The sequence below is a fragment of the Pan paniscus genome, chromosome 7, assembly GCF_029289425.2.
Source record: "Pan paniscus chromosome 7, NHGRI_mPanPan1-v2.0_pri, whole genome shotgun sequence".
NCBI classification, from domain to species: Eukaryota; Metazoa; Chordata; class Mammalia; order Primates; family Hominidae; genus Pan; species Pan paniscus.
Window position 1 is genome coordinate 136,423,804 of NC_073256.2, and position 144,179 is coordinate 136,567,982.

General features: G+C 37.3%; 1 protein-coding gene and 1 long non-coding RNA gene across 2 annotated transcripts; one reads left to right on the forward strand and one right to left on the reverse strand.

Moving 5' to 3' along the window:
• Window positions 1-65,829: 65,829 nt before the first annotated feature.
• LOC130541771 (uncharacterized) lies at window positions 65,830-71,675 on the reverse strand. The gene is made up of 2 exons (XR_008955888.2): window positions 70,567-71,675; window positions 65,830-66,128 (listed from the first exon to the last, which is right to left on the reverse strand). It is a non-coding gene; the product is annotated as an uncharacterized LOC130541771 (long non-coding RNA).
• On the forward strand, window positions 70,175-112,876 carry COLEC10 (collectin subfamily member 10). The gene is made up of 6 exons (XM_003823324.5): window positions 70,175-70,322; window positions 93,265-93,336; window positions 94,732-94,803; window positions 105,890-105,943; window positions 107,341-107,436; window positions 109,346-112,876. The coding sequence occupies exons 1-6, from the start codon at window positions 70,175-70,177 to the stop codon at window positions 109,735-109,737; spliced, it is 834 nt and encodes a 277-aa protein (XP_003823372.1). The 3' UTR covers window positions 109,738-112,876.
• The last annotated feature ends 31,303 nt before the right edge of the window (window positions 112,877-144,179 follow it).

Consider the following 144,179-nt stretch of genomic DNA (forward strand, 5'->3'; position numbering starts at 1 on the left):
AAAGTTTCATATCTTACTTTTATGTCTTTAATTCATTTTGAGTTTAGTTTTGTTCACAAATGCTTAATAAGCATTTTAATCCTCATGCTGACCCTTGAATTACACTTTACTGTCCTCATTTTTCGATGAGAAACAGATTCAAAGTATTTATGCCTCAAGTGACATAGCAAAATTGTGATGAAAACCGAGTCTAGACCCAGCTGCAACTGATTCTGAAGGCTATTCTCTACTGACTGCCTTATAAAGAAATCTCTTTGTAGGCTGATCTTTTGCTATAGCTCTTCCTCCATTATTGGTCGTGTTTAATAACTGGTGAGTGCTTGGGTGTCTTCTGCATTACTAGAAATTCACAAGAGTTAAATGGCTGTGTTTCATGGCATGTAAAGTTATATACAGTAGATTAAGGCATGCACCTGGAGCTTCTCAGTTAGAGGGATGTTAAGGGAAATGTTTTAGAGAGCAGTAAAATAAAGGTATTGGTGTTAACAAGTGGAAACAACCTATTCTATTTCATATGATAAAATAAATTCATCTTGTACTCCATTAAGGTGGCAGCATTGAAAAATAGCACTGGAATGTTCAACATATGATCAATCAAGACCTGGGTTTCAAGCACAAGTTTACCAAATTAAAGTGATGTGATTTTGAACAGTAAATTAACCTCAGTATTTTCATCTATAAAATGAAAATTATATTCTTTCTGCTAACTCGCAAGGTTGACTTAAAAATGAAATGAGAAAAAAAATAAAGATTTTATATTCCTCTAAAATTGTGTTAATTTAGAAGAAAGAAGTTAAATTTGCCTTTTACCCATGACATATTTCCCAGAGACAGTAAACATTTCAATTATTCCCAATGTGGGTAAACTTAAACTCTATGTATGAATTTAATAGGAAACATTCATTCTAAGCTTTTCTTCAATTGGCTCTATTCCTATCTAAAGTTGAGGAAATTGAGTTATTTGGGATATGTATGGTAGAGCCATGAAACCATCACCTTGACCAAATAAAAAGCATAATCACTTAGGCATTTTGGAGATAGCACATGAATAGAAGTTCATAAAAGCCAAGTGATTTTTACCATCTTGTGCATGTGATCTTGTGGTAAAAATTTAAGAACTTGGCCAGGCACGGTGGCTCACGCCTGTAATCCCAGGACTTTTGGAGGCCGAGGCAGGTGGATCACAAGGTCAGGAGATCGAGACCATCCTGGCTAATATGGAGAAACCCCGTCTCTACTGAAAAATACAAAAAAAAAAAAAAAAAAAATTAGCCAGGCGTGGTGGCAGGCACCTGTAGTCCCATCTCCCATCTATTTGAGAGGCTGAGGCAGGAGAATAGCATGAACCCGGGAGGCAGAGATTGCAGTGAGCCAAGATCGTGCCACTGCACTCCAGCCTGGATGACAGAACGAGACTCCATCTCAAAAAAAAACAAAAAAACAAAAAAACTTAAGAACTTGGATATGCTTGGCTTGATTTCATCATTCTAAATAATAGCCCATCGCTATTACAACTAAGATTTTTACTGTGTTAGCGTTTATTGGATGCCCCCTATTCTCCAGGCACTGTGCTAAGTACTTTATGTACATTATCACCTAATTTGCATAAGAACCCCAGGCACAAAGTAATGTTACCAATAGAGACAAATAAATGTGTCCAAGTTCACACAGTATGATATATGCAAGGTATAGTTAAGACTATTAAAAAGGTCACATTTATTTATTATAAATACATTCATTTATTTATTTGTTATTAATTTCTAATTACTAGGAAGAATGGTGTGTGACTGACATTTGGAGCCATTAAAATGGATAAAATGGCCTTAGGAAAAGAGAAGCTAGTGAATGGGAAATGGCTGAGGACTAAGCCCTAGGATTTCCTAGAGTTAGAGGTCTGATAAAGAAGAGCCGTCGCCTGTAATCCCAGCACTTTGGGAGGCTGAGGTGGATGGATCACCTGAGGTCAGGAGTTTGAGACCAGCCTGGTCAACATGGTGAAACCCCGTCTCTACTGAAAATACAAAAATTATCCAGGCGTGGTGGTGGGCGCCTGTAATCCCAGCTACTCAGGAGGCTGAGGCAGGAGAATTGCTTGAACCCAGGAGGCGGAGGTTGCAGTGAGCCGAGATCACGCCACTGCACTCCAGCCTGGGCAACAGAGCGAGACTCCATCTCAAAAAAAAAAAAAAAAAAGAGCCAGCAAAGGAGACTGAGAAAGAGTTTTCCTCAAGATGGAAAAAAGAAGCACATAAACATGGTCTCAAAAGCCTAGAAAATGAAGTTATTTAAGAGAAGGAAGTGGTCAGATTTGTTGAATCCTACTGAAATTTTGTGCAAGGTAGGACAGAATATTGACCATTTGCTTTGGGAAGATATAAAATGTTGGCAATGCTGATAAAAGTAATTTCAGTTAACAACAGTTCAATTACAGTGAGGTTAAGACAGAACAGAATGGCAGGAAGTGGAAGCAATGAATACAGAGAATTCTTTAAAGAGTTTTTTTGTGAAGAGAGCAGATATTGAAATGATAGCTGAAGAGGCATGGGATATTTTTAAATGATAGGTGATATGAAGGCATATTTGTATGCAAATAGAAATGATCTCATAGAGAGGAAGAAAATAATAAATAATGTTGCAAAAAAGAAAGAGCATAGTGCTGATTTCCTAAAGCAGCAGTGAAGGGGATGGTCTTACATGAGAGCAGGACACCTATTCCATTATAACAGGGAGAAAGGCAGAGTGTGCAGATTCAGATAAAAGGAGGAGCCAGCATAGAAGATGAAGTCATTCTTTCCTGATTATTTTTCTGGGAACTATCTTGCAATGTTTTCAGCTGAGAGTGAGAGGGGAAGAAAAGTCGGACATCAGAAAAAGGTGGTACAGAGGAGAATGGGGAAATGAGTTTCCTAGAGAAGTGTGATAGGATTATATGGCATTGTGGAGTGCCAATTTGAGACTTGTAGTCATGAGTTTGAAATGAAGTGCCCATCAGCAGAGTTGTGTGCTTTTCTCCTAGCATCCTGGAGCCTCTCAGATGCAGGCACAGAGCAAGTGCACAGAGGAGCTTAATCAGGCTTGAGTGTCACCAGGCAATAATGGCAGAGTGAGAGGGGAGAGAAGTAAAGTTAAGAGTGCTTGCAAGGGAGTGATTATACATCTGAACATGGAGTCTAAGCAGGAAAAGAAGCACAATAAAGATGTGAGAGGGTGATGAATATTTAAAGAAAAGAAAAGTGATAGCAAAAGGGAATGGAGGTCAGGAAATTTCTTAATTGGGTATATTAATAGTATGTAAACTGGAATAATGTGATATTTTAAAAATGGGCCAGTTATTAGGGAGAACAAGTTTCATATACGTAAATGATTGAGACAAAGCAGGGGGAAAAAGTCAAGGAACTTAGAGGCCAAGTAATTGATAGGTGAAAATATTGAGTTCGCTGAGGGTGATTGCAGGAAATGTGGTAGAGAGGAAGACAGTGGGCCTGATGATAAAGTCAACCATAAATGCAGAGGCAGTGATGGGACCACAATCAGTTCATATGAAATTCACATAGGAGAAAAGGTATTAACAAAAGTGCAGAGGAGTTATGGTCTGGACATTACTGGGATGATCAGTAAAACCCTGCTCCTTCTCCAACCTTTTCATATGAGTGAGCTTCAGGGGTGCAGTTGGCCTTTGGGGAGAATCGAAACTTAAGTCAGAATACACAGGAGGCATTAGGTGATGATATTGAGGATGCTAATCATTGCATTTTGAATTTTAGTATCATAGTGGAAAAATTTGAGAAAGCGATAAGGAGTAGAAGATTGAAAAGAGAAAGAAAATATCAACTCTGAAGATGGCACAGTAAGGAGAATAAAAACAAAAGATTGGTATTTTTGCTGGTGATCAAGAAAATGGTATTCTGAAGCAAGGGAGGTTAAATTTTGCCTAGATGCTAAATCCCACTAGTGACATTATATAAATTGGAGGAGGGAGAAGGAGGAAGAGAAGCTTCATGATTTAGCTACTGCCTAGCAAGAAACCCTGTCTCTGGCCATAACTGTCACATGGGGAGGGGAGCCAGTAGTGATGCAAAGTAATGGGCCAAGCACCATGATGCAACTTTGTGGCAGCAGTGATGTGGCAACTATAATAGGCTTATAAAAATGCATGCTCAATAAAAACTTGGTAATTAGACAGTGCTACTTGATTAGTAGGACCTCCAAGGCTTATGGATTCATTGAATTTCCCTGATATCAAACCTGGTTCTCGATTCCACTTTTACCAGACACCAGCCAAAACAGTAAAACAAACAAACAAACAAACAAAAAAACCCCAGTAATTCTAAAAGTAAAAGTTAGCAATATATTGTAGGTATTTGTTTACAAATTTCAAGTATGAATCAGAGAGAACCACTTTCAGCTTTAAAAATATAAACTCCAAAAGAATAATCTGTAATTCCTCTATAGTCTTAAAGTTTGTGATTTACAATATATGATACCACAGCCTGACTAGCTGAGTTTTGGCAATCAAATGTCAAAACCATATTCAATTTGTCAATTACTTTCATGTTAGAATTTAGCCCCCCATTCACAAATATGAGCTTAGCTCTATTTCTGTGTCTTAAAAACCAAGGCTTATCATGAAATTGGGCTTATATTTATGCATTGCCTAGAAAGCAATCTGTCTAGTTAGTTTACAGTCCTACTTCATAAACATCAATACTCAATTACATATTTGCCATAATTGTATATGTGTGTATATAATTTTTAGTGTATACATTTGCATACTTTATGAGTTATATATTGTTATTTCTATGGATAACTTTCATTTAAAATATGCTCCAAAGTGTAATAGAAAAATATTTAGAAAATAGTAGTAGTATTAATAAAACATCATAAATGTGGTAGTATAGTTTCTTGAAATGTTTTTATCACACTAATACCACTTAATTTAAACATTCCCTAATGAAATATATAAAAACACGTTTGGATTATTAAAAGCTAGGTTTCATTTTACTAGAAGAAACTTTAAAAATTTTAAATTCTATGAATGAATGAATTATTCTTCCATTAAAGTGTTAAATAATATTTGCCCTCAAAAGAAATTGAACAACTCTGGATTCGGGGCCAGGACCCAACTGTTAAAACATATTACAACCAATTACTTAATGAACTAGAATAAGTAGGATAATCTAGGCCAAATTTTCTGAATGATGGCATTTCATTTACAATACTTGGGTGTTCTATTCCAATGACTAAATGCCTTCTAGCCACTACAAGTTCATATATGGTCAATTAAATTGTTTTACAAAAGAATCTAATTAGAAGGATGAGTAGGGTTTACCCAGGCTAGCTAGAAAACAGGATTGCATGGTTCTTGGGAAAAGCTTTGCTAAAATAGGTGACCAAAAGGTATTACCTGCATAGCATATATCACTGAAGACAGCTGGGAGCATCATTTCAAATCTTGGGTTTTTGAAATAATCTAAACCTGACTTTATTTCCTACTCTGCCTGTTGGTAACTGAGTAACCTTGGACAAATTAGGGTAGGAGAATTCTTTACATAATCATATTTAAGTTTTTTCTCCATTGGCTTAGTTCCAATTGAACTTGCACTTTGGAAAGAGAAATATTCTGGCTGAATATCATAACTAGTTTTGAAATGCATGTGTAACTATTCAGGAACAGAAAGGTATGGGTAAATATTTAGGAGAAACTCTTTGCATTGCCAATTTTTAAAAATGTGACAGTTATAACAGACATGTATAAGTCTTTATTTGACTATGTTTTTCAACTACTTTTCATACATCTTTTATGTCAGAGAAATTTAAGAGTGTACTCAATAAGAAAGCTGTATTTCAATCTGATTTGAAGATGCAATGTCAGAAACTATGTGGACAGAAATCGTCTGCATAATGAAGTATACTTTATGCCAAGTTCTAGTTTGCCGGTTTTTAGGTTCTGCTGAAGTAGTTGGTTTGGCCCCCAAATGGCATGATTGTTTAGAAAAGGTAAGAAGATGGACATCTATTTTTGATGTAGTCTTGAAAAGTGAACACTTTCTGATGTCATCATCACAAAATGATTTCAGCATAAACAGAAGAAGGCTGTGGTAGACATCACTAAGGTGCAGGTAGAAGAAAAGTTGAGTTATGTAAAGTTGGGTAGCTCAAGCATTTGATTGGCATGGGGCTCAGAGGATGAATTAATGGGATGGGCCCCTTCTAGAAGGATGCTTGGAAAGCAGAGTGGAATTATGAAAGGATTACAAGCTTCATAGTAAGAGAGATCTGATCCCACTTCCTGTTTGATTTTGGTTGCACCGCTTAACCCATAACCTTATCTCTAAAATTGGAATAATTATACCAGCAGATTTCCCAGATTCTCTTGATTTTTACATCTTACTACACATGGAAAAGTCTAATATTTGCTTTGCACATTGAAGCAAGTTGATAAGGTTCAGAGGAAACTAGTTTGGGGCCCCCAACTATACTAAATTGCCTAGCCTCTTGAAGGGCTCAATATCCCAGTGCATTTATACCTAGAAGGACCATACAGTTGATTATGCAGACAACTTTTAAAGAGAAATTGGGAATGGAAATAATAACCCTAGGACTTACTGGGAAAACCAGGACATAGGCTTAACCTAACTATAACCCATCCAGAACAAGTAGCATGCTTTTGGAGAAGCTCTAGGCTCAACCAATGCTTTTCATAGTAAGCAATCAAAATTGGTAGCTATTATTATTTACAGAAAAATATAAATGTGGAGACCTGCTTTGACCCCTGGGGAAATAGTTTCCTCCAAATTAGTTATTACTAGTTGAGCGTGTATCCCAACCATCTATTTTAGCTATTCCAACTATCAGGTCAAGGGGAAAAAATAACCTAATAACAATGATCCTGGGAATCACATGCCATTATTTCTAGTGTCATAGACTTGTGTTACTTCACTTTCAATCTTCTCCTTTTTTCCTAAGTGGCTAAGAGCTGCCCTTGAGAGAAGCCCATGATTCAGGAACAATCTTTCTGAGGCCATTGTTTATTTTTCTCTCCTCATAATGGCTATATGCTATTAATTCTCATGCTACCCAGCCCAGGTCTCTCCCTTGAACTCCGCATTGATATTCTCAATTCTTGATTGATATATTCAAGCATATATATCACCAAATATATGCTTGAATATATCAATCAAGAATTGAGAATATCAATGCAGATATATATATCTCTCTCCAGATATCCAACCCATCTTCAAACTCTACATAGCCAAGTGAGCATTGTATATCTCATGCTTCACCCACACCAGGCAACATTTTTCTAATCTGTTTCTAACTTGTATTAGGTCATCCAATTGCTCACCTGGGAGGAATCCTAGATTCCTCTATTTCTCATACTTTTGCTTTCAAACTCAAACCCAGGCCATTGACTCTCCCTCCAAAATAGCTTTCAAGAGATTATTCTCTGTATATTCCTACTGCCTGAATGTTTCCTATCATCATCTTTCACCTCTTTGCTAAAAATGGTCCTATTTATTGGTCTTTATACTACTAGTTCTCTGGCACCTTTTGCTGCCTACAAACTTTTATTATTCTAACATGCAGGTATGATCATGTTATTTCCATGCTCAAAATCCGTCAATGACATCTGCTAAAGGATAAAATCTAAAATATTTTTTCATCACATAAAAAGATCCTTGGGTTCAGGTCTTTTAAGTGTCAAGCTTAATTTCACTCAATTCCTTTCCACATTGCACAATATCACCACCTCTGTGCTGTGTCAAATATTCTCAACCTTTTGAAAGAGAAATTGGGAATAGAAATAATAACCCTAGGATTTACTGAGCAAACCATGACATATACTCAACCTAACTCTAACCCACTGAGAGCAGGAATAAACCTCTTATTTTAATCACAGACACATTGCTATAACCAGTTCTGTATTGAATTCAACAAGCTTCACTCAGGTACATTCTGAAAATGCCTCAGTTTGTCCTCAAGCTACACAGTTTTTCTTTCCCCAGGGCTTCTCTGTCATCAAAGCATGGTGCACGCTGAGGAAGCCTCTCACTATCACAAGTGGGCAGCCTGAAATGGTAGGATGTTCATATGCATGGGACCACCTTGATGTGTGGGAGACAGAATCCTGGACCAATAGTTCAGAGATGTTTTATGAACCTTCACTGATCCATGTGATTACTTCCCAAATAAATTACCTTTATGTAATCCTTGACTAAGGCCCAATTTTCAAAGAAATGTGAAAAACTAGTTTCTAAAGAGTGTTCATATAAAACAGACCCCTGTGATGGGATTTTAAAGCTCGATTACTCATACATCCGAAAGGGCTAAAACTTTTATCACTTGTGGAAATTTGGTGGTGATAATCTTTGGCATGCAGTAACATATAAAGACTATCACATGGGGTGGATTGTGATGAGGTGCAGGTAGAAGGAAAGCTGAGTTATGTAAAGTAGTTGGGTAGCTCAAGCATTTTATTGGCATGGGGATCTCTTAATCACAAGGATTCCTATTCATATAACAGCTCTGTCCACTAGGAGGATTTTCCCCACCATTCTCATTTAGGAATATCCCTCACTGGGTCTGTGGTGTGCAGCAGTGCTTTTAAAGCTATCATCAGTATCCTATGTGAACACTAAAATATTCATTAATGTGACAGTGCCCTAAATCTTTGTGGAGTTCATTTTCTACCCTCTGTCTCTGACTCAGATGTCTCTTACTGGGTATTTATATTTCTGGCTTCTTTATGCTCACAGGGTCCAGATGCTCAGAAGGGAATGTTGTGATGAATCAGACTAATGGTGTAAGTGGACCTGAGTAGTGTGAGAATAGGAAGTATTGTAAACTTCAAGTTTTCTTGCTCCACTTATGAGGCACATATCATAAACTTCCGCAAGCTCTTAAGCTCAAACAACCATTGCCTGTGTCAGGGATCAAATTAATAACGCAACCTTGTTTTGTCTTACTTTCCTTTCCTGTTTCATTTTCCCCTGTTCATCTCTTCTGCTTTCTGAAATCACTTTCTAAATAAACTACCTTCACTACAAATTTGTTCCTGAAACTGTTTTGTGGGAAACACTCACTAAGAATCTATTTTAAATACCATTACCAAAATACTTACAGCACTTAACAAAGGGGCTGACACATGGTATGGTCCCAATAGCTGTCGGTGTAATTAATATTGGTCTCTGTAAATGCCATGTTCTTTCTGGATCCTGGGCCCTGTCTGGATCTTTGCCCAGGATTTTCATCTGTCCCAAATGCCTCCATCCAGATATTCCCTGGATATTCCTACTGCATGGATATTGCCTATCATCATCTTTACCCATTTTTTTTAATCTCCATCAGATGTATCACCTGTATAACTCCTGTTCGTTTTTCAACTAATTTGCATCTCCACTGGGTAAATTCTCCTGAGTTCTTATAGGAAATATAATGTAATTTGTTCACAAAAAAATCCCTGATTTCTGGAAATATTGCAAGAGAACATTTTCTAATCATAATTTTATGTAACTAGGTCAATATGACTGAGTTCTAGCCAGGCAAATGTAGGCAGTGGTGATATAAACAATGTATAAAACCTTAGTCTTAAAACTATATACGGAATTTTCTATTCTTCCTCTAGTTATACCTATGCAAGCTGGAAGTGGAGGACTCAAAGATGGCAAAACTATAAGCTGGAAACAGCTGTTTACTGGTTCATGACTTGGAAAACAGTTCCCTAGGAATATCGCCAAACCACGTTAGACTGAAAAACTTAGTGTTAAGTCACTGAGATATCAGGCTTTATTGCTACTTTGATATAGCCTGGCATACCATAACTAATAAATCCCAGAAACAGATAGGGAATTCCTCTATGTTCTACTGGACTTTGGATAGAACCTATATTAAATCAATAAATACTTAACTGTAGTTGTCTCATTTTATTTCCATCAATTTTACTGTAATCTCTTTCGATTTCCCAGCGCTGGCACTACATGACAAATTTACTGATTGGATAGACAGATAGGGAAGGTTCTTCTGTAAGGTTCTAGGAGGAAAACGTTTAGAAATTATTGGGATTTACCCATTTTGGTTGACTAAGTAAAAGTAGCTTTCTAAAAAGTTTAATCATGGAACAGTGGAAATGAGCTGCTTTTGGAAGTGATGAGTGATTTACAACTTGGGAGCCCAGTTGGCCTGAAATTTAAGACCAGTTGTCCAAACTTTCAACTTACTAGTGAAGTAATTAAGTGCAGGGAAGTCAAAGGACTTGCCCAAAGTATGTTAGTAATAGAACTTAGAGTGAAATTGAATCTCCTGTTTCCCATACCAGTAGTTTATTACATCAAAATTTTTAAAAAGGCTGAGTAATCAGCATATCCAATATGTACCAGAAATCAGTTCAAATCCTGACAATTCACTAATTATGTGCCTTTAGATTGATTACTTAATCTGGCTCAGGGAATCAGGGAGGTTTTCTCATTTATAAAAGTGGGATTTAAATATCTTCATAGGTTTTCATGAGATATAATGAGATAATCTACACTAACCCTGAGCCTGACGCAAGGTTGCAATTATTACTATATTTATTATAATTTTACTAAGTACAAAAAAATTATTTAACTTGATTATTTACATTTTACCATTTTACTGTTATGACATTAAGTAAGTTTCAGCTACATTATAGGTCAGAGAGTTTGGGGAGCTAATTTGGAAATATAGATCCACTGGAAAATTCCAGTTCAAGACCCACACAACTGAATTCTAAGTGAATTGTGTAATGCCATAATTTTTTCAAACTGAGAACTTTCTGTAAAGACATTTTTATATGTAGCTCTAATTAATTGTAAGCAGTAAGTGGAAAGGAATGGGAAAGGAGCTAATCTGGGAACTTAGATGATGGTGAATGCTGGAAAGTCCCAGAATACCATTCCTCTCCTTAGATTCTCAGTTTCCATAATGATCTGGGGTAGTATTCATTTGTGATTCCCATGAAAATAAGTAATTTAGTAAATGTGATACTATAGAGCCAGAGAAGATCTAAGTTGACAGAACCATCATCATGAGGGTTTATTTTTACTTTTTATTTTTTTTGCCATCGGGATTTGGCTTGTGCTTAAGGTTTGGATCCCCGACAACTCAAAAGTTCGCATCTCTTCAGGGAGATGCTCCTAGAGAATAACCAGTGGGATGATTTCCCAGAACCTGGGCTCCCAGAGTTGCTCATGACCCTGGTGGGTCCCTCATGGAATACATTAAGGCAAGCGTGTGTGATGACTAAGACTCTGACATGATGACTAGATAACTCATCCTGGCCATGCATGTCTGTAATCTTGAGAAAGTTACTAGGTTGGTTGGTGCAAAAGTAATTATGGTTTTTGCCATTAAAAGTAAACCTTTTGAGCAGTTCCTCCCATATAAAATAGGGGTAACTACCCCCTCTTGAATTGTTTTTACAATTAAGTGAAAATGTGTGAATGAAAACGTTATCTAGCACAGTGCCTGGCACATAACAGGCACTCAATAGCAATTCCTTCTTTCTTCCTTTTTTTCCTGAGCATTATTATTAGCAAATTCATTTAATACCAACTTAGAATTCTTAAACACAAACACATACATTGTTCCAGTTTTCTCTGTTAGGCGGGCAGTGCCTTTCATAGGTACTGATACATGCTTCAGCTACCATTCACCCATAAAGTTCACCTTTTAGATTCACTTCTATAAAACCCAACACAGGTGAGGAAAGGAGGAAGAGACCACTGGCCCATACCCTCCTATGTATATCACCTCCCCTTAAGGATGAATTTTGTGGGAAGTTAGAATAGAGCTTTGCTATGGTTGGAATGAGGTGTGTTTCCACCAACACTTATGTTGAACCTTGATCCTCAATGTGGCAGCTTTGGAAGTGGTGCCTGTGAGAGGCGATTTGGTTGTTAAGAGATACTAAAGCCTTTCTCTCCAGACTAAGTTCTCTCTCTCTCTTTCACCTCCCCATGAGAGCTGGTTGTTATAAGACAAGGCTCTTCTGCTTGGTCTCTTTCTTAGGTGCTTGCTTCCTTTTCGGCTTCTCTGCCACGTAATGACAAAGCACAAGGCCCTCACCAGAAGCCAAGCAGATGCCAGTGCCATGCTTTTTGGACTTCCCAGCCTCCAGAGCTGTAAGAAATAAATTTCTTCATAAATCATCCAGTCTCGGGTAATCTGTTACAGCAACAGAAAACGAACTAAGACAAATGTATAGAAGTGACAGATTTGTTGGGCAGAGCATAAATGGCAGTCTGATTTTTTGATCTGCTCATCTATAGATTAAGGATTGAAATCACTTCAAGAAGATTATACTTTGGCTCCCAATAGTTATAAAGGAGTGTAACAACTTACCCGCAATTGAAAGCTCAGCTCTTTTTTTTAAAAAATAGACTTTATGTTTTAGATAAATTTTTGGTTCAGAGCAAAATAAAGTGGAAAGTATAGAAATTTCCTGTCGAACTTCTGCCCCCACATCCCATGCACAGTCTCTCCCGCTATCAAAAAGAGTGGTGCATTTGCTACAATTTATGAACATTGACACATCATTATTACCCAAAGTCCATAGTTTATACCATGGTTCATTCTGAGCATTGTACATTCTGTGGGTTCAGAACAATGTATGATGACATCTATCCACAATCACAGTATCATGCAGAATAGTTCCCCTGACTTAAAAATCATCTGTGTTCTATGTATTTAGCCCTCCCTCCCTCCTAACCCCTGGCAGTCACTGATCTTTTTACTATCTTCAGCGTTTTGCCCATTCCAGAGTGTCAAATAGTTGGGATACTACAGTATGTAGCCTTTTCTGATGAGCTTTTTTCAGTAATATGCATTTCAGTTTCCTCCATGTCTTTTAATGGCTTCATAGCTAATTTTTTGGCACAAAATAATAGTTCATTGTTTGGACATACTACAATTTACTTATCCATTGACCTACTGAATAACATCTTGGTTGCTTTTAAGTTTTGGCAATCATGAAGAAAGGTGCTATAAACATCTGTGTGCAAGTTTTTGTATAGATATATAAACTCTATTAGTTAAATATCAAGGAACACAATTACTAGATTTTATGGTAAGAGTATGTTTATATTTGTATGACACTGACAAACTGTTTCCAAAGTAGTTATACTATTTTGCATTCTCACAAGCAATGGATGCAAGTTCCTGTTGCTCCACATTCTTGCCAGGATTTGATGTCAGTGTTCTGGATTTCATCCATTCAAACGGTTTTGTATAGGTAACTTATTGTTGGTTTAATTTCCATTTATTTGATGACATATGAAATGGAACACCTTTTCATATGGTAATTTGCCATCTGTGTATCTTTAGTGAGGTGTCTGTTAATGTCTGTGGCCCACTTTTTAATTGGGTTGTTAGCTTTCTTATTGTTGAATTTTAAGAGTTCTTTGTATATTTTGGATAACAGTCCTTATAAGATATGTCTTATGTCTTTCTCTCAGTGTGTGATTATCTTCCAATTCTCTTGCTAGTGTCTTTTGTAGAGCAGGAGTTGTTCATTTTAATGAAGTTCAGCTTATCAATTTTCTCTTTCATGGATTTTGGCTTTGGTGTTGTAGCAAAAAGATCATCACCAAACCTGAAGTCATCTAGATTTTCTTCTCTTGAAGTTTTATAGTCTACATTTTACAATTAGGTCTGTGATTCATTTTGAGTTAATTTTTGTGAAGGTTGTAAAGTCTGTGTCTAGATTTATTTATTGGCATATGAATGTCCAGTTGTTTCAGCACTTTGTTGAAAAGAATATTTTCTCCATTGTATTGCTTTTGAAAATTTGTCATAGATCAGTTGGCCATATTTATATGGGTCTATTTTTGGGCTCTCTGTTCTGATCCACCGATCTATTTGTCTATTCTTTTGCCAACACTACACTGTTTTGAGTAGTGTAGCTTTAGAATAAGTCCTTGGGTCAGGTAATGCCAGTCCTCCAATTCTGCTTTCCTTCAATATTGTGTTGACTATACTTGGTCATTTGCCTCTCCATATAAACTTTAGATTTATTAATATCACAAAATAACTTGCTGGGTGGGATTTGATTGAGATTGGATCAAATCCATAGATCAAGTTAGAAAGAAGAGACTTGACACTACTGAGTTTTCCAATCCATGAACATGGAATATTATTTAGTACATTAATTTCTTTCACAAGAGTTTTGTGGTTTTCTTTATACAAATGTTGCACATATTTTGTTAGACTTATATCTAAGTATTTTGTGCTTTTGGGTGCTAATGTTATATTGCATTTTTAATTTGAAATTTCACTTGTTTCTTGCTGGCATATAGAAAAGTGATTGACTTTTGTGCATTTACCTCGTATCCTTGCAACCTAGTTACAATTGTTCATTAGTTTCTGAAGTGTTATATTTGGCATACTTTTCAGAGTTTCTACATTAATGATCAGGACATCTGCAAACAAAGGCAGTTTTATTTCTTTCTTCTCTACAGTATGTCTGTTATTTTTTCCTGTTCTTGTCTTGTTGCATTATCTAGGACTTCTTTTCAGTATGATATTGAAAAGAGGTAGTGAGAGAGGATATCCTTGCCTTATTCTTGATTTTAGCAGGAAAGCTTAGAGTTTCTCACCAGTAAGTATGAAGTTAGCAGTAGGCTTTTTAAATAGATATTTTCTATCAGTTGAAGTAGTTCAGTTCTATTCTTAGTTTACTAAAAGTGTTTTTTAATCATTAACGTGTGTTGGATTTTGTCAGATACATTCCCTGCATCTACTGATATAATCACATAATTTTTATTCTTTATGCTGTTATTGTGATGGATTACATTAACTAATTTTTGAATGTTGAAACAGCCTTGCATACCTGGGATAAACTCAACACGGTTATGGTGTATCATTCTTTTTATACATTGTTGGATCCAGCTTGTTAATATTTTATTGAAGATTTTTGCATATATGTTCATGAGTGACACTTGTCTGTAGTTTTTTTTCTTGTAAGGTCTTGGTCTGGTTTTAGTGTTAGGGTAATGCTAGCCTTATATAATGAGTTAGAAAATGTTCCCTCTGCTTTAATTTTCTGTAAGAGTTTTTAGAGAATTTTGGTATTATTTCTTCCTGATATATTTGATAGAATTCACTAGTGAAACCTTCTGGTCCTAGTGTTTTATGTCTTGGAAGGTGATTAATTATTAATTCAATTTATATAATAGATATAGGACTATTCAGATTGTTTATTTCTTCTTGTGTGAGTTTTGGCAGATTGTGTTTTTCAAGGAATTCATTCATTTTATCTAGGTTATCAAATATGTAGGAACAAATTTTTATAGTATTATTTTCTTTCCTTTTAATATCCATTGGATCTGTAGTGATGTTCCTTTTTCATTTCTGATATTAGTAATTTGTGTCCTTTCTCATTCTTCATAGTTAGGCTAGCTAGAGGCTTATTGATTGTATTTATCTATTCAAAGTCTCAACTTTTGGTTGTGATGATTTCCCTATTAATATCTTGTTTTCAATTTTGTTAATTTCTGATCTAATGTTTCTTCTGTTAACTCTAGATTTATTTTGCTGCTCTTTTTTTTTCTAGTTTTCTAAGGTGGAAGCTTAGATGATTGAGTTTAGATCTTTCTTCTTTTCTATTAAGTGTATTCAATACTATTATTTTCCTTCTAAGCACTGCTTTTGTGGCATTCCATGAATTGAATTTTGACAAGTTGTATTTTTATTTTCATTTAATTTAAAATATTTTTAAATCTCTATAGGTATCTCTTCTTTGACCCATAGGTTATTTGGAAGTGCGTTGTTTAGTCTCCATATATTTTGGATTTTTTTCAGTTATCTTTCTATTGATTTCTAGTTTCATTCCACTGTGGTCTGAAAGCAGACATTGTATGATTTCTGCTCTTTAAATGTGGTAAAGTGTATTTTATGGCACAGAATGAAGTTTATCTTGGTGAATGTTCCAAGTGAGCTTGAGAAGAATGTGTATTCTGCTCTTTTTGGATGAAATAGTCTCCGGATTTCAATTATATTCAGTTGATTGATAGTGTGGTTGAGTTCAACTCAATGTCCTTATACTATATCCTTACTGATTTTCTGCTTCCTTTATCTGTTCATTTCTGATAAAGTGGTGTTGAAGTCTTCAACCATAACAGTGGATTAATCAATTTCTTCTTGATGTTTTGTTGCATCAAGTGTTTTGTGGCAGTGTTGTTAGGCATATACATATTAAGTATTGTTATGTCTTTAAAAACTGATCAGTTCTTCATTACGTAATGCCCCTCCTTTTTCCTAATTACTCTCCCTGCTTTAAAGTCTTGTTTGCCTGGAATTCATGTAGCTACTCCTGCTTTATTTTGATTAGTATTAGCATGATATATCTTTCTCCATCTATTTACTTTTAATCTTTATGTATCTTTATGCCTAAAGTTTGTAATGTACACTTACAACTAATCCAAGCCCATTTTAAAGCAATAATGTATTCTTTCACACGTAGTGCAAATACCTTATCATAACAAAATAGTTCTAATTTCTCCCTTCCTTTTTTGTATTATTGCTCTCATTAATATCACTCACACACAAACACACTCACACAGACACATATACACACACATTCAAATACATTGCTGCTATTATATTCTGCATGACTGTTATCCATAAGATCAATTAAGAATAAGAAAAATTAAAGTTTATGTTTTATCCTCACTTATTCTTTTTCTGATGCTATTCCTTTATGTAGAATTAAGTTTCTGACCTACTTCATTTACCTTTTCTTTAAAGAATTTCTTTTAACATTTCTTGCAAGGTTGCTCCACTGGCATCAAATTCCTTCAATTTTTTTGTTCGTTTGAGAAAGTCTTTATTTCTCCTTCACTTTTGCAGAATAATTTCGCAGGGTACAGCATTCTAGATTGGTAGGTCTTTTACCCTCAACACTAAACACTTTACTCTTTCCTTGTTTGCATGATTTCTGAGGAGAAGCTGGATATAATTCTTATCCTCTGTAGGTAAGCCAGTTTTCTTTTTGTTTTTCTGGCTTCATCAAAATTTTTCTTCATCTTTTATTGTCTGAAGTTTGAATAAAACATCCTAGATGTAGTTTTTGTTTGTCTGCTTGACATTTATCCTCCTTGGTTTCTCTGAGCTTCCTAAATCTGTAGTTTCGTGTCTGATAATAATTTGGGGGAAATTATCAAATATTTTCTCCGTTCTTTTCTCTCTTTCTTATCCTTTGGGTATATCCATTAGCGATGTGTTACACCTTTTGTAGTTGTCTCACAATTCTTGTATATTCTGCTCTGTTTTTGTTTGCTTCTTTTTTGCTTTTATTCTCTTTGCTTTTCCATTTTGGAAATATCTATTGAGATAGCCTGAAACGCAGATTTTTTTCCCCTCTACTGTGTCCAGTCCATTAATAAGTCCACCGAAGGCATTCTTCATTTATGTTACAACATTTCATGTTACACTTATTTTTAATTCTTTCTTAGAATTTCCATCTCTCCACTTACATTGCACAACTCTTCCTGTATGTTGCTTAGTTTAACCATTAGGGCCCTTAGCATATTAATCATAGTTTTTATTAAAGAATTCCAATCTGATAACTTCAATATCCCTGCCATATCTGAGTCTGGTTTAGGTGTTTTAACTGTTTCTTCAAAGTATGTTTTTGTCTTTTAGTATGCCTTCTAATTTTTTCTTGATTGCAGGGCTTGATGTATTGGGTAAAAGAAATTGCTCTTAGTAGGCCTTTAGTAATGTGGTGATACGGTGGGGAGGTGAAGCATTGTGTAGGCTTCTGAGTAGGTCTCGGTCTTTTGATGAGCCTGTGTCTCTAGACTGAATTTCATATATGCTTCTCAAGCCCCTCCCACTGTCTGCCCATTAGGTAGGACAGGATGGCTGGTGTGGGCTGGAGTTTGGTGATTCTCTTCTGCCAGATCACTTAGGCTCTGACAAAATCTCCACAGATTAGGCTCTGGTTGAATAGTTTCTGCTGAAGGCAGATCTTGTTAGGAAGAACAGAATTCTCTGGTGTATTTCAAAATAGTTTCTTTTCGCCTCCCTGTGCTAGAAACATGAGGGGATTTTCTTCCATATACACTATGATGTAAAACACAAAATATATTGCAACCCTGCAATGACTGGGTCCTGTTGGAGTTTTTGACCTTCAAACTTGTTCACACGGAGACTCCAACAATATGTTGGGATTTAGCATTTTCTACTGTGCTGGTTCCTGTGAAAGTTTCTGCTTCGGTAAGTTGTAAGTTTCTGTATTCCTATGTCTGTCTCTCCAATTTCAGGGGCAGTAGTTTGTCCTGTACCTGAGAAGAGAGTTGTTTTCTTCAGTTTCCTTAGGTTATAACTTCTTGTTAGGACAGAGTGGTGACTTCCAAGTTCCTTACATGCTGTACTAGAAAATGGCCAAGCTTTGCTTTATATATTGGTTATGCTGGTTCTAATAAAGGTAGTAATAGCAACTAACCCTAGAATATATATTGTGTACCAGGTAGTGATTGAATCCTCACAACCAACTTATGACAATAGGTATGCTATCATTCTACCTTTTACAAATGAGGAAACTGGGCTTTTTATTTTTATTTTTTACTTTAAGTTCTGGGATACATGTGCAGAACATGCGGAATTGTTACACAGATATACACGTGCAACTATCAACCTGTCATCTAAGTTTTAAGCCCCACATGCACTAGGTATTTGTCCTAATGCTCTCCCTTCCCTTGCCCCCAAACCCCTGACAGGTCCCAGTGTGTGATATTCCCCTCCCTGTGTCCACGTGTTCTCATTGTTCACCTTCCGCTTATGAGTAAGAACATGCAGTGTTTGGTTTTCTGTTCCTGTGTTAGTTGGCTAGAATGATGGCTTCCAGCTTCATCCATTTCCCTGCAAAGGACATGAACTCATTCTTTTTATGGCTGCATAGCATTCCATGGTATGTATGTGCCACATTTTCTTTGTCCAGTCTATCACTGATAGGCATTTGGGTTGGTTCCAAGTCTTTGCTCTTGTAAATAGGGCTGCAATAAACATATGTGTGCATATGTCTTTATAGTACAATGATTTATAATCCTTTGAGTATATACCCAGTAATGGGAGTGCTGGGTCAAATGGTGTTTTCGGTACTAGATCCTTGAGGAATTACCACACCGTCTTCCACAATGGTTGAACTAATATACTCTCACCAACAGTGTAAAAGCATTTCTATTTCTCCACAGCCTTGCCAGCATCTGTTGTTTCCTGATTTTTTGTTTCTTTGGTTGGTTGTTTTGTTTGTTCGTTTGTTTGTTTGTTTGAGACAGAGTCTTGCTCTGTCACCAGGCTGGAGTGCAGTGGTGCAATCTCAGCTCACTGCAACCGCCGCCTCCTGGGTTGAAGCAATTCTCCTGCCTCAGCCTTCTGAGTATCTGGGACTACAGGTACCCACCACCATGCCCAGCTAATTCTTGTATTTTTTGTAGAGATGGGGTTTCACCATGTTGGCCAGGATGGTCTGATCTCTTGATCTTGTGATCCACCTGCCTCGGGCTCCCGAAGTGCTGGGATAACAGGGGTGAGCCACCGTACCTGGCTGTTTCCTGATTTTTTAATAATGGCCATTCTAACTAGCATGAAATGCTATCTCATTGTGGTTTTGATTTGCTTTTCTCTAATGACCATTGATGATGAGCTTTTTTTCATATGGGAAACTGGGACTTTTTACAAATGAGGAAACTGAAGCATAGAATGACTAAGTGACGTATCCGAGGATATATTGCTAGGGATTAGTAGATTCGATATCTGAATCCAGGGCATGTGGTTCCAGAAACTGTGAGCTTAAGCACTACACTCTACTGCTGAGTTTGGAGAGTGAGTTTAGGAACTGTTAATTATAAGGCAATACCTACCAAGAAAATGATATCCTTTGGTGATCAGCAATTTAAGCAGGTAATTGTTTTCAAGACTATAGTAATGACAACTCCTTGCATTTTTAGAGAGCCAGATAGTAAGTAGGTTCCATACCAGCTCTTACTTATTGATGGTGCTTGAAGCATTGTGTTGAGAAGGATTCTGAGGCTGAAACCAGCTCTGTGGGAATGAGTGCAAGGGTTAACTAGCCATGTCTTCCACAAGTACATGTGATTGAGGAACACAGCGTATTGACTAACCTCTTATTGAGAGCTGTGTTTTGGAAATTGCTGTCATATATCACTTCTTCCAGACGGAGTTACCCCTTCGAGCTCCTACATCACTATGCATACCACTGTGATTTTAAATAATTAATTGTATAAATATCTATTGGTGTTTTTCTTACTCTTAATCTTGAAGTCACAAACCTCATGTATCTGGGTAACCTAACTGTTCAGCATGACACAAATCCTGGCCCATAGTAGGACTCAATAAATAATTATTAAACAATGTATAGCTAAAAATAACTTCATGAGATAAGGGTTATTAGCTGTTTAAGAAGTCTGAGAATTCTGTGAAAGCCACCTTGAGGGAGGGTAAAACTTGGCATCGAATTCATGAGGTTTCCTCTGGGCTATGTCTTATTTCTAAAACGTAAATGACTTACCCCATAGCCATCAGGAATTTTCAAAAACATTATTATTCTAGGAGGGACAAAAGATTTCTAAAGTTGCTCCTAGTAGCTGACCTGCTGTACTTTGTTTGGAATTAAACTCTGCCTGTATTTCCTGCAAACTTCATTAGTTCCCTACAGACATGAAAAGAAATTGTTTGCACTGAGCCATCTTAGTGGGAGACCTTTACTAAAAGTGTTCTGAAGAAGAAATTATTCTTTCACCCCTAGGGTCACTTGGTAGCTAAAACAGACTTCTCCTTTTTCTTCTAATCTGTTCTACTTCACTGACTCCTTTTTCTGTGTGTTCTTAAAGGTATTGCCTTATTTACTTTGATGGTTTCTCAACTAATTGAATACAGCAGTGAGTTCTTTCTTCCTGTACTCTTTTGGATGTTTCTACCACCCCAAGGGGAAAGGTTCCCATCACACAGCTTGGCTTTGAGATGCTTGCTTATTGAAACTACTTTAAGAGTTATTGCTATTTACAGGGCTGTTAAACGTTTGCACATTTGGCTGAACTATAAAAAATAAACTGATGCCTGCTTTGACTTTTGCCAATGGAAATCCTAACTTATGTATAGGGGAATAGTTTCTGAAAACAAAAAATGGATATGTCTTGTGACTTGATTTTTAGGTTGATGTGTAATCAGATGATCCTGATATGATTTTTTAATCTATGGAATTACCTGTCTATGAAGAGTATAATACAAACTGTAAAGTCCAAATCATGTAGAAACATTACTGGAAATAAAGAAGTAATTGTCTCAGAACCAAATTCTTCCCTTTAGCATGGAGATGATGTGATTCTGATTCCATAGGTAGTAAATCTTTTCTGATTATTTAATGTGTGCATACATGGGCATACACAACCCCCCAGTACCCAGGAAAATCTTCCATAACTGGTCACAGTGGTATACAATCTTTTGTTACCCTCTTTCTTCCATTCCCATTTTCATATGCTGGAAGCCTTTTTGTCAAGATAAGGATTTTGTTTGAAAAAGCTATAAAATTCTAAGAAAAGATGCCTACTATCTTCCCCTTCTGCAGTTACCCACATTCAACAACTCCCAGAGCTCAGGATTTTCTAAGCTTCTATGTTTAGCATGTTGTATGTGTAATGAATCATAGTGTCCACCTGTAAGTGTCATAAACAGATGGTATAAATATGCTTGCACACTGTGACTCAAAACACATCTCCAGTTTTAGCTTGAGTTGAAACAATATTCACAGTTCCAAGAAACCTGTGGCTTGCAAATTCAGGGTCAGTGGGAGGAGAATACCGGAAAACTGGAAGCCTATGTTCTCTGTTGCCTGTCAGTGCAGTCCGTATTGAAGGGACCCAGGAGGAAGGGAAGAGAGGGATAGTGAAGGAAAACCTGTATTCCATGTGCTCTTGAAGCCAATCATTTTGAAGATGCTCAAGAAATCCGTCTTTGGAGCCTATGGGAGTGGGTGGTTTCACTCATGGTCTTCCCTCTTCCTGGAATGTCCTTTCCTTGTTTCCACATCATGCCCCCACCACCTCACTTCCATTTTTCCCCGATTGTCCACAGTCATCTGCCAAGTTTCAACCTCAAAGTCTTTTCCTGTGTGAGGTCTTCCTAGCCCACAGACCAGGTAAGAAGCCTCTGCTCTATGCATCCATGACACACCGCTGAACCTCCCCCACTCCTTACTCTAACCAGATTCCACAGCAATTGCATTTTTAATGCATACCCTTCTCACGACAGTGTCAATCCACTAGGGCAGGAATTGCCGTCTCATATGATGATGTACACCCAGTATCAAGCACAGCATCTAGCATTTAATAAATATTGTTCACTTGAAGGCCTATACCAATAAACAATTAATAAAGCTAAACAGCCTAGTTAAAATTTCAATGTGATGTCATCTGGCTTCATGAAAGTAACAAGAATTTACTTTTGAAGAAAAAAAGTATACAAGTTTACATTTGATTCTGGGGCATTTCATTCATTTCTCAATATTTCTCTCACACAAAGTCCAGATCATGCATCCTCTCCTCTTTGAAGTTCTGTCTGATTTCCCTAAGCAGGCAGTAGCTTTCTCATCTATGATCACACAGGGCTTATTCATAGCCTGGCCTTCCTCTTCCCCTCATTTTATCCTGGCCTACCAAGTCCCTAGACATTCAAGGTTGTGAACTGAGTTTCTGCTGCTCTGCCTCATTCTACGTTCCCTAGGGCCTAGTATATTGCTTAGCATAGGGAAGGCACTCACATTTGCTGAAATGATTGAAATGGTGGTAAGAAAAATAGAACATCTATTCATTTAACCACCGTTAAATAAATATTTATTTTCAGCCCAACTGTTTACCAGGTACTGTTTTAGGTGCTTAGAATACATCAACAAAATATTCCCTATTCAAATAAACATTTTGGAGGTTTTTGCCTTTTCCAAAAACTAAAGAATTGGTTTCCAGGTTTGTTTCGTAACTGTGGTTACCTAGTAGATGTACCCAGACACTTAGTACATAAGGTTGCTGAGTACTGGGATTAAATTTTAAGGTTCTGATTAAGAGTCAAGCTTAGTAGTATCCCGCCAGTTGTGGATGAACTTAGTACACTGAAGATGTGTTCAATAAGGATAAGACAGGAAGTAGCTAACTGAGCAAATAATTTCTATGGTTGCCTGGTATTATCATGGACACAAATATCAGTGTGACAGTGAAGGTTCCACTTACTTTTTTATTATAAGTCTCTTGAAATGTCCTGAAGGCTAAAAGCTTGTCAGTGTTGAATCAGTTCCTAAAATTGTGCTAAATTAAATGTGATTATTTACAACATGCCTAGTTCTTCTTAAGAAAATAACCCCTTTTATTATGCTATATTTAAATTTATCTAAAAATGGATTTTATGTATGTTAGAATCATTAAAAATACACATGAATTTCATGCTGTACAATATTCTAATGATGTTACTTTAGTTGAAGAGTGATTAAACATATGGGACTTGCTCATTATCAGTCATTTCAACATTATAGATGATATATGGAATATAGAAATTGATGTCAGTTATTATTCACTGACACACTTCATTTGTGATCCAGTAAGCAACATTTTAAGGAGCAAACATTCAATGTTAATTGAAAAACCAATAAAATTCTGAGAGAGCAAATTTTGTGTCTTCTATTTCCCTAATTTTAGAAGCAGCCTCAGTTTAAATCTATAGTGTTAGCTCCATTTATATTATTTTGTGGAAAGGCAGATGGTGATTGTTTATTCTTCTAGCATGTGAAAAGGCATGTATCAAATTATTTCCAGATTTATGCTAACATGACTTAAACATTTCTTAAAGGGCTGTGTAGCACTGCAGACTTCATAAACAGGTCCTCTCATTCATCATAGAACTTGACTCCCTGCAGATGAACTACAGCAACAATTATGCCCAAGACAGGGACTGTCTCATGCAGTTTAGGAGCAGAGAATGCATGTCCTCTACAATCAGTGCAGTAGGAGCTGGCAGGAATTACTACTGCTGGAGCTGGTAGAGGCCAAAGGCTTTCTGGGGAGAGGAATGGAATAGACAGTGTTTCATCCTGAATGAGTGTGCGTCTTGGGTTAAGGCCTTAGAGTCCTATGAACTTCCTGAGCAACACCACTTTTTGCTCTTGGGAAGAGCCATCCTTGGCAGCACTGTTAAATAGAGGAATGTTCATCTATGGTTCAATGTCTTTTTCTAGATCCATCAACTCCAACAAGAAGAAACAAGCCTGGCCCTCGTAGTAAAAAGATGACTAGAGTCAAAATCTGAAACCAGTTTTGAGCTTGGCTCTGTCATTTATCAGTGGTATGACATGAGGGAAATTAGTGAAGCTCCTTGTGACAATATGCTCCTCTGTACAATGCAGCCAACATCATTCACAGATTTTCTGTAATGATTACATATAAGTGAATGTATATGAAACAGGTCAACAGAAAAGCCATCTCTACACTTGTTAGACAACATAATTATTACCCATAAAGCTGGCTTTAGGGAAAAAATTGTCAAGACCATTTTATAGTCAGTAGCCTTTCCTCTAGCAATCCTCTTACTCAAATGCCAAGATTCCTCTAGCCTCTCTGCCAGCAACATCAAAATACAATATCTTGATATTTTAGAAAAAAAAACGCAAGCTGTAACTGCCAGGACTGTTATAGAACTATCAAAAGTATGTTAAATCAGCTACGTAAATTGTGAAAAGAGTCTGGATTCTATGTGTTCTGTGATAATTTAAACACAGGCCAGCTCATTTAAGGAAGGCAAGATAGAAAACAAAGAGACTGAGCACCCTCTCTTAAGGAGACAGGCCACTCCCATAGTCAAGTATTTGTGCCTCAATCCTTTGTTTATTTCTTGATAAATCTGTGATGAATGAAGCACCAAAGATTTTTTAAAAGGTAGGGGAAATGTATGTTAACATTACATAAAGATGACCTCGACACTAAGCAGGAGAAACTGCCCAAAGTAAGGAAGATAAAAAAAGGAGAGCTAATCATTTTTGTCTTATAATGATGTTAGGAAAGACTACTTATTTTTTTCACACCCCACATCCAATCTCCCAGGAAATTATTTTGACCTGTTTTTTTCAAAATAGATCTAGAAAGTGACCAGTGACTTTTTCCCACCTCCTCTTCTACCACTGTTGTATGAAGGGCACTCACCTCTCACCTGGATTGTTGCAGGAGCCTCCTAACCTCTACTCTTCTTGCATAATACCCAGTCCCCTCCACTGGCTGTCTCCCCAGCTCAGTAGTCACAGTAATCCTTTTAAAATGTAAGCCAGATCAGGTTCTTCTGTTAAGAACCCTCCAGTAGCTGCCATCTCACTGAAAGTAAATGCCAAGATCTTGAAAATCTGCCCAAGGCCCTCCATACCCCAGTTTTCCATCCTCTCTGACATCATTTCCTATTAGTCTTTCTGTGGCTCAGTCTGAGCTCCTTGATCTTCCTCTTACTCAACAAGCACCTCCTGTTGGAGAGTCTTTGCACTGCTTACTTCCTCCACTGGAAGCAACTGTGGTAATTCCTGGTCTATCCCAGATATACACATGGTTTATATCTCTCTTGCTTCAAGCCTTTGCTTAAATATTATCTTCTCAATCAAGCTTACGCTGGCCACTGTATTTAACATTACACATTGTCCGTCACTGCCTGCTTTCTGATTTTACTTATGCTTGTCTATTCTTTTCCGTAGCTTGTATCACTGTTTTACATTCCACAAAATTTACTTATTTATTATATTTACTATTTATTGTTCATCCTTTATTCATTCCCCCAATATATAGTCCAAGAATAAAAGGATTTATGTCTATTTATTTCACTTATGTATCTCATTTGTAGAATAATAAATGTATGGTATCCCTTATACAGATATTTTTGAGAGTGACAATTTCAAAAGAAACTTTAGAGAGAAGCACAGAGCCTGGCATAGAATACTTTTAATATGGAAAAAAAGGCAGAGGGGTACAAGCTATTGAAAGAGAAATGAAATCAACAGAACTAAAACTTTGTTCCAAAGACTTATTTTAACCTCTAGTTTCTAAACACATTAACCACAGTAACTGTTCATATTAGTTCTTTCTTGGTGCTTTCCTTGAAATTTAAAAAATATTCTGATTTTAAATTTTAGTTATGTTGAAAGAGTGAATAACAGTAAGTGAAACAGAACAATGGCATTGTTTCTGTTATAGTTTTTAATCTCCATCATTAAATGTTTCAGCTAAAAGCAACATTCATTCTCTATTTATTTTTCAATCAACTTATTTGCTGACAATGCATTCTATGAAAGCTACAATTGTATGCCATCTTTTGAAATCAGAGGAATAGATTTTTTTAATGGGCAAAAGCAGGATTTTTAATGGTGCAAAATCATCTGTTTTGGTTTTAGAAGGGTACATGGCAGTCCTGTATACCAGCTGCTTTTGTCCAGAGACAGGCACTGCAAATCAAAACCTCATATGCATGTATATTCCTTCTAGATAGTTCCATTTGGCAGATACATGTTTACATGCCAATGTAATAAGGGCTGGGAGGTAAAGAGTATAGGGTACAGTTTAGATATTAAATTTGCAGTGTTCTCAGTTTTTCAGTCTTTCATTCAAAAAAAGTGCCTTAAACTTTGTGTTTCCACTCCTCTGGTTGGGTAGGAGGTGGCAGTATGCTTTTGGAGAAAGACAAAGTTGATGAGTACCTAGATGGGTACCTTGAAGAAAGACAAAGTTGATGGGTACCATTCATAGAACATTCCTTGAGGCCTTCGCTCTTGCCGTTTTTGAAGAAAGCCTTTAAGGATTGTGAAAAGTGGAAGTGGAATAAAATAGGAAAAAAATGTACTTTAAAATTATTTTAGAGATTTCCTAGTGACAGGAACTGATGAGATTTCAGTAGTTTTCTCATAGTGAGTCCCCTTATCAGGCATAAGTTATGTATATGACCTCATATGAGAATGGGGGTTCATGGAGCATCTTGGGATGCTGAACACTGATTTTCAAGACCCAGTCCTCATGGTAGAATCACCCCCAACCAACACACAAACACACACATACATATGCATACATGTATGCACATATATGCACACATACACACACACACATCACACATCTATGACAGTGTGCAGCCACCTGCCTTTGAAGGAAGTGGGCAGAGGACCCTTCACTGAATGTTCAGATGACATGACATGTCCACTCTTCTTATATAATACCCAAGAGGAGGTGCCATATTAAAGACTGGATACATTTTTTTCACTTTCGCCAGAAACATGAAGGCCTCAGGAGAAGTCATCTGATTTACAGAAAGAGAATAATATGATGTTCCTTCCTTCCAAGTTTTGCAGAATAAAAGTTACATCTGCTATAAATGGTTCAAAGGCAATTGAAAGGGGATTTAGGATTTATTGATTTAGTTCTCATATGACTCTTTTTTTAAACCAGAAGAGATCCGGGCAAGATAATAGACCTGTAATTCCCTCCACCCAGTTACAATGAGCTGGGAATTTACATGGATTATCATAACTAACAAAAAGATCCCACTTTCTGTAAGACTTTCATATAATTCCAGTAACACATATTTGTGTCTACACAGTACCATTTTTCAGAGCTTGGCCTCTAGCTCAAATCTACAGTCTATTCCTTCCAGAATGTTGAAATTGACTGCAAGTTCATGCATTTGATCTTTGCTTTCTAAAACTAAATGGGAAAGAAAGGGATACTGAAGAATCTGGCAATTCAATCCACTGAGTGGAAAATCTGAAATGTTCCAGTCTTCAACATTTGCTTTTAGACTTACCGCAGAGATTATTTTTTAAAGCCTTAGCTGCTATTGCCTCTATTACATAACGCTTGGTACTGCACTCTGCTAAGAATAAACAAGCACAGAGGAGCACCAGTATTTCAGAAATGGATTCTGTGCTCTGTGGGTTCGTGGGAAACACTCTCTGTGGTTAATTCCCCTGGGCCACCCACCCCTGTGGCCTTAGGTCAGGAACTTCTTACCTGAAACAGTTCCTGGTGTTCTTCATAGTGTAATGGCAGGGCAAGCTTCAAGAAAAACCTTGGTCTTCAAAAAATTTTCAGTGCGGACACCAGGCACAAAGTGACTAAGCGCGAGGCTTGACCACATCACAGTGTGGGATTTGAGAATTCCCTTTTGGGAACCTCCAGTTCTTGAGAAAGGAGAAGATATTCTGTAAATGGGTTTAGATGTTTGCTAAGGATTTATTGCAACCATATTGCTCTAGGTTCTCTGTGTACATGCAGCAGGTACAGCCCCAATTTTACCTTGACAAACAGGCAATGTTAGAAAACATCAAGACTCCATTTGGGCTTTCTTGAAAGCCAGGATTATTGATGGCATAATTTACAATCACACCTCATCTCTAGATTCTCACTGTAACACAGCAATTTAGTTTATGCCTGCATCATGAAACATCAACAGCTCACTTGGATTGCTCATGTCTTCCTATCACCAAAGCCGTTGAACTCTTTTTAGTTTTCTTCTATTTTATCTTTTCTCAATACCTGATGTGATTGACTAGTTTCTGTTTCTTGAAACTTTCTCCTCCCTTGACTTTCACAGTAAGTGGTTCAACATTTTCTCAGTTCTTTTCATTTTAAGTACATTTTTATTGAATGACTATCCTGTATCATGAATTAATACAAAAAGTAGGAGTCATAATTTGTCCATTTATGAATAATTTTTGCAGTACTGGGCATTGCCCTAAGTTCTTTGATTTTGGGAAGCTACATAGAAAAGTGTTTAAAACCATGACAAAGCCAGTCATGGTGGCTCATGCCTGTAATCCTAGCACTTTGGGAGACCAAGACCAGAGGATTGCTTGAGGCCGGGAGTTTGAGACCAGCCTGGGCAACATAGCAAGACCTCATCTCCACTAAAAAATAAAATAAAAATAAAAATTAACTACCCAATTATGGTGGCATGTGCCTACAATCCCAGCTACTTGGGAGGCTCAGACAGGAGAATTGCTTGACTTCAGGAGGTTGAGGCTGCAGAGCAAGATCCTATCTCAAAACAAAAACAACCATGGTTTTAGCTCTACACAATCAGTACATCTGGATTCAAATGGTAGCTCTGCCATTTGGTGGCTCTTAAGGATGGGATTCTCAGAGAACAGACTCTGAAAATAGGAATAGTTTGTAGGATGTTTACTAAATAGTGCTGTTGAGATCAACACCTGTGGGGGTTAGGGAAGAAAGCAGGTTTGGGCAAAAACGGAAATTGGCTGTGGGAACATCCAACAAAGCCAATCTTATCAGGATGTCTGAAGCTGAAGCTGGGATAAACTTTCAGAGTTGCCTGAAGCTGGAGAGAGAAAGCCATAACTTTGCAAACTTGCATCTATCAATTTTTGGCTGTAGGCTGCCCCTGGGAAGGGCAGCATGACTTTGGGCAATGTGACTTCTAGTGAGGCTGATTGCTGTGGGCTGAAGGCAGGAGCACAGCCAGATATTAGGGAAATATGCTGTGGTCCTAAAGGGAGTCTGGGTTGAGTGTCACACCTTGGGATGAATGCTTGATATCCTTCGAAATATTATTTAATCTTCCTGTGCTTCATTTTCCACTGCTATAAAACAGGAATAATAATAGTATATATATCACATGGTTTGTTGTGATTGCTTAAAACAATGTCTACCATATAGTAAGTGCCCAATCAGTTGTGTTATTTCTTAGTCACTCAAGACACCTGGGAAAATAAGATGGTGCATGAAGATAAATTCAACAGATTTAACCTATATCAAAAGATATAACCTTGGACTTCTCCTAGACTGATGCCCACATTTAATTCATACATTTTATTAAGTTTTTCTTTTAAATATATTTCATATTCATGACCCCTCTCTAGTCTCAATGATGTTCCCCTAGTTCAGATCCTTGTATGCTGTCATCTGGATTATGTCTTTATTTATTTATTTTTCTTTCTTCCTTCCAAATAATCCTTTGTAAATAGCTAGTGATCTTTTATGCAAATTCAAATCCAGTCATCAGTTTCCTCCTTAAAATTCCACAGCCAATAAGACAAAGTACACATTTGCTTTTCAGAGGGACAACAATTTTGTCTTTTGCCACTTCCTTATATGTAGCTAATTCTCCAGCAAGAGCTAATTATTTTGAACTCATCTTCTCAGGCTTTTGCATTGCTCTGGGACCTTGACCAATTGTTTTGTGAGTTTAACTTCTCTGCACATTTAAAATATCTTCTTTTCTATGAACCTTCCTCTGACTTATGTCTTTGAGTGCACTAACACCTTCAGATGTTCGTTTCTTTGGCTATGGAAGAATTACTCCCTCTCTCCTCGATGCTACCTTGCCTCTTCTATTCAAATTTTGGCTAAAACACTTAACAACTTGTGTTATAATGTGGTTCGTTGAACTCTGGAATTGGAAAGTTCTGGGTTTAAATCATAACTCAGCTCATATTAGTGTAGTAGCCTTATTGCCTAATTGCACCCTTAATTTTCTCAGCTTACCTTGAAGGATCTGTGTCAAGGATCTGTGTCAGGATTAAATGAGAGAATGCATTCAAAATTCACAAAGCATGTACTCAGTTCTTAGCAGATATAAGTGTTATTGTATTCATCTGCTTGTCTCCCCCATTTAGTACAAGGTCCTCAGGAGAAGGAGCCTTGTCTTATACATCTTTGTTTCTTGGCATCTTACAAGTGTGTCTGGCATATTAAATGAATAACTGCTAGATAAATAGCTAAGGAAAGATTTGATACATATCATATGTTATATTGAAATTGCACAGGAGTATAAAGGACAGACTTTTGGAAAAAGTGAATGTCAAGTGTAAAAGACACATAAATATAATGTATTAGTTCATTTACATGCTGCTTATAAAGACATACCTGAGACTGGGAATAAAAAGAGGTTGAATTGGACTTAACAGTTCCATATGGCTGGGGAGGCCTCAGAATCATGGTGGGAGGTGATAGGTACTTCTTACATGGTAGCAGCAAGAGAAAATGCGGAAGAAGCCAAAGAGGAAACCCCGGATAAACCCATCAGATCTCGTGAGACTTATTCACTATCAGGAGAATAGCACGGGAAAGACCAGCTACCATCATTCAATCACCTCCCCCTGAGTCCCTCCCACAACATATGGGAATTCTGGGAGACACAATTCAAGTTGAGATTTGGGTGGGGACACAGTCAAGCCATATCCTGTAAAGGGTTATTATATCTTTTCTAAAATGAAAATGCCCCATAATCTATGTGAAGGCTGTTTCAAAGGTTAATTAATAGGTGGTCATGTCATCTTAGGTAGGTAAACATTATTTTCCCTTGCTGACAAGAATAAAAATCACTATGGCTAGTTAACAGTGGTAACTAGTAATTAATGGTACTTGTTCATCCATTTATTCATTACTTTGTTCAACAATTATGTGTTGAGCATCTACTACATGTTAATGGTGTTAGATGCAAGTAATTCAAAGATGAACAAAGGGAAATGTGGCTCCAGCTCTCACAAAATCTACAGTCATTAGGGAGATGACTGTTACAGCACTGAGCAATGACAGTCAATGGGGTAAGTCCTCTCACAGGGAATGTGCAACATGTAACAGGGGCACCTCACTAGCTGCAGGGAGTCATGCCACAGTGGTTCAGAGCACAGGGTTCCCAAAGGGATTTCTAACCTGTATTAAGCCTTTAGACTTTATGCAAGGGTATGTGAGGGTTGAAGCAGGAGGAACTTAATTAGTGCGGGAGTAACATCATCAGATTTTCGTTTTGCAAAGGCCATTCTGACTTCTTCGTGGATATTAGATTATAAAAAGGCAAAAGCTGAAGCCAGCACAATCATCTGGGAGACGATCAGCAATCTGGACAATCAAGTCTTCAGTCTCTGAATCTGGATCTCCATTCACTATTTCTTTGTCTTTCAAGGCATGGGTATTATGCTATATGAAAATAGGAGATAATAGGAGTCAGGACCGTAGGTATTATGATAATAAGGACTATGCGATTATATACAGACACACACACACACAAAACAATAAGTGTAAAGAAACCTATTGGAGTCATCTTGTCCATCACACTCACGTTTAGATGGAGCAGTTTTTCCTCGCAAAGGTGGGTATATCACCTAATAAAGTACCTCTCATTGGGTCTAATTCATGTGCTTTGGGTTATAACCATCCTGAGGGCAATGGAAAAGAAGTAGGGACCTGTTCCCTAGTTTCGAGGAACTTTTAATCTCATTGAAGAACACAAATAGTTCTACATAAAGTGACTTGAAGTCAAGAATAAAGAATAAGTATAAGACAAATTGTGTTTCTACTACTTTAAGCATTCTCCATGCCTGTGTTAATTGATGGGAAATCTTTGTGGTCCCTTTAGCTCTAAACAAGCCTATATAAAACCATAGTTAGCAGCATGGGTTGACCAGGAAGCCTACTGTTATTAAGTCTCAAGAAATTCTAAAAGTGCCTCCTTAACTATATATGTATGTTGTTCGCAAGAATAGGGATAGAGTAGGAAAATGTCGCTACTCATCCTCCTTTGGCCTGTCCCTGTAGAGCAGAAGTCCCCTGCAGATTATTAGTTGCCTGGAGCCACATATCTCCCTCTTTGTTATGGTGCAGACTAGAGGTTGTTAAAGGTGTAAAAGAGTAAAGCCACGTGGTTGGGTACTATGGAAATATCTTAATTGTGGTCATCAATTGTAAAAGACTTTTATAGGAATATCAGGTATGTAGATTGGGGCATTATGTTTTTACTCCAATAAGAATGTAATTTTAAGCCGTAGATAGTTTTCAATATTTAATAGTATATCACTAATATTTCAATATTTGTAATATAACAAATGTTTTTAAATTAAAAATATACTTTAGTCCACAGTATAAAAGTGTGTTGGTGTGGCCGGGCATGATGATTCATGCCTGTAATCTCAGCACTGTGGGAGACTGAGGTGGGCAGATCACTTGAGGTCAGGAGTTCAAGACCAGCCTGGCCAATATGGTGAAACCCCGTCTCTACTAAAAGTGTGTTAGTACTTTGCAGCGGCTTGCTCTGAAGTTTGAATCCTGGTTCTACTACTGACTCATCATGTGAATATAAACCGGTTGCCTATCCTCCACATGCCTCAGTTTTCATCACTAAGATGGAGGTCATAACAGCAGTCACTTCACTGACATTGTTAGGAGGATTAAATGAGTCAATGCATGCAGTGAGCTTAGAATAACACTTGACATATATTGTTTTGAAAATTTTTAAGAAAATGTGGTTCCATCCATTAATAACTTTCCATAAAATGATGATCATGGGAAGGCATGTCTTACATTAAAGACAGTTACTACCCTGCCCCTTAAAATTCTGAGATATTATGTGCAAAAATACTTATAATTATCCATCCTGTATTTTATATAAAGATTTCAAAATCCCACTGATGACTCTGATGGAGGGATAGACATTATCTAACAGTATCACACTCTGTTGGACTCTAATTGTCTCAGATGGAAACCATATCTAAAGGTCCAACATATTCTTTGAAAGAGAAGATGTAGAATGATGCCAGTGTTACATCATATTCCAAACCAGATTAAACGTCTCTGGAATTGTGGTTGTACAAATGCTGTTTTATTGTTATAAAAACCTATCCTTCCTCTAAGGGTACATGGAGCTTTCTACAAAGTTCCGTCTCTGAAGTACATAGACCAAATGAAATATCATGTGGCAGTGAATGATTCTCAGTCACAAGAGTCAGGGAGGTTTGCATTTGTTAAATCTGTCGTGTACACCCTATCTGTCAGGTATTGGGTAGACATGGAGTTACAATAAGAAGAACACATCAACCCTCTGGCCAAGAAAATGACAATTCCAGGAGGAAAGAGACAAGTAAAATATTCACAATAACATATGATCATAGAAGTATGTAGAATTCAAGGTAATGAGATAAGGGAAATGAGAATAGGGTGGTGTTGGACACAGAGGAAGCCACCTGGCAGGTGGTAGAACCTGGGCTGAGTCTTGAAGAACAAGTAGAAGTTAATTACCAAATAAGATAGTGTCATGAAAAGAGAATTGTGTTTCTGACTTAAGTAAATCAGTTAGCGAATTGTGATGCTGATGATTGGCAAGGAACACGCAGCTGAAAGAGCATAGTAAGTAGGGTGAAAGACAAGACCATTTCCAGAATACTTTCCCATTCCCCTATATCTTAGTGCAAACCTCTATCCTGTTTATCCATAATTCTTTTTTGATTGTGTTAAATTTAATAATTCGTTCAAAGGAGGATAAATGGAAGGAATAATTATTTATAGATTTCTATTAAGTTTTACTTGACCTTAATTCAACTTGCAATGAAAATTTGTAGAAATAAATGTAACTTAATGTCACATCTTAAAGAATGAGACCTTAATTTGGAAAATAGTGCCTTAATAAAAATAGTAACTAAAATTAATTTGGCACTTTTTGTGTAGCAAGCATTGCACTAAGCTCTTCACAGGCATAATTTCATTTAAGCTTCACCAAAAAACCTGTGAGGTAAATACCATTATTCTCCCCATTTTACAGACGGGAAAATTGAGGCTTTCCGAGTTTGATTACTCACTGTCAAGAGGTTAGTCAGGAGTCAATTTGAGGTCATCTTATTTTGTGCAAAGAGCACAGTATTGGAAATCCATGAATCTGGTTTACAGTCCTTTACAGTCCTAACTTATTTATTGGTGAGTCAATAGTCACATCACCCTTATCTGTAAAATATAAGTTGAGGGGTGGGTTGCTAATGCAGAAGTAATTGGAGAAGTTGAAATTAAAGACCTGTGTAGCCCCTTCAAACTTTGCTATTCTACGGTTTTTGTGCATTACGAAGTGTTCATTCTGGTAGTGACTCTGAGTGCAAAGGGATATGGTGACAGATCCACACAGTGTACTGAGAGGACAGTCACATCACCAAAAGGAAAACAGACAGTCACCCAATCAGTGTGAGCTTTGGTTCAATTCATATATTCGTTAAAGGCCCACTGGAAATTCTACAGGCCATGGTTTTGTACTCAGCCTAAGGAGTTGTTTAGATTATTGCCCATCCCTTTTCAAGAGGAGGAATGAGGACCATCTCTGTGGAGAAGGAAAATCTTGTTCTCTCATAAACAAAGGCCTTCTGCCCGGCGCGGTGGCTCATGCCTGTAATCTCAGCACGTTGGGAGGCCCAGGAGGTCGGATCATGAGGTCAGGAGATTGAGACCATCCTGGCTAACACGGTGAAACCCCATCTCTACTAAAAACACAAAAAAATCAGCCAGCCGTGCTGGCGGGCTCCTGTAGTCCCAGCTACCTGGGAGGCTGAGGCAGGAGAATGGCATGAACCTGGGAGGCGGAGCTTGCAGTGAGCTGAGATCGCGCCACTGCACCCGAGCCTGGGCGGCAGAGCGAGACTCCATCTCAAAATAAAGCGAAACCAAACCAAAACAAACCAGAGGTCTTCCTGGCCATTGTCTGCATTTTAAAATAATTCAGAAACGGGCTTTTTGTGATGTGCTCTCTCGAATTTTTCCATCTTTTTTTTACGCTGTAGTTAGGCTGTGCAAATATGATAGAGTGAAAGCCTAAGTAAAGATTTGGAAAAGAAAACCCACTTAGGGTCTTTTCAAGCTGCAAATGGGGGTGTGGAGGGCATGGGGCTGAACGTAACAGCACTTTCTAACTTTGGTCTTTTACATTGGGGTTGTAACTGCTGGCTGATTTCAGCCACAGGCAAGTTACTAGGGCTTTTTAGTAATTCACTTTCTTCAGATAATTTTTTTTTAAGTGACTGCTTTGGTCATAAAAGCCCTGGAAGAAAAGCTAGGCAATACCATTAAGGACATAGGCATGGGCAAAGACTTCATGACTATAACACCAAAAGCAATGGCAACAACAGCCAAAATTGACAAATGGGATCTTATTAAACTAAAGAGCTTCTGCACAGGAAAGGAAACTATCATTAGCTTGAAAAGGCAACCTATAGAACGGGAGAAAAATTTTGCAATCTATCCATCTGACAAAGGGCTAATATCTAGAATCTACAAGAAACTTAAACAAATTTACAAGAAAAAACAATCCCATCAAAAAGTGGGCCAAGGTTATTAACAGACACTTCTCAAAAAAGACATTTATGCAGCCAACAAACATGAAAAAAACCTCATCATCACTGGTCATTAGAAAAATACAAAAGTAAAACCACAATGAGATACCATTTCATGCCAGTTAGAATGGTGATCATTTAAAAAGTCAGGAAATAACAGATGCTGGAGAGGTTCTGGAGAAATAGGAATGCTTTTATACTGTTGGTGGGAGTGTAAATTAGTTCGACCATTGTGGAAGACAGTGTGGCATTTCCTCAAGGATCTAGAACCAGAAACACCATCTGACCCAGCAATCCTATTACTGGATATATACCCAAAGGTTTATAAATCACTTTACTATAAAGACACATGCACATATATGTTTATTGCAGCACTGTTCACAATAGCAAAGACTTGGAACCAACCCAAATGCCCATCAATACATAGACTAGATAAAGAAAATGTGGCACATGTACACAATGGTATACTATCCAGACATAAAAAAGGATGAGTTCATGTCCTTTGCAGGGAAATGGATGAAGCTGGAAACCATTATTCTCAGCAAACTAACACAGGAACAGAAAACCAAACACCACATGTTCTCACTCATAAGTGGGAGTTGAACAATGAGAACACATGGACACAGGGAGGGGAACATCACACACTGGGGCCTATTGGAGGATGGGGGGTGGGGAGGGATAGCATTTGGAGAAATTCCTAATGTAGATGACAGGTTGATGGGTGTGGCCAACCACCATGGCACATGTATACCTACGTAACAAACCGGCACATGTATACCTACGTAACAAACCTGCACATTCTGCGCATGTATCGCAGAACTTACAGTATTTAAAAAAAAAAAAAAAAAAAAGGCCAGGTGCGGTGGCTCACGCCTGTAATCACAGTACTTTGGGAGGCCAAGGCGGGTGGATCACAAGGTCAGGAGTTCAAGATCAGACAGGCCAAGAGAGTGAAACCCCATCTCTACTAAAAATACAAAAATTAGCCAAGTGCGGTGGCGGATGCCTATAATCCAGCTATTTGGGAGGCTGAGGCAGAGAATTGCTTGAACCCAGGAGGCGGAGGTTGCAGTGAGCCAAGATCGCGCCACTGCACTCCAGCCTGGGTGACAGAGTGAGACTCCATCTCAAAAAACAAACAAAACTATGATGTTAGTCTTACTCTTGGGACTTAGAAGAAAAGACATAAATGTTGAAGTCAGAATACTGATTCTGACACTTACTAGCTGTGTGATTCCAGATAATATTCCTGAACCTCCATTTCTCATCTGTAAATGGGAATCAAAATCTTTATTTCATAGGGTTGTCACAAAGTTTAAATGCAATAATATAGGTATTTAGTCTAATGCCTGCCTGAAGTTTAGTAAACGGCAGTTAATCATACGTCCAAAAATAGCAAAGACGAGTATTCTGAGTTAGCGGCAATACTAATAGGGTAATATTCCCTGTTCATTGGGCAAGACCATCTATACAACACTTTCTTCTACCTTGAATGTTTAGCCTCTTTACAGCACACATCGTAACAACAGCCACACATGCTGCATCAATTTGCAAACAGAATGAAAAATAATTAATGCAATATGTTTGTGCACTAAAAGTTTCTCTCAGATATTATAAAGCTTAGGATTTGAATTCTTCTGGAGGAAATCTGAGCTCAAGATGGCTTTATACGTGCATCAGCCATTCTTTTATGTACTTTCAGGAATATCTGCTATCTATGATTAGTTGTGATTATTTGTGAAAAGCCGATGTAGGAAGAAGAGATATGAAACTGTGCTGGCCTAATAAAATAATGCCTGAGGCATGAACAGCATATTAATATACTTTGCCCAAAAATGGCTGACCCTGCTGAGCTTAGATATCAATCCTATCTGGATACATGAAGATGCTAATTTCCAGTGAAAAACCTTGGAAGGATGCCAATAAATTCTGGGAAAAAGAAATAGTGTTATACAGATCCCTTCTCAGAGACCTTTGATGTCCACAGAAAAACCTTTCCTGAAAAGACAATTTTCTTCTTTGGTTCATCTTTGAGGATTGCCCCAACTAGGTCATTTTGCATCCAAAGACCACCACAGAGTTCAGAGAAGGTAGGAGTGGCCTTCCTTTAAACTCTGGGCAAACCATTTGCATTTTCCAAAAGTTAGTTGACAATTACATGGTTTTGGGACTTCCAGTTATAATTGTATTTTTAAAATAATAAGAAACAAGCAGCGGTTATGTTAACAGGACCCTGGTAGCTATCAAGGATGTGTGGTTCAGCTTTTGAAGTCAGTTTCAATAGATTTTCATGTGAAATAAGTGGAATAAGATGTTCCCATTTCAAGTTTCTCAAGTTATGCTGTTTAAGGTACTAGTGTTGTTTCTTATATTTGTTTTAGGGAGTTTTTTTACTTCCTCTGAATGACCACTATTTTGGAAATCAGACCTCCTCTATTAGGCTAAGCAAAATAGGGGTTTAGGATTACATCTCTATTTGTTTATGCTTTTATATTTAATAAAATTAATTCCAGCACACGGTTTTAAAAAACAAAACAGACACAGAGTGTTAAAAGAATGAGAACAATCTTCTTTCTCTAGCATCTCTCCCCAAGAATATCCATTTCAAAATTTCTTTTCCTGTTTATACAAGAAGAAATTTAAAAAAACAAATTTTATGTACAGACTTAATTATATGTATATTATTTCTTTTACACAAACAGGTACAAAACATACTGTTGAGTACTTTGATTTTTCACTTAGTATATCTTGGAGACTTTTCAATGATTATGCACAGATCTTTCTGACATCTGCATGCCACTCAGTTGTTTAGATGTGCCATAATATATTTAACCAGTGATTTCTCTGTCTTATTATAATATATATTGTAACAAACAGTGTAAATTATTTTTATGCAATTGCTGAATCAAATAGTAAGTATATTGAACATTTTGACAGATATAAGTTCTAAGAGTATGTGAGAGTGTTTATTAGGCATGTATTAATATTATATTACATCTATCTGTGTACCTTCCTTTACAGCTGGTTGAGGGTATAGTATTTATCAATGTTAGCAGAATAAGTAAATTAAGGATAGAAACTTGGGATACAACAAAGGGGTTATTTTAGTCAGGGTCCAAACAGGAAACAGAAGATACACTCAAATTAAGACCATTTAAGGAAGAGTCATTTACAAAGGGACTATTTAAAAAGATGCAGGCAGACACAGGGGAAACCCATGGAATAGAGGAATAACCTGGAGCTAGAAAATAGTAACTGAACTGTTACCACCTCAAGCTATAATGGAGAGAGGAGGGAGCAAATACTGAACCTCAAAAGGAGCCATGTGAGAAGGTCACCTGGAGAGAAGCAGTAGCTGTAGGTAGAGGGCTCAGACATCAATGTTGTTGGGGCTTCCCGTTGGCTAAAACCAAGCAGAAGCCAGAGCACATGCCTTTTGATGAGTTTCATATTGGTCAGCTTCCCAAGGCAAAGAGGATGGTTAAAAAGTGTGAAGAGCAGAGCTGAAGGGGCAAAAAATCCAAAGGATCCCAACACAGAGATTATGTCTATCATTCTGATTTCAAGAATGACCCATCCCAAACCAGAGAAGGACCCATACAATCTTCATACATCTCTAAGATCAGAATCTATACTTTCTTTTGATACTATAATATTTTGTCCATTTTCTAATTATTCTATTTTGTAAGCTGTCTATTTTGTAAGTGTGTTTCATCACACTTTTACGGAACACAGAGCAGTGCCTGACACATATGAAATTCATTCATAGTTGCTAAATACATGTAAGAATAAATAAATATATGCCAGAAAAAAGTTTATTTCTAAACTTGATGTTTTTTATTGCTGTCTATGCCAGTGTCTTCATCATTAACAAGTTACTCAGCACTGGTAGTATGACACAAAACATGGGAAATTTCCTTCTGGAGAATGACTGGACTCTTGTGTCTTCATGAGATCCCAACCCTAGAGCTGAAGCCATACTTAGCTCTGCTTTTCTAATGGGTTCTCCTATATGCTCAGTCTCAGGTATGTGAGTTTTACCCACATAAAGAACATGAATGATGAGAGAAATTCCAGATATTTAAATGACCTTCTAGTCTATGGGAGGTTTCCATTTCTGCTCTCCACCAAGTTTTCTGAACCCTAAGTTGATAATCTCTAGCACTTGTGCATCCTATGCACTTACTTTGTGGTGCCTTCTCTTCTTTTGTTCGTGTAAATCTAGGCTATTATTCATTAAAGTTTGCTTTAGATCTGGTTGACACTCATTCTATAAAAGCAATAATTACATCTAATTGTACTTTTTTCTTGAATGATTATATTAAATATAAACTTTTGTTGTCTAACTGCCTAAAGGGCTTGGACCCTATCTCTTGCATCATGCTATTCACAAACACAGAGTTTGACACATAATAGAGGCTCAATAAATAGAGGCTGAATTTATTCAGGAGTTCAACATTCTTCTTTCCTTCTCTAGGCTGTGCCTGATACATCCTTACACTTTGGAGATGCAGCAAGAAAGTTGATTCTCACTATTTGCTGTTGCTGAACACAGAGCATGAAAATCAACATAGTAAGATAGAATAAACTTGGGCTTTGATACGAAACCAACCTGGGCTCAAATCCCAGCTTTGCCATTTCTAGCATGGTAACCTTGAGCATTATTCAACTTCTTGAGACTACTGGGAGAATGTAATGGGATTATATACACAGTAAATTCACTGACACTTGATAAAATATTTACTTTCCTTGCTTTAGCACATTCCCTTAAGAATATCAAAAATTGCATGCTGGTTAAAGTCAAAGGATGGGACAGTGAATTTAAATGGATGGTTTAAGGAATTTATTGTAATTTTGGAAAAAGAGAAGACCATAGTGGGAACAAACAGTCTTCTTTTAAACTTTCTTATCCTTGGGATGTGGAAATTTAATCTTAGTACTACATGGTGTTTCTCTCAAACACACTAAAAAAGCAACTGAACAAAACACAAAAGTTGATATGCATTTACTCTGCTCCCCATTCTTCTATATAAGTTGGCATTTGAACTTGTTTTAGAAATGTATTTAAACCAACAGATGTAGTATCTAAATGGTAATATAACTAACACCTGTGAATCTATCACTGTCATTCATTTGTGAAGTTCCCTCTTTTGGAACAATTGCCAGTATTTCATTCACAAGTGAACCTGTTTTCAGTGTTTACTCAACACCCCTGGATTGTAGAGCAGTTTCCCACCTTCATCAGACTCTGCCTAGTCTTACAGCCCCCTCTAATGCCTCTCTCTTCCCTTCTCCCACTTGGCTCCAGTCACATTAGCCTTTTTTTGAAATTTTTTGCCAATTTCCATGACCACCTAATTACTATTATACATAGAATTACAATATGAATGACTAAATATGTATACTAGTAATTGTCTTACTGTTAGCATTAAATGGTACCATCAAATTCTGTTTCTACAAGATCAGGGCTCACAGTCTGTAGCATGAATCCCCCTGCTCACATTCAACAGCCCCATCTCTCACCATGTTCTCTCTTAAGCCTTCATTCCATCCATGCAGAACCTTCATTTGGGGGTGCTCTAGAGCTTTCCTTTTTATTCTGGAACATGCTCTTTCTTCCGCTTTAGTCCCTCATGCTTCAATTCCCAATCCCACCCACAAACCCAGGGTTGATTCACTACTACTCACCCTGCGGTTTTCAATATGAAATAGCTGCTCCTCCAGAAACCGTTCCCAGTCTGTCCTGTTCACTCAGCCTGCTAGGTGACCCATAGCTTAATGCACTTCCCCTACTTTAAAGTTAATGCTTATTTAACTCTGTCTTCCTCCACCAGACTGTAAGACCTAAGAGGGGAAGAACTACATCTGTCTGATTTCTTGTTGACAACACTATGCCAGTGTTGGGCATAGTACATGGCTCATAGAAGATGCTCAATAGATAATTATGGATTGAAACTCTGAAGACATAAGGACATTTGGCATGGAGTGGTATTAGTTTCTTTTTGCTACTGTAACAAATTACCATATAATGGCAACAATTACAATTTAGGAGATGAAAAATCCAAAGATGGGTATCACTAGGCTAAAATCATGGTGTCAGTGAGTCTCTGTTCTGAAGGTTCTGGGGGACATTCCATTTCCTTGCCTTGTCTGGTTTCTAGAAGGCTTGCGTGTCCGTTTCTTCATCTTCAAAGTCAGCAACATCTGACCAAGTCCTTCTCATGGTGCCATCTTTCTCACTCTTTATTCTGCCTCTCTTCTACTTTTAAGGACTCTTGTGATTATATTGGGTCTTGTAGACAATCCGGGATAATCTCCCTTTTTTTTTTCTTTTTTTTATTATACTTTAAGTTTTAGGGTACATGTGCACATTGTGCAGGTTAGTTACATATGTATACATGTGCCATGCTGGTGTGCTGCACCCACTAACTCGTCATCTAGCATTAGGTATATCTCCCAATGCTATCCCTCCCCCCTCCCCCCACCCCACCACAGTCCCCAGAGTGTGATATTCCCCTTCCTGTGTCCATGTGATCTCATTGTTCAATTTCCACCTATGAGTGAGAATATGCGGTGTTTGGTTTTTTGTTCTTGCGATAGTTTACTGAGAATGATCATTTCCAATTTCATCCATGTCCCTACAAAGGACATGAACTCATCATTTTTTATGGCTGCATACCTTAGAGAAAAAAGATAATCTCCCTTTTTAAGGGAAGTAGATTCAAGTTGCTACTTTATTTCCATCTGAATTCTTAATTTCCCTTGGGTGTGTAATCTAACCTAGTGACAAGTTCTGGAGATTAGGGCATGGGCATCTTTGGGGGTTATTATTCTGCTTACCCCAAGAATGTTACCCTTTTACTCACATCTGTATCTGTAAAATAAGAGGTTAGGTTAGTGGACCCCGTAAAGAATCTTCTATCTCTAGCCCAATTAGTACAGATAATATTAAATTATTAAACAGATGTATTCTCCTTTCTGTCAGGTAAATTATGTTTCTCTGTAACTTGAAGTCATGAGAAAAGTGCAGGGCAAAAAAAGGCAGTTACCAACCACAACAATGACATACGACTTTAATTTGAGTCTTAAATTAGTTATTGTCTTATTTTTGTTTTTCATGACCTATCAAGGCTATGGTCTTAAGAGGAGACATTCTTGAGAGAGAAACGGATTTTCTCAATTCTTTAGTATCTCATTGGCACATTAAGGTGGAAGATTGAAAATTGAACTTTATTCTAAACCATAAGAAATGAAATTAGGATATGATGCAAGAGATACATATATTATAAATATAAGTGGACAGCCCATCCCTCCTAGATTTGTGGCATGTAGGGAGAGGAGGAAAAGGTAAATGGGAAGGCTATAGTAAAATGGATATACTGTGCTCTCCTCTCTGTTGAAATCCATAATGAAACTATCCATATAGATATGGGATGTATTGGTTGGGTCCTTTGCAGGAAGACATACAATCAAGGCTTTGAGAAAATAAAGTTTAATGAAAGGACCGTTTACAGACAGATGTGGGCAGGATTAAAGGAACCAACAAGAGACAGTAAAGCACCACCAGCTATCAACAGAAGGGAAGGATCAGAGCTGTGGCCATTGACAGGGGAAGGAGCCACTTCAAAACTGTAGCCCCACAGAGTTAGTATAGTGGGAAAACCTTGACTTCTCTCCCTACCCCATCTCCATCTGGTGCTGTTCTTCTATTTGTCAAACAAACTAGAAGCCATAGGGCAAGTGAGACTATGATGAGATCTAAAGAGGACAATCCCTCAGGAAAAAAAGAACAAGGTACATGGAGAATAATTAATGCAGAGTGAGTCCCAATCACAGGGGATTTTAGTTTGTGTGCCTGGACATAACTTGGGTGAAACTTCACTTTTACTTTGACACTATGCCAAAGGAGCACACAAATCCTTGTCTAAGGGTCTACTTCTGGGGACTTTGACCTAAAACCTGGTGGAGCTCAGTCTCAAACCTAGCTTCGCCTTCCTCCAGAGCTAGTGCTGCACGTACTGCCTAATGCTGGCTCTTGTGGTTAGATGCTCAGCAGAGAATCTGTTGAAGCAGTATTTCTTTTTTCTGGCATGATCCCTAATGGTAGGTATCATTTGATTCTGGAAGAAAAACCTTACCTGAAGTTCTTTTTAAAAACAAAACAAACAACAACATTTCCTCTAGCATGTTGATTTAGTAGCAAAATGATATTGGAATGCATTTAAAATATTTCTATGAAGTAGATATAGACAAAAAGTACAACTGAACAGAATTGCTAAGCACTAGTAAGTTTGAAATATTCATTTTATAAACTGTTCTTCCTGGGTTCAAATTCTAGTCTTGGCCCTTATTAAAATATGACCCCAATATACTACTTGAATTTTTTGCACCTCATTTTGTGTGCTTATGAAATTGGGGTAAATACTTATGCCATAATACTGTTGTTAGGATTAAATTATTTAATATGCCTAAAGTACTTAGAGGATACCTGACCTATCTTAGAGATTAAAGACTAAATAAATATTATTGTTACATGACTTAGTAAAAATACCCTCTGCTTTGATTCAACAAACCTTTAGTGAGTGCTTTATGGAAAGACTTAGAAGAAATAGTTCCTGTAATTAAGGAACGCCAGAATTTAATCAGAAAAATAGGCATGTCAATCTATAGTGGCAAATGATAAAACAGAGCTATAGAGGTTTGGTTCCTATTATCCATTTTAATTTATTGGGATTGTCACAAATTCAGACTGGCCAGATATAGATTGGGATATGAAATAGGCAGGAGGTAGGGGGAAGCAATTGTTTTTGGTTTTTTTGGTTTTTTTGAGACGGAGTCTTTCCCTGTCTCCCAGGCTGGAGTGCAGTGGCACAATCTCCACTCACTACAACCTCTGCCTTTCAGGTTCAAGCAATTCCCCTGTTTCAGCCCCCCGAGAAGCTGGGATTACAGGAATGCACCACCACGCCCAGCTAATTTTTGTATTTTTAGTAGAGATGGGGTTTCACCATGTTGGCCAGGCTGGTCTCGAACTCCTGACCTCAGGTAATCTTCCCGTTTCGGCCTCCCAAAGTGCTGGGATTACAACCATGAGCCACTGCACCCAGCCGAAGCAATTGTTAAATGTGTCTCTGGCATTTGTGATTAATGCAGCTGTTGTACTTTATAATGTATTATGTTTCAATTTTTGTTTCTCTAAGCTTTTATTTAACTTAATTTATTTATTATTTTTTTTTTGTAAATAGCCGTGTTTTTAGAGATTTTGCACTAAGGTAGCAGCCCAAAGACAAGGGGTTCGAATGCTCGTGCTACCACTTCCTGGCTTTGTAACACTGGGTGATCCTCTCTCCGCATTAATTCCTCATCTGTGAAATGAGCCCAGCACACATCCCCTTTTTACTGCTCTCAGAGAGAATGAGGACCAAACACAGTAAATGGATGTGCCAGTAGGAGTTAGATTTCAGATACATTCGGGTTTGAATTCTGACTCTTCCACTTACTAGCTGTGCAAACTTGGCTGAGTGATTCATCTTTCAAAACCTCAGTCTCTTCATCTATGTAATGGAAATAATTATACCTGTCTTCTAAATATTGCTTTGAGGATTAGTTGAGATTATGTATATAAAAATCCTAGAACATTAGCAAGCTCATAACTCAATTAGCTCTTTTTATTACCTGTTCCTTTTATTGCAGCTTGGGTAAGAATGTGTCACAGGAATCAAATGAAGAAGCAATCCTGCTTCTGAAATTTACAACAGAGTCACCACAGAAGGAGAAAAAAACCATCTCTGTTTGTGTTTGTCTCCCAGGCTCAGCCAGATGACTTGAGGAACTTTGGAAATGTTAAGAGTTCAAACAAGCAATATGGAAAGACAAAACACCACCCCAAATTGTGCCTGCGACACATGCAGAAAGCAGATAAGGCATATCATTTATAATTTAAAAGGGAAGATTTATTAAACTAGATAAGGATCTAGGATTTATGATGAATTCTGTTTCTGTTTCTTATCCACCTCCTTTTATGTTTTTAATAATTCACACCTCTAAAGTTACATGGGCTATGTAACTCTCTTTTATTGCCCAGTCTTTCCTTTCAGAAGACACATAAAACATTGCAAGGATTTGTAGACACTAAGAAACAATAGCAGGAAGCCAGAGAATTTGCCTAAAAATTGAAGCTGAGTCAAATAGGAAAAGTCCCTGTAACCAAGAGCAACCAGACAGCGTCTATTGTGACTTTGCCACATGAGAGACCCTGTTAAAACACCAAAGCCACCAGTATCCAAAACTGTAGAGTTTCTTGAAAAACACACATGAAAAATCATTTCCTGTCTGTCACTGAACTACCAAGTTGCTATAATATTATGTCTCTGGTGTGACTTTCAATATACATAAACAATTTTGCTTTCTTTTTAAAGTTAACATCACCAACAGTACATTCCCGACTTAAAATGTGGTTATTTTCTCATTTCATACTTATTAAAATTTTATTTTTTTCTTACAGTTGGCATGTATGTTTTATATATGCATATGAATACATGCAGATTTATGTATATGGACAGCACGGACTTCCAAGGCCATGATGGAAGAAAGCTTAATGTTGTTTTAGTCCAACACTCTCCTTTAATGGATGCAAATACCGAGTCCAGGAGAGGACAATGACTTGCTGAAGGCCTTACAGTTAGAAGTAGGACATGGACAACCAGATTTTTTTCTTTCTTGTTCTTTTTACCTCTCTACTATATCATAATGCCTTTCAGACCACGGTAAAACAAAACAAAACAAAACAATAAAAAATAAATAAATAAAACCTACAAAACAGACAGGAATGCCTGAAGGTACAGGGAACATATTTACTATTAGGTTGTTAGAAGCACTGAAGCTAGAGAGACCACGTGTCCTGGTTTGTCAGGAGTATTTCAGGTTTACACCTGTTGTGCTTTTGTAATAATCAATAGTGTCCTCATTTACTTTCAAAAATGTGCTGGTTTGGAGGTTTATATATGGTCACCCTAATTAAAACACACGTTTCATGTTGAATGCCAAGATCCACATTTTACTTGCCAAGAATCAGAAAATGTATTCTAAAACTTGGCTTCCCATAAGATAATATACAAACTCTGTCACAAAATTTGGGATTTTGAAAAGTGGGCGGGTAACACTATGTACTTGAAAATGAGTAAGACCATGTGGAATGGACCAAAGATGAGCTAGCCCTGGCCCAAAAGACTCAAGACACAAGTGTAGTTTTGCAAGGTGTATTCAATAAGAATTGTGGCTCTGTTTTTATTTTTGCTCGTTTTTAACAAACAAAATGAAAATATATGAAAGAGTAGTAAAGTGATGCTGTAATTGAAAAAAACATAACTGGGCGGGCATAGTGGCTCATGCCTGTAATCCCAGCACTTTGGGAGGCCGGGGCGGGGGGTGGGGGTGGATCGTTTCAGGCCAGGAGTTCGAAACCAGCCTGGCCAACATGATGAAACCTCATCTGTACTAAAAATACGAAAATTAGCCAGGCGTGGTGGCTCACGTCTGTAATCCTAGCTACTTGGGGAAATGAGGCAGGAGAATCACTTGAACCCAGGAGGCAGAGGTTGCAGTGAGCTGAGATTGCACCAGCATGGGTGACAGAGTGAGACTGTCTCCAAAAGAAAAAAAAGAAACCACAACTGAGAGTTGAGATGCAAGTGCAGTTCTTAGCAAAGTGTGTCTTAAGGCGAGTTGGTATATTTCTCTGGGCTCTATCGTTTCTGTCATCTATAAAATAAAGGGAATGAATTAGACTATCTCTTTCTTTCCAGTTCTAATTTTAGACTCCCATGGTCTTATTAATAAATTTCCACAATTTTTTCCTTCCCTTGGAATATGTATTACCTATTAATCCACTAATTACTCCCAAATTCTTGATGATACAAGTATTTCCTCAGAAATTTCAGAAGGGATGAGAAATAAGTAACATAAAGAATTATCTCCTCCTGGGATTTACCTCTGGCATTAATACAATGTAACAAAATAAGGTGGGAACAAAGAGGGTCCATCTCTTCATTCCAGTGTCCTGGCTCAGACAAACGTCACTTATATGTCTCATGTTCTATTTTATCAGTTCAGTGGCAAACCAAGACTCTGCATATAGGTGCGGAATGGGTAAAATAGAAAAATGTGGCATGACCAATTGGCTGAATGTGGCTTTCTCCCCAACTGGTTCAGACCACAGCACAGCAGCTCATACTGACAATAGAGAAAGCTGAAACAATGGGATTAGATATGGTATAACTTTACTTGATGACATGAATAGGCGTAGCTTCATTTTTCTAGTGTTGATTGCTGAATTTTAGTAAGTCCAAAGGTCAATTACTTTTTGACTGCTTATATGGAGAGAAAACTGATATCTAGGGAAGGTTGATTGTATTATTCTTTCTGCACACATAACAAGTTGATTTTCTACTTATAGAGAATGTTTTTAATTAGTGTTCGAATTGTGCATTAAAATTAGGCTTCTATAAATAGTAAGCAGATGTGATATTTTATACCTTAAAATTCAAAACTTTTTTTCTCCCTCATTTGATGAATTCTAACCCATAGCTCTCTGTTTACATGTTTGCTATTTTGGTTCTGTGTAATTCTAGAAATAACTAGTTTCAGACAGTTATGGTTTAGTGAACGCGGGGAATTGCTTTAGCTAAAATTATTGTTGCTTGTTTCTAAAACTCCTACAGAATAAATCTACGGTCTTTGGAAAAGCAGAAGTTATTTCCAATGACACATACTATTTGCTGAAAATTTACGGTAGATTGACTCATGCATCTTTGCATTGTACTTAGATTAAAATACTATAGCTTTGGTTGAGGGGTAGATGTGTCAGTGGCCTCGCTGTGGCTTAACAGTTTGTTTTGATAGGACAGAGAAAGTTTACCTAATTATAGGAGGCTCATTATTGGTTCTGAAGGAGGAAAAAAGTCATCTCAACATTGATTTCTTCTGGAAATGAATCATGCAGTTGTATAACTTTTAGCACCACTGTCTGTCTCCATTTGTGATCTTTTTTTTTCTCTTTTAGTTAATGTGAAGTTTGTCATTTCAAATAATGTCTGATGTCTGGCTCTAGGCTATTTGTAGATTTATCCTACTCAACGTGTGTCACTCATCTTTGTTTAGAATCTGCAACCTTCATCCTAGCAACCTCTTTTTATTTTATCCTTGCTTTTGCTTCATTGGTGGCTCTATACAGATTATAATGGACTCTTGCAGTAAGACTATGATTAATGGTAGGTATCATAAGTCCACAAATGTACAGTAAATTGAAATTCTTGACATGAATTTATCATCCAGATAAATATTGGCTGCATCTTATTTCAACAGACGCTTTACCCATATTTTATAGTAGCTAACCCATCCTTTTAGCAGTGCCTCTTAAAGAAACTATAGAAAGTTCAAGTGTTGCACTCCACACATTTAATCTCTGAGTTGAAGCTGGAGCCATCAGAATTCTTCCAAATGTGAAAAAAATAAGCCCTGGAATTCCAAATGATTATAATCTTTATTTTAGTCTTCCTTGATTTTTATGTGATGTTTACTTTGTGTATCTGCTTGCACACAAACAAACAAAAAATAGATTCCAGCATGGTGTTGCCTATTTAGGAATCAAATTTTATCTAAACATGATCATGACCCATAAACTATCTTCCTACGGTCTCATAGGCTAGTCGGTGGTCCTAATATACATTGAACAACAGAATTTTCTATCTCACCTTTAGATTTAATGTGAAGTAACCAGCATGAATTTTCAAGAACTCAGCTAAGAATGTGATGAGGCCTTAGGAAAAACATACCCTTGCAAAATCCCTAAATGCTGACAACTCTCTTAAGTAATTCAGCACTTCTACCTTGAACTCTATTCAAAAATGTATTTTTTGGAATATAAACCAACAGATGTTAAAGGGTACCATCTCAAAAGAAATAATACATCATTATCATAAAGGAGCAGCCACCCTCAAATAAAAGCGTATTTGTATCTGTAGAAGGTAAACAATTTGAGTACATCTGAGCTTTGGTGAAACTGGTTTACCACTTTAACTCTCTTGCCACATGGGTAATGGATCAAGCAGCCAGAAAATCATGGACTCATTTCAACTGTGGAAGTTCAGGGCGCGACTCCAAGCCAAAAGTGTGGCCATGGCCAGCTGTCTCAAGCCTCTATGTGTACTCAGTAACCAATAGTATGTTACAACATATGCTGTGTCAATCTAGCCATTAGCCTTCCAGACCAAGTTAGGAGGGTTTTTATTGCATTTGGTGCACTAACAAGGAAGCTTTGATTGTATTATTTGGGTCAGGAAGTAGAAAGGCACAAAGACTAAAGATGAAAATACAATTTAGACTTTTCACTTTCAGGCTCATAATAGTAATCTATTCATGTTTGTCTCCTTTTAGAACTAACCTATATTTAATATGTAAATGCAGGTTATTATAGTAAAAACCAATTAGTAAAAACATAGCTCTCAGTAATAAAGCAAATAAATGGAAAGTCTGAAATGCCCTCTCTTATTAAAAAAAAAACCTGAGAGAATTATAAGAAAAACAGGCTTATCTCAAAGTTGTTAGACAAATCTGATTTTCAAGATAAATTCTAGAGTTTGAAAAAATTTAATCTTTCTCTCTCTATATATATGTATGCTACTGTAGAATAAGAACCATCAGTCTACATGATAACCCCCAATCCTTGGGTACTCAATCATCAAAGAAAAAAATTATTATTTAACATACTTATTTACTAAAGCAGAAGAATAGCATAAGAGTATTTGAAAAGTTGGGGGTTTTTTTAATTATCTTTTTCCAGCTTTTATTTTAGATACAGAAAGTACATGTGCAGGTTTGTTACCTGGATATATTGCATTCAGGTATTAAGCCTAGTACCCAATAGGTAATTTTTCAATCCATGCCCCGCTTCCTCCTTCCCCCCTCTAGCAGTCTGCAGTGTCTATTGTTCCCATGTTTATGTCTGTGGCTGATCAATGTTTAGCTCCCACTTATAAATGACAACATGTGGATTTGGTTTTCTGTTCCTGCATTAACTCGCTTAGAATTATAACCCACAGCTCCATCCATGTTGCCGCACAGGACATAATTTTATTCTTTTTTACAGAGTGTTCTGTAGATGTCTATTCATTCCAGTTGGTCAAGTGTCAAGTTTAAATCCAGAATTTGTCAGTTTTATGACTTGATAATCTAACATTGTCAGTGGGACATTGACGCCTCCCACTGTTATTGTGTGGTTGTCTAAGTCTTTTTATAGGTGAAGAACTTGTATTATGAATCTGGGTGCTCCAATGTTGGATGTACATATTTAGGACGGTTAAGTTTTCTTTTTGGATTTTATCTTTTATTATTATGTAATATCCTTTTTTTGTCCTTCTTAATTTTCATTGGTTTAAAATCTGTTTTATCTGTTATAAGAATAGTGATTCCTACTCTTTTCTGTTTTCTGTTTTTATGGTAGATCTTAATCCATCCCCCGACTTGGAGCCTGTGGGTGTTGCTACATGTAAGATGGGTCTCTTGAAGACAGCAGAGGGTTGGGGCTTCTCTTTTTATCCAGCTTGCCACTCTATATCTTTTAAATGGGACATTTAGCCCATTTACATTCAGGATTAATATTGATATGTGAGATCTCAATCCTGCCATGTTGTCAGCTGGTTGTTATGCAGACTTGATTATGTGATTGCTTTATAGTGCTTGTGGGCTATGGGTTTAAGTGTGTTTTTGTGGTAGCAGGTACCGTTCTTTTGGTTCCATGTTTAGCACTCCCTTAAGGACCTCTTATAAGGCTGGTCTTGTTGAAATGTATTCCCTCAGCATTTGTTTGTCTGAGAAGGATTTTATTTCTCCTTCCCTTATGAAGCTTAGTTTTCCAGAATATGACATTCTTGGTTGGAATTTCTTTTATTTAAGCATGCTAAAAATAGTCCCCCAATCTCTTCTGACTTGTAAGGCTTCTACTGAGAGGTCTGCTGCTATCCTAACGGGGTTCCCTCTGTACATGACTTGATCTTTCTCTCTAGCTGCCTTTACATTGGTTTTTAACAGAGAGAAATTCTCAAACTTAAACATTAAGTCTTATTCACTGTATTACCACTAGGGATTAGGTACATTCATAACATACAGTAGGTTCACCTAAATTCCTGATGAAGCATAGGTATTTTCTTTTCTTTTTTTTTTTTTTTTTTTTTTTTTTTTTGAGACGGAGTCTCGCTCCATCGCCTAGGCTGGAGTGCAGTGGCGCAATCTGGGCTCACTGCAAGCTTCACCTCCAGGGTTCACGCCATTCTCCTGCCTCAGCCTCCTAAGTAGCTGGGACTATAGGCGCCCGCCACCACACCCGGCTAATTTTTTGTGTTTTTAGTAGAGACGAGGTTTCACCGTGTTAGCCAGGATTGTCTCAATCTCCTGACCTCGTGATCCACTTGCCTTGGCCTCCCCAAGTGCTGGGATTACAGGCGTGAGCCACCGCGCCCGGCTGGTATTTTCTTTTAACACTTATTATAGGCTACATTATTGGTTCTGAAAGAGGAACATTAAGTCATCTTACCTGGATTTCACCTGCAAATGAATCATACTATAAATCATACTATAACTTCTATCACTACTGTCTGTCTCCATTAATGATGAGGGAATTCAATTATCTAAAAATTCAATTTTCCCTATTTTGGGGGGAAATACAGTATTGCTATGGCTGAACAAGCTATTAGGAGGAGAGTTAATATGGCTTTGAGGCTGAAGTTCAGACTGAAGTTGATTGCCTGTTCTCATGTTCCAGGACACCATCATTAGCCATGAAACCTTGGACAAGTCACTTAACTTCAAAGCAACTCTTTCCTGGTAATAATAGTCCCTACTTGGCTTTATGTGAGAATTTAGTTCATACATGTAAAGTACTTGCAAAATGAATGTTCCCTAGTACTTCATAAGTTTCACCTACTTTATTTTGTATGAGATTATCAAAGATAAAGCACTTAATTGAAAAGCTCTTGTAATTTATAACTTTTAAGAATATCCACAGTAACCAAACAGAAAATAACTGACTTTTCACTTTAGTAGGTTCCTGAATGTCAAGGAAAAAAATAAATAAGGTTCATTTGGCCTACAAAATTTTAGTTTAATTTTAAACCCACAGCTACCTATTGAAATCAACTTATGGCAGCCTTAAAGTGATATGGTTTCTTCAGAAGTGGGTCAGTAAAGAGATTTTCTATTTCAAGAGAATCTTATAAATCACCAGATAAAGACTATGAGAAACAGCATATACACACTTATAGTCTGATTAAATATCTGGATGGATATTTTTTCTTGGGAAAAAAGTTCTATATTTTATGGCTTGGTAATTTATTCTACTTTAGTAAAGCTGTTATCTTTTAAGACAACACAAAATTGAATGAATATATCATTCTAAGTACAACTCATGTGGAAAAAATGTATATTTTTGGAGATAAAAAGGCAGATAAATCAATCCACATCTTGGTTACTGATGCAAAGGAACTCTGCCACTGTGGAAAGATATGTCAGTGATTCTGTCCTAAAATTACTGACATGAACGGGCCTGAGGAGGCCAAGTTCATATGCTCATTGCCTGTGTAAGTTAAGTAGCTGTGATCTGTCCATAACTCCTACACTGCTCCCTATTTAATTAAGCCAATTGATTTTTCATACATCTAAAAAATTCTGCAAAGTCTTACCACCAACAAGAAGGCTAAACTATTAACACTCCAGCTAAGGATGAACTAGAGCAAAAGAGAAAAGTGACTGATTTTTTTAAATGAATTAGTCCTTACTTCTATCCTCTTTCTAAAGCTAAGTATTTAAGTGAAACAGGGATGTCTTATAGAACTATTGACTAAAACTAGTTTCCAAGTTAGAGGTGCGAGATTTAAAAAAAAAATGGACATGAAAGTTGTGTAATAAAATAAAATTTAAGAATGTAATCAATTTTCAAAATCGAATAAATAAAAGCATGAATTATAAATAATGTACCCACTTATTGCTTTTCCTAGATTACTGTTTCATGTGATATTTGGATTACAACTTGCTTCCTTTTTTAGTGATAAAACCACCAATATAGCAAATTAGAAAATCTAAATTCAAGTCCCTGTGATTCCCAACAACCTGGCTGAGGGCAAATCTTTTAACCTTCCTGAGCCTCAGTTACTGTATTTTTAAAGTGAAGGTTTTTATGAAGAAGATGGAGATAATTTATCTATTGAAAATGTTATCAATGTTTAAACAGCAACAAAAATATCCTGCTTGGGGGACCAAAGTGTAAGTCTGAGACTTGATCACAAGCAAGAGCGCCTGGCACACAGATGGGGCTGAATCACTGTTCACAGAATGCTCATTAACGCATGAATGAATCAATGAATATGCAGTAGATAAAAGATTGTGAAACTTAACCACAGCATGAGGAAAGAAAATAAAAACAATGAAAAACTCATACCGTATTAATAGAGACTGTGATTCATTTTGAAGGGTGATGACATTATTTAATTTTCAGTTTCTTAAATGTATAACATACACAGTTTTTAACACGTTGAAGGAATGTGGCAAGCGATAAAGGTAAAGATTCTGAATCTAGTAACAGAGGGTAGAGAGAGATGCTCAGACTCAGCTTAGATTCAGGCTTTGGGGCTTGAATCCTAGCTCTGCACCTCAATTGCTGTGCGATATGAGGCAAATCACTTAAACACTCTGTCTCACTTTTTTCATATTTAAAAAAATGTGAATGCTAAAAGTTTTATTATGGCATACCAAATGTCAAAAGAGATAGCCAAGATAGTAAAATGAATGACCTTTCTGGGGTAACTTTATTAGCCCCTGAGTACCTGGTGATAGAAAATACACCAGGATGGCAAAATTTCTGTAAATATTACCATCTACAAGATTATTAAAAATATCGAAGTTTCTCATTCTTAAGCAAAATTCATTTGTCATGGTGATTGTAAAGCATTTTAGCCAATAGGGTTTTAGCAACATTCTGTAATTTTAGCTTGAGTTTGCAAAACACATGCATTTTTTATAGGAGGTCAGGCAGTAGCCAAATTATGAAAAATGGTAGCAGCACCAAGTCTTTGCATATACTGACCTCTCACAAAGATCACATTAATGCCACCAAGACAGTGTTGCTGGGGAAGAGTTATTACAAGTCCTTTCAGCCAGTTAAGTATTTTAGGACTTAAAATGACAACTCCTGCCATTACCCAAGGCATTATCTCATTGAATTTTTAAAGCTACCATAGCTATCATTACTGGCCTTAATTTCTAAGATCTGAATTCAATTTCCAGTTGTGGCATTTGTTAGTTATACAAATTCATTATGTCCTCTTAAAGTTCCCCATGTCTCCATTGACTCACAGAAGAATGAGATCCTCAGATAAAAATAATATCTGTGGAATAAATTATTAACAGTCAAGCAAGCCCGCCCTCTCCCAAGGCTAGTTGGTGATGTTGTTTCTGTGCCATTCTATCTTCAGGGAAGAGAAAAATAAGAATTATTACATTCTAACTGAAAGACTTGTTGCTGGTGGCAATATTTGTCTTAAGGAAAAAGTATTTTATTTTAGAACTTATTAACAAATTTAGTTGAAGGCAAACAAGCAAGAGAGCTAAAATCTCTGCAAAGTGAAAATAAAACAACAAAAAGATTTTAGAATTCCTTTGGCAGCCAAAGAGAGCCAGAGAGGAAGGGAATCTGGGAACCAAGAAGAGAGGGGAAGGCATAAAATTCCAGAGAAAAACGTGGAGAAGGAAAGTCCTGAGCGAAGACGGCAAAGAGGAAATTCCTAGTGTGATACTGGCTAGAGAATTCTGATGAGCAGGAATGCCTCCTACTCAATTTTAAGTGGTTTGATTTGATGTGCTCTACAATAATAACTCTGTTATCCTCAACACTTCAGTGGAAAAATGCTGCATAAAACTGCTTTATATTGGGATGCTTCAGGGAAACCGTAAAAGGGGGGACAGTGTTCTATCTGTGAGTGAGAGCAGGGTGGAGAGGTGAAATGAGCTGCAGGAAGAGAGGGTCAAGATGCTAAAAAGAGATGAGCAGCAGTGAATAGGAAATAAGTCTTCAGGAATTCTCAGCAATCTTAGTAAGGGCAATATGCTAGCAAAGTTTGCAAGGCAGAAGCTCAAGGCTGTTTCATTTAAGGATGAAAGAGCATTATTACTCCTCAAAGCAGGAACACTTGAGTACCCGAAGGTGTCTGGCACCTGGGTTCCACATTTCCTAACATACGCAGTGTGAAGGATTGCATTTGAGTTAGTGAGCAATAGTTCTTAGCAGGTGCTGTGCAGTGAACAATCAGGGTTTAAATCCTCACTTCACTACTTTCCTCTGAAACATGAAGTCAGTTACTAAACTCTTCTAAAGTCCATTCTCCATTTGTGTCTCCAGATGGTAACAGTGCCTCTCAGGATTGTAGGCAATTAAAAAAAGGGGGGGGGCTTATTTCTAAAGATCTCTAATATGATAGCTTGCACACAGTTAAACTTACAAAATAATCTTCATTCTTTCCTTCAGTTCTTGATTTAGTCTATTGACTTCAAATAATTTACAGTAGTCCCTTCTTTATCCACGGGGGATACATTCCAATTGGATACTTGAAACCGTGGATAGTATTGAACCCTATATATACTATGTTTTTTTCTATACATACATAGCTATGATAAAATTTAATTTATAAATTAGGCACAGTAAGAGCTTAACAGCAACGAATAATAAAATGGAACAATTAAAACAACATGTCAGCATCACTATTCTTGTACTTTGGAGCCATGATTTAGTACAATAAGCGTTACTTGGACACAAGCTCTGCAATATTACAACAGTATCTCTCATCTCCAAGACGACTACTAAGTGACTAACGACCAGGTAGCTAGTCAGAGTGGATAGGCTGGACAAAGGAGGGATTCATGTCCCAGGCAGAATAGAGCAGGATGATATGAGATTTCATCATGCTACTCAGATTGCACCCAATTTAAAAACCTATGAATTGCTTATTTCTGGAATTTTCCATTTAATATTTTCAGACTACTGTTGAACTGAAACCATTGAAAGTGAAACTGCAGATAAGAGGAGACTACTGTATTTTAGGAATGCAACTTCTAAATGTCATTATTTGCCAGGGAAATTCTTCAGATTGCAATAATCAGATTGCAAACAGGTCATATAAAGACGTTTGTATTTTAAAAGATAAGTGATGATGATATTCATTTAGGAAGCATGTAAGAGATAAAGAGTCACTTAGCAGAGATGCTGTGGGGCTGGGATTGGTTAGAAGAACGGAACACAAAACCAATTTTGAGTTGAGCTCGGCGGTACAATACTAAAACATAAACCTAGTTATATATCCTTATGGCATCTGAAATCATTCACATCATTCTTACTGGGTCCTGTCCCTAGATTCTTGCTTCCATTTTCTGTGATGTATTCTGGAATGATGCCTCTGGAATTAACATGTTTTTAAAAATGTTTGCAACAAAATTATTGTTTTTAAACAAAAGTGTTCCTCAATGTTGTATAAATTGTGACATGCCCTTCCTTATAAGCTTTTGAATCCTTTCACATAAAAAGTAATTATGTGTATAAAAGACTTCAATATCTATGAATGTTATGAAGTAGAAATTTTAGTCATTTATAGGAACATAGAAAATGAAGGCTATTTTCTTGATGATTAAGTTTAGATCTTCTCGAAAGTAATTTATGAAAATACATTTTGAGAATTTTATATGATGTAAGCGACCCAAATCTGTGATGTGAATTATCTAAAACATAAACAGACCATTAAAAAAGAAACAGATTATTTATTAGGCACATGCTTTTCAGTAGAGTTGAAATAAATATTTATCTCCATAAAGCAGAAAACATTTTCCCAGGAATGGATTGTATTCTGTTTTATCAGTTCAGCAAATGCATGATAGCCTTTCTTAACTTCTCTGTGTTGAGTATCAAACAAATACAATAGGTCAACCACTCACTGTTCAGTGTGTGGAAACCCTACTGATTGAGGCTTCTCAGAAGCAAGGGGTAAAGGAAGAACAGGAAGTGGCAATGACCCTGAAGAACACTCATCTCTGACCTCTGTGTATAGCAATGAGAGAGAAAAGCGTGCTCTTTAGTAACTCAATCTTTATTTTCCTATTTCTCAGGAGCCCATGTACTGTAAACCTTTATTTGACCTGTCCCCACAAGGTTAGCATGGGTCACAGTCTCCACATTTGCAAAATGGTGAGCTAAGATACAGAATAAGTAAATACTCATCCCAGGAGCAAAATTTGTGATGGCAGTGAAAGCTGGCTCCATGCCTCAAAAATGTCAAGTCACAACTCAGGTTTAACAGTTTCTATTACACATATTCAATTTAATCAGCTATTTGTCTTAGAGAGCATAAAGCAATTTAAAATTGATCATGTGTTAGAGCTGACTACAAAGAATAAAAATGCCTTGTCAAAAAGAGAAAAAAGTGCTATTAAGTATCAATTTCCTTTTTGCACTGCCAAAACATCGAAGAATCTTCCAGTTATAAAATCTGAACATGCTTCCTCTTCAGAGTTGACACTTTACCAAATCCTATTAATTCTGTCTTTAAAATACCTTGACTGTTTTTTTCTTCTCAGTTTCTATTTTTTGAGCTCTCATTCACTCCAATGACTTTAATTACGACTGATATGTAGATGACTTTCTAATCTGTACCTGTGGCTGGAATTTTTTTGAGCCAACAGACACCAACTCCACGTATCCAAAATTCAATTCATCTACTTCTCCTTACAATTTGCATTCTTTGTTTCAGTAAATGACACCGCATCCAATTGTTTAAGGCAGGAACCTGGGAATCATCCTGATTTCTTCCTCTTCTTTACCCTTAATTTCCAAAGAATCAATAGATCTTGTCACTTCCACTTGTGTTAATACCTCGAATTGATTTGCTTCTCTGTAACCCCATTGTTGCTGATAATGTCCAGGGTACCCTTAAAAAGTCAAGCACTACAGGTTGCCTACTCAATATCTATTCTTGCTTCCATAGCCTTGATTTACCTAATTAAAAATGTTTAATCTCTTAGTTTCCCTTGCTGCTAGCATAGGACATAGTTCTGGACAACGAGATGAAAGTGGATTTTACCCCAAAAGTTTCCTGGGAAAAACTCCTTAAAATTGATTAACTTAACTGTCTTGTTTCATCAGCTCTTGATCCACAACCTTTCCCTTCATGCCTAGAATGTAGATGCAATGTCTGAATTGTAACAGCCCTTTTGTGAGTACAAGGAGAAAAGCTCCATGCAAAAAATAGTGAAGCCAGAAGGGAGAAGTCATGGTTGCTGGCAGTAACACGGTGCTACTATGTCATGATTATCTGTGTCCATATTCCTTACTATCTGAACAAACAAACAAACAAAACAAAACACCTCATTTCATAAAGTCAGTAAGCCACTGTTACTGGGTTTCTATTACATGAAGCCAATGAAGTTGTACCTCTGTCACATTTCTCATATCCTCCATTTTATTTCTAATATTGGCATTCTTTTTAAAAAAAAATCTTCACGGGCCATGATTGCCCTTATGATAGTTCCAAACTCCTCAGCAGCATGTATAATGCCCTTCAGGATCTAGTCCTTAACTCTAGGTTAAGCCTTATTTATCCCGTCAAGTTCCAACCTCTATGCTCAATCAATTATACTTTCAGTTCCTCAAACACATCATTCTCTCAACTAAGACTTAAATGTGCTATTCTGTCTATATGGAATATTCTTCTTTTATTCCTCTCCCACTTTACTTGGATAACTGACAAGTTTTCTAAAATCCTGCTGATATGGTTTGGCTCTGTGTTGCCACCCAAATCTCATCTCAAATTGTAATCCCCACGTGTTGAGGGAGGGAGGTGACTGGATCATGAGGGCGGTTTCCTCCATGCTGTTCTCATCATAGTGAGTGAGTTTTCATAAGATCTGATGGTTTTATAAGTGTTTGACAGTTCTTCCTTCACTTGCTCTTCTTTCTCATGCCTCCTTGTGAAGAAAGTACTTGCTTCTCCTTCACCTTCCACCATGATTGTAAGTTTCCTGAGGTCTCCCAAGCCATGTGGAACTGTAAGTTAATTAAACCTCTTTCCTTTATAAATTACCCAGTCTTAGGTATTTATTTATAGCAGTGTGAAAACAGACTAATACACTTGCTTAGGAAACACATCCTGAAAGAAACATTTCCTGATCCAACCTAGATCAGGTGCCTCTCCTCAGGGTCCCTATAACAATTACATGCCAGTATTTATCTCCATCAGAATATTTTCCACACTAATGACAACTACTATTGTACTTCTCTGTCCCCTCAACTAGATGAAGATAAATTTCTTAAGGAAAAATTGTGTCTTATTCACTGTTGTAATTCCCTGTTTTATCACAATAGCTGATAAATAGTACTATATAGTTGTTGAATGAGTAGATGAATAAATGCACTTTCATTACACATATCTATCATTCAAGCTCAAATTCCCATCATTATATGCCTATACAATTATTCATTCTAATTCGTCCAATATTATTCCAGACATTGTGGTATATAATTAATCACAGAACAACAATAATGAAAATTAAGAACTTGCCTCCAGCTCCATTAGGACCAGAAAAGGATATTGATTTCTTAATAAGTAAAAAAGGTGTAGGGTACTTGAGCTCTTTAATGCAATTAATTTTTGTAATTAACTTTATAATTAGGTATATTTAAATGAAAAATTTACTTGTATCTATATTAATATTTTTCTTTTATCTGGTTGTTTTCTATGAATTACTTTGACTGCAAAAGCCTCAACTGCCAAGACATTATATCAGGGCATATAGAGCTAGAAACAATCTTAAGATTACTAACTTCCTGAATCTACAAGGACTTCTCTCCAAAATAGAGTCAAAATACAATTTGTCTACTTGACTATTTCCAGTCTTAAAAACACTACTCGAGAATTATAACTATTCCAAGACTTTTGGAATGCAGTTTTCATGATAGGTTTGAGGGTTTTTTTTACACTTTTATGGAGGTATAAATTATATGTCATAAAATTAATTGTAAGTGAAGAGTTGGATTTTTTAGTATGCTTATATAGTTGTGCAGTCATCACTTTACTGTAGATTTATAATACAGCCATCACTTCAAGAGTCCCATTGTGTCCATTTTCAAAAAATCCCTGCTCCCACTCTCAGCCCCAGGCAACCACACATCTGCTTTCTATGCGTAGAGGGTTCTCCTTTTCTAGAAATTTCATATAAAAGGAGTCACATATTATGTATCCATTTGTGTCTGATTTTTCTTTTTTTATTTACCATAATTTGGAGATGCAGTGCCATCTATGTTGCATGTATCAGTAGTTTGTTACTTTTATCGTTGAATAGCATTCCATTGTATAGATACACAACATTCTGTTTACTCACTGCTTGTGGATGTTTGTATTTTTTCAATTTCTGGCAATTATGAATGATGCTGTTATGAACATTTATGAAGAAGTGTTTGTGTGGACACATGTCTTGATTTCTCCCAAGTAGATATCTAGGAATTTAATTGCTGGATTATGCTTTAAGTTTATATTTAACTTTTTAAGAAGCTGACCAACTGTTTTCAAAAGTGACTGTACATTTTACATCCATACCAAAAATGAATGAGGGCTTCAATTTACTGCATTTCAGCAAACAGTATAGTCACATTTATTATTATTATTATGGCCAGTCTTACCTATATATAGTGATATCTCATTGAAATTTAATGAATAAAAATTGTAAGCACCTTTTTGTGTATGCATTAGCTATTTGCCTTCTTTGCTGAATGTCCATTTAAAAATTTTGCCCATTTTTAATTTGATTGTATTATCATTTAGCCAAGCACAAATTCTTTATTGGATATATGATTTGTAAATGTTGTTTCCAGTCTGTGACTTTTCTGTTTACTTTCTTAATGGTATTTTTTGAAGCGCAAATGCTTTAAATTTTGATGCAGTATAATTCATCAATCTTTTATGAATTGTTCTTTTGGTGTACTATCTAAGAAACTTCTACATAATCCAAGGTTGCAGAGGTCTTCTCTTATGTTTTTTTCAAGAAGTTTTATAGTTTTATCTTTTATATGTAAGCCTTTGATACATTTCAGTAAATTTTTGTGTATACTGTGAGATAGGTTCCAATTTCATTTCTTTGCATGTTGTAGCTACCTAATTTTTCCAGCATCATTTGTTGAAAAGACCCCCGAACATTTAGTTGTCTTGGTACCTCTGTTAACAATCAATGAACCATTAATGTGAGAATGTATTTCTGGGCTTACTAGTTGATTACATTAATCAGTACTTTGTTTGCATATCTCCCTCCATATTGAGCCTATCTCTGTGGAAGCAAAGTTGGTGGATTTTCTTGCTGTCCCTGTGCTGATAAAACTGCAATTCTCACCAACTGCCATGAGGAGAGAGGTGGAGTTTTCTCCATATGTGAAGGCCTCATACTTTTACTGTTGTTGCACAAAGCTGGGGTATCTTTTCAAGAACAAATGCTTAGTTAGTGGGTACAGTGTATGTTGTTTGGGTGATGGATACCATGAAAGTCCTGACATGACAACTACTCAATCCATTCATGTATCAAAATTGCAAATGTACCCCATAATTTTGAACAAATCAAAAGAAAAAAGCCCTGAAATGATTATTTTGATGACTTTATCTAGTTTCATAGATGTTTGTAGAAAGGGTGTTCTGACTTCTTCACATAGCCATGGCTGAAACTTCCTTTCCATGACTAATTTTTAAGGGGAAGAATATGCCGTTGAGCCTCATCTCAGCACACCTACCCACAGAAGTTGCTTGAAATTATTTTTGAAGTAATTTTTGGAACACCTGGGTCCATATGGCAGATTAAATCTACATGTTTATTCTCTGCTCCCTCCACAATGTCACCAAAATAGCAGTAATAAAATTTTTAAAAACCCACAATGACTGTAAGAAAATAAGAGGAGCAACCAAAAAGTGTTTTGGAAGCTAGCAAAAGTATTAGACAAATGGTCACTGTCTTAACAGAACAGAGAAATGTGAAAACTATCTATCATTGGAAACAACAGAAAGATGTAAGTTGATAATACACCAGAAATTCAGAAGATACCATATACTATGTGTTTTGAATGGTGGCAAAATGAGGCTAAAAAGGAATACTGGGAAAGTCTTTCAAATGAGCAATTATGGCTATTGATTTCCAAACCTATTATGTGTTGCTAGAGGACTATACCTGGTATATCTGAGTACAAGACTGAGATTTTAACCCGTGGACATCTAGGGATATCAGCCATAGCTGAGGTGATAGTGAGCTACAGAAGATTAAAAGAAAGTAAGAACAGTGAGATACTTAAATCCCTTTCTTAATCAGAATGCTACTGGTAATATACACATCCCCTTAAACAAGGGATTGGAGTATGCTAAATAAATCTTACAGTTTAAAAAGCAGAGATGCAGGTAATGAGAATGAGAGGCTCCCACAAATTAGGCAAGTCATTACCTCTTTGCCCTATAATACAGTAGATACTGTCATTAGCCAACTAACTCCACTTGCATGTGCAGAGCTTCCAAATACCAAGTTAGTGCCTCCTAACTATGAATGGATCAGTGTAGGATATCCAGATATTTTATTAAAGTCAATAACAATAAATATATAAATTAAATCAAACAAACAGAAGCACAAGGAATTTAGACTAAATAGTGACAATCCAAGAAACAAAAGAGATTCTTAAAAAACTATAATGGATAGATTTAGAGAGCTAATAAAAGTAAGACAAAAGCTATAAAGGAAGAAAAATTAGAAAGACTGAGATATAATAGGTGCTCAATAAACATTCGTTGAATGAAATGAATTTTTATAACTATAAAGGATGTGTGTATTTATAAATAATTTATAATGGTTCAATGTAAAACACACATTCAACAAAAAAGTTGAAAGACATGAGTGGAGAAATACACCAGAAATTAGAAGACTGATCCAAAAGATCCAGTATCCCATTGAGAAATGGTCTTGAGAGACAGAGATGGGAACAGAGAGGTGGAGGTATGGAAATTATCAGAAGCCAACACAAGAAAATTTATAATACTGATGGACAATTATTTCCAGACTTAAAGGACCTACAGTTAGCCAATACAGTAAATGCTAAAAGGTCCACATTAAGGCCATATCATTGAAATTTCAGAATAGCTGGTATTTTTAAAAAAACAAAACTCTTAAAAGCTTCTAAAGAGAGAGAAAACATATTCTATAGAAAGTGTAGAAAATGTGAACAACATCAAATTTCTTAGCAGCAACACTAAAAGCTAAAAGAAAATAGAATAATATCTTTACACCTCAGGGTAAAAATTATTTTCATACTGGAATCCCATACCCAGCCAAAATATCACATAATTTGAAGGTACAATTACTATATTTTTAGACTTGCAATGTCTCAAAAATTTATCTGAAGTCCACTGTCTTTCAGGAAACTACTAGAAGACATACTATATTAAAATGAAGGATGAAACCAAGAAAAAAAAAAGATGCAGATATCAGAAAAGGAATTGTATAATAATAATACCAATTCCTAGAAAATAGTCAAGTTAAGTCTCAGGATAACAGCTTGCTGACAAGCCTTCCAATCTTAATGAAGCAATAAGTTTGAGGGTTCCCAAAGAAATTTCTAAGAAAGGTAAAGGAAACTAATAGAAGACTTTACATTTCTACAAAACTGACAAATCTCAAATAATTGGTAGTTATGATGGGTTTGGTACATAGAAACCTATGCAAAAAAAACCAACACCACAATTATTAAACCTAGGGAGAAACAAAATTAGTACATGAAACACAATGTAATCATAATGTACTATGTGCCCCTGTTGTGAATAATTGTTACAGGCCCATTATATTATAAACATTATTGGATTAAAATTATAATATGAAGTTACTAGGATTAAAAGAAGGAAAATGTGTGTGGAAGATGTAGACCTAGGAATGAGAGAGACATCTCCATCTTCCATATTTAGAAGTCAATGAGTATCTAAACTGAAAAAAAATAAAAACAAGAGTATCAGTGTGTTACTCAAAAATACAAAGGAGATAAATTAAGAAGCACTAAAATAATTCAAATAGTATTCTTATAGGAGTAAGACTCAAGAGTGGAGAACAAACAGTGGGAGGCTTCTGATTTTGTCTCATAAGCCTGTTAAAACCATTTGACTTTTTTTTAAAAAGTCAGCTTTCCCAGGTTGAATATTTGATTTTTTTTTTTTCTTTTTAGACGGAGTCTCACTCTGTTGCTCAGGCTGCAGTGTAGTGGCATGATCTTGGCTCAATGCGACCTCCGCCTCCCGGGTTCAAGTGATTCTCCTGCCTCAACCTCCCGAGTAGCTGGTACTGCAGGCATGTGTCACTATGCCTGGCTAATTTTTGTATTTTTAGTAGAGACGGGGTTTCACCATGTTGGCCAGGCTGGTCTTGAGCCACTGTGCCTAGCCTTGATTTTTTAAATGCGGTTTTAAAATATGAAATTTGAAATGTAAAAAAGAAATTATTATGTGTTTGCATGTTACTTTCTAAATGCGTTATTTTAAAAGTCATTCTACTAATTTTCATTTTTTACAAACTGTATAAAGTTAAATTAACTCACAAGAGAGGACTTTAATCCACTAATTACTTATTTGAATGGACAAAGCTGAAACCAAGTCCAAAGTTGAGTTATATCAATTTGTCAAGAAATCCCTTCTGGAGATGAGGTTGTCATTGTATTGCTATGCTGTTTTAACTAGTAAAATACTTCTGCCTTAGGATATGCTTTTTTCGTATCCTGGAATTTATTTTCCTTTCAGGAAAATATCAGGAAGCTGGAGGCATGATCATTAAAATGCACAAGAACAGATGTTGCTGGGTCTCTGTCAGGCACTGAGCAAACGTTTTGATGTGTCATTTCTTCCAGTTACTGTGGATGAAGAGCACAAGAATGGTGTTAGTTTCTTAGGGCTGCCATAACAAGTTACCCCAAACTTGGTGCCTTAATACAACAGACCTTTATTATCTCATACTTCTCAAGGCCACAAGTACAAAATCAAGCTGTAGGTAGTAGAGAACTCTGCTCTGCAGCCTGTAGGGGAGAAGCAGTCCTTGCCTTTGACAGTTTATGGTGGCTGCAAGCCCATTCTTTAGTTTGTTGTTGCGTAACTCTCATTTCTGCCTCGGTCTTCACCTGGCCTTCTCCTTTCATCTCTGTCTCCCTCCTTTGGGTGTCTCTTCTAAGGACCCTTGTCACTGGATTTAGGGTCCACCCAGATAATCTAGGATGATCTCATCTTGAGACTCTTAGCTTAATTATGTTTGCAAAGACCCTTTTGTCACATAAGGTCATGTTCACAGGTTCCTGGGTTAGATGTGGATATATATATATTTTTTTAAGGCCACAATTCAATTCACAAAAAAAAGAAAAGAAAAGAGTAGAGGAATAACGAGGCAAATATCACTTGTTATTTACTTTAATGACATGTCATATTTGGACAAACACAAAGCTAAGCCTGGAATTCCAATATCTTGGGAAATGAAAGATAAAAGCAGTCAGAAAAAAGTAGAACTATGAAGACAGTTTTATAAACTAGCTACTAATTCTTTTCTTTTTAGATTTACCATTAACCTCTTCCACTATTATGCCATCTGTAAACTTGATTGGCTTGTTGTCTATTTTAAAACCACGTTTTAAGGCAAAAACAGTGTTGGCTTGTTGTTCTCAGTGACTTCATTTTCTGAATAAACAAGACTGAACCCTTTTAAATGTCAGTAGAAACCTTTCTGGGAAGCACTATTTTTTTGCACACTAAAGACAATATACTTAACATAATTTAACCACTTTATGTATTCAATAATCTTTCCCATTTTAAAATTAAATAATGTTTTATATAAAATATGTGAATTCTCTGTAGCAATTTAAATTTTGATGTAGTATTGTACACATTATATAGGAATGTATTTATATGCTTTATTGAGTAAAAAAAGGAGGGGGGTAGAATATGCCAAGAAAATTTTTTAAGGACTATTGTTTGTTTGAAATGGTTACCAGTTAATTTCTATATATAAATGCAATGATTCTATTCTTATTGTATGCCAGGAAATGTTTGAAAATAAACAAATAGTGAAATAGACTTAGGGTAGTCTAAACAATTTAAAGAGTATCAATTTTCTTAGAATCATAGAATTTAGAAACAATGTTAAATATGAAGTCCAAACTCATTTTACATGCCTAGTGGCAATTGACATTATGTGATTTGCTCTATGTCACATAACTGGCTATGACACATGTAAAATTTTAGGTTTCTAACATCATTCAATTCTCACTATTTTTCTATCACTGTTAACCTGACAAATGCATCCACTTTGGACATTTTAAGTGTTTGTGAAAAATTAATGCATCCTCAATGCTTGAGAATGTTCATCTTTATGGAAACCAAATAGTATTTTAAAAGCAGGATTTGGGGAAATAATTTGTATTTGATTTTTTTTTTTTGGTCACTTTTTCAATGGATGACCTTACTCAAACTGCTTAATTTCTTTGAGCCTCAGCTACTTTGTTTGCAAAATGAAAGGACTACTATCTAATCCACAGGACTATTTTGAGACCAAATGAGATAAACGCAAGTTGAGACTAGCTCTCAGCCTGTATATAATGACTATTCAATCAGTGCTAGTTTCCTTCCCTGTACTGCTTACGAAAAAATCAGTCAGTTATACTATAAGCCTGTTGTGATGTATTCAATTGTGTTCCTCCCACCTCAAAATTCATGTGTTGAAGTTCTGATCCCCAATACCTCAAAGCAAATTTCTGCTGTTTAAGCCAGGGGTCCCCAGTCCCCAGGCCACGAACTGGTATCGGTTTGTGGCCTGTTAGGAGCACGGCTGTACAGCAGGAGGTGTGCGGTGGGTGAACCTGCGAAGTTTCATCTCTATTTACAGCTGCGCCCACATCAGTCACATTACTGCCTTAGTTCCCACCTCCTGTCAGATCAGCAGCGGCATTAGATTCTCATAGGAGCACAAACCCTATTGTGAATTGTGCATGTGGGGATTTAGGTTGCCTGATATTTAGGAGAATCTAATGTCTGATGGTCTGCCACTGTCTCCCATCATCCCCAAATGGGAGCATCTAGTTGTAGTAAAACAAGCTCAGGTCTCCCACTGATTCTACATTATAGTGAGTTGTATAATTATTTCATTATATAATACAATGTAAATAATAAAAATAAAGTGTACAATAAATGTAATGTGCTTGAGGCCAGGCATGGTGGCTCACACCTGCAATCCCAGCACTTATGGAGGCCAAGGTGGGTGGATCATTTGAGATCAAGAGTTGGAGACCAGCCTGGCCAACCTGGTGAAACCCCAACCATACTAAAAATACAAAAAATTAGCCAGGTGCAGTAGTGTACACCTGTAATCTCAGCTACTCAGGAGGCTGAGGCACGAGAATCGCTTGAACCTGGGAGGCAGAGGTTGCAGTGAGCCGAGATCATGCGACTGTACTCCAGCCTGGGCAACAGCAAGACTCCATCTCAAAAAAAAAAAAAAAAAAAAGAAAAGAAAAGAAAAGAAAAAGAAAAAGTAATGTGCCTGAATCATCCTGAAAGTATTTCCCCATCTTCCCCATAGAAAAATTGTCTTCCACCAAACTGGTCCCTGGTGCCAAAAGGGTTGGCACTGGTTTTAGCCACCCGGCCGCTGTTGTAAGCCACTCAGTTTGTGGTGCTTTGTTATGGCAGCCCTAGGAAACTAATGCACCTGTATTTCTTGGATTGATGGTTACTTGTAACGACATCTCTTAGGGATATTTTTTCAGCAGTCAGTCTGTATCAGGATCTGTAACATCTTTCTTTTCCAATTTCAAGGAAAGCAGGTCCAAAATCCCTTTCACCTAACTCTTAGTTGAGATGCTGTTCAAGAATGGAGAAGGTAAGGGGCCTCTCCAATATATGTGATTCTGGTTCCAATCTTCCAATATCTTACTATGCCCATACTATTTGTACAGGTTACAGGTTTGTGGAATAGATAGAGATCCTGATCTCTGTATCTATATCTGTATCTGATCTACATACTCTACATCTAAATCTGTTGAGCTTTTTATGAAACATAATACCACAAGCTTTTCCCCCTTATTTTATAAAAGACTTGCTGAAAACACAGTTTTAATAAAATTGTCATGTCATACACTCTCATATATTTTACCATAATTTGCCCACTGTTAACACGTTGTTAGGCAATTGAAGGCCTTTCGCCTTTCTGCCACATCCCTTCAAATGAAGCTTTGCCCACATTTCAGAATATTTCCTTGAGATAGTGTACCAGAAAGGCTAAAAGCTATAAACTAGGCCAAAGGTAATAAACATTTTAATATTCCTAATACTTATCACCAAGTTGCTTCACAGAAAAGCTGGTTGTTCTTTCCTTTTGAATTTAATCACAAGAGAATAATCTTGGTAGCAAGAGTAAGAAGGTCATGGAGGGCATTGGAAGCATTAGTGTTCAACAGGCACAAGCAGGTAATAAATATCACCTTATGAAAAGCTCAAAGCCATGCACGGTGTTTGCATAACATGTTGCTAACTGAAGACCTCTCTGGTTCACAACCTTTCTGAAACTCAGCGTTTAAATGCAATATAGCCTATTAAATTGTCAGCTCAAGTACTCAGCAGAAGGCATCTCTATCTTCTTTGCTCTTGGGGATGTTTCTACTGACATGCACACTGGAGTTCAGAGATAATTTTCAATAAACTGTTGTCACTTGAAAATAAACAGTCTGGACAATGTATGGTCCATTTGGAGCACTGAGAAAATAAACAACCTAGGGTATGCTTCCTTCCTGTCTCTGTAGCCCTTTTTGGAATGTGTGTTCCAAATACTTCCCCTTCTTCCCCAAAGCAGGAGGTTTTATTTAAAATAAAGCTGTTTATTTGGCATTTCTGGGAGACCCTTTTCTGAGGAACCACAGCAATGAATGGCTTTGCATCCTTGCTTCGAAGAAACCAATTTATCCTCCTGGTACTATTTCTTTTGCAAATTCAGAGTCTGGGTCTGGATATTGATAGCCGTCCTACCGCTGAAGTCTGTGCCACACACACAATTTCACCAGGACCCAAAGGTGAGGAAAGAAAACCACAATTTTCATGTATAATAAATATGATATCTTCCCTCATCTCTGAACCCCTTCCTAGATTTCAATGACTTTCTCTTCTCTCCTCCCTAGTTTCCTCCCACTTTCCTTCTATTTTGGAAAATCAGGATTTTCCAGATCTGGTCTGTTACTTATTTAAAGCTCTCCCTTGATGTTAGGTAAGAGGATGTTGGGAAGGGGAAACCCAGGACAGAGATCTGAGGGAAATTACCCAGGGCAGGGGGAAATTCCCTGTTCCATTCTGCTCCGGGGCAGATGCACAATCCAGGCATGAGTCTTCAGAAGTCCTTTCCTTCCTTAAAAGCATCTCTATTATTGCACTGTTTGTATTCTCCTCCTTTCTAATACTGATGCTGGTAAAGCTGTTTAAGCAAAAGGTCAGTAACATAAAACTTAAATCTTAAACATATATTTCATAAGTTAATGGGATCCTGAGTTCCAACGTAGAGGATGGAAACATTTTGTCAAGCATTGAAGGTAGTATATAAATGAACATTTCTTTATTTGGAAGTGTAGTCTCTGGGGCCAAATGCCTTCTGCTCAAGAATGGTAGAATATTGCAAAATGTTCTCAAGTACAGCCAAGGTCCAAATATGCTTTAAGCAACTAGTAGATTTAAAAAAATCTATTTTTCTGGGTTTAGCTTTCACCCTTTTGTTCTGAAAGTGGTCACTGCACTGCAGATTGGTGCTCCCTTATTAGTAATTCATGCTGTTTCTCCAGGCTATAGGGTAGAAGAATTGCAGCTGCTTAAAATTTTAAGTAGAAAAAAGTGTTCTTCCAAAAAACAAAATTCAGAAATACATTGCCCCATGCCTGTCAGTTATTTAAATGTGTATTGCTTAAAGTGCATTTTTCTTAATCACTGAATTAATTTTCCTCTAAGATTGCAATCCAAGTTTTAACCTTTGATACAATAAAATAAATGCTGTGAGGAACAATGAGACCTTAGAGCTTCCAAATAATTTCTTGGGTGAATAAATGAATAATGCGAGGGCAAATGTTCAGAAAGAAAGTTTTGATTAGAAATAAAGTATTTGCTTAAAACCGTTACTGAAGTTTCCTTAGAGTATAGGAAACTTTAGATTATTCCTGGGGTGTCATGGAGGCATCGAAAATTAAAGTTTTCCTTGTCCCTGCAAATGGGAGAATCCATTTGAGAATAGCACTATTTTTTACCTAATAGAAAACTTCTCCCTTCCCATTTTCCCATTAGAAACCCTGTTAAAATTTCAAACAGTGGAAATCTCATTAACTTTCCTCCTGAGCATGTGCAGACATTATGAGATAATTACAAGCCAGAGTGTGACAAAATGAAGTGAGTGATCCTGGGGAGAGGGACTTGGGAAGCGGAGCTCTAGAACCGTGGGTTCTAGAACTAAGTCTGTTATGTTCTTGGGTGTGATTTCCTCTTCTTCATCCAGAGCCTGGAAACTGTATCACATGGACTCCAAATTTTATTTTTAATAAAATTTTATTCTTAATAAAATTCTTAATAAAATAAATTCTTAATAAAATTTAATAAATTTTGTTCTTAATAAAGAAATCCATGATCCTGGAATGTACTGAACACCCACTAAGATCCAGGCATCATGTTAGATGCTAGGGGTTGGAAGCTAAGATAAGTAACCTGTCCTAGCTCTCGCATCTACATACCAAGCTTTGTATTCTATTACAAACTCTTGAGGCCGGCACCAATTTATGCTTTTTCTTTGAAAATTTCCTACACACCTAAATGCACCTAAAGCAACATGAGTATATTCATCACTGCCTTTCCTGTGCTCTAGGCACCATGCTAGATGATATGGGTACACCAGAAACCAAGACATGATACCTTCTCTTAAGATATGAACAGTGGGCCAGGTGTGTTGCCTGCAATCCTAACACTTTGGGAGGCCAAGGCAGGTGGATCACTTGAGTCCAAGAGTTTGAGACCAGCCTGGGTGACATAAAGAGACCCCATCTCTACAAAAAATTAAAATAATTTTTTAAAAATTAGCCAGGTGTGGTGGTGCACACCTGTAGTCCCAGTTACTTGGACGTCTGAGGCAGGAGAATTGCTTAAGTCCAGACAGTTGAGCCTGCATGGGCCATGATCATGCCACTTCACTCCAGCCTGGACAACAGAGTGAGACCCCATCTCAAAAAAAAAAAAAATATATATATATATATATATATATATATATATGTAAACTGCCATCTACTCTACCTTGTTCCTTCATGAATACTGTGACAACCCCTCCCCACTCCAAAATAAGGCAGATATGTATATTTACCTCTACAAAATTAAAAAGAATAGTATGATGGTTAAGTAAGTGTTTTAAAGGTCTGCGTTATTACTGTTTTTTCAATATTTTTCCCCTAAGATCAAGCTAGTCTTAATACTTTTCTCCATGGCTAATCATCTCATTACTGTATTTACTAGCACTGCAGCACAGTGCTCAGAAGTTTCTAGATACTCTGGGAAACAGATAGTGAAATGAATTTTCCCTAAATTCATCTGGGAGAGTGAAAACTAAATGAATTATTTAGAATTGCAGAATGCCATTTGTGAAAACCCAGTAATGCTAACCAATCATAGAATATATTGACCAATATACAGATATTATTTTTAAAGTCTTATTTCTCAGACATGGTTTAGTGGAAAGAAAGGCACTGGAGTCAATCTGATTATCTTCAGCATGTTGTTACATCTGTTACACTTCAGTGTCTTCATTTGCAAAATGAGCCTTCATCACAGACCTCTTTTAAGAATTATGATAACCAACGTGAACTTTAAGCTGTACAGACATCATCAATAGAAATTTTAACAAATTCTATTTTATCTTTTCCTTCTCTCCCTATCTAAGTCTGTTAAGTAACAATTTTGAGAATAAGTTATCAAAATGACTCTGTTGCAAGCCATCATTATTTTTCTTTCTATGCCTTAAACTTATCATTTATGTTACCTAATAGGAAAATGAAATGTTCTCTCTCGCGCTCTCTCTCTCTCTCTCTCCTTCCCCCTCCTTCCCTCTCTCTCTTCCCCCCTCCTTCCCTCCCTCCCTCCCTCTCTCTCTCCCTCTCCCTCTCTCCCTCTCTCTCTCTCTCTCTCTCTCTCTCCCCCCCCCCCTTTCTCTCTCTCCTTCTCTCCCTTTCTCTCACTTTTTTTCTCCCTCTTCCCCCATCTTGGTGGTTTCTTTAAATAATTTATGTGAAATTCTGACCTCTAGTGGTCTCCCTTGAAAATAACAGCGATAAAATATGTACAGCTATTATGTATCCATAAAAAATTTAAAAGAAAAATAAATGGACACAAAGCAAAAGAGAGACAAGTTTTAAACAAAACATGTTAAAAATGATTTTAACCAATAAATGTGGATGATGCTTTACAATTTTCAAGGACCTTTAAAATCATTGTCTTGTTTAATTTCCACAATTTCCCTATGTGGTACCAATTTCTTTAAACTTAGACCTAAGGAAACAATTCCAGCGGGGCCAAGGGAAGTGCCCGAGTTCTTTCAGCAGGTGGAATCTTGCAACTTGAACTTGACCCTGGGCCTTCTGGCTCCAAGTCCAGCGTCATTTCATGACATCCACTAGTTTATACTAGTTATACATCAGGTTTGAAAATGCAGTCCCCCAGTCACATTTTGGTGATTAAAAAAATGTACAGGGCAAAGTCAAAGAACATGACATCACGAAACCTCACAGCCCGGCATTGTCTTGGGTACTAAAGTATGCTGAAAATGATGGCATATCTCCTCTTTGATAATCAACTTCATTACTTCATTAATTTGTTTGGAAATAATGTTATTTTACCCTATTGCTTATTTTGATGTTTGCTAGCTTTTTAGTAGGGCCTTTTCAATGACATTTTTGTGTGTGTGACCTACAAGGTCTTGTTTCCAACTGGCTTCTCTCAGCTTCTCCCATATCATTTCAAACTGCTCTTTTCACTTTTGCTTTTCAATGGGCATGCTGGTCTTGGCTCTCCTTCCTGACTCGGGACCTTGGCTCTTGATGGCTCCTCTGCCTGGCCCACACTTACCCAGATCTTCCCAAGGATAGTTCCTTCTCCTCATGGAGGTCTTAGCTCAAACGCCATCTGTGCAGCAAGGCCCTGCCTACCTACCCCTGTACTCTTTGTCATAGTTCCCATGGTGTTTTATTTTCACAGGCTTATTACTAAGTGAAAATATCTTGTGTATTGATGCATGTAGAGTCAGTCCTGGAGTGCAAGCTTCCCGAATGGACAAGGATACCAGTCCTTCTTGCTGAGCATGGTTTTCTAAACCTAGAAGAGCTCCCGACACATAGTGGGTGCTCAATACGTATTTTTGATTAAATGACTCTACCCAAATTTTCCATGAAAGACCCCCAACATTTTAATTTGAGGTATTATTCTATTAACACAACTCTTTCAAAATATCCTCTAAGTATGTCCTGAAGTTGCTAAAAACTGTTGCACATGCTCCCAAAAAAGGACTATTCCTGGGGGCCATGGCCATTGTGCCACTTCTCCAACAACCTAAGAACCTCCCTGCCAGGGGCCACTGCTTTTCTCCTAATTACAATAGTGCCTCTGCTTCCCAGGTGCCTCTGTCTCTGCCTAGCCACTAACACACTGCTGCCTCCTTCACTAAGGAAGCCTTTCTGACGCTTCTGAGGACACTGTGATTCCCATGGGTAACCATCATGACTCCTCCACACGTGTGGCCTGTGATCAAACCACAAGGCAGAGCAAAGCTCTTTCCCTTTCAGCATGACTCTAATCACCACATCCAATGGGGTGACAGGAGCAAGATTGCTAGCACACATTGAGTAGCTGAGCACACATTGAGTAGCTGAGCACACATTGAGTAGCTGCCATTCACCCAGCACTGTGTGAGTGCTTGACAACCATGTTTAAATTTAATTATTTCAATGGACTTTGAGCAAAAAGATTTTATTATCTCAGTGAACTTTGAGGAAAAATACTTTATTATCTCAATGGACTTTTGAGAAAAAAAGACTTTATCATTCCCATTGAACAGATGAAGGAATTGAGGTAAGAATTATTAAGTCACTAGCTCAAGGCCACAGAGCCAGAAGAGGAAATTAAAACCCAGTTAAGTTCTAGTTGGGCCCTATGTTCCAATCAACCTGCTAAACCCACTAGCAAGCCAGAGAGGCCCCTACACAGTGTTGATGGCACCTCAGTGTTTTACGGGGCCAGAGGAAATGGCTACTTCAGTCTTTTTACTTAAACCCCCCTTGGTCCCTGTGGAACTCCAGAGCACACACCTGAGTGTCAGACAATACAAGCTCTGCCCGGTTGCCGCTCCTCTCTGATGAGAGAGGCTATGCCATGAGTAAAGCCTTACAGCACTCACCCCTATCCTCTGGGATAATTCCTTTCTCAGAAGACCTCTTAGCAACTGAAAAATAGATTTCTATTTGGCCATCCACTATTTAACTGGACATGGCTCTGGATCCCAGCAATTGACACAACTTGAATTATTTCCCAAGATACTTCTCAGCCCCCAATACAAATAGGACATTTTGTGACTTCCCCAAACGGATAGACAGATATGCCCAGGAAAGTCCAGATATTTTTCATACTCAAACTGGAAGTCTTACTACCTGTAAGGTCACCCTCAGGGATAATTTGGTTTAACTCCAGTTACTTTTACTTTTTGTGAAAACTGAGGCCCAGAGAGGTAAAATAACTTGTTCTAGGTCATGCAGCTGCTAATAGGCAGCAGGACTAGAACTAGAAATCAGATTCCAGATTTTTGGAGCAGGCATTGTTCCATTCTTCCATGTTACATCATTTTCCTCACCTTATATCTTTCTCATTAAGCATAAAATGATTAGTTGGTTTTATAAGTTAACATTAGAAAAGGAGTTCATGAGATCAATGTATAAACATGACACAGAACTATTCTAGCTCAGTCACCTTGATGCAAGTTAAGTTGCTGATTCTTTTCTGGTAACTATCAGAAAGGGTAAACAACTAGGTGTTTTCCCAAAACTTTTTATTAATTGTATTAATTCACTAGATTCTTTCATTATGTGTTTTAATATGTATTTTATGCATAAGGACAGACCAATATTTTCAGTGGTTAGTTTTTTTTTAACTTTTATATTTCAGTGTGTCGATACTTAGAACAATTTTTCATCTCTCTTTTCCTTTAGGTAGATACTAAGAAGGCATTTCAAGTTTAGGTCATGAAAGGAAGAATAAAATTCCAGTCAATAAAAGTGTAGGTAAAGATGAATCAGGAAGTAGTACTAAATGGTAATGATAAAAAATGATTTGTTTCATTTTAATATGAATTTAATAAGCCATGTCTCTCTCCAACTCTCTTACATAATAATTTGGATATGTATTAATCACTAGTAGAGATCATAGTAATATGCATTTATATGTATGTGAAGATCATGGGCTTTTATATGTATATATCATAGACTTTTATATATGTATATATATGTATATATATAAAACGTACATATATACACGTATATATATACACACATATATATACACATATATATATAAACGTGTATATATATAGTTTTGAATCTGAGCTCTGCCACTTACCTAGCTATACGATCTTAAGCTTAAATGTCTTCATCCATAAAATGGCCAAAACACTGAACTCATGGAGATAGAGAATAGAAAGATGATTAACAGAGGCTAGGAAGGGGAGTGGGGGGACCTAGAGACAATTAATGGGTACAAAAATAATAGAAAGAATGAATAAGACCTAATATTTGATAGGACAACAGGGGAACTATAGCCAGTAATAAATTAATTGTACATTTGTAAATAACTAAAAGAGTATAATTACATTGTAACACAAAGGATGAATGCTTGAGTATACCCAGTTTTCCATGATGTCATTGTTACACATTTCATGCCTGTACCAAAATATCTCATGCACCCCATAAATGTATACACCTACTATGCACCCACAAAAATTAAAAATTAAACAAATTTAAAAATACAATGGAGATCATATTGCCCACCTCAAATGCTTATTTTGAAAATTGAGACATGTTTAGTATATAGCTTACCTATCATTTCTTTCACTACTCTCCACTACTGTTTGTTACCAACAGCTCTCTCCCCCATTCCTAAAGAAAGGCTCATAGATTGTAAAGTCGGCTCCCCAAATAGAAACATACCAGGGAAAGACTGCTCCTTTCTCCTACTTATCGCAATTTTCTGCCTGTTTTCAGTCTTACTCCAAAGTCAACTTTTATTTGTCAAGAGCTCACAAACTTGAGACCACCTCTTCTCTTCGCTGATATTGCTTCCTTTCTGTAGCTCTCCAACTGAGCCTGGCGTTCTTTATTAGTAAAATGGAAATAACAGTGGTAAATACGCCTAGGGTTGTCATGGGGATTGCATGAGTGAAAACACAGAAAACTGAACCTCAGATTTCTCATCAGTCATGAGGATGATAATAGTGTTACTTCTTCATAGGGATGTGGTGAGGAAAAATGAGTTAAGCCGTGTAAAGCTCTTAGCACTTGAAATAGTCTCAGGGACTCTGTAAATAAGAGCAAACCATGGGAGAGCAAAACCCAAGGGAGAATGAGATTGTGTTTCCTGTTTATCGTTCTTCCTTCTTCCTTTAAGAAACTTTTCCTTTAGTTACTGTCTATGCCATACAGGCAGGCTATTTTACTGGCCTTGGGTCATTGATGATATATAGGCCAGGCACAAATTCTCTCTTTCTCTCTTACTCCTCTTGTTTATATTTATAAAATTCTACTTGTAGAAACTTGGTAACTCTGTTAGCGTGGCGTGGTTAGACTCTTCACATTTCTTCATGATATTTCAACCCATAACCAGTTTGTCTGTTTTTTTGCATTAGGCATTGGATGTGCAATAGCCTATCATTTTATACAATTCTTTAAATTATATTTTATAGCTTTCTCTGCTCTTTTAGAAAAGAATTGTACATATACACAGTAAAAATCTGACACTCAGAGATTCAAGTAAAGTAGCGCCTAACTAATGTGGGGTTTTTAAAAAATTATTTACTGCTATTGATCTTGATTCAACAGTTCTTGGAAGCATCAGTTTAGGTCTCTTGTGATCACAGGAAGACACTTGTATCTGTTAAACAAATTATATGAACAGGAGTCATTCTTTAGAATTTACAAAGTTTCATCCATTATTCTATTTAGGCTCAACTGACACCGATAAGGATCATCAACCTTATTTTAAGGAGAAGGAAACTAAAGCATACTGCTCTTGCATGCGATTTGACCACACAGTTGTGAGAAAGTTATCTGAGGAGAAACCCTGTGCCCCCCATTCTACCTCCCTAACTATGAAGAGAGGACCCTAATCAACCCAACTGATGAGAGAAACTGAGCTCTGTTAAATGAGATGATGTCATCTCATCTCAAGAATGATCAGCCATATCTTTTTTTTTTTTTTTTTGAGACAGAGTCTCGCTCTGTCACCCAGGCTGGAGTGCAGTGGCGCGATCTCGGCTCACTGCAAGCTCTGCCTCCTGGGTTCATGCCATTCTCCTGCCTCAGCCTCCCGAGTAGCTGGGACCACAGGCACCCACCACCACGCCCGGCTAATTTTTTTTTTTTAAGTAGAGACGGGGTTTCACCATGTTAGCCAGGACAGTCTTGATCTCCTGGCCTCGTGATCCGCCTGCCTCGGCCTCCCAAAGTGCTGGGATTACAGGAGTGAGCCACCACATCCAGCCAATCAGCCATATCTTAATAAGACAGGATAGATGTGCTGAGGACACAAAATTCTTTTTTTTTTTTTGAGACGGAGTTTTGCTCTTGTTGCCCAGGCTGGAGAGCAATGGCATGATCTCTGCTTACTGCAACCTCTGCCTCCCAGGTACAAGCAATTCTCCTGCCTCAGCCTCCTGAGTAGCTGGGATTACAGACACCTGCCACCACATCCAGCTAATTTTTTGTATTTTTAGTAGAGATGGGGTTTCACCATGTTGGCCAGGCTGTTCTTGAACTCCTGACCTCAGGTGATCCACCCGCCTAGGCCTCCTAAAGTTTTGGGATTACAGGTGTGAGCCACCATGCCCAGCCAACACAAAATTCTTTAAACAGATAACTCTTATTGTTATCTGCATTCAAGAGCTTATAGATTTTGAAGGTCATTTATTTGATGCTGCCCAGGGATAAGTGTATGTGCAAGACATTGTAGCATTGAGTGCAGTCAAAAATAGTTTTGATAGTGTGGTTCTGCCTGGCCTGAAATGAACCAGGATTTAGAAAAAGATTTTGCCAGTCAGAGCCAAAAGTTGTGAAAAAGTCATCTTTCTCTCATCAGACCACATACTGGGTGACCAAATGACAGGACAACCAAAAGAAGGAGGCCCATATGTCCAATGGGAAGTTGAGGGATGCAGTGTGGCAGCAAGTGTGAAAATATACTCTAGGCAAAAGTGAAAGCTCCCAAAGAAATGTGCGTGGGTTGGGGGGACTTTGATACACCATAAAGGAAAGTCTCTGGAACCGATTCATCAGTGTCACCCTAGCACCATGCTTCACTTCAATGGCAAAGCTGGACAATGTCACCAATGATTCTGGGGCAAAGCCAGTGCTAGACCACAGCCACAGACAAAATACTCTGAAATAAAGCTCACATAAAATGTACAAAGGCAAGGGATATGACCTGCTTTCCTCAATTGGAGCACACTTAAAATGACATTTTACCTTTCCAATTAAAATGAGCTCGAAATTTTGATTAGCCTGGGTAGAGAATGATTTTTTTTTTTTTTTGCCTCTCCATGATTTGGGAGACAATACCATGTTGGTATTATTCTAATGTGGCCTAGCCACACTAATGTTAAATTTTTTTCTGCTCTCTCTTTTTGATTCTGTAATATTTTAACTCTGAACAGAAGAGTGTATGCAAAACTAAAACGTCCAGCATTCTCAACTGCCAAGGTGTCCCAGCATCTGCCCACAGGGCTTTATTAATGGGAAGATAATCTCCTAAAATGGGTCATATGATTGCCTCTTTTATATCCTTTCTTGTCTTAATTTTAGAAATGTAGAAAAATGACTGGGCAGTGAGAGGGTAGAGCATGGAATTCTATAGCATCAAAAAACACCACCAGTGCAACAAAGTTATTGACTCAGTTTTCTGGTTAGGAAAGACTCTGAGTCTTAGAGCAAAGGATGTTCAATGGAGGAGGAACTAACTGTTATCCTGCCCCCTTTTCAGTGGATAGGATTGACATTTTAATAAGGTAGAACACAGAATTATTCTTTTTTTTATTTTAGCACCAATGGCTTCCACATAAATAATAACTTATTATACTTGTCTGCTGCATTAATCCATTTTATGTTGCCATAATATGAAGGAATACCTTAAACGGGGTAGTTTATAAAGAAGAGGTTTATTTTGTTCATGCTTCTGCAGACTGTACAAAAAGTTTGGTGCCACCATCTGCTTCTGGTGAGGGCCTCAGGAAATATACAATCATGGCAGAAGAGCAAAAGAAAGGACGATAGTGTCACACTCTTTCAAATAACCAGATCCTGTGTAAACTGAGAGTGAGAACCCACTCATTACCACAAGAGAAGCACCAAGTCATGCATGAGAGATCCTCCTACATGACCCAAACACATCCTACCAGGCCCCACCTCCAACAAGGGGGATTACATTTCAGCATGAGATTTGGAGAGGACACACATCAAACCATGTCATCTGCTAACCTACTTTTAATTGAACAGTGGGTTTTCTTTTCCACATAATTTTCATAGTTATTTTGCAGAAGTTGTGAGATTGTTTGTATCTGATCCAGTCAACCAAATGATAGTTTAAACCAGAGGAGCCAATGGAAGTCTTTGAGTAGAACAACATTAGATTTGCTTCTTAGGCAGAGAAATCTCTTAGCAGGGTTGAAGATAGGCTGAAGGATATGAGAAGGTCTTAGTGGGACATAAATGAAAGACAAGAGTTGAATTAGGGCTGTTGGAATAGAGAGAACGGGGTGCAATAGAGAGGTACTTCAGAAGTAAAATTGGGAGATTATGAGTTCTTAATTGTGTTTGAGTTACATGTGAACATCGATGGAAAATTCCAGCAGGCAGTTGGAAATAGATATCATAAATATTTCTTAGGCATTATTTTTCTAGAAAAACTAATCATGTAGCCCATCATCTTGACTTACAGTTTTTATATTTTGTCTCATTTAGTGATTGATTATTATCAAAGAGGATATTACAGTTCTCACAGATACTTGAGATGTTCATAGACTGAGATGTTGGTATACATAATAATACAGTTATCAAAGGTAATGGCAAAAACTGCAATTACTTTAACACCAACCTAATAACTACATTTAATAACAATACTACACTTTCTCCTTAAATTTGTTTCTAACTCACTTTGTACTGAAATGAGTTTTAGAGGAATATTGTATGTTACATATACAGAGTGTTGTAAATGTTTAGATGCCAAAAGCATAAATCTGCTCTGGGAAAACGTACACACACACATACACACACACCAACCAGGATGTTGCAAATCTGCATGACAGGGTAAGGTCTCACAAAGACTTCCTTCCCCCTTGTCCTCTTCCTTGTACCTCTTTCATTTCTAGTGACTAGAAATTCCTCATGGTCCCTTGGATGCTACTGGCATAATGTAATAATGTAATATTCTGGAGCTCTCACTACCTTCTAAGCACTCTTCTAAGCTCTTCATGTGCATGACCACATTTACTGCTCACAGCAACCCTGTGAGGGAGGCACTTCATTATTCTGACTTACTGATGAGCAAACTGAGGCTTAAAGAATTTAAATGGGTTGCTAAAGTCCCATACCCTTTCAGTGATGGAGCCTGGACTTGAACCAAGCGCTTTGATCCCAGATCTTAACAACTGCATTGCATTGCAGAAGCATGTCACTTAGTCCTGAATTGATGGGATTTCTCTTTGTTTTTGTTTCTATGGGCCTGGCTGAGAATGCATTTTAATAATGAAAGATATGTGAAGGCAGAAGGAAACCTGCCTAACAAAACTTAATGTTGCATTTTTCATTAAGTACAGTGTTAGTTCCCACCCTCCCACCCCCACCCACTTACTCAGACATGCAATGACTGCAAAATAATTGCAGGCTCCAAGTGATCATTCTTTTTAAGCCAAATAAGCTTGAAAACGACAAAAAAAGATACTTTGTAATTCAGATAGGAGAGACTGTAGGATACTTGAAATCCTCAGTTGTTTTCTTTGCTAGTTTGCAGAGGAACTAGCTGAAGGGGAAATGAAGTTCATGGGTCCCTGGAATTGATGAGGCACAATTAAGGGGTGAGTTGAGATAATAATCACACCCATCAATGACCTGGCTTGGACTCTAGTAAGCACCCCATAAATATTAGTGATTATCCATATTGACATTGATATTTTTATTAGATAAATTAATTTCCTTACATATTGTGTTTCCTTGCATTTGTTTAGCATGTTAATATTGAAAATGAAAACTATTCATTTTGTTTTCTCCTTCGATATTTTATCTTGTCATTTGGGGAGAAAGCAACACAGGATGAGTTAAAAGCCAAGTCTCCTGACTCCTGTGTCATTGATCTTTCCAAAGCCTTGCTTTGTTGGATGCCAGTTGTAACCTACTCGTTTGAAAGACTGTGTTCAGTGTCTCCTCCCACCCCACCAAACTGTTGGGCATAGATCATATCTTGTCCAAGGTAGTCCTGTATCCCTAGGACACAACACAGCTTGGCAGCTAGTAGAAATGCAGTAAAAATTGGCCAACGAACAAACAAGTAAGAAAATTGTGAGTTTTTGGACAACAGTCAAGAGCAAAGTGTAGAATATCTGTTCTTATCACAAGGAACTTACACTTTAATTAAATATTTGACATTAATACAAACAGTTAAATAATATTGCATTATTTAAATAATACTCCAAGGCAACAATTAGAAAGTAGTAACAAGGAACCAGATGGTGAATTATCAAGGAAATAACTCCATCAATAAATTCAGAGAAATTACAATTTAACTTGAGACAGGACTTGCGGGTAGGATTTATAAAGAGATAAAGAGCCATAGTTCCATTTACATCATTTATTATTTATGTTTTATGTTGCAAGAAGGTTCTGTGCTTATTGTAACATGTAACATATGTAAGGATGTATAAAATGAAGATGTAAAGAAAAAGCTAATGATATCTCTTTTTACTATCACCCTTCCCTCTCTGAACCCTCTTCTCCCCTGTAGACATCATTAATAGCTTAGTATTAATACTTTTCTCTAATTTATTCCTTCCTTCTCTAAATGATGTCATACATACACAAATATAATACTCCCTAAGAGACTTTCTATATGTAACATGGAGCTCACTCTATATCCAAGAGCTTTTGCTAACTCCTTATTTTTAGTATCAGTATAATAATGTATTTTGAATATAATTTTAATCATGGTAATGTTACTGTAATCCTTTTATTTTTAATCAGTCCCATGATGATACATTTTGTTTGTTTACAGTTTTTGTTTTTGCCACTACAAACACTCTTATTTATCCATTTGTTTTTACTGTTACTCCTATAAAATAGGTTGCCTAAGGCAAATTAGGGTATGCATGTTCTTTATTTTAATCATTATTGACAAGGTATTTTCCAGAAATGTTGTAGCAATTTACATAGCCAAGAACAATGAATGATAACATTCAGCTATCTGCATTTACAGCATCTTTGGATGTGAATCTGATGATGAAATATGATATAGACTTATACATACATATATTTCTCTAATAGTCTGGACATTTTCATCTATTATTTATTGCTTATATTTTTAGATATTTTTATTTTATTGTCCTTTTTGCAAATCAATTTTCAAAAGCTCTTTGCATATTAAAAATATTACTAACTTTTTATGCCTTAGTGTTTGATTTTCTCCCTTATCATTCGTTTATAAAGTTTGTGTATTTATATCTCTTTGAATTTCTCATATGCTATATATGTCTATCTTTCCTTTTATGACTTTTAGATTCTTCTCTAAACAGATTAATTGAAAATGGAAAAAATGTTTTTCGATGGAGGCAGGAACTGAAAGACATTTTGATGAACAATGAATAAACAGGTTGGACAGGAATAGAAGGATGTGCAGCAGAGAAACTCCTGGGTTGTAATGAGTGTATATAAATTAAATGAGCCATTTATCAGAATGTCAGAAAATAATATGGGAAAGTTCCATTGATGCCAGCCTGTGAAGGTTCACATACTAGACTAATTAGTTTGAAGTGGCCTATAAACACAGAGGAACTGTTGAAACATTTTGAATTGGATAGTAGTATGATGGAAATATGATTTAATAAAGATTAATTTGCAAGATAGTTGGGAAAAGTGAAGTTCAGATTCAAGGAAACCGATATTTCAAGAACAATTTATTGAACAGACACTATTCTAGGCACTTGAGATACATCAATGAAAATCTTTAGGAATCACCTGTAAGGAATATGGTTACAGCATAAAGACAGGAAGATGTAAAATAACAGCAGCAGGGATGGGAGGAAAAAGAAAGAGAGAGTGAACATATGATAAGAATCAAGATGAGAGTGAGGAAGCTGATTCGGATACTGAGCCTTGGAAATTAGAGCATGACTGTAATATTGAGAGACAAAGGTAAATTAGAAGAAGAAAGAAGAATATGGAGTGGACAGAAGCAGTAGAGGCAGTGGTGTGTGTATTTGCCACCTGGGCTGCCTTATGAGATTATTGGCCATCAGCACAGACCTCCCAGCAGGCTGGAGTCAATCCATTAATCAGCCATTATTGAGAAAGACATTTCAATCAATTACAAACTCATTTGACTGTATTGTCATTAAGCTCACATTTATCTACCTTGTCTTTAAGGATGTTACTCCTTTTATTTTGAAAACAATTATTGAGCAATCACCTATTTACTGCTTCTCAGACTCTGTGCCAAGTGCTAGGAATACAGTCTATCATCCCTGACCTGTCTTATCACCTATGACACAATGCAATAGGATGCTATAAAGTGAGAGGGGATTTCCCTCGAGGGAGTTAGTTTAGTTCTGACCATTGAAGACAGAGATGGAGGCAGGAAAATCTGTACTGAGAAGACTCCTTGGGAGAGGAGGTAACACGTGAGCTGAACTGACGAGGTACAAGGAGTTCAACAGAAGACAAAAATCCACATAATATTTCATTGGCGAAGACATTTTAGCACCAGCCTGCCCTCATATAAGGACAAATTTGTATTTTAGCTTATTTTCTGTGTATTTACCTTACAATGTAAGTTCATTCTGGTGGCGCTCAGTCTAAAGGATCCTATTTACTTCTTTCTGACAAAGAGTAGTGGAGAGTTTGAAGTGTGGGCAGGTAGGGTTAGGTGTTTCCTCCTTTGTGCTCCCACAGCAGCGACTGTCAGCATTTCTTGCAGTAATTATCTGCTTCTTTGTCCATCTTCTCCTGAGGCTTTGACCTCTTCCTGGGAAGGAACCTCTCCTAATCATTATCTAGTGTTTGTACTAGTAAAGAAACGTGTTTGCAAGTGAAAGAGGTCAACACAAACCAAACTTACACTCGTCAACCAAACACACAGAGAAAAGCAGGGGAATTCATAGACCCACGTAACAGGAAGGGATTCAAGCTGAGTTAGGTCCAGCTGCTCAAGTCACGTGTTCTGGGATGAGTCTTCACACCATTCTGCTTTCCCCTGTAATGACTGTAATGTGGGTTCTCTCTTAATGGTGTCAAAATAGATTCGGATTCTTCAATGATAGTCTATCCTCTCTGAGACTCCTGCAGAAAGAGCAAGTCTCCATTTTTGAAAGTTCTAAATAAAATCCTCAAAATGAGACTTGTGGGCTCTTATTGGGTCACATGTGAATTGCTGAATGAATTACTATGGATACAGTCTAAACCATATGGATTGAGAATGAGTAAGTGTGATTTCCTGCAGAAAACTGTGGAGCTGTTACCTGAAGCCCAGGGAGTGGATACCAAGAAACTGAAAGCAAAAAATGCTCAGTATGCTTGCAATATTTATGCATCAGTGAGAGCACATTCCATGCAAGCGGCTCTTTGATGAATTTTACCATCCATAATCTTACTTAGTCTTTAGGTAACTCCATGAGAAAAGGGTCATCATCCCCATTTTCCTGGATAGGAAACTAAAGCAGGAAGGTTAATTATTTAGTATAAGATTTAATGTAAGTTTAAATAATTTATCAAATAATTTGACAAATTACTTAATAAAATTATTAAAATTAAATAATTTATTAAATTCAGTATATTACATTAAAATGTAAGTATAAATTATTTAGTATAAGATTAAATAGCTGTTATATAGTAAATTCAGGAGTTGAGCCTAAGTATGTGTGACTATAAAATTCCTATTTTGTCCATTGTACTGAGCTTTCAGAGGGAACTTGAATGAGTGTCTTGTCTGCCAATACACATGTGGTTCCTGAAGGTGGAGGTCCTTGGCAAATCACATCTTTGTGAAGAGTTGCTATCTTTCTTATAAGACTCTTCCTGAGACAGCTTTTCCCCTTAAAGACAAGTAGTTTTCTATGGACTAAGATGCAGTTGGTTCTTTTTAAACCATATCCTTACTTTAAGCCCATAATAAACAAAATTTTTGAATGCTTTAAATGTGTTAGGAAAAGTGCTAATTGTTTTATGTGAAAAATCTCATTTCCTGCACATTCCACATAAGATAATGTTAGGATACCATATTATCCTGTTCTAACCTTGCTAATAAAGGCATACTCAAGACTGGGTAATTTATGAAGGAAAGAGATTTAATTGACTCACAGTTCCACATGGCTGGGAAGGCCTCACAATCATGGTGGAAGAGCAAGGGATGTCTTACATGGCAGCAGGCAAGAATAGAGCATGTGCAGAATAGCTCTTCTTTATAAAACCATCAGATCTCACGAGACTTATTCACTATCACAAGAACAGCATGGAAAAGACCTGCCCCCATGATTCAATTATCTTTCCCCGGGTCCCTCCCATGACACATGGGAATTGTGGGAGCTACAATTCAAGATGCGATTTGGGTGGGAACACAGTCAAACCATATTAGATAGAATCTCAGAAAAATCTCTTGGAAGACCCCTGCCCCACTATCATGTAGATAGTTTTTTTTCTGTTCCTGAGAAGCACACTGTTGTTTATTTGTTCTTGAGCAATGTTGCCAGAGTCTGGGCCTCCCTTTTCCACAGATAACCTGCCTCATGACAATGATGGTTGCAAACGTATAATGTCTACAAATTAGTCTTCATTCAAAATCCATGCTTGCTTGCTTTTTATGTTTTTATTAAAAGACATACAAAGAAAGCTTCCCCTAAATTTCCATCACAAAGCTATTAAAGTGAATCAAAGTAGCATGGGTCTCAGAGTGAGGGAGCCACCCCCAGGATGGGAGACTCTAGAACACGTAAGCACTCTAGTTATTTCCAATTATAAGTAAGAAAATGGGAGCACTGAGAGTTTAAATATCATAGCTAAGTTCACAGAGCTGATAAGCAATGTGATTAAGATTTGACCCCTGAATATGCAAGGTCAGGACCCTCCCCTGGGCTTCATCAATACGTCATCCCACCTTTCCAGGAATGACTCCCTTCTGTGAATCACCAGTGGAAAATTTTCTTCTTCCAACCACTCTGTCCAAGGCAGTTTCTTGATCTATCAGTTCTTTCAGAAGAGAAAATGGAATTATTTGTCATGATTTGTTTTCAAAGGACTTAGGCTTACTCCTCTGAATGTCTACTTCTCTTCTAACTACTCATTTCTTCCTTGTATGAGATTATATATAGCACAGCAGTGTGGGCTTGAGATGAACAAGGTCACAGAACTCTATCAAGGTGACTTTTTCAAATGCCTATAGCCCTTTAAAAAGCAAGATTGATATAATGATAATATGTTTATATAGGAGTTTGTTCTTACCCTTTAAAAACACTTACTGAAATACTTAAGGGAGATATGTTCATGTCTATAATTTACTTTTTTAAAAAATATAGCAAAAATAAATACATGAAGCAATGACAATGTGCTAATTGGTAAATCTCAGTAATGGGTTTTTATCTTTAATTATGTGAAAAGTTTTACAATAAAGGGTAAAAAAAACACAGCCAAGTAAAAGAGTAAGTAATGATTATATAATAGAGATTGAGGTAGTGAATACTAAGAAATAATCACTTATCTACTTCTATTCTCATTAAAGCAGACACTGATGAGTTTACCAAATGAGACAGGCATGGTGTTGAACACTTTTCATCCACTGTCTCCATTAATCCACAGCAATCCTATGAGGTTGGGATTATTCTCTCCATTTTGGATGAGAAAACTGAGATTGGAAGAAATGAAATGGCTTGTTTCAGAGTACTCTTAACCAAGGCAGTGCACTCTCTTTGCCTTAGGGAAAGCTGTGCAGAAGTGGCTGGCTTGAAAGAATTCAGGATAGCCAGGAGTAGGCAGGTTGGGTAGGTGAAGGCACCAAGGGAATGATAAAATGGATGAATGGGGAGAAGGCTAACAATAGCAGGTCCCAATGAGGCCTGAAGATTTCAGCGAAGTGATGAGGTTGAGATTGGGGAAGTAAAAGTACTAGGGAGTGGTTTGTTTTATGACTCTACTGGTACATGTCATGTATGTAAGAGGTATGGGGCATAATTGATGACTACTGAAATTTCCAAGAATGAGGATGCAATTGGCATAGATGGGAAGAAGATGTAAGTAGGAGTGGGAAGGATATATTTTAGGCAGGAGTTCTTGCCTTGTTAAGAAATCACAACATACCAGCTGTCCCATTCAATTCTTTATTTTTTCTTTCTTCTTCTTTCTTCTTCTTCTATTTTTTGTTGTTGTTGTTGTTGTTGTTGTTGTTGCTGTTGAGATGCAGTCTCGCTCTATCACCAGGCTGGGGTGCAGTGGCACGAACTGCAACCTCCGCCTCCCGGGTTCAAGCGATCTCCTGCCTCAGCCTCCTGAGTAACTGGGATTACAGGCACCTGCCACCAGGCCCAGCTAATTTTTGTATTCTTAGTAGAGACAGGGTTTCACCATGTTGGTCAGGCTGGTCTTGAACTCCTGACTTCAAACAATCCACCCGCCTCGGCCTCCCAAAGTGCTGAGATTACAGGCGTCATCCACCATGCCCAGTCTATCCCATTCAATTCTAAGGCTGATCAGGAGAAAGGTTACTAACAACAACTCCCCAGTCTATAAGATTGTTTTGACAAAGGGAAAAGGATTTTAATTAATTAATTTTAGCATCTCCAAAACAATTCACTACTTTTTAATAAGTATTTCCTTTGAGTAAAGGGTACTGGCCTGGATTCCAACTAGAATTCAATTTTAAAAGACATTTTGCTAATTGGGCAGGGGGAAAAGTCCTATCTAAGAAAATGCGGTCAAATGTGTGCTCTGTTGGAATTCTGCTGGTGGCTTGGGGAGTGGGTGTGAGCAAAGCAAATAATTTTTGTAAAATTGAAATTAGCTTATTTCAGTTTATAGCTTTTCACTTAATTTTCAAATACAAGTGGCTATTTCTAAATGAAGTGAAATAGTGTAAATTGTCCTACTCATCCAATAAATACAAAAACAAACAACTGTGAGCCAGGTCGGCGGGGAGGTAGGGGGGGGTCCCTATCCAAAGCTTGCTTTTACATCTCCCTTCAGTTCTCATTAAAGTAAGTACCAAAGATCAAACAAACCCAGGACCCATGCTGAAGGCTAGGGCTCAAGTTGTTTACTTCATCTGTGCCAGCAGCCTGCTTGGCCACCAGGCTGGGATGCAGTCACATGGGTTGAAGAATAATAAATAATCCTATTTCACCCTCCCAGATCACCATCAAGAGCCACCAGGGAGCAGTAGATGACTAAGTCACTCACCCGGCTGCCTCTGGTTAGACATTTGCTTGAAAACGAATGGGAAAGCTTATAGAACGGGAAGAAGGAAGGAGAAAGAATAATGGCACCAATAATTCACATCTGTGTGGCATTTTGATTCTCAAAGGGCTTCACATACATGCTTGTTTTTATCTTGCCTTTTCATGAGCAGGATGCGCATCATTAGTCCCATTGTACAGAAGAGGAATTCAAGACCCAGAAATGCTAAGGCAGGAATTTGTTCTAAATCATCCAGCTTGTTCAGAACATGGGCTAGGAGGAAAAATGCCCCTGTTTGAATCCTGGCTTTACCACTTATGAGTTATGTGACCTTGGATGTTACTTAACCTCTCTGTGACCCCATTTCCTTTTCCGTAAAATGGAGCAAAGGATAGTATCCATCTCAAAGCTTGCTGTGGGGATCAAATGATAGATTGTATGTCAAGTGTTAAGAACATTTTTGGCACAAAGTGTTTGATAAACACTGCTATTATATTTGTAGAATGTCTTATGGTTCACACAAAGTGTATTCAGTTCAACTACATTTATTAAACACCAGAGCCAGGCACTGTGCTAAATTCTGGAGATGCTAGAAAAAATCACTTATGATCCCACCATGCTTTGGGTCACAGGGAAATGTAAGAGATAAGTGGAAATACACCGACACATTTGGTATAAAGTGTTATTTTTAAGCAACAAAGGTAATTAGAGGGAGAATTTAGCCCAGTCTGGGAGTATTAGAAAGGACTCCCTGAAGGAAAATACTTTTCTAGCTTTACCTTTGCTAAACACCCTCTGGAAAAAAAGTGTAATTTTTGTCTATTCTATGAATGCATGAAAAAAAGCTCAGATAAGTTAAAGGATTTCCCAAAGTCCCTCAGTGAATGGCAAAGTGGTGTCTCAGTTATGCTACCCCATCCCAAGGATACATTTCCTGTGAATAAAGTCATTAAGTAATAAGCTGTTTTTTTCTTTTCTCCCACTATCTTTCTTGCCTAAAAGGAAACAAAAACTATATTTCTTTCTGCAACTCCCCTTTTTGCCCTGACAAATTTGGCAGGGTGCCAAATTCTGTAAAATCCACCATCTGCTAAGAGTCACAGAACCTAGACCAAAAGGGAAAACTGTATACCATGATGAATCTAGAGGGATAGAAATGTACATGTTGTTGAATCCTCATTTGACTACTAAAAGCTCTATGACAATAGGCAAGCAACTTAACCACATAGTCTCATTTTTTTTTCATTCATGAAATAGAGCAATACGAGTTTCCATCTCCTAGAATTGCTATGATGACTAGATGTCAAGTCCTTAGCTTGTGCTTGGCTGACTTTATAATTGCTCAATAGACATTCACTGTTAACTTTAGCTAGAAAAATGTAATCTACAGGAGGATCACTTGAGTCCAGGAGGTTAAGGCTGCAATGAGCTGTGTTCACACCACTGCACTCCAGCCTGGGTGACAGAGAAAGACACTGTCAGAAAGAGAGAAAAAGAGAGAGAAGGAAGGAATAGTGGGAAGGAAGGAGAGTGGGAAGGAAAGGAAGGGAAGGAGGGAGGGAGGGAAAGAGAGAGAGAAAGAAAAAAGAAAGAAAGAGAAAGAAAGAAAAGAAAGAAAGAAGAAGAAAAAAATTTCATCTAGTTCACTCAATTCTTCCCTCTGGTCTGACCACAGATATCACCTGTGCATTCTTCTCTGAAAGCCATCCTAGGAGGCATCTATAGCTTCCCTTGTGAAGTATTTCAATGTTTGATCAATCTCACACCTGGAAATCCAACTCTTCCATACATTGTCCTTGCTTTCACTTAAAATTTCAACATTCTGCACTCAGAAAAAAATAAAAAGAGAGAAAATCTCTGGTCGTGTTTTTTCCTGGATAAATCAATGCACATCACAAGTTACCCTCGCTCAAATTGTCTCATCCCAAGAACTTCATTTTTGTCTTTAGAAGGTTTTGTTTCTCCTCCTTTCATCTGCTGATGGACAGGGCTCTTTCATGCTCTGAGATTGCTGTGGTAATAATGCAGGTATCTGGTCATAATATCGTGTGTGTTGTGTTCTTTGTTTTCAAAGCACATTCACATGCTCACCTTGTTGATCCTAAAACAACTGAGTGAGGCGTGGAGAGCAGATACTATCCCCATATTTAGGAAAGGAAGCATAAAGGAAAGAAAAACAGCAGCCATCATTGCTAAGCACTGATTGTATCCCAGGTGTTCTATGTCTGTTGTCTCATTTGAACTTCCGGAAAGCCCACTCCAGTAGGTGTTATTAGATCAATTTGCTGGAGAGAAAAGTGAGACTCAGAGAGGGAAGTTCTGTACTCACATTTCTCCAGATAGTGAGTGGTGGAGCTGAGACTTCAGTCAAATCTGTCCTAGTCCAAAGCCAATAAACTCAATCACCGGCCTGTTGAAGATTTGTTCAAACCATCAGTGACTAACATGGCATTAAAATCCAAGACTCCTGATTCTCAGTCTGGGCATTGTTCATTAAACCATTCATTCAATCTTTAATTCTTCAAGGTGCTGGAGCTACAGTTGCCTATGATTAAGACAGTTGCCACTCATGGAAAACTGCTTTGTGGCTTCTCCATTCCTAGTCTCCTATTCTTAGCTTCCTAGGTCATGCCTACAATTTTGGAGTTCTCAAGCATGCAGTCAGAGAGTAATAAGTTATGTGTGCCTCTGTGTGTGTGTGTGTGTGTGTGTGTGTGTGTGTTTGTGTAAATTTTATGTTTATTGTCCATCCAGAATTTGCTAGATTCTACAGCAAGAATAAATATTTGTCAGGCCAAACATCTCAATTCAGCAACAAGAATATTTCTTCAAACATAGAGTTGGATGTGGAGAAAAGTAAAAAATAAAATATACTGGAAGTTTCTTCCTTTCACCTGATTGTCAAGTGCATGTGAACATACATCCATACTCACAGCTGGATTGTGAGGCAAGCGCTGAGCTGAGGGAAAGATTGTAACCATGTCCACCTTACCCTGGGAGAATGTGCTCATGTTACTGTTTGAGATGCTTCACTCTATCTCATTTTCTGTTTCAAAAGGAGATGATGGTGAAAAAGGAGATCCAGGAGAAGAGGGAAAGCATGGCAAAGTGGGACGCATGGGGCCAAAAGGTAACTAAAATGATGTGAAACTGACATTTTAATATCATAATTGTTCTTCTCTCTCTCCTGGCCTTTGCCCTGGAAATTAGCAGCTTTCATAATGCCCTCTGCCCCAACAATGCCTGAAATATATTTCACACATGAATTAACTCGCCATCTGAATGCCCCTCTGAGATTACCTGTCAACAAGACTCTCATATGTTTCTCAAGTTGCATTCTTTAGGGCTGGCTGGTGTGGGACACTGGGAGCCCCAGGGAAAAGCAGTGTCTGAGAATATTTAAGAAACGATGTGTTATAGTGCTGTGTTCATAGCTGTGTCTCCCTTCTAAAGCCACTGCTAAGCAGCATTTTTTTTAAGCTGGCATAGAGCTTAAGGAGGAAGATAAAAAGAAACAAAAAGGGCTACCTGATTCATTGATCTATTCACCTTTCCCCAAGATCTCTTTATTTCTTTAATTCCCTCCTTTGTTATATACAAAAGAATAACACACTGGAGAAATGGTGGGGTATGGGAGGAGTGGAATCAAAGATGAAGAGAGTAACACAGATATGATTAGGAAGTGTCTTCACTCACAAAGGTGGGAGTTGGCCTCGCCAAAATATAACTTCTAGGTTGTGATGTGTATGTGTGCACCTTCTGAACACTTGAAATATTTCTTGCCAACTGCTACAAGAGGGCTGCCCTAGACCACTTATTTTAAAATCTTGAATAATTTAAAAGAAAGAGAGACTCACAGACCTGTGAGACCTCAATTTGGGAAATGCCGACTTAAACCTATGTATACATATGCATATCGATTACAAGATTATTCTTACAAAATAAAGATTTTTAATTGGCAAATATTTTTTAGACTTTTATAAAAAGAAATAGCATTGGAAGAGCTCAGTGATTCCTAACCATAGTTTTTTGAATGAAAACGCAGCAGGACCATGTCTGATGTTTCTTTGATCATTAGGTTTTATGACTGCATGTTCCCCGCCCTGTTTTTAAGTGGCACAATTGTTAAATCTTGTTTTAAAAGAGAGAAGAAATAGAATTCCAGAAGGAAGACAAAATAGAGCTAAAGAAGAACAAAACCAGAATTGAGTCAAGAATACTTTCACCTGGCCCTTCTCTAGCCTTTCTTTTAAACATCCTCTGCCATAGTCATTCTAGAAATACTACATCAGCAAGTATTTTAATATCATCATGTCTGTAGTATATATTCATACTCACTCACATTTTAATTTTAATACATACATTATAAGTCTGTTAAACTAGACAACATAGCATGGGATATATATTAGATATCACTGGTAGAAGAATATACTTGTTGGTATTTCTTTCAAGTGAATATCACATTAGCCACATTTCAAGGGAAGATAAAACCTTATGATAAAAAGATAACATGTTTGCTTTTCAGGAATTAAAGGAGAACTGGGTGATATGGGAGATCAGGGCAATATTGGCAAGACTGGGCCCATTGGGAAGAAGGGTAAGTTGCATCTTACTATTCTCCAGTAGCAATTCAAAGCAAATTGAGGCCGGGTACGATGGCTCACACCAGTAATCCCAACACTCAGAGACCGAGGTGGGAGGATACCTTGAAGCCAAGAATTCAAAACCAGCCTGCACAACACAGCAAGACCCAATCTCTACCAAAAAAAAAAAAATTAATTAGCTGGGCATGGTGGCACATACCTATAGTCCCAGCTACATAGGAGGCTGAGGTAGGAGGATCGTTTGAGCCCATAAGTTTGAGCCTGCAGTGAACCATGATCACACCACTGCAATCCAGCCTGGGTGACACAGTAAGACCCTGTCTCTAAAATAAAGAAAGAAAGAAAGAAAGAAAGAAAATTGAGGATACCCTTAATCATTTTAAGATTTTGTATCATGAAAATATCTCCTTTTCCTTCTTTTAAATTAATAATTCTGTCTGTCTTCATAGTCTGTCTCTTTCTTCCATATATAAGCAATATATCTCACAGCTCAAAAAAAGAAATACCTAGAATAAAATGAAACAAGATGGCAGAAACAGAATCAAGCATCAAGGTCTGATAGTCTTTATGCTGAATTATCTCCTGGGATCTACTTGTTGGCTACAAATCCTTGCTATGATCAAAATGATACATGATTATTAATAAAATACAAAATAGGCAGAGGACAGTAAAATTTTCTTTTTTAATCTGAGTGGATTAACCAAAAATTCTGTGCCTATGATCTATTAACAGGATAGAAACTTGGAGCATATATGTGGATACCCACTTGTTTTCAGTCTTGTCCTGATTTTTTTTTTTTTTTTTTTTTTTGAGATGGAGTCTTGCTCTGTCACCCAGGCTGGAGTGCAGTGGTGGGATCTCGGCTTACTGCAACCTCTGCCTCCCGAGTTCAAGCAATTCTCCTGCCTCAGCCACCCGAGTAGCTGGGACTACAGATGCCCACCACCACGCCCAGCTGATTTTTTGTATTTTTAGTAGAGACAGGGATTAGCCAAGATGGTCTCGATCTTGTGCTAGCCAAGATGGTCTCGATCTTCTGACCTCAGGTGATCTGCCCGCCTTGGCCTCCCAATATGCTGGGATTACAGGCATGAGCCATCACACCTGGCCCTGATCTTATACATCATTAAAGCCTGAATATTAGAAAACAGAGATAGTCTCCTCTGTATTGTCTAAGCATTCCTTCCCTGTCCTCCTCTCAGAAAGCCCCACAATGGTAGCAGGTTCTAATTGCTCCTGATATTCAGTAATTTAAGCAAGCATTGTTTTACTTAGTTTAGAGATACAAAACTGAATGAACATAAAATTTTATTGCAAGACATTCATAGACTATTCAGGAAGATAGAACTTTCTTAAAAAGAATTAGAGGCCGGATGCAGTGGCTCACACCTGTAATCCCAACACTTTAGGAGGCTGAGATGGGTGGATCACCTGAGGTCAGGAGTTTGAGACCAGCCTGGCCAAGATAGCAAAACCCCATCTCTACTAAAAATACAAAAATTAACTGGGTGTGGTGGTGCACGCCTGTAATCCCAGCTACTGGGGAGGCTAAGGTACAAGAATCGCTTGAACCTGGGAGGCGGAGTTTGCATTGAGCCAAGATCATGTCACTGCACTCCAGCTTGGGAGACAGAGTGAGATTCCATCTCAAAGAAAAAAAAAAAGAATTATAATACTGAATAACATGACTACTCCAGGACTCATGTTGGAGAGTAAGGCAAGACTGATATGCGAAAGAACAGACCTAGGTCTTGAAGAATAGTAACATTATGGAAATAGGCAAAAGGCACTAGAGAGAGATGCAAGAGATGCTTGTACAAAAAAAAAAGATTAGGGGAAGCTTAATCCCATGGGCAATATAATTTCTGTAGCCTTGATGTACCCTCCATCTTTTTGTAAACGCTTGAGCAGCTGCATAATTAAGCATGTGGCTGACTTGTCCAGCAGTATATCCTTGCAGGCAGGTTGACAGACTGTGGTCTGAGCTTAGGCTGTGGCCTCTCTCTTCTCATCCTGTGGCTCAGTACTCCCTCTTTCTCCACTTTCCAACTCACTCATTTGAGAAATTCCCTTCAGCCTGCATTCGGAGGCAGGGATGAAGGGCAGTGCCACTGAAGAGAAATTGCTATGGGTGTCTCAGATCTGGTGGGTTATATTGTGTATTTCCTTGTGGTTGAAATCCTTAATAGCTGGGGAAGAGCAATATGAGCTTCCCATGGTTCAGAAGTCCTGCTGCAATGTGTGTTTGTGATGGTTTTACCATGAAGAGTCCTCATGTGTTTCAGTCCTTCCCAAGATGCTGATAAAAGCCACAGCAATGGGTTCACATGGCCATATACCTCGATAAAGTTTGTAAAGTAAGACAGATTCACGTCAAATGATTAAAATAGTGCTTCTTAACATTTTTTAAAGATACTACTCCCCTAACAAGGCTTTTAAGACATATTTCTTTTCTAATTTCCTTTCCCCATGAATTTTTAATACCACCAATGGATGATATATTTGTTTAGGTATTCTGTGTATGTTTGTGCTTTATATATTTTTAAAACAGTACAATTCCACCTCCTAAAAACTAACTTGTGCGTCCTTAAGTGATATTTCCCCATTGAAAATGCACAGGTTAAGATTTCTCTCTCCTGCTCCAGTTTCCCTCAACATCCTTCTTGTACTGGGCAGTTTTGGAGTGGATACAAGAATCTTGGGAGTTAGCTAAGAGGAGCTTGAGGGAGAAACATTTAGTTTGGAGTTAATGAGATATCTTTATGTAATTTGATGTGACTTCCATGTATACTTATTGCTAGCAATTCCAATGCAGAAATAGTTTCCAAGAATACTCCTACCACTTACTATGTAGCTCTATCCAAAGCCAGGATGCAAAAGTGCTGAGTCAGAGGTCGGATCATCATATCAATGAGTCCCGGGGCATCCAGCCCACGAAATGTGTGGGCTGTGGAAAAGAAGCAATGTTTGAAATATACAGGGCCAGAGCTAGTCTGTGGAAAAAAAAGTTTCCAAATCTAATAGCTTATATATGAAAACTACTTTATAGAGGTATAGTCTCAAAATTGACAATATTATTAATTTACATATAACACCAATAACAAGTTGTAATGGTGAAAGAAAAATCTGACACTACTACTAATAAAGACAAAATTCAGACTTCTGCTACAGGCCATGAGGATTTGCCTGTCTTACATTAATCCTTCTGCTAAGTATGACTAGCTGGGTCCAAAAAAATATTTAAATACATATCTGAAGGTATGACTGTGCAACCAAAATGAACAGAACTTTAGGGGCCGTGATCTGGAGGAGAAGGGAATCATACTAAGGCAAGTGATGAATTCTGTACTACCTTCCTCCCAAGTCATCCACCAGTTCATAAGTGGGGCAGCCCTAAGTGGCTAAGAGGCTTGAGCAGAACGTTGCTGAAACTGAATTGATATTCAAGGCCTGTCAAAGAGGAATGGCCCAGGAAATGCCCCCATATTCCCAGTTAGAACTCCAGAAATACTACTCCAGAAAACAATTAAACCTATACCTATTCATGTTTTTAAAAACTGTTAGCAAATTAGAAATAGAAGGAAACATAATTTGAAAAGGAATACCAACAACAACAAAAATCTACTTAAAAATGATACTCCATAATAAAATACTGAACACTTTATCTCCTGAGACTGGGAATGAAATTAGCACAGCCCTCTATCAGCAATTCTAATCAACATTATGCATGAGGTTCTAATCACAGCAAAAATGGAAGAAAAATAAAAATCATAATAATTGAAAATGAAGGAATATGAGCGCTATTATTTGTGGAGAACATGATTGCATACCTAGTACAAAATAATCTATAGATAATCTATTTGTATTGATAAGTTTTTCAGATGGCTTGACATACAAAAATCAATTTTGTTTCTACATAGAAACAATTTTAAAAGAGACCATTTATAATAGTGTCAAAATAAGTAAATATGTAAAAATAAATCCAACAAAAGTTACAAGCCCTCCACCATAAACTACACATAACGGACAAGAAATTAAAGAATATCTAAGGTAATGAAGGTAAAACTATGTTACTGGGTTGAGAGACTCAATATTGTTAATATGCCAGTTCTCTCCCAGATTGATCCATCGACTCAATGCTACCTCAGTCAAAATCCCAGAAGTGGGCTAGGCAAGGTGGCTCATGCTTTTAATCCTAGCACTTCGGGGGGCCGAGGCGGATGGATCACCTGAGGTCTGGAGTTTGAGACCAGCCTAGCCACATGATGAAACCCCGTCTCTACTAAACATACAAAAATTAGCCTGGCGTGGTAGTGCATGCCTGTAATCCTAGCTACTTGGAAGGCTGAGGTGGGAGAATTGCTTGAGCCTGGGAGGTGGAGGTTGCAGTGAGCCGAGATGCCAGCACTGCACTCCAACCTGGGCAACAGAGTGAGATTCTATCTCAAAACAAAAAACAAAGCAAAACAAACAAATAAATCCCAGAAGTGTTCGTTTAGAAATTGATAAGCCAATTCAAAATATATGTGTAAATGAAAATGACCAAAAATACCCAAGACAATTTTGAAAAAATGAAAAATAAAACAAAGGTAGAAGACTGAAATTACTGAGTTTGAGTTTATACATGTATTAGGAAACTAAACCATTAGAATAGTGTAATTTCATGAAGAGATAGACAAATGAATTAAGGGAAGAGTCCAGAAACAGACTACCAAACTTGATTTATGCAAAGTTGACACTATTTTGTAATAGAATTCACAAGTTAATCAATATATAGTACTGAGTTATTGGCTATTCATGTATAAAAATAATAATCTCGATCCCATACTTAACACTGTACCTAAAATCAATGGTTTATAGATCTAAATTTGGTGGTAAACCCAAATCTGAGAGACCTAAATTTGAAAGGTGAAGCAATAATGCCTCTGGAAGTTAATATAGAAGTCTATATTTTTGATCCTAGGGTAGCCAACACGTTTTTAAACAGGATATGACAAAGACTAACCATGTAAGAAAAACTAACAAATTGAAGTCTATCAAAATAAAGAACTTCTGGCCAGGTACAGTAGCTGATGCCTGTACCCCAGCACTTTGGGAAGCCAAGGCAGGTAGGTCACCTGAGATCGGGAATTCGAGACCAGCCTAGCCAGCATGGCGAAACCCCATCTCTACTAAAAATGCAAAAATTAGCTGGGTGTGGTGACACATGCCTGTAATCCCAGCTACTTGGGAGCCTGAGGTGGGAGAAACACTTGAACCAGGGAGGCGGAGATTGCAGTGAGCAAAGATCACACCACTGCCCTCCAGCTTGGGCGACAGAGTGAGACTCCATCTCAAAAATAAAATAAAATAAAATAAAGAACTTCTGTTCATTAAAAGATACTTCTCAGAGAACAAAAAAGGAAACCACAGAATTGGCTATGTGCTACCTTTGTATTCAATAAAGGGCTTACGTGTAAAACATATAAAGAGATTATACAAATCACTAAGAAAAATAACTGATAACCCAAAGAAAAAAAAAAGGTCAAAAGAATAGTCACTTAACAAAAGAACATATTTGACTAAACTATGATAGTACTGCATACTAACCAAAATGGCTAAAATAAAAATGACTGACAATATCTAGTGTTGGTAAGGATGCAGAACAACTGAAATACTTTGCTTCACTATACCATGGAAATAAATATACTATCTCAATATGCAAAAATTGAATGAATATATGGACACAGTATTGGGGAAAATATTCTATACAGAAAAAAACTATATGCCAAATGGTTATATTTATAAAATTTCAACAACATGAAAAATTTATAGCTTGAAAACTTGTAACACAGTTCTAAGTCAGTATGGTGATCTTTAGAAAGGAGGGCTGTAATAATCTGTAGATGACACAAAAGTGGCTTCTTGAGGATCTAGGTATTGGTTACACAGGTATTTTATTCTGTAAAAAGTCATCAAGCTGAATCTTAGTGTTGGCAAACTTTTCTTTGTGTTTTTTTTTCAGTAAGCAAAGTTTAATAAAATAATTTTTGGTTAACTGTGCTAAGCGAAAGAGTATTATCTGACTACGTTATCCCTCTATCATTCTTAAAAATGATATTAGAAATTTGTGGACAGGTAAAGCAGCAATATGAATGCAGCCAAACATACATAGCTAATTATTATGAAAAAAGCACTTTCAAGGCACAATAATTCATTCATTGATGAAAATATTGTAATGTTTAGTGAATTTTGTAATGTGCAATTGACCTACTTTTAAAATTTAGTGATTTGTTTTTATTTCTTATGATACATATTCATTTTTACAACCACTTTTCCATTTTTAATTTTGTATCTTTTTTTAAAGAAGTCCCTTCAAACTGTATAAGCTTCAGATAAAATGCATCATGGATCTGTCCCTATCTGTATCAACTTCGTTAAACCACTGGTTAAAGACAGAAAGGTATAGCAGGAAAGTGGGATGTTGGACTTCAAAATTTCTGAGATGCAGCTATGCTAAATGTGATTAAGATCTCATGTATTGCTCGTATTGCTCTGCAGAGATAGCAGAAGTGGAGGGAGAGGGTAAGTCGCTGCCATGAATAAGTCCAGAATCGAAGAACTTCTTTTTTTTTTTTTTTTTAGATAAGTAACATTTTTTAATTGCAGTGATACACAACATAACCTTAGCCATCTTAACTATTTTTAAGTGTACAGTTCAATGGCACTAAGTACTTTCACATTGCTGTGCAAATATCACCTCCATCCACCTCCAGAACTCTTTTCAACTTCCAGAACTGAAGCTCTGTACCCAGTAAACAATAACTCCCCAGATTAAAATTATTGTTTCTTAGGCTATATTTTTGAGAGCAGTGAACTTCATTTTTTAATGGTCATTCTAGATTTTGCACTTCCCTAGATTTAGATGTGTAAGTCTTGATGGGATTCCATCCAGAAGAGTTAAAGCTAAGGATCTTAAGCACAGTCTTAACCCTTGAATAAAATAAGACTATGTAACTTGGGAGCATAGTAGATGACGAAGACAAGAAAGGCTCAAGAGTTTTTAGTACGATTAGCTGAGCCCCAAAGTGGATGAACTTCCAGAGATGTTGGAAAAGTACCAGTCTTGAAATGATAGGGTTAACTAACCTTATTTCCTTCATGCTAATTCCTCCTTTAAGGCTCGGGTACATAGCACCTAATACATACCTGTATCACTGTACTCATTGTCATATCTGATTAGCTTATCTGTTTCCCCTCATAGACCTGAACTTCTTGGGAGAACAAATGAATGAAATGTTCACTGGATTTGTTTGTTTAAATAAAATAAGCTCTGTTGGGACCCTAGTATTTAACCATTTTATCTTAATGCCTATTATATATTATAGACACTTTCTAGATGTTTGTTTCATTAAACATGAAAAACTGCATAATAAAACATATTATTTCTTACAACTTGTTTCTCTTTACTACTCCATATTTCTATAAGTACCACTTTTCCTTAATATCAATTTCCACCATTAGCTACTAAGATTTTCTTCCTCTCCAGAGATGTGCCATCAAATTTATGAGCATGTCCTGGAATCTTTTTAAATGGAGATGCAATGATCCATCTCACTTGGATTAATTTCATTTTTAATCTGTACTTTGAAATTTATTGTCCTCATTTTGATGATTGTCTTTCTGAATATTTTACTGACTCAGATTAATCTCAACTTTCTAGGCTGGCCTTAATGTTGTCACTTGCATGGATAGGGTAGCTTCCTGGATGTCAATATTTCATTTTAGGAATAAGAAATAATAGTGATTTAGTATAGGCAAATTGCATCTCATAGCAAAATAAATGTTTTTATTTAAGGTCAATAATCCATTTATGCTGAAAGCATTATGATTTTTTTGTTTGTTTGTTTGAATGTGACCTCTAATTCAACTTTTAGACAGTTATTACAGACATGTTCCCACTCATCGGCCAAAATCAGTTTTTGTGGATGACTTTAAATCATAATTTGTTTTGGGGAAATAGACATTATAAGCTCAAATCTTCCATAAGCTGGCTAAGTACTTGGCATGCATTCCTTTACCATAACTCAGATTCAGGAAACAGAAGTTAACATTGGTTAAGCATTCTCTGTGAGTCAAGCCCAGTGCTAATCCCATTATAAGAAAATATTACTATACCTAATTTATTCTCCTTAATGATCTCATAATTTTAGGTACTAATTATTTCTACCTTTAAGATAAAGAAAAGGAGGCTTAGAGAAATTAAGTAACCTGTCCACGTGTAGCCGGTAAGTGGCAAAGCCAGGATTCAAACCCTGGTTTTGGGGAGCTTTCGTCATCTTTCATTGCACCACACTGCTTTGGTGTTCCCATTTGTCGTGAAATGAAAAGAAATCATGTCAAAATACTGAAAAGTAGTCACAGAGTTTATGTCTTCTCAGAAAAAAAAGACCACATAGCAATTCAAGAAACTGTTTTCTATATTATTAAGTTCTAGCTAAGGGCTACTGCTTCAGTGAAGCCTTCTCCACTCTGATCCACACCGTCTTTTCTTTTTCTGAATTTCTACCAGGCTTTTCATTTGCTTCGCTCTGTTAGTACATGATAGTATCTCATCTCTTGTTCTCTTATGTGTGTTTTGCTTTCCTTAAAAGCCCGTCATTTTCCCAAGGCACTTGATTTATGCTTCTTTTATGTCCATTATAAAGCTTAGCCCAGAACTAGGATCATAGCATAACTGGAATCAACGTTCCATCTGTGTTGAATTAAAAGGGATTCACATGCAAAGAAAATATAATGTTTTAAAAAATCGAAACATTAAACCCATAATCATACAATCTTTTAAGTGCATAATGTTTTTGATGGTGATGAGGACTGCTATTCTTTGCAAATTTTGATAACATTTTTCAAACACCTTGCTTTTTTTCATTAAACCATTGGTTAACTCATTGGGAAGCACCATGAAACGGGGGTTAGAAATGGTTGGGCTGGAATATCAGCACTGCCATTTAATGGCTAGATGTCCTCGAGCAAGTTATTTTGCCTCTCTGATCCTCAATTTCTTCAAGTTGTAGGATAAAGATAATTATAACACTTAGTTCATGAGATTTAATGTGATAATATGTGTAAGGTATCCCAAATAGTACTTGGTGATTGATTGGTACTTAGTAAAATGTATATTCCCTTTCTTCCATGAATATCTCAAAATCTATTCTTATTTTTTCCAACTGACATGTAAGAGAAATAAGGAATTTGCAGGGTATAACTAAGGTGTGAGCAGATTGATATTACTGAGCAGGGTGCTCGACATATGCTCATGCCTTTATCCCAACTATATCCTCTGCTGTACCTTGAACCTGACCTTGTGCCCACTTTCATTCAGTTGCTGAAGCTTTTCATAGCGAAGCTCAAATGCTAAACTTTCCTTTACCCTTCCACTTGAAGCACTATCTCTTCTGCCTTCCTCTCAGACTATGTTATCTCTCTGTTCAATGTCTCTCTCACAACATGTATCACGTTTCATTGGTATAGATTTCACCGTTGTCTCATTTCATCCAAGTACAAGTTCGAAGCCTTCCTCCTGCACATGTAAACTGTATTCTGGCCTTCAAGGACCCCCACCTTCTGTTTGGGGAGCACATGAATGACTGGCATCAACTCTAAAGAAATGTGTCCACATGGCTCAGTTTAGAAAGGCTCAACAAATCCTTGGGGCCCCAGCAGGCATGCCTTCTTCTGAATGATCAAAAGTAACTATGTAAGGAACTTTTAAAGAAACACATCAGACAATGATGAGAAAAGCCAATGGGTGTCCTCAGCGCATGCAACATGGGGCGCCCTACAGGTTTTAGAGTGGCTTCCACTTTTTCTCTGTTGCTGGTGAATGGTGAGGCTTGGCAGAACCTTAATACCAACTCCATTCCCTTTTGCATTGTCCCCTTGGGCCATATAACTCATTCTCTGACCACACCACATTCCTGTGAGGGTAAGCTCCACATACCTAGCCTAGGTGACCTTCATCCTGCATTCATCCCTCGTGAGTTCTTTTTCTTTTTTTCCAGATCACTATTGAAGCATAAACTCTATTTTAATCCGTCAGGGTCTTCCCTTTTGATTCTCAAGAACCTCAGCCAAACATTTCTTCCTGAAAATCAAAAGCTTTTGCTTTCAATTATTGTGTCTGATGTGGGCTTCAAGAACTTATTTTGAAGTTGAAAAAAAAATTAACGTGTTTTATTCTTTCTCTCTGCTTTAAAAATCCTGCTTCTCTGAGAATTATTTTGTGGACACCTGTGAGTGAGAAAATGATTACATATAAAGAAGTACAGAGAGGGAAAGTACCAAGGTTGCTATTTCAGTATAATATATTTGACATGACTTTGTATTATTAGTATTTGCATACATCACTTCACTTCTAAAAATTGTAAACTCCTTCAAGTCATAGGTTGAATCTTATGTTTCTGTATATCCTTTGAAAGCACCCAGACTTTTGGTTTTCATAGAGTAAGTAAACAGTAAATATTTGTCTAATTAAGTTGAAAAAGCACAATACATGTGTTTTTTTGTTTTGTTTTGTTTTGTTTTGGAAATCCAAGGGCAAAGCCACTTGGAATAACTTGGGGCATAATAAGTACAAAGACACTATAGTGTGCTAACAAATTGATCGAGATTCACATAACAATGGTAGTTTTAAAATTGAAAACATGCTGAGAATTGTGTTAGCCTTGTTCAGAAGGCCACGTTATTAAAAAAAAATGTTAATAGGATAGGTTACACAAATTCAAATGCTTCTTACAAACCCTGCTGGAATTCTATATTCAATCTAAATAAATTATGACTCATTTAATTAGTTGCACCTGTGTAGCCAATTGAAAATCACATTATTTATAAAAACCAAGAGGTATTAGAGAGATTAGCTGTAGATATTGCAAATACAATTTAAACTGCTTTGACTCTAGATGTAAATTCACTCCTTCCTCCCTCCCTCCCCCCTTCCTTCCTTCTTTTCCTTCCTTCATTCCCTTCCTTCCTTCCTTCCTTTTTTCCCTTCTTCTTTTATTTTAATTTTATTTTATTTTGGTTGCTATTGTTTTTATTCAGGTGACAAAGGGGAAAAAGGTTTGCTTGGCATACCTGGAGAAAAAGGCAAAGCAGGTACGATATGTTCAATGTTCTCTTTGATTTCTAGCATGATTCCAAGTTTATTCATCTCAAAAATAAATATATTTCAAATGAAAAGCAAGAGTCCTTTTAGTATGCTTAACCTTATTTTCCTCAGGCTAGAAGAAAGGGAAGAAGGGGACTTCCTGTCTCCCTGCTGGTGACTTTCCAAGCCCTGGGGACAGGGATGATGACACGTTTCATCCCTGCCATGCTTACTATGAGAAGAAAGCCCAGCCCATCAGGAAGCAGCCTAATTCTTCTGGGCCAAGAGAAAAATATGGCAGTAGGCCCTGCCTCAGCATGGCATGCCTTGCCTTTCACTAGCATCTCAACCAAATACTGGCCATCAGAGTGCAGCAGCAGCCTGACCAGATGCAGACAGGCCCCTGGTTACAGTACATGCTTTCCATGGCCACGGAGATTATCTAGGGTTATTGTCCTGGAGATTTATTCCCAGTGCTTTACACAGGGAAAGAAAGTAGATTGTTCTTTGGTAATTTCAATTGTTTCTATCCACAGGGGTATGGTGAAGACAATTCTAAGAACTCTTTGACATTCTTCATATTTCATATGAATATGGATACATAAGGCCATAGATTTTTTTCCTTTGGCTAATAAAATTATTTTTAATTTTCAAGCTACCAAAGGAAAAAAATTGAAATGTTTGTGTATAACAGCCATTAAATAGAAAAAGAGAATCATTTGAATTTTACATCGGTTTCCTTGTAATTCCCTCTCTGTCACAGCAATATTTGCAGGTTGTTGAAAAGTTAGGTGAGCAAAGAAGAATGAAAGACACATTAAAATCATAGTTAATCCACAAACTGGGCAACTGGCTTTTACAAACTTCAGTTGAATCTATTTATATGATTCAAACTTTGTCCTTGAAACATGCAAGCTGTATTTTAAATGGATAATTAGAATTAACATTTGATTTAATCATGAAAAGTTTCTTCTGTCTTAGAAAAACTGTGTCATCTATTGAATAATGCAATAACACAAGAGAACACTGGCAGGAAATATGTTTCAAGAAAGCTGTAAAAATTTTATTCTGAGATTGGGCAGACACATTCTGTGTTCAACAAAAAAAAATGCCAAATGGTCCAAAATGTGTATGCAGTGGTTGTCATATATATTCTTCTTTTTAATAATCTAGTTTAGAATTGTCTTATAGTTCATTCAAAACATTTACAAAGATATTTTCTGAAATTCTATAAATAATGTAAATTGGAAACCTTATTTTAAATAAAAGGTTTAAAGTATAGCCATTCACAGATATATAGAACCAGACTAGAAAAAGATAGTGAATATTGGAAAGAGAGCAAATGTTCCTTTCCACTGGTCTGCAGGTACTTCAACATGAATTCACAGTTTTTGTCATTTAAAAGGTACTGTCTGTGATTGTGGAAGATACCGGAAATTTGTTGGACAACTGGATATTAGTATTGCTCGGCTCAAGACATCTATGAAGTTTGTCAAGAATGGTGAACATATTCTCTTTTGTGTTATGTATCTATTGATAGATCTCCATCAACACTACAATTCCAATACTCTTAGATGGAAATATCTTGAGTTGGACAAAGGGCTATTGAGATAGTGTCACCAGTTTAAGGGTCTCCCAAATTGCTAATTATCCACTAAGACTCCCCTAGGACACCTCAAGTCCGCTACATATATTTATATGTATGTGCATTGCTTATGGGAAGAGAAAGACTTTCTTAGGTGAGGGGAATGGAGAAAAGAGCAGAGTGTGGCAAGCTATGCTGTAAGAATAAAAAGAGACAGTAAGAGTCACACAGAACTAGCATCTCAGAAAATAGAGGTAATAATAACAATAACTGCTTTCTTGAGTGCATGGAATAGTGCACAACTACTAGCATTATCTCACTGAGTTTTCATAATTGTTTATGTAGTATGTAGTTACTATGATAACTAAAGCTTAGAGGAAGTACCTTGCCCATAGATACAGACCTAATGAGCAGTAGAGCAGGAATGTAGTACAAGCTTCTCTGACTCCTCTATCCACAATACAAACATCATGTGTTTATCTGTTTTCCAACTTCCAATACTGGTCATTTTTTGTTATCCCTTGTCCATTTTTTAATGCTAGTTATCAGAAAAGCCCTTGAAGTGGAAAGGGCTTATGTATTTTCTTCTGAGACAGTATTAATAAGATAACTATTATAATTACAGTTAAAATTGGTTTCTTTTTCTTATACTTTCATTTATTGTAACTCAGCTATATTTGCTGTACATTGTTGGAATCACATAGATGGTGTCTCGTGTTCATCCTCATCTTGTAACACTAGAGGCAAAGGAAATACTTGATATTAACTAACCACACTAATTATAACTTTGGTTGTAATCTGTACTGAAGATTCTGTCTCTTATATGACTTAGACTGTCATGAATAAGCCAGATCATACAGGGAGAACATAGAGCAATAGTTCTGAACATATTGATGGTCATAGATTTCTTTGTGAATTAAAGTTATGGATCCTAAAATGCCTATGTAGAGGCCGCTGACACCCAAAACATACATGCCATATTATGAGAGAAGGGTGATTCTCAGTCTCCAGTTCTGTCCTGAAGCTAACTCAGTAGCTCAGTCTTCCTCTTGTACCTGGGATGAAATATGGACAATCCCAATTCATGTACATGTTCACAGCCCAGGAATTTGGTCCAATGTGGACAAACATCTGTATTATTCCTACATCATTTCAATAAGCATTTACCATTCCCATAAGTATTCCAGGCACTGAAGCTAAAGAGTGTCAAAGACATAGTCCTTGTCCTTAAGACATTCACAGGTAAGTAGGAGAGAAATTCAGGCAAACGATGAGACTAAAATGTGTTGAGTGCTAGAAGGAGGAAGTGAAGGGGGCAATGGAAACTTGGGGAAGAGCGACTGCCATGTCTATCCAAGGGCATTGGGAAGACTTCTTATAGGGGAAAACATTTCCACTGAGATCTAAAGGATGAGTAGAAGTTTACCAGGTAGAAAAGACTTTCTAGGCATAAAAGGCTTGGAAGTATAAGAGAAAAGGGCCTGCTCGTGTGGCCACCAGTATAGCTAAAGCATAAACTATGTTGGGAAATATAGTATGAGATGGGCTGGCTGAAAGTTCATGTAACATGTCTTTGTCAACTTTGTGCTGGCCAAGTGTGTGAGAAGTTGAGGAGAAAAGGAAGGGAGAACAAACGGTAGATATGTGTTCTCTATTTGATAACTAGAGGTGGGGGTAATTAAATCTGTGACTACCTCATAAGAGGGCTTTGAAAAATAATTCTTGAATATTGAATAAATAAATGTAAATCTGGCAATATAATATAATTTTGTTGCCTTTTATCTTTTTGAGATACATAATGATATTCCTTTTTCTCTCCCTGCAGTGATAGCAGGGATTAGGGAAACTGAAGAGAAATTCTACTACATCGTGCAGGAAGAGAAGAACTACAGGGAATCCCTAACCCACTGCAGGATTCGGGGTGGAATGCTAGCCATGCCCAAGGATGAAGCTGCCAACACACTCATCGCTGACTATGTTGCCAAGAGTGGCTTCTTTCGGGTGTTCATTGGCGTGAATGACCTTGAAAGGGAGGGACAGTACGTGTTCACAGACAACACTCCACTGCAGAACTATAGCAACTGGAATGAGGGGGAACCCAGCGACCCCTATGGTCATGAGGACTGTGTGGAGATGCTGAGCTCTGGCAGATGGAATGACACAGAGTGCCATCTTACCATGTACTTTGTCTGTGAGTTCATCAAGAAGAAAAAGTAACTTCCCTCATCCTACGTATTTGCTATTTTCCTGTGACCGTCATTACAGTTATTGTTATCCATCCTTTTTTTCCTAATTGTACTACATTTGATCTGAGTCAACATAGCTAGGAAATGCTAAACTGAGGTATGGAGCCTCCATCATCATGCTCTTTTGTGATGATTTTCATATTTTCACACATGGTATGTTATAGACCCAATAACTCGCCAGGTTACATGGGTCTTGAGAGAGAATTTTAATTACTAATTGTGCACGAGATATTTGGTTGTCTATATGTCAAATGAGTTGTTCTCTTGGTATTTGCTCTACCATCTCTCCCTAGAGCACTCTGTGTCTATCCCAGTGGATAATTTCCCAGTTTACCAGTGATGATCAGGAAGGTTGTTGATGGTTAGGCTAACCTGCCCTGGCCCAAAGCCAGACATGTACAAGGGCTTTCTGTGAGCAATGATAAGATCTTTGAATCCGAGATGCCCAGATCTTTTACCAGTCACACCCTATGGCCATGGCTATACTTGGAAGTTCTCCTTGTTGGCACAGACATAGAAATGCTTTAACCCCAAACCTTTATATGGGGGACTTCTAGCTTTGTGTCTTGTTTCAGACCATGTGGAATGATAAATACTCTTTTTGTATTTCTGATCTATCGATTTCACTAACATATACCAAGTAGGTGCTTTGAACCCCTTTCTGTAGGCTCACACCTTAATCTCAGGCCCCTATATAGTCACACTTTGATTTAAGAAAAATGGAACTCTTGAAATCAAAAGAAAAAAATGGGGAATTGTTCACAAACAATATTGGTTATAGTTCTCTTGCTAAATTGCCCACTGCTATTAACTTAACTTCATTTTTATTTATCTTAGGTTTACCTGCATCAATTTTATTCACCTTAGGCATAGGGAATGAGGGAAGGAGTTTGTGAAGCCTTAAGAAAATTCTGGAAGCTTCAAAGTGCTACCAACATCATCTCCAGGCCCCCTCGTCCTTGCCTCTAACATATCACTAATGGTGACATTTCATGGGAGGCCTTTTACTCTTCATAAATATATGTCATAGAAATCCTACTGGAGATGTCCCTTCTAATACTCTGGCATCACAGAAATGTGTGAGGCACAGAATTCGGAACATGCTTAGAACTCACATTTACTGAGCTGGTAAAATTCTACCTTGAACTGTAGATCAAACCTCAAAGCAGCTTTCACTTGGAATTTAAAAATAAACAGTTCAAACATACTCTAGATTATCACCCTATAAACTTCTACTCCAGTTATGGTTTCTGACATATGATTAGACTGTTTCAAATGCTGGCAAAATGGTTAATGAAGTAAAAGAAACAGATCAACAACATATGTTCACCTTAAACCATCTGTTCATGATTTCACCCGTGACTAACTGGTTATGAGATAGGACTTAATTAGGTTATTTCTGTGGGTTCAACAAGGGCCATAAACTCAGATCCTACAGGGGCCAGGCAGATGACTTACCTAAATGAAGTGGAACAGGTGGGGACCCTAGTGCACTGAGCACAGCTTGCCCTTCCAAAGGAGCCAGCTGCTCCTCAGTGGCTGCTGCTGGTGCTAGGGAGGACCCAATCTTGCTAAATGTGCTGATATTTCAAGAGAAGTCAGAAGGCTGGGACTTTGTAACATAAGCTCATATTTTAATATGTTGGCAACTAATTAATTTTTAACCCAAATTTTAAGTGGGTTAAAAATTAATTAAAATTAAAGATTTGAGGTCAAAAGTCTTCTAGCTAAAATTGTGATCATTTCATTTCTTACTTCTGGAGGAAGGTTCAGAAGGTTCTCTAACCAAATAGAATGTCATTAGGATATGATGACATCAAAGTCAAGATATCCCATTAATACCTTATTCAATTCAGCTTAATAATAGGAATTTGTTATATGTTTGACATTTATCAGGTTACTAGTTAAACTCTTTTGAGATGATAGCACATGATATTTTAAAGGCAGAAAAGCTTAATAAAAATTACAAAGCAGGACATCAAAAGCCAGTATCCTTGGATAGAAAGCCATCCCAGATCATGAGGAATGAAAACCTAGAAACACCTGTAGGAAAATAAAGCTCATATGTAAGAAGAGAGGAAGGAGAGACATGCAGCAAATGTTGCCTACGGGCAACTTCATGTTAAGGATCCATGTTCTGATTTGTTCTAAGCCCCCAAAGTATGAGTATTTATTGTGTGCACTGTTAGTGCTATTATTATTTACTGTGAATGTTATAATAATAGTTCTCTCAATGACTCATGTTGTCTGTGATGCTTCCAAGAGAAGATAACAGAACTTCAACAAATAAGGTATATCCTGCAACCTTGCCTGAAAGAAATTTTGAAGACACCACACACTTAATTAAAATTACTATAAAAACTCAAATTTGTGAAGCACGTTGTGCTTTAAAAAATGCCTTCACATATCAATTTTCATTTGATTCTGATAAACTCTGTGAAGGACGAAAAACAGTCATTTTTACTGCCACTTCCCAATGATAATACTGAGGCCCAAGGAAGCTAAGCAATCTACCAAAATCAGCTCACATATAAATGAATGCCATTAGCCTGCTGATTGAAACTGCCAATGCAGTGTCTTCTCCAATTTCTGTGCATTGCTCATGTATTGAATGGAAGTTCATCCACAATGGTCTTGTGATAGCAGGGGCTCAAACAACTTATCTGTACTACATTCCAAAGTTAAAGATGAGGATTAATTAACAGAGATGCTGGATACAGCAACTTGCCTTACAAATTTAGTGTTCACTGTTTTGTTTTTCAATTCACAAATGTCCACATAGGCATTAGTGTTGAGGAGGTGACTTACGGCAGCCACAGTACAATTCTGCAGGTAACTAGAGATATAGGGCAATCAAAACAGATATATAAAAATCAATTTTGTTAGTCTTTTCAAAATACCAGCTCCTCAATTCCTGGACTTTTTGATGGCTTTTTCATGTCTCTATCTCCTTCAGTTCTGCGCTGATCATAGTTATTTCTTGTCTTCTGCTAGCTTTTGAATGTGCTTGTTCTCGCTTCTCTAGTTCTTTTAATTTTGATGTTAGGGTGTTGATATTAGATCTTTCCTGCTTTCTCCTGTTGGCATTTAGTGCTATAAATTTCCCTCTAAACACTGCTTTAGCTGTGTCTCAGAGATTCTGAGACAAATATACGTTGTGTATTTGTTCTCATTGGTTTCAAAGAACTTATTTATTTCTGCCCTAATTTTGTTATTCCACCAGTAGTCAGTCATTCAGGAGCAGGTTGTTCAGTTTCCATGTAGTTGTGTGGTTTTGAGTGAGTTTTTTAACCCTGAGTTCTAACTTGATTGGGCTGTGGTCTGAGAGACTGTTTGTTATGATTTCCATTAGTTTGCATTTGCTGAGGAGTGTTTTTACTTCCAATTATGTGGTCAGTTTTAGAGTAAGTGCAATGTGGTGTTGAGAAGAATGTATATTCTGTTGATTTGGGGTGGAAAGTTCTGTAAATGTGTGTTATATCCGATAACAAGTTCTGAAATTGAGGCAGTAATTAATAGCCTACCAACCAAAAAAAAAAGCCCAAGACTAGACAGATTCATAGCTGAATTCTACCAGAGGTACAAAAAGGAGCTGGAGCCATTCCTTCAGAAACTATTCCAGACAATAGAAAAAGAGGGACTCCTTCCTAACTCATTTTATGAGGCCAGCATCATCCTGATACCAAAACCTGGCAGAGAAACAACAACAACAAAAATTTCAGGCCAATATCCTTAATGAACATTGATGTGAATATCCTCAATACAATATTGGCAAACCGAATCCAGCATCAGAAAGCCTATCCACCATGATCAAGTCGGTGTCATCCCTGGGATGCAAGGCTAGTTCAACATACGCAAACCAATAAACATAATCCATCACATAAACAGAACCAATGACAAAAACCACATGATTATCTCAATAGATGCAGAAAAGGCCTTTGATAAAATTTAGCACCCCTTTATGCTAAAAACTCTCAATAAACTATTTAGTGATAGAACATTTCTCAAAATAATAAAACTATTTATGACAAACTCACAGCCAATATCATACTGAATAGGCAAAAGCTAGAACCATTCCCTTTGAAAATGGGCACAAGACAAGGATGCCCTTTCTCACCACTCCTATTCAACATAGTATTGGAAGTTCGGGCCAGAGCAATCAAGCAAAAGAAAGAAATAAAGGGCATTCAAATAGGAAGAGAGGACCTCAAATTGTCTCTGTTTGCAGATGACATAATTGTATATTTAGAAAACCCCATGGTCTCAGCCCAAAATCTCCTTAAGCTGATAAACAACTTCAGCAAAGTCTCAGGATACAAAATCAATGTGCAAAAATCACAAGCATTCCAATACACCAATAATAGACAAACAGAGAGCCAAATCATGAGTGAACTTCCATTCACAATTGCTACAAAGAGAATAAAATACCTAAGAATCCAACTTACAAGGGAAGTGAAGGACCTCTTCAAGAACTACAAACCACGGTTCAAGGAAATCAGAGACGACACAAACAAATGGAAAAACATTCCATGCTCATGAATAGGAAGAATCTATATCGTGAAAATGGCCATACTGCCCAAAGTAGTTTGTAGATTCAATGCTATTCCCATCAAGCTACCACGGACTTTCTTCACAGAATTAGAAAAAACTACTTTAAATTTCATATGGAACCAAAAAATAGCCCGTATAGCCAAGACAATCCTAAGCAAAAAGGACAAAACTGGAGGCATCACGTTACCTGAATTCAAACTATACTACAAGTCTTCAGTAACCAAAAAAGCATGGTATTGGTACCAAAACAGGTATATAGACTAATGGAACAGAACAGAGGCCTCAGAAATAATGCTACACAATTACAACCATCTGATCTTTGACAAACCTGACAGAAATGAGCAATGGGGAAAGGATTCCCTATTTTAAAAATGTGTTGGGAAAACTGGTTAGCCATATGCAGAAAAATGAAATTGGACCCCCTTTTTACACCTTATACAAAAATTAACTCAAGATAGATTAAAGACTTAAATGTAAGACCTAAAACCGTAAAAACCCTAGAAGAAAACCTAGGCAATACCATTCAAGACATAGGCATGGGCAAAGACTTCATGACTAAAACACCAAAAGTAATGGCAACAGAAGCCAGAATTAACCAATGGGGTCTAATTAAACTAAAGAGCTTCTGCACAGCAAAAGAAACTATCATTAGAGTGAGCAGGCAACCTACAGAATGGGAGAAAATTTTTGCAATCTATCCATCTGACAAAGGGCTAATATCCAGAATCTACAAGGAACTTAAATTTACAAGAGAAAAACCCCATCAATAAGTGGGTGATATGAATAGACACTTCCTAAAAGAAGACATTTATGTGGTCAACAGACAGACAAAAAAAAGATCATCATCACTGGTCATTAGAGAAATGCAAATCAAACCACAATGAGATAACATCTCACACCAGTTACAATGGCAATCATTAAAAAGTCAGGAAACAACAGATGCTGGAGAGGATGTGGAGAAATAGGAATGCTTTTACACTGTCAGTGGGAGTGTAAATTAGTTCAACCATTGTGGAAGACAGTGCAGCGATTCCTCAAGGATCTAGAACCAGAAATACCATTTGACCCAGCAATCCCATTACTGGGTATATACCCAAAGGATTATAAATCATTCTACTATAAAGACACAAGCAAATGCATGTGTATTGCAGGACTTTTCACAATAGCAAAGACTTGGAACCAACCTAAATGCCCATCAATGATAGACTGGATAAAGAAAATGTGGCACATATACACCTTGGAATACTATGCAACTATAAAAGGATGAATTCTTGTCTTTTGCAGGGACATGGATGAAGCTGGAAACCATCATTCTCAGCAAACTAACACAGGAACAGAAAACCAAACACTGCATGATCTCACTCATAAGTGGGAGTTGAACAATGAGAACACATGGACACAGGGAGGGGAACATCACACACTGGGCCTCTTAGGTGGGTGGAGGGCTAGGGGAGGGATAACATTAGGAGAAATACCTAATGTAGATGACAGGTTGATGGGTGCAGCAAACCACCATGGCACATTTATACCTATGTAACAAACCTGCACGTTCTCCACACGTATCTCAGAACTTAAAGTATAATTTAAAAAAAATCAAGATTTGCCCCAAGCAAAAATAAGCATGTAATTATTTTCCTCATAAAAGAATTCACTAGAGAAGTGAGTCACTGCGCAAACACAGTAGAAAGTTGTACACCCTTGTTATAGAAAGATATAGCAAACGCTGATTGCACTTTGGACAACTCACTCACAAACACTGCTGGCATTTTAAACAGTGCATTTCATCCTGCTTAGATCTGTGTTACCCAAATATGAGCAGCTCTAATTGTCCTTAATCAAACAATTTCCAGGTCTTTGGATTGTATCCTTTGAGGCAGCAAGATACTTGTGAAATGGTAAAAGTAAACTAAACAGCATCACTCACAGCATCAACATATTGAGACTAAATTTTCTCAGGTATTATCAATGATAGGAAAATGACAGTGTGATTCCTTCCAGGGTAGTACTGGTTTGACAGCATCACTTAGAAATTAAAAATCTAGATCTGATATCGCAACTGCCTGAAGGTCACACCAACTGTGCTTCTTACTAGTTGTTCATATTAGGAGAATATCTTAAGTGCTCTAAACTTTGTTTTTCTAATCTACATAGTTCTTCCCCACATAATGTGATGAATAAAAGATGCAATGTAAGGAGGTATTTAATGGAGTACCAGCAAAATAAGTTATATGAATGCAAAAAAACTTAGCCATTACTACCAACTACCTCTACTGCCAGACTCATGTTGAAAAGAAAACATATTTTAACACATATTAAAACTTACCTATGTGAATATATGTCTATCATATATATACTATACATACAACATATATATGCATATACTAAGTGTGTGTGTGTACAGCACAATAAATTTTTTATACTTATTTATAGATAAAATTTTTATGTGAGGAAAGGTGAACAAATTTGCCAAAAGTTGTACTGCTTGTTAGAATTAGACCTGAAGTCCATCACTGGATATGATTGATTCTAAAACTATCTATACCTTTTTATAGGATGCAATTTATCTGAACCTATGGTGATCACATAAAATTAACTATTTTCTACTTAAAAATGAAATCATTAACTTGTATCTCCTTGGGTTTGTAAGGCCTTCATAATATAGCCAAATCCTTTAAAATTCATGTGTTGGGGGGACATCTGACATGTCCTTTCACGTGGGATTGAAGGAAAGGAGCCACTGGCCACAGATATTGTACATATGGATCCTTTTATGAACATAAGACTTTATTTTGCTGTTTCCCTAATACATAGTCATGCAGTTCATATTTGAACATTTTTGGTAATCTGGTAAGCCTATTTAAAAGTTTTTTCTTATAGTGACCTAAAATATACTTTTCTCTGATTTCCACCCATTGTTCCTTCCTTTTCTTCTGCTGTTTATAACTCTGGGAAGTCTGGTGCTGACACAAGCTGGAGCACCAAGAGCAGAGTCTTAAAGAAAAGACAAATAAGAAAGGGAATAACTGTCCTTACTATAGACACAAAGGTGAATAAATAGGACTACACAAACCTCAAGACCTAGATCATATGCTCCATACTCAATACGTTTAAATTTTGTTGGTGAAACACAAAAGAGACAAATGTGGAGAACGAATTGTATTCAAAGTCAACTGCAACATCTCAAACATAACTAGTCTATTAGAAGGTGGTGCATGGTAGACAGGGTTCAACCCCCAGACGAGGAAGTCTTTAAAAGGGAGATGGTTGGTAAGGCACCCTTGAGAGGGTTCAGAGCAGGGGCCCAGTGCCAGTGGGAGAATGAAGTCAAAATCGGAGCTCAAATGCATGATGCCTACACGGTGAACAATTAGAAAGGCTATAGCTTAGATGACTAGTAGAGTTTGTTAACTCATTAACTCATCAAAAATGTTTATGGAGTATCTGATATGCTTTAGGCAGCACCCTGATAAGTGGTAGAGACACAATAGAGAAGAAGACAGATCAGATCTTTAGCCTTCAGATTCACTGACTATCAAGCCTATGGCATTGAGGCTCAAGATTCAATTGTCAGGATTATATTAATCTACCCTATTTTTATACGTATGTTATGTTGCAGCATCATAGCTCTCAAAAATATACTGAAATAAGGCAAAAAAAATTGTAGAACTGCATCACCCTTTCTTGAAGAATAACATTGACACATCTGTTCAAATACATTAACATGCCCATTTTGTCTTACTCATTATGATGTGAACAAGGTGTTCCCATGTCATTGCAAATACCCACACCATTTCCTCCCAAGATAGAATGAATCCTTGTGGTTGTGCATGAATGAGCGTTGGCAAGTGGCAAATGTTCTTTTGACTTAGTTTTCCCTAGTGATCTACACTTGACATTCAGTGAAACTCAGATTTGGCATAGATTATCACTTTCATAATGAAATAAGGAGGGGTAGGGAGAAAGGGAGAAGTGAGTCAGTCATTTTATAATGCATTAAAATGTGAGCACAGCAATTCCAAATTAATCACCATGTTGATGACTGCAGTTGGGAGATAATGCAGACTAATGGGTGTTTATACAATTTTAAAGCTATATAGCACTTTGACCTACTTTTTTTTACTTTAGAACCACTAAACTGATTAACTTATCAATGTTAATCCTTCCTCTTTGTGTAAATGTAGTTGACAGCCCTTTGGGAGAGGTGTTGGAGATGCTAACTGTCTACAATTCAATCCACCTATTGATGTGTTGATGGAATGCTAGGCTTAGGAAGGGTACTCATAACCCCTGTTATGATGTGTAAAAAAATCCAGGAAGGTACAGAAGTACTTTTGAAGTCTTGATCAAATGAAGTAAGGGGAGATATAACTTCAAAACACATTCCATTTAAATCCAACAAGGTCTAGGTTAATATTTTTACTAAGAAGTGTTGTCTACATACTATAAAATTTTGGTTGACCGTTCCCTAGTAGATGACAACTTCACATGGCTATTTCCTGAATAAACTCAGAGAAGGTGATTCTAGAGAAAGCTTACCAGGAGAAATAGATGTGTTTTAGAAGTGGATACTTTCTGGAAATGTTTATGTTTAAAAATACTTTTCCCCAAATTCTCTGTTTTGTATGATCTTTGATTTTGCTGACTTTGGTCAGTCCATTTTCAGGGATGTAAACGGTGCGATTGATGAAGGATTATTGTATGGAACTTACAGACACTATACTTTCTTTTTCACAGAAGAAGTACATTGTTTTTTCTCTAAACTTTAGGGGAAAATACCTAAAGGACCTAAAGACTAAAGAACAAAATTAAAAAACACAAGTAGCTATTGCCAGTTTTGATCTCTATATTTGACATAAAAAAGGAAATAAGTTGATATATTTTAAAAATGCATTTGAGACACTAGAATGAAATATCAAAAAGGGACAGTTTCTGAAAAAGGCTGAAAAATATTCCTTCTGGGTTTCCTAACCCTAAATCCTTCAGAATAGAGAGATTTTATAAAAAGAGTAAGTAAAGGATGTCAGGGAGTAAATAAATATGGTTGTGTCTTCATATTTGAAAGTGCAGAAGAGAAAATACTTTACCACTTCTTTCCTTAGATCATCTATCTCATCAGGGATGGGATGGGGCATTATACAACTGCTTCTCTTCAAAAATGTTTTAAGTTTCCTCTGTCCTTATATTTCAGAAAATTCAATAGCTCAATGTGCACTAATATTTTGGCCTCACCTTTTCATGGCCCTATGAATTATCTAGATATTTGCAAGGTGAATTTATATATGAGGCAAAGGATGTGCCTTTTTTATTACCACAAATTCTCAGTTACAAATGGACATAAAAATACTTAATATCTGGGCTCTGGTATGCAAAATTTATTTCACTGGCAATATTTATGTTTAAATTGCTAGCAGTCACTGCTAAATTTGCATGCTGGGATTCTGAAACATACCTGCAATAACAATCTGTCTGGTACCTTAATTCCTAAGAATTACGAGCCATAGTTGTTAAAGAATATCCTCACATTTTGCAGAAGTGTAATTACCACATACCCATTGGGATTATAGATTCACAGCTTCCTTACTCTTAACATGGCTTTTTCCTTTGACATCCAATAATCAAGGGTAAAAGGCAAATTCATCTGTTTTGTGCTTAGATCACTAAAAGTTAACTCACTCTCATTTAGGTTTATGTGCTCTTATTCTAGTGGATCTTGGAGGGAACCTTTAATCTACTGAATCTCCTTCCCATGAAGCTCAATAAATCCTACCTCAATTCACCAAAACTGGACAAAGTGCTGCTTTAACTGGTGTCCCAGTGTATCAGCTGGCTCTTACACTGCTATAAAGAACTACCTGAGACTGAGTAATTTATGAAGCAAAGAGGTTAAATTGACTCACAGTTTTATAGGCTTTACAGGAAGCGTGGTTGGGGAAGCTTCAGGAAACTTAACAATCACAGCAGGAGAGCAAAGGGGAAGCAAGCACCGTCTTCACATGGTGCAGCAGGAGAGAGAAAGAAAAAGGGGAAGTGACACATACTTTTAAACAATCAGATCTCCTGAGAACTCACTCACTATCATGGGAACAGCAGCAAGGAAATCTGTCCCCATGATCCAATCACCTCCCACTAGTTCCCTTCCCCAACATTAGGGATTACAGTTCAACATGAGATTTGGGTGGGGACACAGAGCCAAGCCATATCATTCTGCCCCTGGCCCCTCCCAAATCTCATGTCCTTCTCACATTTCAAAACCAATCATGCCTTCCCAACAGTCTGCCAGAATCTTAACTAATTCCAGCATTAACTCAAAAGTCCAAGTCCAAAGTCTTATCTGAAACAATGCAACTCCCTTCTGCCTGTATAATCAAAATCAAGTTAGTTACTGCCAAGATACAATGGGGGTATAGGCATTGGGTACATGCTACCATTCCAAAAAGGAGAAATTGGCCAAAACAAAGGGGTTACAGGCCCCATGTGAGTCCAAAACCCAGCAGGGCAGTCATTAAATCTTAAAGCTCCAAAATAATCTCCGACTCCATGTCTCACATTCAGATCATGCTGATGCAAGGAGTGAGCTCCCAAGACTCCACCTCTGTGTCTCTGCAGGGTACAGGCCTTGCAGCTACTTTCACAGGCTGGTGTTAAGTGCCTGTGGCTTTTCCAGGCACATGGTACAAGCTATCAGTGAATCTACCATTCTGGGGTCTGGAGGATGGTGGCCCTCTTCTCAGAGCTCCACTAGGCAGTGCCCTAGTGAGGACTCTGTGTTGGGGCTCCAACCCCACATTTCCCCTCTGCAGTCCCTTAGTAGAAGTTCTCCATGAGGGCTCCACCCCTGTGCAGATTTCTGCCTGCACATCCAGGCATTTCTATAAATCCTCTGAAATCTAGGAATAGGCCCCCAAAACTCAACTCTCGCCTTCTGCACACCTACAGGCCCAAAACCATGTGGAAGCTGCCAAGGCTTGGGGCTTGCACCCTCTGAAGCAGTGGCCTGAGCTATACCTTGGCCCATTTTAGCCAAGATACATTCTTTCACCAGATACGCTAAATCATCTCCCTAAAGTTCAAAGTTTCACAGATCTCTAGAGCAGAGGTAGAATGCCACCAGTCTCTTTGCTAAAGCATAGCAAAAGTGACCGTTGCTCCAGTTCCCAATAAGTTCCTCATCTCCATCTAAGACCTCCTCATCTCCATCTAAGACCTCCTCAGCTGGGACTTCACTGTCCACATCACTATCAGCATTTTGATCACAAGCATTCAACAAGTCTCTAGGAAGTTCCAAACTTTCCCTCATTTTCCCGTCTTCTTCTGATCCCTCCAAACTGTTCCAACCTCTGCCCATTACCCAATTCCAAAGTTGCTTCAACATTTTCAGAGATCTTTATAGCAATGCCCCACTTACCTAGTACCAATTCTCTGTGTTAATCCATTCTGACACTGCAAAAAAAAAAAAAAAAAAAAAACTACATGAGACTGAGTAATTTGTGAAGAAAAGATGTTTAATCTTCCTGTACAGCAGTTCCACAGCTATACAGAAAAGATGGTTGGGGAGGCCTCAGAAAACTTACAATCATGGCAGAAGTGTGAAGGGGAAGCAAGCACCTTCTTCACACGGTGGAGTGGGAGAGAGAGAGTGAAAGGGGAAGTGGTATGCAGTTATAAACAACCAGTTCTCATGAGACTCACTCACTGTCATGAGAACAGCAAGGGAGAAATCCACCTCCATGACCAATCCCCACCAGGCCACCCCACACTGCAACATTAAGGATTACAGCTCAACATGAGATTTGGGTGGAGAAAAAGAGCCAAACCATATCACCCAGCTGCTGGAGATATTTTTCCCAAAAGAAAGCAGGTAGACTGTCTATTTCAGTCTTAGATGCTTCACATTATTCTCCTACTAGAAGACCTAAGCTGACACTGCTGGTTGTGGCAAAGGATAATGTGAAACATACTCTATTCATTGACAGAAGAAGAACCTGGGGCACCCACCAATTTTAGAAGTCTCAGGGAATCAAATCTTTCAGCTGTTGACATATTTGATCATATACTGTATCCAAGATCTTCCAGGGCTTTCCTCAGAAATATTATGTTTATTCAGTTACATCTTTCTTAAAGATGGTGGAGGACATTGTATTTTCTGCCCAAGGCCCCATTGCCCTGGTGATCAGCAATTTCATGTACTACCGCCCCTTTGATTTATTGATTTACTCCAGGAAGAACTGGGCTACTGCTGTCTCCTTCTGCTTTTTCTTTCTTAGTGTCCTGCCTTTCTGCCCTCCAACCATTCTGGGGCAATAAGAAAGGGTTAGTCCTTAATCTGCCTCCTTTAGGATCCATCAGGATAAATTTCCCTTTTTCCCTCAATAACCGAATGTTCCTAATAAGTCTTTGACTCTTTTACCATCATGTACCAGGCTTAACATTAGTGCGCTCTGACATGAGAGGAGTGCTGTGTTAGCCTTGTTTCCTCTCCTCTCACATAAGCTATTCAATGATTTCTACTATCCAGCTCACACGCAAAAAATGTCTCAGACCTAGATCAAAGAAATCAGAGATGAATTCAAAGACACAAGACTCATAGATATTTTATTAATTACTCAACAGTGATACCTACCAAATTATACATCTGAGCAAGTTTCCCTGCTATTCTTCAATGGAATTCACTCAAGACAGTGGTAATACTCAGCAACCTCATATGGGGTGAGAAGTACACTACATCTGAGAATCCCTGAACAATCAAACCTTCTCCTTTTTATTTTTATTTATTTTAATTTATTTTATTTATTTTTTATTATACTTTCGGTTCTAGGGTACATGTGCACAACGTGCAGGTTTGTTACATATGTATACATGTGCCATGTTGGTGTGCTGCACCCATTAACTCATCATTTACATTAGGTATAACTCCTAATGCTATCCCTCCCCCCTCCCTCCACCCCACTACAGGCCCTGGGGTGTGATGTTCACCTTCCTGTGTCCATGTGTTCTCATTGTTCAATTCCCACCTATGAGTGAGAACATGCAGTGTTTGGTTTTTTGTCCCTGCAATAGTTTGCTGAGAATGATGGTTTCTAGCTTCATCCATGTCCCTACAAAGGACATGAACTCATCATTTTTTATGGCTGCATAGTATTCCATGGTGCATATGTGCCACATTTTCTTAATCCAGTCTATCATCGATGGACATTTGGGTTGGTTCCAAGTCTTTGCTATTGTGAATAGTGCTGCAATAAACATACGGGTGCATGTGTCTTTATAGCAGCATGATTTATAATCCTTTGGGTATATACCCAGTAAGAGGATGGCTGGGTCAAATGGTATTTCTAGTTCTAGATCCTCGAGGAATTGCCACACTGTCTTCCACAATGGTTGAACTAGTTTACAGTCCCACCAACAGTGTAAGTGTTCCTATTTCTCCACATCCTCTCCAGCATCTGTTGTTTCCTGACTTTTTAATGATCGCCATTCTAACTGGTGTGAGATGGTATCTCACTGTGGTTTTGATTTGCATTTCTTTGATGACAAGTGATGATGAGCATTTTTTTATAAATGGTACTGGGAAAACTGGCTAGCCATATGTAGAAAGCTGAAACTGGATCCCTTCCTTACACCTTATACAAAAATTAATTCAAGATGGATTAAAGACTTACATGTTAGACCTAAAACCATAAAAACCCTAGAAGAAAACCTAGGCAATACCATTCAAGACATAGGCATGGATAAGGAGTTCATGTCTAAAACACCAAAAGCAATGGCAACAAAAGCCAAAATTGATAAATGGGATCTAATTAAACTAAAGAGCTTCTACACAGCAAAAGGAACTACCATCAGAGTGAACAGGCAACCTACAGAATGGGAGAAATTTTTTGCAATCTACTCGTCTGACAAAGGGCTAACATCCAGAATCTACAAAGAACTCAAACAAACTTGCAAGAAAAAAACAAACAACAACCCCATCAAAATGTGGGCGAAGGATATGAACAGACACTTCTCAAAAGAAGACATTTATGCAGCCAACAGACACATGAAAATCTCCTTTTTAAAAGGCCTTGTCAGAACCAACTTATGCTGCTATATAAGGCAATAATTTTGCAACTCAACAAAGGCATATCCTATGTGCCCAAAGACCAGGTTCCAAGATTTGAAATTCTTCCGTGCCAGCAATTTTGCAATCTCAATTTATCTGAGACTCTTGTCATAAAACCTGGACGTTTCTCATTTATGTTCTTTTAAGCTCTTCCCTGGGGCAGTCCTGGCCACAGAGTACCATAGCAATAATGGACATATAGATGGGATTTAACACTACAGAAATGGGTGAAGTTGCTTGGAGTAAAGATGTTGAGTGAGGAGAGCAGATATCCCAGGACTGAGATACAAATTATCCTAATATTTGAAGGTTGGGGAGAAGGAACAAGGAGAGTCTCTTAAGAAAGACTGATAAAGAGTGGTCAGAGAAGTAGTAATAGAATCAGAAATGTTTGAAAACAAAGAAACAGACAACTGTATTGAATGTCTCTGAAAGTTCAAGTAAAAACAGCAATTAAAAAGTGTCTATTGGGGGCCAGTGTGGTGGCTCATGCCTGTAATCCCAGCACTTTGGGAGGCCGAGGTGGGAGGATCACCTGATGTCAGGAGTTCAAGACCAGCCTGGCCAACATGGAAACTCCGTCTCTACTAAAAATACAAAAAGTAGCCAGGTGTGGTGGCACATGCCTGGAATCCCACCTACTCAGGAGGTTGAGGCAGGAGAATTGCTTGAATCCGGGAGGCAGAGGTTGCAGTGAGCTGAGATTGTGCCACTGCACTCCCGCCTGGGCGACAAAGTGAGACTCCGTCGCAAAAACAAACAAACCAAAAAAAACCAAACCAAAACAAAACAAAAAACCCAAAAAACTATCTATTGTGTTTGCCAGTACCAGAATGGAAAACAAAAACAAAGTAGAATAGGCTTGGAGAGGAAATGGGCTGAAAGAAGTAGAGATAGTGTACATAGAAAAGATTTTCAAGAAGCTTGCTCATAAAGGAGAGTTAAAACAGCAAGACCAAGAATGGTGGCTGGGCATGTGAGTCAGAAGATAGTCATAACTATTATTGTTATAAATATAATGCTGTAATTTCAGCATTGTGCTAAGCATTTCACATGTTTTAGTCTGTGACACATACTATAATTATCTTCAATTTACCTATAAGGAAATTGAGGCACAGACACTGAATAATATCCCTCAGGCCACCCTGCTGAGATTTCAATGCAGCAGTCCAGTTCAGTGCTTGCATTCCTAATCACTGCACTTCTCTGTTTCACCCTATGATGATGGGCATATTTGGAAGGTCCAGAGTTTCTGCTATGGCTTTGCTACATGTGTTCTATGTGACTTCTCAAAACTCAACTTTTATAAGCTTGTCATCTGTATGTACAACACATCTATTCCTGGATGTGTGGGGAAGAAAAAAGACTATAAAAACATTACTGTTACACAACACCTCCATTGGTTATGAATATGTTTGCAACTTAGAAACATTTCATCCATTCTTCAAAAGAAACAAATAGACATTTCAAGAATTTTGAAGACTATTCTTATTTCTATCCCTCAGAAGGCAAGGAAAAATATACACTCACATAAAGAAAATGATTCTAATAGAGATAGAGTGTTCCATGGGGATCTGGTTGAAAACACTTAAAGTCAAACATGATAAAGCTCCTAAAAAGAACCTTGAGAAACAACTGCTCTGACAGAGAGGGGGAAGATGACACATTCGGGTCCCCTGGGCTGGAGTGATGTTATCCTGAGAGGGAGTGTGATGGGAAGATGGAGAACATGGAGTCTTCTTAAAGGACATTGAGAATGCTGCTGGAGGGAAGCATCATCTCAGGGGTCCACAGTGGTGAGGACCTCAAGTCCTTTGCCTGGGATTCTAAAAGCATTCGTGTCCCTCTGCTGTAGAAATATTATTCTAGACTAGAGAAGTTACTCTACATCAGTTTTAAATGAGTGCTATTTTCCTCTCTTGCTACTGCTTTAGCACATCCTTGTTACTTGCAAATAATAGGATGTGCTGCTTTTATCTAATTTTTAGAACAGAATAAGACTTCATGATGCCAATCATTTTTCTAACTTTTGCAGTTATACAGTCACAGAAGTATTGCCTCCAATCCTAGCTTTTAGTCTTGTAGACCTGCAGATTAAAGACACACATTCACAATATGACATGCTGTGAAACCTAGATATTTGATAAATGAATATGCATTCTTTGTAATATGGCCTTTGCTGGCATTTTCACCTCCTGCCATTTGCTACTTCCTTCCAGGGACATACCTGCAAATAGACACATATACTAGCAGTTTCTATGACAGGTTTGTCTCTCTGATTTGTGTGTGTTGCCTCCTTTATGTATTGTTCCCTGTTGCTTGCTGTCGTAGTCCATTCAGGCTTCTATAACAGAGTTGCAGACACTATATGGCTTACAAACAACAGAAATTTAGCTCTCACAGTTCTGGAGGGTGAGAATTCCAAGACCCAGGAGCCAGAAGATTTGGTGTCTGGTGAGGGCCCAGTTGCTGTTTTAAAGAGAGCTGTCTTCTAACTGTGTCTACACATGGCAGGAGGTGTGAGAAAAAAGGATCTCTTCGAGGTTTTGTTTTGTTTTTTTTGAGACGGAATATCGCTCTGTCGCCCAAGCTGGAGCGCAGTGGCGCCATCTAGGCTCACTGCAAGCTCCGCCTCCCGGGTTCACGCCATTCTCCTGCCTCAGCCTCCATTCATGCTGGTTCTTCCTGGTAACCTAGTCACCTCCCAAGGGCCTCACCTTCTAATGCCTTCACATTGGGGGTTAGGATTTCAAAATATGGATTTTGAGCTGACACAGACATTCAGACCATAGCATCTGCTGACTAACTTTTCATTCATTTGATAAAATACAGTTCACATATCTCAGCTTCCCGAAGTCCCTTGGGGATCTCTCTCAGTGAAGCTCTACATGTTTCTTTCATAGTATTTTCTGTTGAAGACAGGGATTATGCCACATTCATCATTGTAGCACGAAGTCCAAGGCAAAGTGTCCAGGATGTAATGAGTAATGAATACATATTTGCCCTATAACCAGCTTATAAATGATGAACCCATGAATAGAACTCAAGGTCTCTAGGTGTCTACCGGTCCTATAATGTGCAATGTACCAATCAGGGAACAGGGATACTTTAGTCAGCATCCGGATGGGAAAGATGGCACTGTAAACGGAGTAATTGAGAAGAGTGGCAAAGGGAATTTTTTACAAAGGTGTAGCCAAGGTTAAGGGAAACCATCAAGGGGTGATAAACATGCAGAGCAGTTACAGCAGAGACTGTAGGGCCGATGTGAGGACCGTTTACCAAACCTGCAGAGAGCCATATACAAGAGCTCCCTGAGAGGAACTGTGGCCTAGGAGGTGGGAAAACAACATGCTGCCAGTCAGGGAGGGAAGCCAAGAGGTCATCAGCTCAGTTGCATCTCCTACTGTTCCTTTGCTCTCCTACAGGTGCTTCCCATTGGTCAATCCCAGCAGGAAACCAGTGGGTAAAGCATCCAGTTGTTGTTGTCTATAAAGCTCAGACTCCTGAGGCTCTGAACATGGTGAAGCCAGATAGACATGGAATTAGAGGAGCAAACAAATATATATAGCACAAAGAAAGGGACTGAACTCACTTCTTCAGCAAATGAAGGCTGATGGAGGGATTCTGGAGACCAGGGTAAGATAAACTGGAAAAGGTTCAAAAACAGCAAGTAGGCCAGGCATGGTGGCTCACACCTGTAATCCCGTTACTTTGGGAGGCTGAGGTGGGCAGATCACTTGAGGTCAGGAGTTTGAGACCAGCCTGGCCAACATGGCAAAACCCTGTCTCTAATAAAATAACAAACAAACAAACAAACAAAAAGCCAGGAACGGTAGCAAGTGCCTGTAATCCCAGCTACTTAGGAGGCTGAGGCACAAGAATTGCTTGAACCCTGGAGGTGGAGATTGCAGTGAGCCAAGATGGCACCATTGCACTCTAGCTTGGGTGATGGAGTGAGACTGTCTCAAAAAAACAGCAAGCAGAATACAGACAGTCCTAATAAAGTGTCAAGAGTAAAAAGCTGAGAAGAATAGTAGAAACCAGATGTTATGCAATGCAACATGAACCCAGCATTGAACAGGCAATTTTTAATGAGAAATAGAGAGTAGAGCCAAGAGAAGTTCTCTAAGACAATAGAGTTGGTTGTAGGGACTTTTTATAAAATACCTGCAAGTAAATAGGTTTATTTACAGGTGAAAGGAGAGCTGATGAGTCTGCAGAGCTGGTTTTGACAGCTACAGAAAGGTCTAAGATATGATTTCTAACTTTAGAGACTCTCTAAATTGCTAAGGCAAACAGTGCCAGATGTTAATTCAAGAGTGCAGTCCACATCTTAGCATCTCAGGTCTCTGAGGACGCTCCTGTAATTGCCAATCCTTATCTTTGAAAACCATTTTTGAAACATTTCCAGCAACAATACCCTGACATTCTTTGGCACCACAGGCATCATGCTTGCAAAGTGGATATTTATGCAATTATATTTTATGCTATCCAAAAAGAACTACCAGTAAGTTGGTTGTTGTGGATTTATTTACGTTTTAATCAAATCACTACACATGAGGCACGACTCGACATTTTATTTTCAGTCACTGTCAGCTCAATCAAGGAAAAGGTCATTTGCACAGGTAATGGTTACTCTAGAAACAAGTTTCCCCCCTTTCCCTCTGCACCACCATCTCTAGGCTTGTTGCTCTCCTATAGTACTGCAGCTCCAGAATTTTTTTAATGGCAAGAGACAGAAACCCAACTCAGACTAATGGAAGCAGGAAAGGAAACTGGAAAACACAGGACTGCAGTGGGATTGGAGTGCATCTTGATGCAGGGCCTGAAGGGCTCTGCCTTCTCTAAGTTCTTGTTGTCTTTGTTTGGCTCTTTTCTGTAGTCCCTCATCCCATAATGGGAATGATGATCACCTGCAATTCCAAACTCTCATCCTCCCACTTTACCAGTTCCAGGGATAAATACAGTGTCCCTTGCTGGCTGTGACAAAATTTCCTGTGATTGTCCCCAAGTTGCTCCATCTTGGTCTTGCGCTACACTTGGTCTTGTGCTCAGTCTTGGTTTTGTGTGGCAGGAGTAGGGGTAAGACAAGGTGTGAGTAAAGATTCCATTAACTCATGGAATTGCTCTCTTTCTCTGTGTCTCTTTTTCTCTCTTTTCCATCTATCTACCTACCTATTCATCATCTAAACATTGATATGTCTTTGAATGGAATACTAGTATTCTGAATTATGTTGACTTTGCATTGAACTGAATGGCTGAATGGAAGAAAGGAAAATAAATGAAAAGACACAAAGGGCAAAGGTATGCCATTACTCTACCTTCATCCTGCCCAGGTAACATGATACATCACAATTACTTGGAGCATTCAATCTTACAAGTCCTAGGCCTCAATCTTGTTCTTCTACCCAGTGGCCTAAGATCGGTGGGATCTTGGATATAAATATCATAAGGCACCAATATCCATCTTGTTTAATTGTAAAATTCCTCCTACACTTCTTTTTTCCTTCTGTTCTCTCTCACCTCCCAGTTTCACAGTTAACTTAGGCATGCAAACTTGTTCTTGCCAAGTGATTCAGCCCAGGGAAGCTGAAGTATGTCAATGCTGCAAAAATAAATTTATTTGCAGTTTCATATCTCATCTTAAAAATTTATCTAAATGTTTCAATCTATTCCACATTATAGTGTGTTTATTTTAATATAAAATAATGTGTCCATCTGGCCTTTAAGTAAAACTGGTAGTAGAGAAAGACAGGCCGTGCTTTCCTTTGCTTTGAACCTCCCAGGCACACTGGTCTGAATATCTCAATCCAATAAACAAGGCTGTGTTTAGGGGATCACACAGAAACCAAACAAAGGTAAGAACAAGAAGATATAATCGCTGGCTAAAAATCAATCCTATTGACTCATGATCATTTTCATATTCACTGAAATTTCACTTTCCCTGAGTGTCTTGACAATTACTGGAATTTCCCAAAATGAGAGACGCAATTACAATTTTCCAAGAAGACACTTCCATGAGGTATTTCAAATGTTATAATGTCCATGGTGATCTTATTATCTATTTATTTTTTATCAAGTTGACATTTTTGAGTTGAAAAAGGCTTGTGTTTATTATTTAAAGCAAGATATTTTTGTTAAAGTGAGACACTATACCTGGCAATTTGACAGTGCAGTGCCATTAGCCAATTTGAGAACATAAGGTTGTTCAGGCTGCCAGAATAAGTGCATGTGTGTTCTTGTACACTGCTGTCTTGCCATCATTACTGTGCTGCCTGGGAGGAATGCCTTTGACCAGTGTTCTCTACTACCCCTGATTCTGTGTACATGGAAAGTCCTCCTTGTCCTTTATTCTCCTTGGCCACAGCTGGTGCGGATGTTAGAGACCGTGTCTTCTTCTGGAGCTGTAATAGCCTTTGAAGCCTAGCTCTTTTTCTTCAAAGGTTTCGAACCTAAGGATTGTTTTAGATCTCATGAAATCAAAGGATTTTTTAGACCAGACTTGTGGTTTCTTTAGCAATGTAATCTCTTCAAAAATTAGCAGGCTTCGGGCTGGGCACAGTGGCTGGTGCCTGTAATCCCAGCACTTTGGGAGGCCGAGGCGGGTGGATCACCTGAGGTCAGGAGTTCGAGACCAGCTTGGCCAACATGGTGAAACCCCGTCTCTACTAAAAATACAAAAATTAGCCAGGCATGGTAGTGGGTGCCTGTAATCCCAGCTACTCGGGAGGCTGAGGCAGGAGAATCGCTTAAACCTGGGAGGCAGAGGTTGCAGTGAGCCGAGATCACGCCATTGCACTCCAGCTTGGGTGACAGAGTGAGACTCTCTCTCTCAAAAAAAAAAAGTAGGTTTTGGATCCTAAATTTTGGCTCCATGTACCAGCAACCACTCACAAAGTTCTTGGATAGGAAGAGTTATCAGACCCTGTGTGTTGCATGCATGCTCAGCGCCTCCTGCCCCTCCCCACTTTCATCCCCTCTTTCTCAAGTCAGTGGCTATTTCTTTGAGACTCTCTGGAACTGTAGGTGGGAAGTCTACATTGTTCATCCAATCTTTGCCCCAAATCACTTTATTCAACTGAGAGGTTTTTATTAGACCTTTTCTTCAATGTCTTGTAACATCTCAGTTTTAACTATTTGCCATCTTCTAATGGAGCAAAACTAACTCCAATTTCAGTACTCTCTCAATTGCCTTTCAGCTCTGCTTGGCTTATTCTTATCTATTTTTCTCTGATATTTATCAGAGATATATATTTCTTCTATATTTATCTCTGATAAATATATATTTATTTTTATATATTTATATATGTACATATATTTTATAAATGTGTATATATACACATACATATTTGTGTGTTTATATATATACACATACATATTTGTGTGTTTATATATATACACATACATATTTGTGTGTGTTATATATATACACACAAATATATATATTTGTATTAACTTTAGGAAATCCTATATATATACACACACACACACACACACACACACACAAAGTTAATACAAGTATATATATTTGTATATATTTATATATATTAAAAATATATATATTTTTTAATTTTAGCCCACATGGCTCTAAAGCCAAAGTAATGTATATCTTCATGACTCATTATGCACCATTTTATTTTAGCTCATTTAAATTTTACATGATTTATTTTAGAGTTTGAGCTTACCCAATGGGAAGAGACATTAATGAAAGTTCTCAACATGGGGCAAATCTGGTTCTTGCCTAAGGAAAATTTTTCCTAAATGCCATAGAGGAATGATTGGATCACTGACTGAAACATTTGCCAGGAAGTACATCTGTATAAGAAAATATTGTCATTCATTCACAAATTAATTTATTCATTCACCAAAATTTAATAAGTGCTTAGTATGTGCCAGACACTGAACTAAGCAAAAAAAAAAAAAAAAAAGCTATAAATAATTCATTCTTCCTATAGCAGTAGGAACAGATTATATGCTTGTGGAGTCAAATTTATTATTATCCATATTTTTATGAATAAAAAATTGGAGTTTGATAAGTTACCTTAGATGCTCTACATCCTCCACTTAGAATAGGAAATTATAGAGTCAATACAGGCATCCAGGGCTGTCTCATGACAGCAGATACACTTTCAACTCCTTCGCTAAATCAGTGAGGTTGCAGATAGGAGCAGCTGATAGACTCAAAATGAGTAAGTCATAGCAAGTTTAAAAGAGGGACTAGGCCGAGCACGGTGGTTGATGCCTGTAACCCCAGCACTTTGGGAGGCCGAGGCGGGTGGATCACCTGAGGTCAGGAGTTCGAGACCAGCCTGGCCAACATGGTGAAACCTCGTCTCTACTAAAAATACAAAAATTAGCCGGGCATGGTGACTGGTGCCTATAATCCCAGCTACTTGGGAGTCTAAGGCAGGAGAATCGCTTGAATCCAGGAGGCAGAGGTTGCAGTGAGCCGAGATCACGGCACTGCGTACCAGCCTGGGTGACAGAGCAAGATGCCATCTCAAAAAAAAGGGGGGGGTTGGGGGTGGTGGGGAAGGTGCTAGAAACAAAAACATGGATGGACAAAGTATAAAGAAACACAGAGATAATGTAGTGCACTAGAGCACTACAGCTGGTAAAAATTGAGCACCATTAACACTTATAGGCCTGAAAAGAAAAGACAGGGGGCAATTACTGGAAGCCAGAGAAAGGATGCTACCTGATGGAAAATAAGAACTTTGGTCACGGGTACAGCCAGCCCACTGTGACCCCACTGGGAGGGAGTCAGGCAATAAACATTCAAAACGTCCCTTCCTTTAGTCTCCTGCCATTGTTCCTCATTGGCCAAAACAAGTCAGAACCTGATAGCAAGGGAGTCTATTGATGAGTTAATTTTTATAGTTCAGCCTCCTGAATAACAGAAGAGAGCAGGAAAAGGAGAAAGGTGAAGTTGAGGGGAACATCAGAAGATATACAGGGTAAAAAGTGGAGTGGAAAGTCTCTGAGATGGTAAGGAAGACAGCTAGCATGACCACCTTAAGTAAGTGGTAAACTCACCTAATTCCACAGCATTTTTTTGAAAATGATATTTATCAAGATTTTACAATGGATCCAACTTAATTTTCACAGAAACAACACTTTTATGATAAATATAACTTTGCTTTATTAATATTTAATTATTTTATTATAGGCATACGTGAACTGGCATAAAGAGGTTCGGGATCATACACATTTGACCCTTAGCACATGCCTCAATAAGCGATAGCTGAAGCCTGCAGGCATACCACAGGTGTGGTATCCCGCGATGTCAGTATCCAGTACGATGGTCATGGTGGTTTACCAAATGATGACGCATGTTGGTGAAACCAGCAAATCCAATTTAAAGGGCTGGGAAGAGTGCTTCTAGTGGTGTTTTGTGTGGAGCACCTGGCTGTTTTTGCTTGGTACAAAGCAAAAACAGTTAAGTAGAGAAACATTTATCTGGCCAGATTACTCAGTCATTTTTCCTAATTTTTTCTTCCTCTAGTATCAACAGCCTTCAGCTTCTTATCGGAGCTGTCACTGGTGGTTAATATCTGTGTGGTCCTCATGTCTGAACATTTCACAGGTCAGCACCTCCTCTACTGCATGCTCAGTCCATTTTAACAGATCAGTTTTGCAGGCAATATAAATGATTAATGGATCTTGCAGGGTAACCTAGCAGCTTGTTTAATGTTTCTGACCTAGGTGCTTTAAAACTCATTACTGGTACCTATTGAAGCTTTTCTAATGGATTTTAAAATAGATTTCACTACTGTTAACATGTTTCTGCTCTTATGAGGTCTTCATTTTCATGTACCTTGTTTATATGTTGTTAGTTGTAATTGTCAGTCACTATCAAAAGACTTACATTTTTAAAAAAGTCAGTCTACGTTCAGGGTGACGATTTATCATGTTCCACTTAGAAAAGAACGACATTTAGTGCAAAGTTACACGCCTAGGCAATGGGCATTTGGCACAAGTACACACATTTTAAAAGTAGAATTTCTGTTTTTATTATTTAAAGCCAGGTCTACACTCGGATAGTGCCCTGGCCTATTCCTTACAATGGACATTGATTTTTCTCGTTCAACACGTTCTTCCACGCGGCTGTGATGAGGCTGCAAACCCGTTGTTCTGCCTCTCTCTTTCATGGGCAGGGACATGCTCTAGGCTGGCCCATCAGATAAACTATTTTCACCAATCACTGTGATTGGTTCAAGAATGAGCATGTTACTCAAGCACATGGCCAATCGTTTTCTTGGAAGGTTTAATATATGGATGACAGAAGAGATTATGTATCTTTCTTCCTCTGGGATTACAAACAATAAAGGTGATGGAAACTGGAGCTGTCATAGACACTCTTCCTTCGTACACAGTGGAAGCCATCTGCACTAGGAGAGTGTAGGAATAACTCAGAAAGATAGGCTCGTAATTTAGTGCATAAAGAAAAAAACTTTATTACCATTCCTTTCTCTGATGGAGAGTATAAAATCTAGAATCTTCTGCATTCCTTTATGACTTTTTTTTTTTTTTTTTTTTTTTCTGAGACAGAGTCTCACTCTGTCACCTGGGCTGTAGTGCAGTGGTCCGATCTCAGCTCACTGCAACCTCCGCCTCCTGGGTTCAAGTGATTGTCCTGCCTCAGACTCCCGAGTAGCTGGGATTACAGGTGCCTGCCACTAAGCCCAGCTAACTTTTTGTATTTTCATTAGAGACAGGGTTTCACCATGTTGGCCAGGCTGGTCTTGAACTCCTAACCTCGTGATTCGCTCACGTCGGCCTCCCAAAGTGCTGGGATTACAGGCATGAGCCACCGTGCCTGGCCCTTGTATGACTCTTTTATGCTAGTTTAGACTTCAGCCTTTGGGGCTTTAGACATCTCTTAGCTTAAGAAGGCCAGGAAACCCTGACGGGCATTCATCCAAGACTGCATTCTGTGGGGAAGAAAAACTGAGGTTAACAAAAGAAGAACAAATTAATGTAAATTATAGGGAAGAAAACAAAAAAGAATTAGAAACAAAGAAAATTAAAAGCCATAAGCAATAAGCTTCTAAATCTAGACTGAAAACCAAATTACGATCAATCTTGGTAATTGCCTAAATAATTAAAATAGATGAAAAACAAACAGTAATTTTTTTTAAGACTTATAAAGTCATATGCTTTTAAATTTCAGAATTCCAAAAGGACCGATGATATCAACAGCCAAGAAATGTTATAAAGAGTCTTTCTGGGAAATTGGATGCACTAACAAAAAAATCTTAAGTGAGTAAATGGAATTGTCCACTGAAAGGAGACAATTTTATGATACACTCATATTCTTAGCTGTGGAGTAACTTTGAAAATACATTTGTGGTAAGAATTTCTAAGAACGTTATCGCTAAAGATGACAAAGTATGGCAATGTTAATGTGATACCCCACTACATAGTAAAGACAAATCTTTCTCTATATTCATACTTTTGCTATATTCATACCACACTGCATTTAAGGAAATTTCATTACTAAGAGAAGGCAAGTTAAACAGAGAAGATCCAGAAAGAAATAAATGCATAGGGTTAGACCCCAGGAAAAGTGAGTGTCTGCCTTATACATCCAAAGTTATTAGAAAATAAAGCATTTCACAGAAAGATGTCTAGATTGATGGAAATTTCCCCATTCAGTGACCAAATTCTTAAATGGTTTTGGAGGAAAATTTAATAAACTGAATTACATTGCACTCACTTCTTCAAAATACTATATCAAATAGAAAAACATTTTTGTTTGGTGACATGATTATTATGAATATGAATTATTGTATCATATTATAAAATAAGAAAGCCCTGAGGACTTACAAAGCATTTGGAGTTTTTCACTGATCCCGGGTATCTACACTTACAGAATTTTGCATCTGAATTTTAATATTCTTTTTTTCTTTTTGCTTTCTTCCTGTTGAGTTGCCATTTATCTCTTCCTGTTATTGCTTGAATGCCTCAATGGCTGGTTACAACATTTTGGTGCCGTTATTTGCCAAGAGGCATTGTGTATAAGCTGGAGTCGATGAGTAAAAAGTTAAAGCCACCTGTGGTAAAGTTTGTCGGCTTTCTAAGCAGTGCTATTTGCCAGCTATTTTAGATCCTCAGAAAATCTAATTTTCTCTCTCTCTCTCGTTAGCTCTTGGTCGTTTTTGTGTATCACATTTTGCCCTGCATACAGAGGCAGCCTCATGTTTAATGTCAAAGTATATACTATTTCATATGTGCCTATATATAATACATATGCATACATGCTATACACATATAGATCTACAGTGTAAGGTACAAAGTATATAGTATGAAGAAGAAAAAGAGTTGTTAGTTTATGATTTAATAATAGAAAGTTATACCTACATTTATATACTTGATTATGTAGCAAGGAGACTGAGAATGAGAAAAATAAAGAAAAAGAAAATTTCAATATAGAAATTTCAGATGAATACAGTACTAATATTTAAATTCTGAAATTTCAACTATAAAATAATTTCAATGTAAAGATTTAAAATTACTTTGAAAAATGTTGGCCCATATTATATTCTATAGTACTTCCAAATTACATGGACTAAGATGTTTCAGCCATAAAAATTTAGTGCCTTGGAGCAAACAGATGACTAACACAATTTACGATATTTAGAGAATTTCCTTTAGATAATAATCGTGACTCACTTGAAGCCAGAAACCAGCCTTGTTTATCTTCATCTCTTTTGCCACATCTAGCCTACCATTGCACATAGAAAGAAGATACTCAAAAAAGGCTATTTGAAAGAATGACTGTCAGCCTTGGACAAACTCAAAACCTATAGCTGGCTGTCTGGCTAAATAGAGGAATATATGCGTGGACATATAAATAGGTATATTATGAAAAAATTCTTCATTAGCTATTCAATCAATTATAAACAAAAACACTTCATTCCTTCCAAAGATATTTATAGAGTCATTAAAATAAATAGGTCAATAAGAAAGTCTATGCCCTGAAGAGGATTACAGTTCCTTTGAAGAATGCAATATACATTATGATATCTAAGGCTTGTTTATTTCTGTAATATTCGGCATTACAGCTACTTAAAATGTCAAATAAAACTGAAATGTATAAAATTTTGTAATATTATTTTTTACATTTATTACTTCCTTTCATTCAGAATAGTTGGTGTAGTTTGTAAACTCTAAAGTACAGTTTCACTTCTAATTATTTTCTGCTTTAAAAGACCAAAACCCTCATAAAAAAGATAAAATATGACTTGGCAAAGGTTATAAAGTCAATCTTTGATAAATCTAAAATTAAATATATTTCAGTGTTTTACATTCAGAATTAAACTTCTATTCTGCTCATTAATTCATGTATTCATTCACCAAGTGCACTGATAACTCCAGTGCATTTTTAAATGATGGCAAATTTGTGCCTATGTTCTCTACATTAACTCTGTACATTCTGATTTTGTGAATAACTGGATTCAAAATCTTCATTCTGTTATTCCAAGCTATTAGATATCTGATTACCACAAAAAGTCCAATGATCAAGTGGTTCTATTTTTAAAACGACTAAGGCAAGAAGTGCAAAAGTTTATGTGGTTAGGCTATATAGTCTGATAAACTGTTATCAAAATGAATTATTAAATAATTAACAGTATTATTGCCTAGAAACTAATAAGAGATGACAGTTGTACTTTCCTGCAGTAACAAATATTTTCCCAAGCATAACATTAATCTAACTTGTTATCTCTAGTTTAATATCTGTGTTCTCTATTAGACTGTAAGCCCCACAAGAGCAGGGAGTATTAATACTGTTTGACACTTTATGCTCAATACAACACAAAAGTGTCTAACACATAATGGTCAACCCAACAAATATTAGTTGAATGGAATAAAACTGAATAGGTGAAGCAGTGTAGAAGTCCCTTCATTTGTTAAAAATATGATAAGAAACAGCTACATATATGGGAAATTAAAACTATATCAAAAGAAATTAAAATCCCTCTATATTTTACATATGTGTTATGTATGTATAAATATGGATATAAATATATGTGTGCATGTGCTCATTTTGATGCCATATCGACATTGTCATAGTTTAAATGCTAAGAATGCAATAGTAATAATAATGGCAATAATAAAATAATATAGATAAAAATTTACTGAGTCCTAAATATGTGTTAGGAACTATGTGCTTTACATGTATTAATTTATTTAATTTTCACAACGCTCTAGTAGGTAAATACAATTTTATCCACATTTTACAGAGAAGAAAACAGCCTAATTCTTTTCTTTTCTTTCTTTCTTTTTTTTTTTTTTTTGAGACACAGTTACACTCTGTCACCCAGGCTGGAGAGCAGTGGGGCAATCTCACTCACTGCAACCTCTGCCTCCCGGGTTCAAGCGATTCTCCTGCCTCAGCCTCCTGAGTAGCTGGGATTACAGGCATGCACCACCATGCCCAGCTACTTTTTGTATTATTAGTAGAGACAGGGTTTCACCATGTTGGCCCAGCTGGTCTCGAACTCCTGACCTCAAGTGATCCTCCTGCCTTGACCTCCCAAAGTGCTGGGATTACAGGTGTGAGCCACCACTCCAGGCTGGAAGCAGCCTAATTCTGTAGGTACTATAAAATAAATGGAAAGCAATGTCACCTTTATAGTTTAAACAGCTCCTCATATGACTACAGAAAAGGAAGGAAGAAAGGAAGAAAAGGAAGGAGGAACAGAAATTCCTGGCCAGAAGTTGTTAAATACACATCAGTACAGACCATTCAGTCAGAAATTAGGTTGTACCACCTGTTACAGGAAGACAAGGAAGTTTCATTGGGTGTGGCTCTGTAGTATATACACTACAGTGTATGCCACTGATGAGTAATTCTTTTTAACTTCAGATACGCTTTTTGTATTGCATAGAATGGACAGAAATGACTTAGTAAGCAGAAAATGGCAAGTTGCTCTTATTCCAAGATTTCAGATAGGCTAAAGAATTTCACAGAATCAAGCTAAAATTAGGAATAGCAGATGGAAAATAGAAGATTCTATCACAGGAAAAGGTAAAGCACGGCGGATCTATCCATTACCCTTTATGAAATGAAAACTCAGTATCTCCTGATATAAAATGGAAATCAAGATCTGAAGGTGACTAACCCACAAGCCAAATAATGGCGATAGCTGGCAGTGACAGCTTTGCATGCCATCTTGAGGAGAAAATAACATTGAGGTATTAAATATAATTATAGATACATATGTATATTGATATAATATATAGTAAGTTTCTTTTTATATAAAATGAATCGATATAATTTCTTGGTCTCTTCAAATAAGCCAGGTGCCAGGTGGAGCACTTTTCATTGACCATCTAATTTAAGACTCCTAACGTAATTTAATGATGTGTTATCATTTCCTCCTTGTATAGATGAGGAAGTGGAAGTTAATAAGCTATCCAAGCTTACATATCAAAGCAGAGAGTGTCATCTCAACATAGATAGTACCCATCTGATTCTAGTATCCACACTATTTCACTGCTCCTTACCCTTTTGTGGAAGCTAAGCTGCATTTGATAAGGACACATCAGTAGCTGGCCCAAATTCAAATATTGTAGAGGTTGAGGAGGAGGCACGGAAATAAGGCAGCAGATGACTGACATTGGTGGGGCTTGAGCTAATAAGAGGCCCACCTGGGGCCGTGTGTGACGGCCGGGCCACGTGTGACAGCTGTTTGGGAGACTGAACTGCTGGAACTTCACACCCTTTAGATGTACAGTGATGGTAAAGGGGGAAACGAGGCCAATCCTTACCTCCTTGGTGTAAGCAGTGAGCAACTGTGCGTCCTCAAAAATGCACAAAGATTTCGGGAAGTGGTTTATTAATTATTTCTAGTAAGAAATTGTTGAGTTTGAGATACCTGCCATTCGGTTGGAGATACCCAGGAGGCAGATAGATATGAAAGAGTAAATCTCAGGAGAGGGATTAGTTCCATGGAAAAAGATAGTGAGAGTTGTAGCTCCAGGTAGTGATGGTGGGAGGATGAGGGTTATTAAATGTGGCTAAGTATGTATGGAGTGGAAAAAATAGAAAACTAAGGTGAGGAACCCTAGAAATCACCAAATCTACAGAGCTCTGCCATGCTTCCTGAGGTCAAGGCTTGATTTCTTCAAGACATTCATAACTGTATGATCTTAATTATTGAACAGCTTTTATAATGATAAATTATTTTTCAATTCCAATAAAACATTATTTGGATAAATATAATATATAAATATAATAAAACAAGTTTATAAGTAATATATTAATACAATAAATATATAAAATTATATATAATAAAATATATAAATATAAACTGCATGGTATAAATAAGTAAATTTAATATAATTTAATGTAATAAATAATATAATGTACAGATATAAAATAAATATAAAATGAGAACATAGGTTATCAAAAATTACACTCTTATAGACCTGACATTTATGTGATTACCCTATTTATTAAGTGACCTTGTTAAAATAAAACTAGAATAATGCTGTGTACTTAGTTTGTGTTATAATTTTTATTTGCTTATTGAGGTTAGATTAATATACATTAAAATATACCTATTTTAGGAATGCAGTTCAATGATCTTTGGCCAGTGTGCAATCTGTGTATCTACCATGCTTGTCAAAATATAGCATAGTTTTATTTACCCAGCAACTTTCCTCATGACCCTTTCCAATCAATATCTCCAACCTACGGAAAACCCTGTTTTGATTTCTAGCACCGTGGATTCGTTGTGCCTGCTCTAGTACTTTATATAAATGAAACCACCCAGAATGTACTCTTCTGTCCTGCTTGCTTTGATCAGCATTAGTTTTTGGAGAGTTATCCATTTAGTTATGTGTATCAGTAGTTTACGTTGCTAAGTAGTATCACAGTTTGTTTATCTGTTCACCTTCTGATAGATATCTGGGTTGTTTTCAATTTGGGGCTATTATGAGAAAATCTTCTCTGATCATTTTTACAAGCTTCGTATGTTTTCATTTCTCTTGGGTAAACACCTAAGCACATGACTGGTAACCCATCAGCAGTACATCTGTAAAGTATATTTTACTTTATTAGAAATATCTTAAACACTATCTAAAGTGGTTTGTTCCATTTTAGACTTCCACTATCAATGTATGTGAGTTCCAGCTTGCTGTTTATCCTTGCAAATATTTGGGGTTGTCAATCATTTTAATTTAGTCATTCTAACGCATGTGAGTTATTTATCTTTTTTGTTTTAATTTGCGTTTCCTCGATGGCCAATAATGTTAAACATCTTTTCACGTGCTTTTTGGCCATTTTTGTGCCTTTTGTGAAATGTGTGTTTAAAACTTTTGCCCACGTTTTGAAATTGGATTTTTTTAATTACTAAATTTTAGGAATTCTTTACATATTCTGCATACAAGTTACTTGTCAGGTATATGTTATATAGATATTTTCTCCCAATACCTTACTTTTCTTAAATTTCTTTAGTAGTGCCTTTGAAAAGCCAAAATTTAAAATTTCGATGAAATGTGATTTATCCTTTTTTTAATTATTAGTGCTTCAGATGTCCTCTCTAAGGAATCTTTGCCTATCACAAGGTAGTAATAATAGTCTCTTATGTCTTCTAAAAGCTTTATAGTTTTAGCTTTTACACCTAAAACTATGATCAATCTCAAAATGATGTTACGTAGAAGTTAAGAGTCATTTTACCAAATAGGAGTGTCTAATTTTCCCAACATCACTTATTTTCATAAAAGCCTTTCCTTATTATTTGTATTAGCACTTTTGCTGAAAATCAGATGTATATGTGGATCTATTTCTGGATTTTCTATTTTGTTCCACTATCTCTTTGTCCATCCTTAAAGCAGTATCACACTATCTTAATTACTGTAGCTTCATAGTAAGTCTAAAATCAGCTAGTGTATGTCTTCCAACTTTATTTTTCTTTTAAAGTTTAACAATTTTAAGTCCTTTTAATTTCCATATGTATTTAAAATTAGATTGTCATTTTTAACAACAACAACAACAAAAAGAAACCTTGCTGGAATTTTGACTGGGATTATATTGAATCCATTTATTAGTCAATTTGAGAAGAATTGACGCCTTAATGTATTTATTTAGACTTTTACTTTTTGTCAGTGTTTCATAGTTTACATTATAGCAGTCTTGGGCATATTTCTTAGATTTATCTGGAAATATTTTGCATTTTTTAACTTTATAGTAAAACATATATTTTATAAATTACATTTTACAACTGTTCATTACTAATATATAAAAACATAAAATGATTTTTATCTTGATTTTGTATCCTGTATCCTTGCTAAATTTAGTTAGTTCTAGTAGATGTATATGTCCCTTCTATATGCTAAATATCCCTTAGGATTTTCTATGTTCAAAGCATCATCTGTGAATCAAAAGTTTTATTCCTTCTTTTCTAATCTGTATGCCTTTAATTTTTATTTCTTCCCTTAGTGCTCTTGCTAGGGCTTCCAAAGTAATGTTGAATAGTAGTGGCAAGACCAGGCATCCTTTCTTTGATCCTCATTTTAAGGGGAAAGCACTCAATATTTCATGATTAAGTATAATATTAACTGTCATCAGAATGAGGAAATTCCTTTCTTTCAATGTTGCATGTCAAGTTTACATGTCAAGGTTTTGCTGGCCTCAGAAAACAGGTTAGGAAGTGTCCCTTCCTCCTCTATTATCTGGAAGAATTTTTATAATATTAGTTCTGTTTCTTCCATATATATTTCATTAAGTTTACCAAATTCTCCCACCAAATGGGCCAGAACTTTCCCTGTGGGAAGGTTTTTACTTACAAATTTATTATTAAATATCTTCATTACAGATGAGTTCTTCAAATTATCTGTTTATTTTTGCATTAATTTTGATGTTATATTTTTCAAAAAAAAAAGTCAATTTTATCTAACTTTTCAAATGTATTGCCAAAAATTTTTTCAGTGTATTCCCTTTCTTATCATTTTTTATTCTGGAAGAGATGCAGTCATTGTCTGCCTTTCCTAATATTAGCATTTATGTTTCATCTCTCTTGTTTTTCTTGATTAGTCTTGCTAGCGGTTTATCAGTGCTTTCTGAAAAACCAAATTTGGTTTTCTGTTCCTGCATTTGTTTGCTGAGGATAATGGTTTCAAGCTCCATCCATGTCCCTGCAAAGGACATGATCTTGTTCCTTTTTATGGCTGCATAGTATTCCATGGTATATCTGTACCATATTTTCTTTATCCAGTCTACCACTGAAGGGCATTTAGGTTGATTCTATGTCTTTGCTATTGTGAATTGTGCTGTGATGGACATATGTGTGCATGTGTCTTTGTGGTAGAATGATTTGTATTCCTTTGGGTATATACCCAATAATGGAATTGCTGGGTCAAATAATTCTGTTTTGAGTTCTTTTAGAAATTGCCAAATTGCTTTTTGCAATGGTTGAACTAATATACATTCTCAGCAGCAATGCATAAGTGTTCCCTTTTCTGCACAACCTCACCAGCATGTTTTTCACTTTTTAGCAGCCATTTTGAATGGTGTGAGATGGTACCTCATTGTGATTTTGATTTGCATTTCTTCAATGATTAGTGATGTTGAGCTTTTTTTCACATGTTGGTTGGCCACACGAATGTCTTCTTTTGAGAAGTGTCTGTTCATGTCCTTTGCCCACTTTTTAACGGGGTTGATTTTTTTTATTGTAAATCTGCTTAACTTCCTTATAGACTCTGGATATTAGACTTCTGTCAGATGGATACATTGCAAAAATTTTCTCTCATTCTGTAGG

Coding starts and splice junctions, on each gene's coding strand:
- COLEC10 (XM_003823324.5), top strand. CDS start 70,175: ATGAATGGCTTTGCATCCTTGCTTCGAAGAAACCAATTTATCCTCCTG. Junction 70,323..93,264: donor AATTTCACCAGGACCCAAAG/GTGAGGAAAGAA, acceptor CTGTTTCAAAAG/GAGATGATGGTGAAAAAGGA. Junction 93,337..94,731: donor GGGACGCATGGGGCCAAAAG/GTAACTAAAATG, acceptor TTTGCTTTTCAG/GAATTAAAGGAGAACTGGGT.